Source organism: Semicossyphus pulcher, unplaced genomic scaffold (genome assembly GCF_022749685.1).
Source record: "Semicossyphus pulcher isolate SPU_LCO1_2020_fin unplaced genomic scaffold, fSemPul1.0.p SCAF_4, whole genome shotgun sequence".
Classification (NCBI taxonomy): domain Eukaryota; kingdom Metazoa; phylum Chordata; class Actinopteri; order Labriformes; family Labridae; genus Semicossyphus; species Semicossyphus pulcher.
Window position 1 is genome coordinate 16,437,207 of NW_027211715.1, and position 140,974 is coordinate 16,578,180.

The following is a 140,974-nucleotide window of genomic DNA, read 5'->3' on the forward strand; positions in this document are numbered from 1 at the left end:
TGACATAACTATATTAAATGGATACTACGAATTAGATTAAAAAACAAAAACATAATTATTCACTTAGCTTGTGGAGTTAGCTTAATTTGGTTTAGGCACAATAGCTATTTGGCACAGAGTCGTCAAACAAACTTTTTCTTTGCTCAGTTTAAACAATTTATTAATGACAAGTGATTTCTTATTATATAATATCCATATGCAAACACCACACATTTACCTACGTTTTCTCCACAATATAATGATGTAAAATTGAATTTAAACGCCCTCACCTTTAAACCAAGTTTATCCAATTGAGCCCAGTATTTCAGCTGCATCCTGCTAATCGGAAAATCGTTCTAATTAAAGGATTTCCATCGTTACAGATATGGATCAGAGGGCAGTGTGTGCCGGATGCCACCGGCTGATCACAGACAGATTCCTGCTCAGAGTCTCTGACGGCCTCTGGCACGAGGAGTGTGTGCGGTGCTCCGCGTGCGGAGACGCGCTCGCAAACTCCTGCTTCCTGCGGGACCGCAAACTTTACTGCAAGCGGGACTATGCTGAGTGAGTGCTGGAGGCAAACTCTTTGTTACTGTTTGGATTCTCCTGACGTTCATGCTGAAATCATAAACATACACACGTTAAGCTGTCATTTCGCTAGCTTCATCAGAGCGAATGTAAAGAGATTTTTACTAAGGAAGCACGCCTGATTTTACATTGTGCCTAACTGCACGAAGATGTTTTAATTCAATGAGTTAGTTAAAGAGAAAAAAAACTTTTTTTTTTTAATAAAAATTCATTGAATTGGTTTAATATTCTAAAAACGAACACACATTTAAGCTATTCTTCATTTTTTTTATTCTTCAGTTATTTTTTAAGTATATTCATTATTAAAATTATGAATCATTGTCAAATACATCTTGTGATCAACCATGATACGACCAACCAAAATACAACCTACGCTTTATTTTCGAAAGGAGAAATATCATATATTGTTTCATTAAGCACTTTTGTTTTGTTATACGCTATTTTAACTCATTTTATTCCACTTATGTGGCCCAGGATCCAAAAGTTATTTTGTGTTATTAAGCCAATTTTAACAACAGAACCCTTGTCCAGATTCTCTTCGTAGTACCTTAAATTTATCTTCTCTTAACGTAACTTTTGCTTTCCTTACTTATGAGTAGATTTGTTTGTCTATGGCACAAACATTGTGTTATGCGTATGTGTGCATATGTGTGGATATGTGTGCATGGCGTATATGGTGACTTCAAGGGAACTTGGCACCGTGCGCTAACAGAACAAGGTGACTGCAGGAGGAAGGGGAGGCGAGGGAGCTGGAATGTGAGAACACTATTGCATGGTGGACATCCATACACACACATGCACACACACATGCAAAACAACACAGTCACACCTTCACACACACCTTCAGCACACACACATACCACACACAACCAGGGGTAGAGCTCAACTGACACATTGTCAAAATGTGTTAAAATTTGGAGGCCCATTGGTGTGGCAACTGCAAGCTGGGGACAACATATGGTCTCGTCGCCGAGGCAGACCCCCTCCTCCCTCAGAACTCCCACCTTCATCACCCATCGCCGCCCACTGCCTCATCGTCTCATTCCTCCTCCTAAACATGATCTCACCTTAACGAGAGCCAAAACCAAACCACGCTCCCTAACAGCACCAATTTAGTGATGCTCGTTCTGCCAAGCGGGTCCAAAACCATGTTTCCGGTCAGAGACCTTATACTGCAGAGGTGTTGGAGGCCCAGCCTTACAACAGGACAACCATACAACGGCTGAAAGCAAAAAGAAAAGACAGACACATTCACAAAAAGACAGTTGCATGAAAGAAAGAAACAAGACTTCCCTCTATCTGAAGACAGAACTTAGCTGGAATGGGGGCTAAGCTTAACTTATATGTAGTCCATGAAGCTTAATGAGATATGAAAGGCTGAGTGAATTCCTATAAAAGCTCCTAATTCAAAGTGTTTAGTGTGATCACAGCACTTGGCCAAAGCTCAGATAGATCTGGCCTGAGAGGTAATTAGGAGAGTAGAGCCATATGTCTGAAGGTCTGCTGCATCCCTACAACAGAGACACTGAGGCTGGTGTGAACTTATTTCGGGGGACAGAGCGCTCCACGAGCCCTGGCGTTGTGTGCCGTGGCATCTGGAAAGCTCTGCTCACAGCAGCCCGCGTGTCGAGCGATGGGACGATGCCCAGCCGACCGTGAGTTATCTGACCTGACCAATTAGCAGGAGGCCGGGTGCCAGAGCTCTGCCTCCGAGGTCTCCTGTCTCCACCTCCCAGCTCCATCCCGCGTGCGCTTACGGCTCCTTATTGCACCACTTTGGTCCACCATGAGGGTTTTAAAACTGTGCCAGTGTTTCTCTCGCAGTGCAAACTGTGTCCTTTCATTTGATCCAGGACCAGTGTGAAGCCAGCTCGTAAGTGACGATTATTCCATACTGTGACAACATTTGTCTCTTACCACACGCTGGATCTTCTTCCTGAATCTCACCTTTGTTTTTCACCTGTGCTTGTGTGGTGATAGACCGTCGGGTTGGGCTGTTCATGGAAGTTTAAAGTGAATGCAGTCAGTATTTAAATTTGTTTGTTTTATGTCATTACTCCACATAAAGACATGGCAGGAAGGAAGCAAATTTAAACCAGTGCTGCCAACCTTCTTCCAGATATGTAACAACTGATGGATGAATGTTCTTTGCTTCATAGATAACACTGCATATAGAAGAAGACACACTTAACTACTGATTAAATATTTGTGCAGAGAAAAAACGTTTGACAAAATCTCCAATATATATGAATCAATATCCAAACCAGTGATTTTTCCATGTTTGCAGTGCAGCACCTGAATCTTAAAAAAATAGCAAAACACTATTTATAAGTTTAATTATTTACTGTCTAATTTTCCTGCCCAATTATTTCTTTTTACATCACAGTGTCCTGTGGCAGATTTGTTTTTGCTCTTTGCCATTATTAGATAGGACAGCTGAAGAGAGACAGGGAATGTGGGTAGTAGAGAGTGGGGGATGACATGCACCAAAGGATCACAGACCGGGAGTTGAACCTTCAATCAGTGCGTCGAGGACCGTAGCCTCTGTATGTGGGGCGCCTGCTCTACCAAGTGAACTAAACCAGCACCATGTGGATTTTTTAAAATGTCTTTATTTTATTAAATCTCTTAAAAGCTGTAAATATTATAGTGACATGAAGTATAGTTTAGCCACAACTTTATTTTTTTAGCAAAAAAACCCAATTACAATCCCTCAGATTAATATAAATTCCTTAATTCCTGTTTAAATTTAGTAACCAATTCGTAAGTTAATAAGTTGATGATGATCATTGGATGAATGTATTTTCTTTTCTCCGTCCTCTGTCTTCATATTTCTTGCAGGACTGCATTTGAAAAAAAGGCTTTTAGATTCAGTAATAAAACAATAATGATCATTATAAATCTGAAACATTACACGGTTTGTTGAAATATTTGTCATAGCTGATGTTGACAGGATTGCATCTTTCCTTTAATTTACAAATAGTCACGCAGAACCAGCAAACACACACTGCAGTGTACTGTGCTGTAATTTAATGAAGCAGAATGAATGTCCCGTCTGACCATGTGATGTTTAGGTGTCTTCAGACTGCCTGAACGGTTCAGCGGACAGGTGGACTGGACATCAGATTGGTCGTCAGATCGGCGGCCTGACGGGCGGCGCACTTGACCCGCAGATCTGTATCTGATACACACACTCTCTTTGTGTATGTGTGTGTGTTCAGGGAATGATCCCGGTTAACTTGATCCAGAAACAGGATCCGTGTCTCTGCATGTCCACTGGACCAGCAGTCTTTGCCTGACTGCTAAAGGTCAGCAGTGAGGTCACGGACAGAACAATGAGCGAGGAGGGCTTTTCTCTGGACTAAATGTGTGTGTGTTTAAGTGCATCTACCTTGAGAGTGCCTGAACCTGGCTGTGTCAGTGTGGACGAGCGCTGGATTTTGCTGACTTATTTCTCCGTAATGATCATGTCCCTAATTGCCATGTCTAAATCCAGCGTGACTGAGTGTTCCCGCTCTCCTCGCAGGGCCGCTGCACGCCAATCACATCGACGGAAACTCTGAAATATTAAACACCTTGAGCCGCTCCATAAGTATGGGAGCTACTCTAACCTTTGCATTAACGACGCTTTAGAATACTGGGTATAATAAGACGCATAATGGAAAAGCGATTCTCGAAACCCAACACATTAATGCCCGTAGTTTCGTCATCGCTGCCCGCTAGCATTAGCATCACTGAGACATTAAATCAGGTACTTTGCTGCATCAGAATCATCCCGGGTATTTTCCTCCGACACACTTCCTTTGAAAATGTTGCGTCGATGCATCTTGTGTTGCCACAGGAATGCACATACCACAGACGGTATGTTGGCCATATTAAAGCGCATACCATTGAGGCCGCGGAGCAGACGACTCGGACGGGTCAAGCAGCCCGTCTGACCCTCCTGAGCTGCCGGGAAGGGGCTTTAGCGTCGCCTTAGAGACCCCACGACAACAGTGAGAGGTGTGAGCAATGTTTGGCTTCGGGATGCTGCAGCTCCTTCTGACAGGGACGTCTCAACCTGAGTGTTCGCTCTGTGTTCGGTCTGGGCTTTTGTTTGTTTGAGTGTAGAGTTTCAATTTAGATGGATTTAAAAAGAAATTCAATCTGGATCAGACAAAATATATAATTTCATTATTGATTAAAATGAAAAACTGCTGTTTAGCAGACGCAACCGATAAAAGATAAATACTAAAAGGTACAAATGTAAACTGTATTTTTAAGGGAATTTTCCTTTTAGTACATAAATATTTAAATTTATCAGCACTGAAAATTTTTTTAAATCATTCAAGTTACATTTTTTATTTTTCTCTTTCTCTGATCCTGCATTTTCCTTGCAATACATAATCCTTAAACTGATTCGGTGATATATGTAGCCTCTCCTTATGGGCCACAAGAAGTGTTTTTATGCGAAACAAAAAGGCCTGTCACTTTCTCATGCCTCTGCTCTGACTGCTCTGGTGACCCAGTCAGGCCTGGAGACAAACACCAGCTCCAGAATGATGACGCATCATCCTGCGTGACAGACCCAGAATGCGGCGGTGTCAGCCAGCGGACAATGGTCCTGCTGCTCGGGGGCTGGCTCTGCCTTTGTCCCGCTCTGGTTAAGCAGACTTAGGGATAATTCTGCAGATAATTCATGGGACCGGCGGCTCAGCCTGTCCCACCGGGAGACCTGATTCCCCCCCTCTGCCTGGAGCCATGGCCTGCCGAGAGCCTTTCTCCCGCCTCCCCAGGAGCACAGCCTCGGACACGGCAGCCGGAGCCACAGCAACAGTCTCTGAGGCTTAAGCCCACCAGTCCTGGTTGCCAGGCGCTAAGATGCACACCCGCCACGCTGAGGGTATGTGTCTGCGTGGTCGGGGCAGCGGGAGGAGGAGGAGAGGGGAGAAGTCAGGTTGTTTTGAGTGACAGCTCGACTCAGCAACATTCCCTGAGTCAACCAAGCATTTTTTTCTCATGGGGTCCCTTCTTACTGAGTCTCAAGGGTCCTCAAGTGTCTCAGCCCTTACTCAAACTCTAAACATCCACACAAAGCATTACTCACTCTTACACTACTCTTTACACACAAATCTCTCCCTTGTTTCCTCCCTTGTTTCACACCCCCTCCCTCCTCTCTTTCTCTGCAGTCTGTTTGCGGTGCGCTGTGGGGGCTGCGCGGAGGCCATCTCTCCCGCGGAGCTGGTGATGCGTGCGGGGGCCGCTGTGTTCCACCTGCACTGCTTCACCTGCAGCGTTTGTTCCTGCCGCCTGCAGACCGGAGACCACTGCGTCCTCAGGGAGGGACGGCTACTGTGTGCCAGAGACGACTACCACCAGTGTGTGGCCAGCCCGGCCTCCTCCGACACAGGTACAGACTGTGGACAGTGGGTGTGTGTGTGTGTGTGAATGGCTGCAAACTGTACAGATCTTTTTAAACAGATATATCACTATTTTTACTGATTGTTACAAATTGCATTTGTGCATGTTATATGCACGCTGCTTTGTACATTTTACAATACTTTTGTAACAAAAGCAGAGATCAGAAAAGTTGAGGAAAAGTGGCTCAACTGAAAAACGCTTGATCAGAAATATAACTGCAAATCATGCATTTAATATCACAGACTGATCTTATGAGTTTCCCTTTTTCATCTCTCAATGTTGTTACTAACGTCTGCCTCCTAGGTAAGAGTGAATATGAAGAAGAAGAGGAAGAAGAGGAGGAGGAATCTGGGAGGATGACCGGCAGACGAGTTAGATCAGAAGATCTGGACAGCAAACGTCCCAAAAGGCCGCGCACAATTCTGACCACTCAACAAAGACGGACATTTAAAGCCTCATTTGAGGTCTCGTCCAAGCCTTGCCGAAAGGTACAGTTTATTCTTTGATCAACTGACGTGTAAGAGGAGTGAGTAGATACAAACAGACATTATCGTATGCGATCGTGTGAAGACGTAAAAGTCATAAATATTTCTTTCCTTTCCTCCTTGTTTGAGACAGATTAGTGAAGTGACACTATTTTTATAACCTTCAAGTGACCTCCTCTCTTTTTCTCTGTCCTTATTTCTTACCCTCCCTTTCTCACTCCCTCCCCTCCCCCCCTGAATCTTGATCCAAGGTAAGGGAGACCTTGGCAGCAGAGACTGGTCTGAGCGTCCGGGTTGTGCAGGTCTGGTTCCAGAACCAAAGAGCCAAAGTAATACAAAGTACACACACACACACTTACACACTCACCCCCACGCACACACACAGTCATATGCGCTACTAATAAAAGGACTCTTTCTGCACCGTGTTTGTATGCCAGCGTGGAAATCAGCCTGGTTATCTGTTCATACAGGAAACTGATGACATCTCACAGCGAGATCGCTGCAGATTAAAGCCCATATTTCCTCGCAAAGTGGGCTCATGTGTGGTTTCCCTCCTCCACTGAAAGACGTCCTTTACCTCACTGTTAATACTTTGCAATTGAGTGAACACACGCGTGCGCCTGGGTGGCAGAGGGACAGTGGAAGTTTATTACAGTCGGGGCTGTATGTGAGCTTTACGTGTGTGTTTTTCAGATGAAGAAACTGGCCAGGAGGCAGCAGCAGCAGCAGGAGCAGCAGCAGCAGACTCAGGAGCAGCGTGAGCACCCAGCACATCACACAGGTATTGTACTGTTGGACAATGTAAAAAATATATATCCAAAAATAGTTACCTTTATCTTCCATACAAGGTGCAAGATCTAGAGGCTAATATATTATAGCAAAAAGAGCACTAAAACCCATTACAGTAACAGTCACTAAAAACCTTCTCCTGTGTGTCTGCTGTGCCCCACAGCGCCCTCCCGTGGCGGTTTGACCTCTGAGTTGGAGCACCTGGGGTCCTCTTATACCCACATTCAGCAGCAGCAGCAGCAGATGGGACTCACCACACTGGAGCAGCAGGACTACGACATGGACCCCTTCAGACAGGGCCTGACCCCTCCTCAGATGCCGGGAGATCACATGCACCCCTACGGTAAAGAGCTCAGTGCTGTCGAAGCATGATGGAGAATTACATGTTTAAAGTATTACTGTTTGGTGCCTCCTCGGTTAGTAAAAATAACAAAACTGATTTTAAATGATAGGATTTTATTATCAGAACATGAGTCAGGATCCTAATGTTTACAAATGAACAACAGTTTTTGATCCCATTAGCTCCAGCGTAGCAGCAGTGTTTCCTGAGAGGTCAAAATAAACGGAGAAAAGAGCTAAATGACTCCCTAATGTAATATAATATAACAATGTCTTTAACCACAAACAATGAACTGAATCAATTTCTCTCTAGAGAAGCAACAAAAAATAACATTATATTAACAGAGGTAAGCGCTGTCGCCTCACAGCTAGAAGGTTACTAGTGCGAGTCCTGGCTTGGACGAGTTTGCATGCATGGGTTCTCTCCTGGTACTCCAGCTTCCTCCTATGGTCCGAAGACATGCCCGTTTAGTTCATTGCAGTCTGTCTCTGTGTGTCAGCACTGTGACTGACTGGCGATTGGGCTGTGTGTACCCGACCTCTCGCCCCGTAACGGCTGGGATGGGCTCCAGCCTCCACGTGATCCTGAAAAGGATAAGCGGTATAGATAATGGATGGATATTTATTATATTGTCAGCTGCTCCGACTATTTTGTCCGTCATTTGAAGAATGCAAAATAATTCCTTCAATAAGTCCTTGACAAATCCTCAAAATTGTATTTTTTGACAAGCAAAGACTGAGATACTCACAAGACACACAAAACACCGGATCCTACATTTCCCATAATGCAACACATTAGCATCTTTTATTGTTTTCTTTAACATTCAAAAAAGAAATCAAATTTAAAGGGCCAGTTCGCCGATTTTCAACCTCATTCCTATCATGCTATGATGGGGAGCTAATGCCATTATGGTAGAAAAGAAATGCAATTTGGCTCTGTGCCTTTGGAGGACTCTATCCACTGCTCTAATGGGCCCTGGAAAACCTCCTCCAGATGACACGTGTTACGTAGTCTGGCAGAGGCCAGGGAGCTTGCTAAACTATACTTCCTCAATCTAGGACGCCCGCCTCCGATGTCTCGTTCAAAATCGTCAGGTTTGAAATGTGGACTGCAGACCCAAAGATATTTTAGACGATCCACCGGTATATTCTCATCGTATTTTAGATTCTTTACCGCTCTGAGCCGTTGTATGCAGCGATCAATGTCCTTGATTGGGAAACGATAGTATTTCACTCCAGCCGTTCCTTTCAGAGGGAGGGGCGCAATGCACGCTGGCTGTTGTAGGAATGTAGAACGGGCAAAACCACGAGCTGTTTGTACAACTTTCTCCACAGCTATGGCGCCAATTTCAAATATTATTGCTTGTATCGATTACAGAGAACACCAGCTTTGACTGACAGTGGCTTTTTCCAGGGGCGAGTTGCTCCTTTAAGAAAACAAAAGAAAGAAATGTAAAACAATTAAAAAAAATGTTTTTAAGCTTAAGCTTCTCCCAAACAACATTTTACAGCTGCTCAGTCCGCACTTAAACTTTATGAGTAAAAAATGTGAAGTGCCCCTTTAACCCAACTCATGTTCAGCTTACAGCCTTACTCTAGTGTTTAATGATGATGTGTCTTCCTTAGGTTTCAAGGGTCTGTACGGCGACATGGACGGAGACCCTCTGTGTCATGTGGCTGACAGCGACTGCCTGTCCCTTGGTGACTCCTCTCTGCTCACCCCTATAGACCGCCTCTACTCCATGCAGGACTCCTACTTCACCTCCTGAGGGTGGAGATCAGACCCTCTGCATCGCCCTCTGGTCTCATCATTTATCTGCCTGTACCGTGCACAAGAACGCTGAAGAAGTGGTTGCAAAATCACCGCCAAGGGGACGTGGGTACACTGTGATACCATGCAATATACCAGGTGCACCTCCATATAAACATGAATACACTACTGCCTCTTATGCTTTACAATCCCACTGTAAACACAGACTGTGTATGCACGATACTTTCTGACCTCTCACTATGTTTGAATGTTAGTTATGAGATTATATCTGCATCTACTAATGTAAATAGCTATTTGGGTGTGTATTTGTATTTATTCTCACAATGTGTGTATGCAGTTCATCTTGAATGAATCAGTGATCAATAAATAATGGTTATGATACAGTGAGTATTTAGTGAGTATGAAGTAGAGGGTGATTTATTATAAAGATGGGGTATTCATGCTGAGGGTCAGAGCCGGGTCAGTCCATCCTCGGTGCTTATCGGTCCGATCTAGGTGACAGGTCAGCGAGGCATCTTCCCCCCCGGCTGTTGGGTGGAGCATCAGATTGTAAAACGCTGGGCTGTGACAGCTGTATGGGTCAGTGGCAGGTAAGCATCACATCCACGCCGCCATCATCAACGCTCACATTGTGCTCCTCACGGTCAAAGGCCCTCGCTGCATTTTTCTGCCTTTCCTTCCGAGGACAGGAGGGAGGGGGGACCACCCAGGCGCTGTGCCCAGCTGGAATGCACCAATCCTGGGGAGGGAGGTTGAGAAAACCCTTCAGACAACGGAGGGGCTGAAAGCTGTGTCAGGGGAGAATGCCCAGGGTGACACGGAGATATGAAGCCCCACTGTATGCAGTGCCTCCTTGCCCCAGCCGTGAACCCTCTCCTGGACCCGTCTCATCTTTCCCACTATGAAATCAGACCTTGCAGAGCAGAGAGCGCAAGTCAATGGTCAGGAACAATCTAACTGTCTGTCACCGAGGTATGCCACTGCCAACCAGAGCTAAAGAAGTGTGCAGCAGAGTATACAGAGTGTGTGTTTCTTTGAGTCTGTATCTGTGTCTGTATCTGCTCTAAGTGTCTGCTGGTGTGCACGCTCATGTGCTAGGAGGAACAACACTCTTTGTTGTTGGAACTAAAGTATCATAATGCGTTTCCTTGTATCTTTAGGAAGAAAAGCCAGACTTTAATATCAGGGAAGGAAGCCAAGGTGGTCACCTGCGGGGTCTTTTCCCTTCTTGTGCGCGAGTCTGTGCACAGTTGGCATGCATACATGGCTGGCAGCAGCAGTGGGTGGCATGAAAAAAATAATCAAACCGTGATCATACGGTCACAGCGGGTAGCAATAACCTCATTATTATTCTGACGGTAGCCAAACAGTTTCCTGTCAAAGGTTCGGTTATTTATTGCACCCTTCATGCCAACGGCAGGCCACAAACCCTCTGTCTTTTAACCGCTATAATTGGCTTCATGCTGTTGCAGCGCCAAGACAGATGCACACGCTTAGCTGAAGATACTCCTTTGGCCATTTGCAGCACATATTTACAGTCTGGGCGGGTAATATTGGCACAGATACACAGGAAAGATTCTGCACAGTAGATGCCATGCAATAAAATACTAGACATAATTCAGACACTGGATTTATTACTAAATAGGTTGGTAAAAAATAATCCCAAATATGAGTCATATTCTTAACTCTACGCAAGTTCTTCCTCTTAGCTTTAATACTCGTGTATTTACTGTGGGAGGCGGTGAATTGTCCCTCAACGTGGGATCAGTGCCCAGTCTGACACATTGAGCTGACACTGATAATAGATCACCTCCTCACCACGAGGTGATGGGGGGCTTTCTGGCCACTTAATGTGCTAAACTGACACTTTGTGGCACTTTGGCAATGTCAGAGGTTTTCTGCCACTTCCCAAATTGACCCCGCACTATGACGTCCTGTGGGAGAGGTCAAATGCGGGTTAACTAAGCTGCTGTACTGAACCCTAAATAACACTGGATAGACACACAAATAGAGAAAATGAAGTAACAGTAAAGGGGATGATACAAGAATAGTTGATAGTTTATTGACAATTAAGCAAAATACAAGCAAAGCAAAGCTGCACACAAACTTAATGCGTCCTGATTTGGGTTCTTTCATTACAGAAGGTTTTCATGGAATATGTGTGATTGTCTACATCATAAGGATTTTATGTGATGTTATAATCATACTATAATATCGTTGTTAGTTGAAAATGCAACAGGAAGCTAGCTTCATGTAATAAAAGCAAGTATTAGGTTGGTGTTTATGAAATGATTTGCTGCAGGAATCAACTCTGAAAAACAATCAAAATTCAAATGCAGGGTTCTCTCTGTCTCCCCATGTTGGCGCATCAGACACAATAGAATTTCCTGCAAAATTCAGAAATAAGAATGAAGGGAATATTGTGACTGCTTTAACATGCTGCATGTGTATGTGTGAACTGTATTACAGCAGGTCTCACCTCTTTTCTTAAAGCGCGTCACAATCAACAAAGCCAGCCCTGTCAGGAGGAGCGGCACGGCCACAGAGGCTGCTCCCACGCCAGTGTACATCAGCAAGGCAGTCCCCAGTGGCATACCTTCATCTGAAACACAAACAACAGATTTCTTAAGTGCTTCAACCTCACTGCAGGTTTCTTGATTACCAAATCATTCATCCATATTTTTTAATATCCATTCTACTATTTTAAAACTTGAAAACCTGAATGGATTGCTATGATATTTTGTACAGACATTCATGGGTCAAAGAGGATGTTTCCTTATATCTTTGGTCTCGGTACTGCCTCGATTGTGGTAAGGCCGACATTTTTCTGGTTTGTAGTGAAATGTCTGGACATCTGTTGCTTTGAAATTTGCACATACACATTCATACCCCCCTAAATATGAATGATAAATTACTGATGTGATTACTTTTTCTTCTGGCACCACCAATAGAGCAGAATTTCAATATGTCCAGTAGATTAGTTACATACTTGTTAAAATATTGACAGTGCCAGCATGTGAAGCTAGAATGCTTTAATCAGCTAAGATAACATAGTAAATAAATATTGTACGATTGTCATTGTAGCATTGTTAGCATTCAAAAATCAGTTCACCTGTGCAGCGAGGCAGGCTCTCATTCCAAGAGCCAGATGAGGAGCAAAACAGCGCGTCTGTGCCATTTAGGGAGTATCCGTCTTTACAGGTGAAAAGACACTTTGAGCCAAAGCTGAAGGGCCGCAGAGGATGTGAGCAGTTCATAGACATGGTTGAAGCCAAGGCACCGACAGAACCACACTGCACAGCTGAGATGCGGAAAGAAAATAAATTGTAAGTACTGGATCAGAAGATAAAAGCAGGATGTTTGAGCTCATGCTGATCACTCACGGTGGCAGGTTGGTACTTCCTGACTCCAGAGGCCCATGTTGCTGCATGTCAGAGTTTGTTTTCCTCTCGGCCTGAAGCCCTCATCACATTCAATGTCACAGAGGGAGCCAAAACTGAAAGGTGAGTGTGGATGACTACAATTCATCCTCCCGTGTTGTGGAGCCTTGGCCAGTAGGGGGCATGGGTGTGCTGTGGATAAAAACAAGCATAACATGAGCATCACCTTCACATCATACAATCCCTATGTGCTGAAACAAAGGCAAAAAGACTGAACCATGTTTTCAAGACATGAGAAGTTAATGCCATAGCTGGTGTGTTAATTGGGATATAAAAAAAGGAAGGACACATGTCCATCCGAGTTACAATTGCTGCTCTATCATATCACGATTTATTACCCAGACAGGAGGGTATTTTTCTGCTCCACATGCCCAGAGAGGTGCAGTCTGTGTCTGCCGTCCCATTCAGGAGAAAGCCCTCCTCACACGTTGATGTGCACCGAGAACCAAAACTGAACTCTCCATGAGGAGCAGAGCAGAATAAGGAGCCATGAGAGGGAGAGCTAAGGGTGGAACATCTTCTGGCTGGAGGGGAAGAGACAGAGGAAGAGACCAAGATGTTAAAGATATAATCTTGAAGATTTTCATGTAAATAAATGTCTGTTAGGTCACTATCTATCGCCAAATGAGGTAACACAATGGTGATTGAGCCTATGGCCCACTGATGAAAGCCTTCGCATTTGCAGTATATAGTATTATTATGGACTGGGTGTCTGGTGCAACTTTTGCAGAAAAAATCACAAGCAGCGCCCAGCGCGTTCTCCATCACCCAGCAGTGGTTGGTCTGCCAGAGAGGGTAGGCGGAGCTAAGCGGCTGCTTTTCCGGTCTCTGCAAGTGTTGCGAGTAAACAGTAATCTACCATGGCTGAACAAACAAAGAAAAGATCGATGACTACAGATACAACTTCAAAAATAAGTGAAAATCCAAAGAAAAATAAACAAATTCGATGCTCAGATGAAGGCAAACAGTCTGAAAAGGAAAGTGACCGTCAGTGAGGAAAATCAAGAGTTACAACCGTAAATGTGTGGTTATGTTGGAAGTGTGCTCCTGCAATTACCGGTTATGGCCACAAGGTGCCGCCAAATAGAACGTGACTTACAGATTATAATTTAAAGAACTATATGTGGTAAAGAATTTCAGTCAAGACATCTAAACTACTAAATTAAGTTCTCGTCAATGAATTCTACTTAACAGATTATGATACAAAAATGGATCATTTACCCAAGCAATGTGGGATATCTGTGCTCCACAGGCCGACAGAGGTGCAATCAGCATCAGCCGTCCCATTCAGCACAAAGCCCTCTGCGCATGTTGATGTGCAGCGAGAACCAAATCTGAACTCTCCATGAGGAGCAGAGCAGGACAAGGAGCCATGAGAGGGAGAGCTCAGAGTGGGACACTTCTTAGCTGCCAGGTAAACAGGTAAGAGAGACAAACAAAGTATTTTAGAGCTTTAAGAGTTGAAGCGAAATGGGAGCGCTGTTATTCAAGAAATTACAAGCTCTTATGTCAGTTAAGTATATTCACACAGTGGGGATTTTCCACTGAGGTAAGCTCAGGGTCATACTGCTGGTTATAATACACAAATCTATCTGTACAATTTAGTCATCACTGGTCATACCTTGGCAAACAGGAAGTGCATGACTCCAGTTTCCCTGGGAAGAACATTTCGTCATGTTTGCGCCAATCAAGTCAAACCCTTCTTCACATCGCACGCTGCATATTGAGCCATAGCTGTTCACTCCCACGGGGTCCTGGCATCGCACTGAGGCACTGCTTGGAGCCTTCATACTGTTGCATTTGACCACTGGAGAAGAAGACACACTATTAGGAAGCTTGTGTTAATTTGAGGAAGCATTGACATCATGTCTGTGACCCACCTGTGCATGTAGGCGTAGGTTTGCTCCATTGTCCCGAGGCCAGACAGGTGAGTGTGTTATCACCAGTCAGGTAGTAGCCTTCCTGGCAGGTGAAGTTACAGCGTGAGGCAAAGGAGAATGCCCCAAAAGTGTCCACACATGTCATGTTGCCCGTGACAGGAAACAAAATAGGGGCGCACTTTTTCACTGTGTTGGGACAAAGATATCAATCGCACATAGTCCGTTCAATAGATTCAATGCTCTTATGTCATACGTCTGCGTATTATGACTCCACTTTTATAAACATAGCGTGAGCATGAGGTGAGGGTATGAATAAGCATGCTGACATAATCTACAGGCAAGGGAAACAGCAAGTCACTTAAAATTACAATGTTGTTTCCCTATGCCATTATAAATGAGTGTAAAATGAAGTGATAACAGATGTGACCTGTATGTAATCTGCTGTTCCATCTAGACAGGACGTGACTACACACTGAGGTATGTAAATGTAACAGGGGGTCAAGTATTACAAAAGAAAGTAAAATTGATTTCTCAGTGTTTCTCAGAAAATAGATATTTTTCATTTTTACTCAGGTTAGGATAATTATTTTACATTCAAAGTTAATGACAACTACTTTACCTGTGCATGCTGGGACAGGAGCTGTCCACTGGCCGGTGTGGTCACATCGGATCTGGTCCTGTCCTTTGAGCTCATGGCCTTCATCACACGTTACCTCACAGGTGGAGTTGTAGCTGTAAACTGCGATCGGGTGGCTGCAGTTCATCCTACCTGCTCTGATGTCGGTGTCGTTCAGAACCGGACACTGTTCAACTAAGATAAACAGTTAGAAATACTTTCCTGATAAAATTGGCATTTGAAATAACAATTGTTTTTGACACATTGAGTTGTAATACCTTGACACGGAGGAACAGGGTGGGTCCACTGACCACTGGCTTGGCAAAGCAGTTGAGGAACGCCTACCGAGTGGAAGCCAAGGTCACAGTGGAAATGGCAGGAAGAGTTGAAACGATTAGACCCGAAGGTGTTTTTACAGGAGTGAGAACCATGATCCGAGTCCAGCAAGGGTTTGCATGCGATTGCTGAAAAAAAGATATTATTATACTCCTATCTAAAATAGGTCATAGCTAGTCATAATAAATCCTGCTCACCCTCTTCACAGCGTGGCCCCTGGAAACCAGGATGGCACTGGCAAGTGAAGTTCCCAATGGTCTCGACACAGTCTGCATGAGCACTGCAGGAATCCTGTTTGCAAGAGGCTACATGCACACAAAGACAAGCTATAGTAAGTCAACAGGAGGCAGAAATAATAAGTCAGTTGTTAATCGAACAAAGTGTGAGTGTTTTACCGGTGTAGCAGATGGTTCCCTTCTTTTTGCGACAGTTCTCGTTGTTCCACTTGCCTGTGTCTTCCTCCCTCTTAATGTACATCTCCACACAGTCCTGACCTGCCATGTTATCTGGCTCATTAATAGCCCAATTCTGAGTCTCTATGGGCACCTTCTCATTTGTTCGATCCCAGATCCATTCTCCATCCACTTTGCTAATGCCTATCCAGTAATACTTTGAGCTAAACGGCACCAGGTCGTTCAGGAAGTCATTCTCCTCCTTGCTCTCGATGGACACCATGTCTGTGAAGTATTGCTGGCACCACTGACGGGATTCAGCCCATCTGCGGTTTGGACTGCTGCTATAGTTGTAGGACCATGCCTGGGCTCCTCCTCTGCTGCTCAGGTCTAAGTTTAGGTGAATGGAATGTAAGACAAACATGTACAAGCAAAGCAATGAAAGGAGGGAATCTGAAAGAGCAGACTTACCTTGGGCAAAAACAATCAGCGCAGCTATCAGGACCCTGTGATGCAGGCTTTGTTTCATCTCAACGGATTCTTCAAACATCTGAAATACAATGTAAATTTTAGCTCAATTTTGCACAAGAGTACGATGTACATTGTGCAAACACTTGCTCTATATGTCGCAGGCTTACCATTTGATCCTCAGTCACTCGTTCCTGATGCTGTATGAAATTCTGCTCTGACGATTGGTGGGAAACTATTAATTGTCCTTCCGCGAAAGAGTCATGATCAATTTTGTAATATCGCTTTCGCTGTAACTTCCTCTCAGGAAGGGCACCACTCTGACACCCATATCACTCTTGGAACACACACTCACACAGACTTAGAAACGTGTGCACACACAAACAGACACTTTTTTAAGTATTTATTTATTAATATGTATGCATTGAACTAAATTATCTTTAATGAAAGATACCACAGAAATAAAACTTTAATGTTATTAAATTGTTATTTGAGTTTACATGTGCATAAATTAATAAAACCTCACACACATACAGTAAATAACCATGCAGGCTGTTTATAAATTAAGCTTTAAAATACTCTTGATTAGACAAAATGCTTTGCTATCTAACTATCCTGGCATACAGCCTGTGCAGCCACAGAGTTTAGGTTTAGTTATTAAAAACGTACAAAAAAATGATTTTATATATAACTGCATTTATGTTGATGTAGATATGTGTTAGTAAGAGATATTGAGGTTCTGGATTTCCTTTATGCCTGTACCTCACCGAATGGACTTGTTGCCTCTTCAGGCATCCTGTGAAGGACAATCAGACTGACATTAAAGGGACGTCACAGTCACAGTGAAATATCTTAGCATGTTAAAGGTCTAATCTCGAAGGTTTCAGTTGCGTTATCTTTGGCGGCACCTTTGGGGATAAATGGTAATTACAGGAAGACACGTCCCAATTTGACCACACGTCTACAGTTGGCTCACTTTGTTAAAGTTGTAACTCTTGATTTTCCTCGCTGACGGTCGTTTTCCCTTTTAGACTGTTTGCCTTCATCTGAGCGTCGAATTGGTTTCTTTTTCTTTGGATTTTCACTTATTTTTGAAGTTGTATCTGTAGTCATCGATCTTTTCTTTGTTTGTTCAGCCATAGTAGATTACTGTTTACTCGCAACACTTGCAGAGACCGAAAAAGCAGCCGCTTAGCTCCGCCTACCCTCTCTGGCAGACCAACCACTGCTGGGTGATGGAGAACGCTTCCCTAACTGGGCGCCGCTTGTGATTTTTTTCCACAAATGTAGCCACAGACATAAAGTCTGTAATAAACATATATACTGCAAATGCAAAGGCTTTCATCAGTGGGCCATAAGCTCAATCACCATTGTGTTACCTCAATTGGCGATAGTGACTTAACAGACATTTATTCAAAAGAAAATCTTCAACTTTAACATCTTAAAGATACAACCTTGTTCGGTGATAGATAGTGACTGATAGTGACATTTGTTTACATGAAAATCTTCGAGATTATTACTTTAAGTATCAGAAACAACACATTTCACAGCACCGTAACATTTTAAATATTTAATGTGCATAATTGGGTGGAGCTGCTTTGGTCAAGTACATTTCAACACTGACCTTTCTTGAGAAAGTTTCTTTCCTGTGAGAAATGAACAGAAAAACAGATTTAGAGGTCTGTTGTAACAGCATGTGTTTGCATCACTTTTACTACGACATTGTGAAACGCTGACCTTTTCTGCGTTTCATCCAGCAGAAACAGATGCAGCAGAAGGCTGAGAGGGCTCCACACCCAGCCACGGCGTACAGGGCCTGTTTGTAGCCTGAGAAAAAAAATTCTAATCATTTTTATCTTGACTCATACAATACTTGACACTTACAATCATACATCAAACTTTTACATAACTTTCAAACAATTACTTGCACAAGTAGGTCTTGGGCCGCTCCAGACCCCGTTGACCCCACAGGTAACAGCCGGCGAGCCAATCACGAGAGAGCCTGGCTGGCATTTAAACCGACAGGTTGAGTTGAATGTCAGGTTTCCTCCTGAGCAGCTGAGGTATCCATTATCAGGCTGAGACAGAGTGGGGCACTCCACAGCTAGGGCCACAAACAGGTTAAAGTTTAACCAGGCATGCAGTTATGTAACAATGTTTGCTAGCTTTCTATTGTGACAATAAGACATTTTTCAGGGCAAATGCATGCTGATGCATGTGTTATGATTAGTTTTTTAAATGTGAACCGCCGCCTGACCTCAGGAAACCGAGGAAGCAGATGCAATGCTTTTGTTGACGATGTGAAAATACAGACGAAAAATAATTGTCATGCTCTAAAGAAGTGCAGTGTGAGTCAATGAGATATGCAGAAGCTATTCTGTGGAAGGAAATAGTGAAAAGGTGTGACACCAGAGGAAAATAAAAGGCTTCTGGGGGGACCGATGACATTTAAGTTTGTTTTACAGAAAACATCAACGTCATGCTAACTTTAAACCTGCATTTACAGATTTAAGTTCACGTAAAGCCAGCTGAATCAAGCTTGTGAAAACAGGTCTAATATGATTATAACCAGTCAAGTGTGGTGACCTTGCTGCTTTATGACACAATATTAACTCACATTTTAGCTCTGCTTTTGGTCCTTAACGCTGCTCTTCAATTCTAACTTTTTCTCTGTTATATTCTGGGATCGTTTAAGCTGTACAGCCAACAGAGCAGTTAGAGGGAACAAAAACAGTGCAGACACAGTGCAAAATGAAAAAAGGAAAAAAAAGCCTTGTGAAGTTGTAGCAAACGAAACTAGCCATGGTTGCGCCGAATTGCGATTAGCGCTAGCACAATGCTGTGCATGGTTAGCATCAATTTGTACAAATTTTGACAGTGAAATACGCCACCTTTAACACTGTCAACTGCTAAGATAGACTCGAAAAAAACTGTAACCTATCCTTTAAACCTGTGGTTCTCAACTGGTGGGTCGGGACCCAAAAGTAGGCCGTGGAGCTGTTTTAATGGGTCGATGTGTGCATGAAAAAACTCTGGGTATCCAATGATGTGCGCGGGCAGTAGTAGTGTAGTTTATTCACACTCCATGTATCCACTAAGATGTGGACTTTAGACTTGGTGACTTGGATTCGAGTCGACTCGAGTGCAACTTGAAAAATAAATGACTTGAGACTCGACTTGGACTTGCAAGTTATTGACTTGAGACTTGAATTGAGGCATGATGACTCGGATGACTTGCGTGTGTTCATAAGTCTGAATGTTGCTGTTAAATATAAAATGATAAAATTCAATGTTTTCAAGTTTCTGTGTAACTATCAAGTATGTATGCAGCGCAAACTGGGAATCATGATTGGACGACTCAAAAAGCTCCCCGGTATGTGATTGTCATGATTGGATGACTGGCTGTCAGTCAAAGTCCTCGCTATAGCAACACGCAACATCAAAGTCCCCCGCTACCTGATGTTTTTCCCCAAAGAGAAGCCTCATCAGTCGTACTCTTTACTACTCAATATGGTCTCAGGCCAGACCATCATCATGGCTGCGTCTGTGCCAAGATAATACAGATACAATTCATTGCCATACTTTTTGAACAGGTTATATAAATTGGCCAATAATATCATTATTAGACAGGCTACTAATACCTTGTCTTTTCTCTTTATAAAGACCGGCTGTAGAGTGCTGTATCTTGGGTGGAAAAAAAGTGACTCGACTTGCCTTAACAGTTTTAAGGCAAGTCAAGCTGTTTTATTCACCTTTTTAAATATTTTGTTGTGTGACTGGTTGAAAAATTGCAGAAATTGTCATTAAGGAGGTGAAGGCGGGTCCTGAGGCGAGACTAGTTGAGAACCACTGCTTTAAACAAACTTTACCCACTGTAATGATTTGTGACTTAATGTAAGTGAGCTCCTCACCTGTGAGAAATGTCTCCTGTGAGACCTGTGAGTCTCCCTCAAAGCCAGGCTCAGGCTCATAGAGGCAGGTGATGTTTTCCATAGTCTCCTGGCATCTTCCTCTGTCGCATGATGTTGCATTACATTGGGCTGGTAAGAAAAAATGCAACACTTAAACAACCTCTAACATTTCTGAACCTATAACAACCTATCAAAAACAATCCGCTTCACCTACCTTTATAACAAACAGCGTATTTCTTATTAGCGCATTTCTCATCGTTCCACTTCCCTCTGTTCGGTCCGTTGTTCACGTAGATCTCCACGCAGAACTCGGTGATGTGGTTGTTGTTGGGCTCGTTTGGTGCCCACGACTCTTCACCGATCCACGTGCTGTTATTCCCAATCCAGGTCCAGGTTTCATTCTTCTGTTGCTTTGTTAGTCCAATCCAATAATATGGAGCCCGCGTTCTGTTTGGCAGCTTTGAGACCAGATAGTTGTTCTCATCCTGGTTCTGGATGACCACCATGTCTGTGAAGCTGCTCTGGCACCACTGCCGGGCCTGGGTCCAGTTCATGGGCCTCCTTGAGACATGATACGTCCAGCCTAAGGCGGTCTCAGCCAAGGAGATACCTAAAAAATAATTTCAAAATAAAAGCTAAGGGTTATAATTCACTATCCAATAAACCCTTATACAATTGTATGTCTCAAATCAGGGGACACCATCAATTACACATTTTTCAGGCCTTTTATTAACTAATACTCACCAAGGATTATGATGAATATCCACTTCATTTTCAACACCTGTAGTCTGTCCAAAGAAAAAAGTAATCAGAACACAAAGTATTGCAAATATCATCATTGAAAATATCTGACAAATTCTTACTTACCCAGAATTAGTTTGGGAAATAAGCTTGCTACTAAACTAAAATCCTCGTCTTTCTAATCACATCAACCTTAAAAACATTATTCCACCGTGGTGCAGTGACTACAGCAGCTAGTGAGAGTTAGTTTGCAAGAAGGACCGGTATGAAGCTTTTATATTTTCCTCTGGCTTTTCAGTCCTGCATTTTAATAGAATACCTGGATGTTTACTGTACAGGGTGGATGCAAGTGATGAATGATGAATGAAAGACCGACTTCGTGACTTGTTAAACTTGCACAGACCTTTTGGGAAATGCCACCTTTTGTGGGAAAGTTGGAAAAGGTGGCAGATTTTCGTTTTGCTGCCTTTTTTTTACGAGATGTATTATCTTTCATTCAAACTGGGCGACTTTACATAACACCACGGGATGAAGCCTTTCTCATTTCTTCATTTCTTTTTACACATGATGTATGAGTTTTGCCAACAACACAGAAGGTCAGAGTGCACTCGCTGTTTCCTTCAGTCAAATGTAAGACGTCAGATCTATTTCTCTTTCTGCTGAAGTGCTGACACAGAAGTCTCTGCATTTGGTGAAACAAACAAAGGTGAAACAGATCGCCTCAGCAGTATAGCCTCAGCCTTTCCTTCCTCACATTAATCTCAGTGTTATACAACTTCTCTTCTCTGTCACGACTGTTGTAACAAAGGTCACAGAAACAGACAAGAGGTCTGTGTTGTTATTTCTTTTTTCACTACTGAGAAAACACACGATGTCCTGAAGAGTCAGCAGAAATGTCCTGACTCAAAGTGTGGGAAAAGGCTGGTGTCAATGCCTTAGGCTTTGTACTAGCATATTAGTGTAATGACACCTGAAATCATCAATCAATCAATACAATTTTATTTGTATAGCGCCAAATCATAACCAAAGTTATCTCGAGACACTTTACAGAAAGAGCAGGTCTAGACCGACTCTTTGTTATGTTATTTAGAGAGAGACCCAACATGATGTTGACAAAATGTTTAATGTTTACAATAAGAATTGACCCCAAAGAAGTTACATCATGTACTTTTTATTTAACATTACAAACATGCAGCAGTCAACACAATATAAACAATTTTATAAATCAGATGGCTTATGAACTTTTTTTTCAGTTCAGATTTTCAGTCTGTGAATCTGGCTCATGGTTTTGATTAAACGAACTGGGTTTCACTTGCCCGAGATTTGGCCACGAGATCTCGTAGCGCAAAGAACAAAGCCACATGAGAGTTATAGGGAAAGGCATACTGTATAACAACTTGCCGAAAATACACTCGCGGCCAAAGCCGTCGCTAACAGAGTGTAACATAAACATCAGTGCAAAACTAACTTACATATTCATGGATGCACACACGATAAAAAGAGTCCGTCGACAATCACTGATGTCTCCGTAGTAGCTGCAGTAAACAAGTCCGGGCATGTCTCCCTCACTGCCGTGTTTCGAGGAGATGCGCTGAGTCGTGCTGCGTTCAGGAGCGCTCAGAAATGTGAATGATCAGACACGTTTTTACATATTTTTAAAGATCGATTTCGGGATTTATGAATCGATATTGGGTGATTCAAATGAGAATCGATTTGAATTGGAAAAATCGATTTTTTTAAACCCAGCCCTAAATAGTGGTACCCTAAAGATTAGCAAATAATAAATTAGCAAGTGAAGCATAGTGATGATGAAGGCCGTAGTAATAGTAATTGTAGGTCTACTATTAGCATTAGCAGCAACAATAATGATACTATGGGGAGGACTGATGTTAGTAGTTGTTGCAGTCTAGCAGGTCCACAGCATCAGGTGGTCTGCAGCAACGCAATCCCCGGGAACCAACAAGACAAGGGAGCACAAGAACTCCCAGGAAGATATATGATTAGTAACGTTAATGGAACAAGAAGATACAGAGTTAATGAGCTGCATTAATATAAGAGAGAGAGAGAGAGAGACAGAGAGAGAGAGAGAGAGAAAGGGAGGGAGACAGGCAGACAGAGAGAGAGAAAGAAGCTCGGTGCGTCAGATCCCCCGGCAGTCTTAACCTATAGCAGCATAACTTTGGGCTGGTCCAAGCCTGAGCCAGCCCTAAATATAAGATTAATCAAGGAGGAAGGTATTACGTCTACTCTTAAAAGAAGAGAGGGTATACTGACATTTGACATACAGTTATGTTAAAGATATAAACAATAGCTGTCTGTGAAGATGGGCTGCTAGATGGGGCTGTCGATGCTGTTTTTGTAGACCTGCAGGGGAGGCTCAATGTCTGAGTTGCTGTAAGAAAAGACGAGAGAAGAAGATGAGCAATGTGATTCAAACTAAATATATACTTATATATAAAAAGGAAATACATGATTTAAAAGAGATGAATTCATTACTGACCTGTTCAGCTCAAACTTGTTGGCTTTCTGCTTCAGGATCCACTTGGCCAGAGATCTTAGATGGTGGAGCTGTGGACCGATTAACAAATATAAATAACTTGTCCTCTTAATTCACATTTTAATGTTGAATTTTTCATTTCTTCTAACAGTTTCTTTGTTTTACCTTGGCAGGTGGGTTTCTCTCCTGTCCAGTTGCCATTACGATCACAGATCAGCAGGTCGTGTCCCTCTAAAGAGTGAGCTTGGTCGCATGTGAAGGAGCACTGTGAGTTGTACACTTGCTCACTGGTGGAGCAGTTGATTCGACCGTTTTCAGGAGCCTCGAGCAACGGGCATCTCACAGCTGTAAGAAACAACAGAGAATTAAGACGCTGAAATCAAACATCTTGGTAAGTTTGTAAGAGCACAAAATAAGAGTACAAATAATGACGTCTAATGCAGGAAAACACGTTTAAAATGATGTTAAGTGTGTTTTCTATGCAGACATAAAACAAGGAAGCTCCTCTTGTTGAGAAGGCTGTTTGATTCGACTTTAAGTGCGCTCACCTTCACAGCGAGGCATCCTCTCACTCCACTCAGCTGCTGCTCACCAGGTTGTTGATCATTGTGATCACCAGATTTAGTGCTTTGAATGTGTTCCAGTTAATATCATGTGCATTAAAACTCACTTTCACATGTAGGAGGCTGCTCGGACCACTGTCCTGAGGCCGTGCATGTCAGGGGTCCCGGCGTACTCAGCTCATATCCTTCCTCGCAGGAGTACTGGCACGAGGATTCATAAGAGAAGTTTCCATACTCATGAGTGCAGTTTACACTTCCTTTGTAAGGGACGGTCACCTCGTCTTTGTTACACGTGACAACTGCAAACAAAGAAAACCAGAGACAATAAGATATCAGGTCCTGGTTGTTAAAGCGACGTAGAATTAAAAAGGATGTGTGTATTGTCTTACCTTGTTCACATTTCTCTCCGTAAAAGCCGTCATAGCAAGCACACCTGTGGCTGTTGATGGTTTCTACACAGTCTCCGTAGAGGCAGGGGTCGTTCTTACAGGCAGCTGGGAAAAGAAAACACCCTAAAGTCAACATTTGAACAAAAAATAAGGCAGATAAAATGATCAGCTCTTGTGTGCTAATCCCTGATCATGCTCACCTGTGTAGCACAGAGCCGTCTTCAGCTTCCTGCACCTCTCATCATTCCACTTTCCCTCCTGCTCACTCCTTTTAATGTACATCTCCACACAGTCCTCTGACCCGCTTCTCTGTCCACTCTTGCCGTTGTTCGGTTCGCCTATTGCCCAGTTGGCCGCCTCTTCTGTCAGAGCCTTGTTGGTCCCCACCCAGGTCCACACGTTATTGATCTTCCGGATCCCGATCCAGTAGTAGGTGGGTTTCTGGGGCAGCGACGTCATGAGATGCTCGATCTCCTCCTGGTTCTGGATGGCCACCATGTCAGTGTAGTGCTGCTGGCACCAGGCTCGAGCTTGCAGCCAGTTCATGGTGGTGTTTGAGTAGAAGTAGGACCAGCAGTCGACGCTAGACCACATGCACAGCACTGAGGATGGAGAGCATTTGTTAGATGATGGATTTGATTAAGTCTTATTGTGTAAGAAAGGTGCTGTGTGCAGAGGATTGACATACTTGAGCAAAGAAAGGTGAAGCTGATCCATGAGGACGAGCGCTTAGATCCACGAGTAAAAACACAAGTTAAGACACATCTCAGAGAACAAGCAAGCATTAGATGTGCTCTAAAGAGAATTGTATTTAAATGAATACTTCTGCACTCACCATTTTAGCAGTATGTGTGATAGCGAACAGACGACTCCTGGTATTTCTTCAGTCTCAGCTCATGTAAGGATGAGATGACTCTGAGGTTCATGTGCCGAGGTTCCTCCTTTTTATACGGCCTGCTCCACTTTTCCTGGAAGCTCTCATCACAGCTGGTTATTTCTCTGGAAATACTCACTCCCCTCCTGTCACTACTGCCCCATCCCACCGGGGTCATTGGGAACTTTCTCTCTCCCTTTCTTTCTTGTCTTTGTTTTATCAGAACTTGTCTGAGGCTATTATTACTTTCATCATTAGTATAAATATTATTGTCAGAGGAACGTGAGTATATTTATGCAGGCACTGTAAGTATAATTTAAGGAAGTTGTTCTTTATTTGAGTATTTAGTGCTACTTCTTTACTCCGATAGCTTTCAGAGAGAGTTTTTCATTTTTATTTTGGACACTTTCTTCATTTGACTTCTGCATTTACTAGTTATGTTTATGATTTTGATTTTTATTCAAAAATGTGTAAAGAACTAATAAAACACGATTCACTCTTTCAGATGAAACTGTTTGAAGTAGGAAGAAGTCGCTCCAGCTCAACCAAGTTAAACATTAAGATGCTAAAGTGTGACTTTTAATGGTTCAGTAATATATATTAAATTATGTTACAGTGAAAAGGGCCATTTTACTGATACTTATATACACGCAAATATATCTGCACTCTGTCTTAAAATCATAAATCAAGGACATGTAATGGAGTGTTTGGCATACTTTTATCAGCACTTTTACTTAAGTAAATGACTCAACACTGAGTGTAACATAAACATCATAGTAGCTGCAGTAAACAAGTTCGGGCATGTCTCCCTCACTGCCGTGTTTCGAGGGGATGCGCTGAGTCGTGCTGCGTTCAGGAGCGCTCAGAAATGTGAGTGATCAGACACGTATTTATTGGAGGAAGGTATTACGTCTACTCTTAAAAGAAGAGAGGGTGTCTGCCTCCCGGACCTTGACTGGTAGATTGTTCCAGAGGAGGGGGGGCCTGGTAATTGAAGGCTCTACCCTCCACACTACTCTCAGAGACTTTAGGTACCGCAAGCAGGCCTGCATCCTGGGAGCGTAATGTTCTAGAGGGGTAATATGGCACTATGAGCTCTTTAAGATATGATGGTGCCTGACCACTGAAAGCTTTGTAAGTAAGAAGAAGAATCCATCATCCATCCATTCTCTATACTGCTTATCCTATTCAGCCAATCTCAGCTGTCATTGGGCGAGAGGCAGAGTACACCCTGGACTGATCACCAGTCAATCACAGGGCTGACACATAGAGACAGACAGCCTTTCACACCCACACTCACACCTACGGGCTTCAGTTAACCTACAGAGCATATCTTTGGACTGTGGGAGGAAGCTGGAGTACCCACGGGGAGAACATGCAAACTCCGCACAAAGGCCCACAACGTCTGAACCGGGATTTGACCTAGAAACCTTCTAGCTGTGAGGCGTCAGCGTGAACCGCTGCACCAGTGTGCAGCCCGCTACTGAAATCATGTCTTCACATACGTTTTGCATTCTACGTGTCGGCTATCTACAACTTCTGCAACACAATCTCCAGAAGATGTGATTCCCTGTTTGACCTTTGTGCACAAGCCAAGTACTGCATGTCTCGCCAACATGCCATTTTGACCCCATGATGTTTTTTGGTTTCGACTTTTTCCTTAACCTTATCAACTGTCTTAGAAGGACAGAGGGCCGTCTGCTGTACAGACTGCAAACAAATCCAAGTAAAAATTTGACTTGAATTGACTTTGAATATTTTAGTTTTTGATCTGACATTAAATATTGAGATTCATAAAAATGACTCAAAGCAAATCAACGTTTAAAGTTTTATTCTGAATATAATCAGCACCGCTTTAACCATACACAAACATGAATGAACAATTTAATTGTATTTTATTCAATAAATACAACATAAATACTGACATCAATAATGAGATTATTCACAGTTCTGGCATGACAATCCACCCACTAAGTTATGTAACATTCAGTAGCATGGAGAGAGACACCTTTCCAGCATGCTCATAAAGAACAATTTGTTCAATGTAAAACTCCCTTAGGGAGCAAATTAATGCATGAACAACACGACAGAACTAATCATCAGAACATTACTCAACAACAAGGTCTGAAAAACGTCCCCTCTTAGCATTAACTTCTTAAACAACAAGTTTTATACTAACGTAAATTACTCCTATTGTTCACACTATTAATACTGACATTTGACATACAGTTATGTTAAAGATATAAACAATAGCTGTCTGTGAAGATGGGCTGCTAGATGGGGCTGTCGATGCTGTTTTTGTAGACCTGCGGGGGAGGCTCGATGTCTGAGTTGCTGTAAAAAAAGACGAGAGAAGAAGATGAGCAATGTGATTCAAACTAAATATATACTTATATATAAAAAGGAAATACATGATTTAAAAGAGATGAATTCATAACTGACCTGTTCAGCTCAAACTTGTTGGCTTTCTGCTTCAGGCGTTTCAGGATCCACATGGCCAGAGACAGACCAGACAAGAGAGTTCCTCCTGTTGCCACACCAGAGGCAATGGCAGCGATCTTAGATGGTGGAGCTGTGGACCGATTAACAAATATAAATAACTTGTCCTCTTAATTCACATTTTAATGTTGAATTTTTCATTTCTTCTAACAGTTTCTTTGTTTTACCTTGGCAGGTGGGTTTCTCTCCTGTCCAGTTGCCATTACGATCACAGATCAGCAGGTCGTGTCCCTCTAAAGAGTGAGCTTGGTCGCATGTGAAGGAGCACTGTGAGTTGTACACTTGCTCACTGGTGGAGCAGTTGATTCGACCGTTTTCAGGAGCCTCGAGCAACGGGCATCTCACAGCTGTAAGAAACAACAGAGAATTAAGACGCTGAAATCAAACATCTTGGTAAGTTTGTAAGAGCACCAAATAAGAGTACAAATAATGACGTCTAATGCAGGAAAACACGTTTAAAATGATGTTAAGTGTGTTTTCTATGCAGACATAAAGAAGAAAGCTCCTCTTGTTGAGAAGGCTGTTAGATTCGACTTTAAGTGCGCTCACCTTCACAGCGAGGCATCCTCTCACTCCACTCAGCTGCTGACGTGCAGGTCACCTCGCCCGGTCCCACCAGGTTGTAGCCCGAGTCACAGCTAAAGCTGCAGGTGTTTCCGTAGCTAAACTTCTTATTTACATCGTCTCCACAGAGGACAACGCCGTTCTCTGGCTCCTGGAGAGCAGGGCACTGGACAGCTGCAAACGCATGGCAGGAACAGAGGAGGTGAGCTTTTATTTTGAACTAAAATTATACAGCTTTATAACTATATATGCTGGCTTAAGGCATACAAATGTGGGCGTACCAACACATGCCGGCTCTGAGTCATTCCAGTGTCCTGTCGCTTCACACTGCAGATTGCTGGACGAGGACCCGGAGAGAATGTAGCCTTCATCACAGGTGAACACGCAGGTGGACTGGTAGCTGGAGGCCGAGGAGCAAGTCATGGATCCTCTGGCTGGAGGGGACAGCTTCTTACACTGAACCACTGCGGACGACAGGACCATCAGAGACACATTACAACAGGCCCCATCATTGTGATCACCAGATTTAGTGCTTTGAATGTGTTTCAGTTAATATCATGTGCATTAAAACTCACTTTCACATGTAGGAGGCTGCTCGGACCACTGTCCTGAGGCCGTGCATGTCAGGGGTCCTGGCGTACTCAGCTCATATCCTTCCTCGCAGGAGTACTGGCACAAGGATTCATAAGAGAAGTTTCCATACTCATGAGTGCAGTTTACACTTCCTTTGTAAGGGACGGTCACCTCGTCTTTGTTACATGTGACAACTGCAAACAAAGAAAACCAGAGACAATAAGATATCAGGTCCTGGTTGTTAAAGCGACGTAGAATTAAAAAGGATGTGTGTATTGTCTTACCTTGTTCACACTTCTCTCCGTAAAAGCCGTCGTAGCAAGCACACCTGTGGCTGTTGATGGTTTCTACACAGTCTCCGTAGAGGCAGGAGTCGTTCTTACAGGCAGCTGGGAAAAGAAAACACCCTAAAGTCAACATTTGAACAAAAAATAAGGCAGATAAAATGATCAGCTCTTGTGTGCTAATCCCTGATCCTGCTCACCTGTGTAGCACAGAGCCGTCTTCAGCTTCCTGCACCTCTCATCATTCCACTTTCCCTCCTGCTGAGTCCTTTTAATGTACATCTCCACACAGTCCTCCGACCCGCTTCTCTGTCCACTCTTGCCGTTCGGTTCGCCTATTGCCCAGTTGGCCGCCTCTTCTGTCAGAGCCTTGTTGGTCCCCACCCAGGTCCACACGTTATTGATCTTGCGGATCCCGATCCAGTAGTAGGTGGGTTTCTGGGGCAGCGAATTCATGAGATGCTCGATCTCCTCCTGGTTCTGGATGGCCACCATGTCAGTGTAGTGCTGCTGGCACCAGGCTCGAGCTTGCTGCCAGTTCATGGTGGTGTTTGAGTAGAAGTAGGACCAGCAGTTGACGCTAGACCACATGCACAGCACTGAGGATGGAGAGCATTTGTTAGATGATGGATTTGATTAAGTCTTATTGTGTAAGAAAGGTGCTGTGTGCAGAGGATTGACATACTTGAGCAAAGAAAGGTGAAGCTGATCCATGAGGACGAGCGCTTAGATCCACGGGTCTGAAATAATCCAAAGAACTCCTGCAAAAAGTGAGTAAAAACACAAGTTAAGACACATCTCAGAGAACAAGCAAGCATTAGATGTGCTCTAAAGAGAATTGTATTTAAATGAATACTTCTGCACTCACCATTTTAGCAGTATGTGTGATAGCGAACAGACGACTCCTGGTATTTCTTCAGTCTCAGCTCATGTAAGGATGAGATGACTCTGAGGTTCATGTGCCGAGGTTCCTCCTTTTTATACGGCCTGCTCCACTTTTCCTGGAAGCTCTCATCACAGTCAAGTATTTCTCTGGAAATACTCACTCCCCTCCTGCCACTACTGCCCCATCCCACCGGGGTCATTGGGAACTTTCTTTCTCTCATTCTTTCTTGTCTTTGTTTTATCAGAACTTGTCTGAGGCTATTATTACTTTCATCATTAGTATAAATATTATTGTCAGAGGAACATGAGTATATTTATGCAGGCACTGTAAGTATAATTTAAGGAAGTTGTTCTTTATTTGAGTATTTAGTGCTACTTCTTTACTCCGATAGCTTTCAGAGAGAGTTTTTCATTTTTATTTTGGACACTTTCTTCATTTGACTTCTGCATTTACTAGTTATGTTTATGATTTTGATTTTTATTCAAAAATGTGTAAAGAACTAATAAAACACGATTCACTCTTTCAGATGAAACTGTTTGAAGTAGGAAGAAGTCGCTCCAGCTCAACCAAGTTAAACATTAAGATGCTAAAGTGTGACTTTTAATGGTTCAGTTATATATTTTAAATTATGTTACAGTGAAAAGGGCCATTTTACTGATACTTATATACATGCAAATATATCTGCACTCTGTCTTAAAATCCTAAATCAAGGACACGTAATGGAGTGTTTGGCATACTTTTATCAGCACTTTTACTTAAGTAAATGACTCAACACTGAGTGTAACATAAACATCATAGTAGCTGCAGTAAACAAATTCGGGCATGTCTCCCTCACTGCCGTGTTTCGAGGGGATGCGCTGAGTCGTGCTGCGTTCAGGAGCGCTCAGAAATGTGAGTGATCAGACACGTATTTATTGGAGGAAGGTATTACGTCTACTCTTAAAAGAAGAGAGGGTGTCTGCCTCCCGGACCTTGACTGGTAGATTGTTCCAGAGGAGGGGGGGCCTGGTAATTGAAGGCTCTACCCTCCACACTACTCTCAGAGACTTTAGGTACCGCAAGCAGGCCTGCATCCTGGGAGCGTAATGTTCTAGAGGGGTAATATGGCACTATGAGCTCTTTAAGATATGATGGTGCCTGACCACTGAAAGCTTTGTAAGTAAGAAGAAGAATCCATCATCCATCCATTCTCTATACTGCTTATCCTATTCAGCCAATCTCAGCTGTCATTGGGCGAGAGGCAGAGTACACCCTGGACTGATCACCAGTCAATCACAGGGCTGACACATAGAGATAGACAGCCTTTCACACCCACACTCACACCTACGGGCTTCAGTTAACCTACAGAGCATATCTTTGGACTGTGGGAGGAAGCTGGAGTACCCACGGGGAGAACATGCAAACTCCACACAAAGGCCCACAACGTCTGAACCGGGATTTGACCTAGAAACCTTCTAGCTGTGAGGCGTCAGCGTGAACCGCTGCACCAGTGTGCAGCCCGCTACTGAAATCATGTCTTCACATACGTTTTGCATTCTACATATCGGCTATCTACAACTTCTGCAACACAATCTCCAGAAGATGTGATTCCCTGTTTGACCTTTGTGCACAAGCCAAGTACTGCATGTCTCGCCAACATGCCATTTTGACCCCATGATGTTTTTTGGTTTCGACTTTTTCCTTAACCTTATCAACTGTCTTAGAAGGACAGAGGGCCGTCTGCTGTACAGACTGCAAACAAATCCAAGTAAAAATTTGACTTGAATTGACTTTGAATATTTTAGTTTTTGATCTGACATTAAATATTGAGATTCATAAAAATGTCTCAAAGCAAATCAACGTTTAAAGTTTTATTCTGAATATAATCAGCACCGCTTTAACCATACACAAACATGAATGAACAATTTAATTGTATTTTATTCAATAAATACAACATAAATACTGACATCAATAATGAGATTATTCACAGTTCTGGCATGACAATCCACCCACTAAGTTATGTAACATTCAGTAGCATGGAGAGAGACACCTTTCCAGCATGCTCATAAAGAACAATTTGTTCAATGTAAAACTCCCTTAGGGAGCAAATTAATGCATGAACAACACGACAGAACTAATCATCAGAACATTACTCAACAACAAGGTCTGAAAAACGTCCCCTCTTAGCATTAACTTCTTAAACAACAAGTTTTATACTAACGTAAATTACTCCTATTGTTCACACTATTAATACTGACATTTGACATACAGTTATGTTAAAGATATAAACAATAGCTGTCTGTGAAGATGGGCTGCTAGATGGGGCTGTCGATGCTGTTTTTGTAGACCTGCGGGGGAGGCTCGATGTCTGAGTTGCTGTAAGAAAAGACGAGAGAAGAAGATGAGCAATGTGATTCAAACTAAATATATACTTATATATAAAAAGGAAATACATGATTTAAAAGAGATGAATTCATAACTGACCTGTTCAGCTCAAACTTGTTGGCTTTCTGCTTCAGGCGTTTCAGGATCCACATGGCCAGAGACAGACCAGACAAGAGAGTTCCTCCTGTTGCCACACCAGAGGCAATGGCAGCGATCTTAGATGGTGGAGCTGTGGACCGATTAACAAATATAAATAACTTGTCCTCTTAATTCACATTTTAATGTTGAATTTTTCATTTCTTCTAACAGTTTCTTTGTTTTACCTTGGCAGGTGGGTTTCTCTCCTGTCCAGTTGCCATTACGATCACAGATCAGCAGGTCGTGTCCCTCTAAAGAGTGAGCTTGGTCGCATGTGAAGGAGCACTGTGAGTTGTACACTTGCTCACTGGTGGAGCAGTTGATTCGACCGTTTTCAGGAGCCTCGAGCAACGGGCATCTCACAGCTGTAAGAAACAACAGAGAATTAAGACGCTGAAATCAAACATCTTGGTAAGTTTGTCAGAGCACCAAATAAGAGTACAAATAATGACGTCTAATGCAGGAAAACACGTTTAAAATGATGTTAAGTGTGTTTTCTATGCAGACATAAAACAAGAAAGCTCCTCTTGTTGAGAAGGCTGTTTGATTCGACTTTAAGTGCGCTCACCTTCACAGCGAGGCATCCTCTCACTCCACTCAGCTGCTGCTCACCAGGTTGTTGATCATTGTGATCACCAGATTTAGTGCTTTGAATGTGTTTCAGTTAATATCATGTGCATTAAAACTCACTTTCACATGTAGGAGGCTGCTCGGACCACTGTCCTGAGGCCGTGCATGTCAGGGGTCCTGGCGTACTCAGCTCATATCCTTCCTCGCAGGAGTACTGGCACAAGGATTCATAAGAGAAGTTTCCATACTCATGAGTGCAGTTTACACTTCCTTTGTAAGGGACGGTCACCTCGTCTTTGTTACACGTGACAACTGCAAACAAAGAAAACCAGAGACAATAAGATATCAGGTCCTGGTTGTTAAAGCGACGTAGAGTTAAAAAGGATGTGTGTATTGTCATACCTTGTTCACACTTCTCTCCGTAAAAGCCGTCGTAGCAAGCACACCTGTGGCTGTTGATGGTTTCTACACATTCTCCGTAGAGGCAGGAGTCGTTCTTACAGGCAGCTAAGAAAAGAAAACACCCTAAAGTCAACATTTGAACAAAAAATAAGGCAGATAAAATGATCAGCTCTTGTGTGCTAATCCCTGATCCTGCTCACCTGTGTAGCACAGAGCCGTCTTCAGCTTCCTGCACCTCTCATCATTCCACTTTCCCTCCTGCTGAGTCCTTTTAATGTACATCTCCACACAGTCCTCCGACCCGCTTCTCTGTCCACTCTTGCCGTTCGGTTCGCCTATTGCCCAGTTGGCCGCCTCTTCTGTCAGAGCCTTGTTGGTCCCCACCCAGGTCCACACGTTATTGATCTTGCGGATCCCGATCCAGTAGTAGGTGGGTTTCTGGGGCAGCGAATTCATGAGATGCTCGATCTCCTCCTGGTTCTGGATGGCCACCATGTCAGTGTAGTGCTGCTGGCACCAGGCTCGAGCTTGCAGCCAGTTCATGGTGGTGTTTGAGTAGAAGTAGGACCAGCAGTTGACGCTAGACCACATGCACAGCACTGAGGATGGAGAGCATTTGTTAGATGATGGATTTGATTAAGTCTTATTGTGTAAGAAAGGTGCTGTGTGCAGAGGATTGACATACTTGAGCAAAGAAAGGTGAAGCTGATCCATGAGGACGAGCGCTTAGATCCACGGGTCTGAAATAATCCAAAGAACTCCTGCAAAAAGTGAGTAAAAACACAAGTTAAGACACATCTCAGAGAACAAGCAAGCATTAGATGTGCTCTAAAGAGAATTGTATTTAAATGAATACTTCTGCACTCACCATTTTAGCAGTATGTGTGATAGCGAACAGACGACTCCTGGTATTTCTTCAGTCTCAGCTCATGTAAGGATGAGATGACTCTGAGGTTCATGTGCCGAGGTTCCTCCTTTTTATACGGCCTGCTCCACTTTTCCTGGAAGCTCTCATCACAGCCGGTTATTTCTCTGGAAATTCCACCCCGCTCACTCCCCTCCTGCCACTACTGCCCCATCCCACCGGGGTCATTGGGAACTTTCTCTCTCTCTTTCTTTCTTGTCTTTGTTTTATCAGAACTTGTCTGAGGCTATTATTACTTTCATCATTAGTATAAATATTATTGTCAGAGGAACGTGAGTATATTTATGCAGGCACTGTAAGTATAATTTAAGGAAGTTGTTCTTTATTTGAGTATTTAGTGCTACTTCTTTACTCCGATAGCTTTCAGAGAGAGTTTTTCATTTTTATTTTGGACACTTTCTTCATTTGACTTCTGCATTTACTAGTTATGTTTATGATTTTGATTTTTATTCAAAAATATGTAAAGAACTAATAAAACACGATTCACTCTTTCAGATGAAACTGTTTGAAGTAGGAAGAAGTCGCTCCAGCTCAACCAAGTTAAACATTAAGATGCTAAAGTGTGACTTTTAATGGTTCAGTAATATATATTAAATTATGTTACAGTGAAAAGGGCCATTTTACTGATACTTATATACATGCAAATATATCTGCACTCTGTCTTAAAATCCTAAATCAAGGACACGTAATGGAGTGTTTGGCATACTTTTATCAGCACTTTTACTTAAGTAAATGACTCAACACTGAGTGTAACATAAACATCATAGTAGCTGCAGTAAACAAATTCGGGCATGTCTCCCTCACTGCCGTGTTTCGAGGGGATGCGCTGAGTCGTGCTGCGTTCAGGAGCGCTCAGAAATGTGAGTGATCAGACACGTATTTATTGGAGGAAGGTATTACGTCTACTCTTAAAAGAAGAGAGGGTGTCTGCCTCCCGGACCTTGACTGGTAGATTGTTCCAGAGGAGGGGGGGCCTGGTAATTGAAGGCTCTACCCTCCACACTACTCTCAGAGACTTTAGGTACCGCAAGCAGGCCTGCATCCTGGGAGCGTAATGTTCTAGAGGGGTAATATGGCACTATGAGCTCTTTAAGATATGATGGTGCCTGACCACTGAAAGCTTTGTAAGTAAGAAGAAGAATCCATCATCCATCCATTCTCTATACTGCTTATCCTATTCAGCCAATCTCAGCTGTCATTGGGCGAGAGGCAGAGTACACCCTGGACTGATCACCAGTCAATCACAGGGCTGACACATAGAGACAGACAACCTTTCACACCCACACTCACACCTACGGGCTTCAGTTAACCTACAGAGCATATCTTTGGACTGAGGAAGCTGGAGTACCCACGGGGAGAACATGCAAACTCCGCACAAAGGCCCACAACGTCTGAACCGGGATTTGACCTAGAAACCTTCTAGCTGTGAGGCGTCAGCGTGAACCGCTGCACCAGTGTGCAGCCCGCTACTGAAATCATGTCTTCACATACGTTTTGCATTCTACGTGTCGGCTATCTACAACTTCTGCAACACAATCTCCAGAAGATGTGATTCCCTGTTTGACCTTTGTGCACAAGCCAAGTACTGCATGTCTCGCCAACATGCCATTTTGACCCCATGATGTTTTTTGGTTTCGACTTTTTCCTTAACCTTATCAACTGTCTTAGAAGGACAGAGGGCCGTCTGCTGTACAGACTGCAAACAAATCCAAGTAAAAATTTGACTTGAATTGACTTTGAATATTTTAGTTTTTGATCTGACATTAAATATTGAGATTCATAAAAATGTCTCAAAGCAAATCAACGTTTAAAGTTTTATTCTGAATATAATCAGCACCGCTTTAACCATACACAAACATGAATGAACAATTTAATTGTATTTTATTCAATAAATACAACATAAATACTGACATCAATAATGAGATTATTCACAGTTCTGGCATGACAATCCACCCACTAAGTTATGTAACATTCAGTAGCATGGAGAGAGACACCTTTCCAGCATGCTCATAAAGAACAATTTGTTCAATGTAAAACTCCCTTAGGGAGCAAATTAATGCATGAACAACACGACAGAACTAATCATCAGAACATTACTCAACAACAAGGTCTGAAAAACGTCCCCTCTTAGCATTAACTTCTTAAACAACAAGTTTTATACTAACGTAAATTACTCCTATTGTTCACACTATTAATACTGACATTTGACATACAGTTATGTTAAAGATATAAACAATAGCTGTCTGTGAAGATGGGCTGCTAGATGGGGCTGTCGATGCTGTTTTTGTAGACCTGCGGGGGAGGCTCGATGTCTGAGTTGCTGTAAAAAAAGACGAGAGAAGAAGATGAGCAATGTGATTCAAACTAAATATATACTTATATATAAAAAGGAAATACATGATTTAAAAGAGATGAATTCATAACTGACCTGTTCAGCTCAAACTTGTTGGCTTTCTGCTTCAGGCGTTTCAGGATCCACATGGCCAGAGACAGACCAGACAAGAGAGTTCCTCCTGTTGCCACACCAGAGGCAATGGCAGCGATCTTAGATGGTGGAGCTGTGGACCGATTAACAAATATAAATAACTTGTCCTCTTAATTCACATTTTAATGTTGAATTTTTCATTTCTTCTAACAGTTTCTTTGTTTTACCTTGGCAGGTGGGTTTCTCTCCTGTCCAGTTGCCATTACGATCACAGATCAGCAGGTCGTGTCCCTCTAAAGAGTGAGCTTGGTCGCATGTGAAGGAGCACTGTGAGTTGTACACTTGCTCACTGGTGGAGCAGCTGATTCGACCGTTTTCAGGAGCCTCGAGCAACGGGCATCTCACAGCTGTAAGAAACAACAGAGAATTAAGACGCTGAAATCAAACATCTTGGTAAGTTTGTAAGAGCACCAAATAAGAGTACAAATAATGACGTCTAATGCAGGAAAACACGTTTAAAATGATGTTAAGTGTGTTTTCTATGCAGACATAAAACAAGAAAGCTCCTCTTGTTGAGAAGGCTGTTAGATTCGACTTTAAGTGCGCTCACCTTCACAGCGAGGCATCCTCTCACTCCACTCAGCTGCTGACGTGCAGGTCACCTCGCCCGGTCCCACCAGGTTGTAGCCCGAGTCACAGCTAAAGCTGCAGGTGTTTCCGTAGCTAAACTTCTTATTTACATCGTCTCCACAGAGGACAACGCCGTTCTCTGGCTCCTGGAGAGCAGGGCACTGGACAGCTGCAAACGCATGGCAGGAACAGAGGAGGTGAGCTTTTATTTTGAACTAAAATTATACAGCTTTATAACTATATATGCTGGCTTAAGGCATACAAATGTGGGCGTACCAACACATGCCGGCTCTGAGTCATTCCAGTGTCCTGTCGCTTCACACTGCAGATTGCTGGACGAGGACCCGGAGAGAATGTAGCCTTCATCACAGGTGAACACGCAGGTGGACTGGTAGCTGGAGGCCGAGGAGCAAGTCATGGATCCTCTGGCTGGAGGGGACAGCTTCTTACACTGAACCACTGCGGACGACAGGACCATCAGAGACACATTACAACAGGCCCCATCATTGTGATCACCAGATTTAGTGCTTTGAATGTGTTTCAGTTAATATCATGTGCATTAAAACTCACTTTCACATGTAGGAGGCTGCTCGGACCACTGTCCTGAGGCCGTGCATGTCAGGGGTCCTGGCGTACTCAGCTCATATCCTTCCTCGCAGGAGTACTGGCACAAGGATTCATAAGAGAAGTTTCCATACTCATGAGTGCAGTTTACACTTCCTTTGTAAGGGACGGTCACCTCGTCTTTGTTACACTTGACAACTGCAAACAAAGAAAACCAGAGACAATAAGATATCAGGTCCTGGTTGTTAAAGCGACGTAGAGTTAAAAAGGATGTGTGTATTGTCTTACCTTGTTCACACTTCTCTCCGTAAAAGCCGTCGTAGCAAGCACACCTGTGGCTGTTGATGGTTTCTACACAGTCTCCGTAGAGGCAGGAGTCGTTCTTACAGGCAGCTGGGAAAAGAAAACACCCTAAAGTCAACATTTGAACAAAAAATAAGGCAGATAAAATGATCAGCTCTTGTGTGCTAATCCCTGATCATGCTCACCTGTGTAGCACAGAGCCGTCTTCAGCTTCCTGCACCTCTCATCATTCCACTTTCCCTCCTGCTGAGTCCTTTTAATGTACATCTCCACACAGTCCTCTGACCCGCTTCTCTGTCCACTCTTGCCGTTGTTCGGTTCGCCTATTGCCCAGTTGGCCGCCTCTTCTGTCAGAGCCTTGTTGGTCCCCACCCAGGTCCACACGCTATTGATCTTGCGGATCCCGATCCAGTAGTAGGTGGGTTTCTGGGGCAGCGAATTCATGAGATGCTCGATCTCCTCCTGGTTCTGGATGGCCACCATGTCAGTGTAGTGCTGCTGGCACCAGGCTCGAGCTTGCAGCCAGTTCATGGTGGTGTTTGAGTAGAAGTAGGACCAGCAGTTGACGCTAGACCACATGCACAGCACTGAGGATGGAGAGCATTTGTTAGATGATGGATTTGATTAAGTCTTATTGTGTAAGAAAGGTGCTGTGTGCAGAGGATTGACATACTTGAGCAAAGAAAGGTGAAGCTGATCCATGAGGACGAGCGCTTAGATCCACGGGTCTGAAATAATCCAAAGAACTCCTGCAAAAAGTGAGTAAAAACACAAGTTAAGACACATCTCAGAGAACAAGCAAGCATTAGATGTGCTCTAAAGAGAATTGTATTTAAATGAATACTTCTGCACTCACCATTTTAGCAGTATGTGTGATAGTGAACAGACGACTCCTGGTATCTCTTCAGTCTCAGCTCATGTAAGGATGAGATGACTCTGAGGTTCATGTGCCGAGGTTCCTCCTTTTTATACGGCCTGCTCCACTTTTCCTGGAAGCTCTCATCACAGCCGGTTATTTCTCTGGAAATTCCCCCCCGCTCACTCCCCTCCTGCCACTACTGCCCCATCCCACCGGGGTCCTTGGGAACTTTCTCTCTCTCTTTCTTTCTTGTCTTTGTTTTATCAGAACTTGTCTGAGGCTATTATTACTTTCATCATTAGTATACATATTATTGTCAGAGGAACGTGAGTATATTTATGCAGGCACTGTAAGTATAATTTAAGGAAGTTGTTCTTTATTTGAGTATTTAGTGCTACTTCTTTACTCCGATAGCTTTCAGAGAGAGTTTTTCATTTTTATTTTGGACGCTTTCTTCATTTGACTTCTGCATTTACTACTTATGTTTATTAAAATATTAAAAAATATTATTAAAATGTGATGAACTAATGATTCACTCTTTCAGATGAAACTGTTTGAAGTAGGAAGACGCTAAAGTGTGACTTTTAATGGTTCAGTAATATATATTAAATTATGTTACAGTGAAAAGGGCCATTTTACTGATACTTATATACATGCAAATATATCTGCACTCTGTCTTAAAATCCTAAATCAAGGACACGTAATGGAGTGTTTGGCATACTTTTATCAGCACTTTCACTTAAGTAAATGACTCAACACTTGCCTAGCAATGTGCTCATGTACTGATACAGCACTACTGCGTCTGAAAACTTAACAAAATAAACATCATGAAATAAGAAAGTGATAAGTTTCCTAGAAAGGCTCATGGCGCTCTGATGCATGTAAGAAGTGAAAGACGACTAAGAGGGAAATTACAGCGTTGGAAGCTGTGATACCCTGCGAGCTGATAAGGCCGACTGTCTGACGGAGATTTAGAGCCAAAGATATTCTTATTATTTCCTCTTATTTGGATCTGAACTTTGAGATATTTTTGTGCTAAAAGAAAACAAAGAGTGTTATTGTTGGCAGCACCAATGAGACTACTGTTGTGTCAGTAAGCCCATTTGGAAACTGCGAGTCTAACTTTGTGTGTGCACGATGATTCATTGGGTTGATGCATTTTAACAGTCGCACAAAGTGTGCAGACAGACTTTCACAGTTCAGAAAAATGTCCGAGTCAGAGGATGTGCTCATCAAAAGAAGAAAGAAACAACAAACAATGCAATTACAACTGACAAAAACGTACTGGTATTTTTAATGAGTGTCCATGGACGGGAAACATGTGGTGTGGGAGCAGAGGCGCCTGCCGGCTGCCTGTGTTTCCAGAAGTGACAGTTCATATCCTTCCTCTCCAACCCGAGGCAGCGGATAGCAGCCACTTTTTAAGACACCTCTTAACCTCCACCCCTTCCCCAAGAAACATAATATAAACTCCCTAATTAACTCGAATATAGAGCAAGACCCAGGGGAGAAAAGAGATCCAGCTTTGATAAGAGAATCCTTAATAAGTGCTTCAATGGATTTGAGCTCCTGTCATCGTCAGCTGTTTGTGAAGCGAAAAGTGCTGTTTAAATAAAGGTTATTATTGTTTGTGGCCTCACTTCAAACACACTCACTCTAAGTGATTAAGAGTAACGTGGGAATATTAGGCTATTATAGCTGTAATAGACTACTATTTATAATAATGAAACCCCTTCTACTGCATATTAGTGACATTTTGTCTATAACTACAGACAATACTCCAAAAAGTAGGCGGAGTCACATTATATCCATCCATCCACTATCTATACTACTTATCCTTATCAGGGTCGCAGGTAGGCTTGAGCCAATCCCAGTTATTGGGCGAGAGGCGGGGTACACCCTGGACTGATCACCAGTCAGTCACAGGGCTGACACATAGAGACAGACAACCTTTCATGCTCAAATTCACACCTGCAAGTAATTTAGAGTCACCAATTAACCAGCACACAGAAAGGCCCCTACTTCCGAACCAGGGCCCGGTTGATAAGAATTATTTGGATTTTTAAATCCACTTTTTTTCTATCCAAGATGAGGTAATCTGGCTTACTTAAATCCCGGTTGTTCAAAGAAAACTGGATAGGATCAACCTTATCCAGATACTGACTTTTAAGGATGACCAAATCCGGATTACTAGTCCTGAGCTGTGGCTCAGTGGTAGAGTCGGTCGTCTTTCAATCTTAAGGTCAGAGGTCCGATCCCCAGCTCCCTCAGTCTACATGTCAAAGTGCCCTTGGGCAAGACATTTCCTATAAATAAAGGCAAAAGCTAAAACAAAAATGTAAAAAAAAAAAAAACAACAAAAAAAACGATCTTATCACTGCATAATTAGGCATGCTTAAAGTAGGATTCTCCCTCACACTTAAAGGTCTCATGAATTTCTGAGTTTTTAGGCCTTCATCCGCCTACCAGAGGTTCAATCACCTGTAGCAGAAACATCCATCCTGCTGTCTTCAGAAGTATTCCTGAACAAAAACTTCATTCCTACAAGTGCCCTCAGGCCTTCCTGATAGACACGAGCGGAAAAACTTCTCTGTCGACAGGAAGTAGCACATCAGCAACAAAGATTAAAGGAAAAGTCTCCTGAGTGAAAAAGGGACTTGCCAACGTTGGAAATATTGCTGATCTCTTTCATTTGCTGTAAACTGGTTTGGTAAAATTGGCAGGCTGCACTGGCACGAATAATGCACTTCCCTCTTTTTGTCACAAGGGGTCGACAGCATGCGAGCTCGCCAAGTGCATCTATATTATGTCCAGTAACGTCGACATGCTTTTGGTGTACTGTCTCTTTAAGACAGGAAATAGAAGCGTCCTGATCCAAATAAAGGCACTTGTGATCCCGCTCCATGTTGTCTAGGCTCGGCAGACCTCTGCACAGCCTGAGATTGTCTGCAGGTTTCTTTAGAAAAGCTACAGTCGCCATGGCAGACGCTCTGGCTAAAATCCCCGAGGTGGAGATTGATCCAGAAGGAACCTTTAAGTACATTCTGGTCAGAGTGAAAGTGAAAGATGGCGAGGTGCACAAAGACATAGTCCGAGGCACAAAAAGTGCAGAGTATCACAGTAAGTTGATCACTGTAGTTGAAGTTACTGCAAAGAGTGCGTCAGTGCAGCTCGAGGTCACGTGCAAACTCAGACACAGATGACCTGTATTAGTGCAACATAATGTGCTGGTTTTACCCTTGTACAAGGCTGCACCCTGATAACGTGCATAAAGAGTGCACAGACAAGGCAGATGCAATGCTTAAAAACCGGAATATATAGGTTATATTTATTGCAAATATTAAGGGGAACTGCTTCAGAAGAGTTGTGTGATATTAAGTCACTAACTTTGGGAATTCCTTAAGAATTGTTGCTTTTTTGACTGTAACTTACCGTGTTTTATATGTTAAGATTTATTATTGATTTGTATTCTATACAGATCACATATTTGAGAAGGTTAATCCAGCTATGGAGGCCTTGGGGATGGAGTGTAAATGCCTTGGAGGAGGAAAGATCGAGCACAACAGCCAGGAGAAGAAACTAAGGGTGTTTGGGGAGTCAACTGTGAGTTAATTTTATTGTAAAGACATGAAAACTTCAGTCAATTATTAAAAAAACAAGCAGTATTTTAATGTGATAATCTAAATGATTTGTATTCATTTTCAGGCGTTTGGCAAAGCAGACCATGCTGTGTCAGTAGAGAAGTTAAAGAGTGTCTTCAACGGCTACGACATCACCTGGTCCGACGACAAAAAATAGTTTAAACCTGCATTTTGTTTCGAATGTGTGCCTTTATTTATCAATTCCAAAAGGAAAAACGTACAATAATGATTTCAACCCTCTGTAAAACAATAATTTGATTCAATACACCATTCTGCATTTAATTGTCTGCTTTTTTCTTGGTCTCTTTCTGTTTCGATTACAGGTTTTATCATTTTAGAACACCTAAGATGTGAAGGAAGTGTTGTGGACTTCCTTTACAAGAATAGACTGATTAGATTCTCTGTTTCTTTTTCGTTTTACTTCATCAGAATTTAAAGGCGTGAAGTCCATACAGGAAGGGGTGAGCCAGTTGGAAAAACTAACATATCCTGTGACTCTGAGGGGAAAGTTTCTTGTTTAAAAGAAAGGATCCAGATAAGAGGGGCTTTCACTTGTCGTCATGGTTTCATGCTTTCACTTTGACGTCTTAATACATAAGGATAAACTACAAGATTGACGGAAAAATATTTAAATTTAAGACAAGAATAAAAAAACACAGTAAAAGAGAGATAAAATAGCCTGAGCTGACTCATATGCAGACGTCCTTTTCACTTTGTTTGTCCACCTCTGCATTTAGCCTCCACAGCTTCACCCCATTCTGACCTTATGAACTTTTTCTTCCTTTACATTACTCAAAGCTACCAAAGAAAAAGCTGTGATAAACAGATAAACAGATAAACAGATCTAATGTTTTCCATCTTGGGTCTTAAACATGTAAGGAAAAACCTAAAGAAAATGCCCCACATCTACACATATTGATTCCTAGCAGCTTTATATGTATATTGTGTATTTTTATCATGAACACAACGAACAAAAAAAGGACATGCCAGTCGCAGTTCAAAAAGATTAAATTACATTCTGTGCAATAGTGAAGCATCTTCAAAAACTGTACATTGTACATGTAATTTTAAATTTAAAGTGACAGTGACATAGATTTACAATCAGTGTAAAATGTTAACGTATACTTTTTTACTCAAGCTGTTTAAACAGTATACTATGATGAGTCATGAGCAGTATGTAGTGTGGATTTAAAACACAGCTAAGGAGTCCACAGCTAGCAGCTCTGTGAGACATGCGTTATGGTGCTTTGGGCTATGGACTAAATTATAATCAGAATCAGAATACTTTATTTATCTCCGGGGGGAAATTTGGGTTGCTCTGATACAGAGAGAAGCATGGTGAAATATATGGCATAAAGAACATAGGAACTATAAGTAAGAAATATGTCAAATATGTGCATTATATACAGTAAAATAAGATAAATTTACTCTATAGTGATTTAAATATGAACGCCAGGATTAAATATAATTGCCAAAATAAGAGTAAATACAAGTTCATTATAATGTGACATTGCGACAGGCTCACAGCAACTGTGGTGGTAATGCTGGAAAGCAACCGACTTGTCTTTGTGACAATTCATTATAACCTGCAGAGTAAGCAGCAGTAAAAAGTCCCTCTTTGTGTGTGTCTTTAAACATCTCGGTGGTGAGAAAAACAACTTGTTATCGGACGTGGGAGTAGAATGTGAAGGCCACAAAAGATAAACATTGTTATGTCTTCGTAGAAGAACAGCAACACAATCATAATCAGCATGCAAACATTTACTGATTAGCAGAAAAACAGAAAGTGCAGCTGAGGCTGATGTCATTTGTTTTGCAGGTGTTTGTTTGGTCACAAACACCTGCAAAACGAAAAAAATGGAAATTAAATATGACATTAAAAAATGGATTTGATAAAAAATTTGATCTGATGATGGGACAGAAAAAGTTAAGGGATCATCAAACTTATTGCTATCCATCCTGATGTGGACATGCATCTTACATGACATTTCATTCACATGCTGTTGAGATGTATATGAAAATCACCAAAGTAAACTTTATGGTGCATGAGGGGAAGTCAGGGGATCTCCAAAGTTATTTTTCATGTGGAAACTATACATTTTTGTATGAAAAAAAGTGTCAATCTAGAGTTGTTGAGATATTTTAAATGGTATAAGAAAACTGACTTGCTGTTCAGAGCAGCGGAAAGTCAGGTATCACCAAAGTCAGTAGGCCTCTTTCTATCAGGGCCTTTATGCACCTAATAGTTGTTGTAATTGTATCAATTGTTAGGAAGTCCAGCATTGTCTCACATTTATTGTTGTAAATCTATGTTAGAACTATTATCCACATATTTCCTTTATTCCCATGATTTCCCACTAGCTATATAACACTACTTCCCACTATCTATGTAACAGGAGTCTGCATCCTCTTCCTCTGGGTTTTCCCACATGAGCTCGTCTCAGACTGGTACATGTTGTGTTCCAGCAGTGAAGCACATTCTTTACATACATTCTTTTTTACGCCTATGACTCACCCTGTAGCTGGTAAGTTATAAAGAAAACATTAAGAGGAAGAGTGACGCTAACTCTGCAGACTCCATGACCAGAATTAGCTCCTGTTGACACACTGAAGAGAGCTCCATTCACCTTGACGGTCATCAGCCGACACACAGACACCAGCACTCTCTTCGTGCAGCCAGGTACCGTGTGACCTCAAAAAAAGAAAAGAAAGCGGCATCTTCCTTCCGGTTTCCATCCCGAATCCGGAGCCATTTTCCTGTAGACTGATAACCTTTCTATTATCTACAAACGGGGAGGTCAGCACGGGAGGGAGAAGACTCGACCCTCTTCTTGGAAAATGCTTAATGAGATTTCACATGAAACAGACTTGTCTATAAAAACCGTCACTGGTTAAAGGGCAGATTCTCTCATCCAGTGTAAGGCCTTTACTATAGTCTTTACAATTCCACAGAATGTTCACCACACAATAACATTTCCGTTTTCTTAAACCCTGTTTATATAGTGTGCTGTTTCTTGCTGTTGAAGTTGGCCTTATTGTAAAGTACATCATTTTTAGTGGCTGCGCTGTCAGATGGAAATATGTCTCATTTATTGATTAGCTTTAAAGCTGTACCCTGGACAAGTCTACCTAAAAATCTGAAGTTATTGCCTTAAAGTAATGTAATCATACTATATGAAAGTAGTATGGAGTAGTATGGAGGTTTTTTTAAACTCACTATTTCAGTTCCAAAATTATGCCTGGGGCTGCAGTGGTTAGCGCTGTTGCCTCGCAGCTAGAAGGTCACCGGTTCAAACCCCGGTTTGGGCAAGGTGGGCCTTTCTGTGTGGAGGATCCATGTTCTCCTCGTGCATGCGTGGGTTCCCTCCGGGGTCTCCGGCCTCCTCCCACAGTCCAAAGACATGCTTGTAAGGTCAATTGGTGACTCTAAAATTGCCCATAGGTGTGGGTGTGAGTGCGAAAGGTTGTCTGTCTCTGTGTGTCGGCCCTGTGATTGACTGGCGACCAGTCCAGGGTGTACCCCGCCCTTCGCCCAATGACAGCTGGGATAGGCTCCAGCCCCCCGCGACCCTGAACAGGATAAGCGGTATAGATAATGGATGGATGGATGGATGGATATTAAGCCTACAAGAGAAATTATCTGTGCAAACAGCTAGAGTAAAATAAACTTTTTTAAACAACTATTCAACTAAGCATTTCAAGTCACAAATTCTGACTAGATTTTGCAGTTTTATTCAGTGTTTTCATCATTCACATAAAGCAAATAATTTAGTTCAGAAAACTTGAAATCATGTTCACTTGTAAACACAAAAATGCTGTTCATTTACCACTTCATAAAGGCACTAAAACACACACTGTAAGCGATGCACAAACATTCAATTCGTAATTTCCATGTTCAAATTTTATTTCAAATTCAAATTCAAGTTGTATACATTTTGTCAGGGCACCCCGGATCTACACTTGAAAGTAGAGTTTCTAAATAGTGAATTTTGGATGTAGGTTTACCTCAGCATCACCAGTGAAATGCTGTTCTTCAAGTGGAGCTCATGCTTTGTCAAAATGTGCTCTTCAGTTCATCCATGACCACAATGCCTTTCCTTCAGGTTTGAGGCCACATCGTCATAAAGGAAAGACACTGCAACAGGAACATCAACATCAGAGAGTCTAAGAAACAAAAAAGAAAGAATATCATATTGTTAATTACCAATTGGAAAAAGTACTTTTAAGATTATTGTCTTTGGCCATAATTATCAATATACTAAATATTGCTAAAGGGAATCAAACTACAAATTGTTAGTTATATTTACCTAGTCTAATAAAGAATCAAATTCTGGGTTTCAGGTTTTCGGATGATTTTCAAAATGTTTTAAAAATGTATCTTACATCAAAAACTCTATAGCAGGATAAACATAGATGCATAGGTGTTTATAATAATGCAACAAACTGTGCTTTTGGAGAAGACAGTCACAGTCCATGTTGTCATCAAGTGTCTGTTTTGAAGTGCGCTTTATTACCTGTCATGGTGCTGAAACAGATGCTGCACTCTGACCTCCTTATGGACAGGGAAGTGAAGAAGCAAGTGGTAAGCAATACAAATCAGAAACATGCTTTCTATGCAATCTTTTTATTTCTAGTGTTTTTATGAAGAGACTAACGCCATGACCTACTTAATCAGGTTGTTCACACTGCCTTGGTGCCACGTGAGCAGTACTTTAATAAACTGTGTATGCAAACAGATAAGCATCAATGTGGACTCCTGTTTCCTAAACAAGGAGCTGGTCCCTTCCTGCAGTGACTGCTGCTAACACCAGCTGGGAAACAAAGGTGCAGCAAAAGCGTGATGGTGTACTTCAATGGCGATGATCTTATCAGTGAAACAATGAGACACTGATTTAATCAGGTCAGGGGCTGCAGAAATTCCAAACTCCGAAAGGATAAATATCATCCTTCCCTTAACTGATTTAAATACAATCTAAAAAATTCCCAGATCAACAATTTCCATTCCTGCAGAGCCCTGGAGGATGTTTGCTTAAGTTATTAATAAGATATAATAGAACGTACTTTATATGGCCAGAAAGGTCAAATCACAACACGTGTAACAAGGATTACCAATATTTCTTGAGGATTTGCTTCATTTTACCATCTTTATCCTCCAAGTTTTTATCTGAGAGGATACACTACTTATGAAAGAAACAAAACAAAAATCCCTTACACTTTGCATTTCCCAAATAACTGCCTTGGGTGATCATGGATGCTTCATGTGTCATTAGTTATTATATTATATAAGTCATCTGTTATTTTTTGGATTACAGTGTCCACATTATCAGTGTTGGGTCTATTATTATTGCTCCTGTCTACTCCTCTACTCCTCATGAAAGCCTTATCATTTAAGCCTAACATTTACTCATTTAGTTTTAAATTCTTGTTTGATTGAAAATACACAAACACTTTATATGTTTTTATAGGCCCATCTCATTCTTTTTTTTATTTCAATGTGTGGCATTTTTGAATTTCAAAATAATATCATTCATTTTTTTAAGGGCAATCAATTCACAGTGAATTAGTTTTAGCCATTTGAAGGTAATTCAACGGGACACAGGAGACAGTAAAATCACTTTTCAAAGTTGAATAAAAAATATCTTATCAAAAATTATAACATGAGTATTATTTACAGATTTATGGTATTATTAATACGCATTTAAAGTATTTTCTACGTGTATTTATCTATATTTCTCCTTTTATTTGATCCCAGTGGATTCATTGTAAGCGTTGTTATTTTCAGCGCTTTACAGTTTTATCGTTCTCCTATTGGTTGATATCTTTGGAGTTTAACATCTCAACCAATCACAGGGAGAGCAGATGAGCAGCTTTGCTCACAACGTCACATCCGACTCAAACAACGGCGCGCGGTATGATCAAGATATCGGCTCTGGTCTGTTTTTCTTTAATGAGTCGTACATTTAAGTGGTGAACAAACATATATGGTGACTTTAACAGAAACAAACTTGTAGGAACGTTTGTGAAGTATTATGCATCTGGACAGAAGCCACAGTACAGCATTTATGGTAAGACGCTAAGCGTATTATACTAACATTAAGTAATGTTACCATGCTAACGTTTAATGTTACCTTTAGCCAAACAAACCGTAGCAAGCTATCGTCATTGTCGGTGAAACTAGTAACAAACGCTTGTTGTTAAAAACACTGATAAAGCTCGTGGACTAAATTCAGTCCCTTAGAGTGCCTCACTCTGTGATATTGTTGTAAACCTTTCTCTCGTCTCGACAGTAATTGTCCTGACATCCGGTGACTGCTGTCATCATGTCTCAAACCAACACTTCTCTCCTGGACGAGGTGGTGCAGTGGAGTCAGGAAACCTGCCGCCAGGAGCTGAAGTCTGTCCTGCCAAAGCTCACCATATCCTCTCAAACATGACTCAGTTTCGTTTCTCTATAAAGTTTTTGGATAAGGACCATAGTTTCAATTACATATTATCTATTGTTTTTTACGAGGGGGAATCGGTGTGCATTTAATCATACTTTAACATTCATCAGACTGAAAATCAACATCTTCCCACTCTCTGAAGTTTATATAGTTAAGTTAATGTAAAATATTGTCTGGATGAAGCTTGGCACAAGATAGTGCTTTGCATATACTGATTATTCATCATTTTCCCCCCCATATTGTTAGAGTCCTGACATATTTGTCAGGTTTATACAACAGAAAATAACTTGCTACAGTGGTTTTCCTTGACTGTTTGCACTCTTTGCAACATAAGTCGGAGAGTTGGGATGATCATATACGTAAGTTTCTTTATTGCACAATTTGTGCTTACTTTGTGCTTTGAATACCATCTTTAATCTAACTGTGACATAACATCCCTGTAGGTGTTCTGAAGATAATTACAGACATGTTCCTCCCTCATATTGGTTTGTCAGAGGTGGAAGACGAGTGTTTCTCTAAGATCTTACCAAAGGTAAACAACATGATGTAAACATATTGTCTATAGGACCAATTATATATCTATATCTTTAATAGCATTTTTAAATCACACAGAGTGGCTAGAGGTCTCTGTTCTCATCTTTGACAAATCTCTGCAGGCAGTGACCATGTTTGACAGCATGATGAAAGAAATCTTGCACCAAGTTGGAGGGCTGTCCAGTCAAAATACTGAACTGTGTGCCTTACTAAGGAACATTCTGCAGGTATATTGTTAGATTGCTGGGCTGTTTATTTTCAGGGGTTTCAATTACTACATATCAGGTTTTTCGTATGTATGACATTTTCAAATAAAGTGCTATTATCTTGCTGTCTATTTCAGGCAATGATGCAGATAATTGATGCACTATCCTCTTGCGTGCGACACATTGGCACATTCGAGGAAGCGCCTGACCTAGATGCAATCCGCTCATTACCAACTTGCATCCTGAAAGTCCTGAGGGAAACCTTTCAGCACTGCAAGGTAAGTCTGTTTAGTTTACCAGTTATTTTAACTCTGTGCATCTAAATTATGCTGTGCATCAATGTTATTACTCAGAATATATATCTATGTTATCACTATGTATGTACAGGAGATGTGTTAGGTCACATGAATGGTGGAAAATGTGATTAATTTGACATTGATTTCAGATCTAACCTCTAAACCTTCCTCTATCAGCATTTATTTTGACATTTTTAAAAGTGGATGGACTTTAGAATTAAAAATAAAATCCAAATTTCAGGTGGCACCAGAACTTAAAAATACAGTTTGCAGTACAAATGTACCTAGAGGAATTCATTAGCTGTTTTGTGCTTCCTCTTCTTGTTCCTTTCTTTTTATTGCATTCTTTTCAGAAGTAAAATCTGAGATTTTCAACAGCTAATTAAATGGAAACTGCTGTGATAAGCATAACACAGCAGGAAACTGAGCCACTTAGTAATGCAAGAGAACATAAAACTAGTAGCCTTCCAAATAAAACCTAATTCTCGCATTCTGGCCCACTGTTCAATTTTAAGTTTTATCACTCGAGTATGCCAACAGGTCAAACTTTGATGGAAGGGTGGGTCTTATGAGGATCGAATTAATTTAAACACATGAAAATTTACAATTCTGGGCTTAAGCAATGCATACTCTCCATGTTTTTGTCAGGAAAGTGAGGTGGTGTACTGTGGCCGTCTGTCCCTGGTGGCTGATTTGCTGCAGGGACTCTTTAAGGAGGCATACTCCCTCCAGAAGGGTCTTTTGGAGCTGCTGGACAGAATCTCCCTGGACAGCAGCGCCTCAGAGGAGGAGGTCTCTGATATTGTAACAGGTCTGTCTAAAGCGGAAAACCAACAGCATCTGTTTTCCAGCACCACTCCCTTTATTTTTTAGCACTTTAATTGTTGTCTTGTCTCAGTGCAATCTTTAATTCACTGTTATTTTTCACCCTGCTCAGTGATTCACAGCCTGCTGGATATCTGCTCCATTATCTCTAACCTGGACATAGCCCTGCATGCAAACACATGGAAATTCCTCATCAAGTAAGGATGATAATAATATCATATTGTCTGCCATGCTAGATGAATCACTTTGTTACAATAGTTGGATGAATTTAAAGGTTAATTTTGTTACAAGTATCTTGTTTTAAATGCTCATTTCTCTGCTCAGACAGAGTCTGAAGTACCAGTCATTGGTGGAGGAACATCTTCATCACGGTGACATCAGCAGCAGCCTGTGTGACAACCTGTTAGCCTCCTTCCACAACTGTGTGGAGCTGGCTGAACAGATTAAACATGCTGGTCTGCAGGTAGGAACACTCTGATTGGCAGTAAAAAAAAAAATTATTTAGCAGCTCTTTACAGCTTTACAAATGCAGGATGATTGGATTAGTATTTATGCCATATCTTAAGATGTCTAGTCGTAATTTGTAAAATTTTACTTTTGAAAAGAGTATTCTTACTATTTTTGTTGTATAGTACTTTCTTTAACAGAGAAATAGTGTAAACTCCTATAATAAATGTCAATATAATAGCCCAAGTTCAGTACAATGTATCTTGTCCTCTCTATCCTGATACTGACTAGATCTGTTTATGTGCCAGTTAGTTTTGACTGTATTGTGTGTATGGGGTGAATAGTGGATTTTTCCTGTGTCATGTCCCTTTGTCCTCAGAAAAAGTGACGCTTGAGTTTATTAGTGCAAGGTCAAGAGTATACTTGATCTTTGTAACGTTTTTGTTTTAATGCTCTTTTGTCCTTTTAAAGGAGGCAACACAAAGTCCAGAGTACAAGCTGTTCCAGAAAACTGCAAAGATGTGTCGATTTTTTGCCAACACCTTGGTTCACTATATAAAGGTACCAAAAATCGTATGCGATTTGGCTCTATATAAACATTTTTCCATGTCTAATTGGATCCACTTTTGTTTCAGTACTTCCGTACGTAAAGCAGCTGAATGTAACTCCCATCATTTCTTATCATTTAAACAGGAATTCAAGTTTTTTCTGACAAAGTTTTGCAGCTGTTTTCACCAACTCTACCTCCAGATCATCAGGTAAGCATGGCTGTGGTTAATAAGAAAGCTGTTTGAGACTTTTGTAAAAAGAAAGCTATTGAGTTTTGCTGAAACATTAGATTTTGATGTGCCTTATATCTTTCAGTAAGTTCCCTCCCAGCTTGTGTGCTCCGACACTGCCCTCAGCTCTGTCAGGGGAGCTCAATGCAGCAGCTCTGGTTCCCATGGATGCCCTCCTGCTCCAGCTGCTACCTTTAAAGCCTTTTGCAGAAGTTGTCCTGCAGAGGGATATACGTGAGTTTAAAGATGTTTTCTAATGTGCTGTGGGGGCTAGATTGACGATAAGCAGTAATCAAATTCCATTCCCCATTTCTTACCTTAGAGTGTACAATATGAATATGTACTATACTATTTTTGCATTACTGCATTTTGCTTCTTATAAATGAAAACATCTCTGATTATTGGTATGTTTAGGAAAATGTGACTGTATGTTCTTACTCACAGCGTGTTGGCATCAGGTTTCCTGCTGCTAACTAGTAAAAATGTAAACTAATGCAGCAAAATATGCAACATACAATCCTTGAATGATCCTTGACTTGCTTGTCCACAGGGTTAAGTCTTGAACATGAGCTTCCTCAGTGTCTTTTGCTGGTGAGTGTCCTGGGTCAGCTCACCTCCCAACCAGAGGAGGTCATTCAGCTTTGGTACACTGGCAGCCAGTTCTCAGAAGAGACACCAAGGTAACACATATTTTAATCCACAGTTCTTTTTATGTTTTCCTGTTATGATATTTAAACAGATTTCGATCTTTTTTTTAGATTGCATTCTGATAAATGTTGTAATTATGGAACAAAGGGACCAGCTGTATGTACACTGCCGTTCAAAAGTTTGGGGTCACTTAGAAATGTCCTTGTTTTTGAAAGAAAAGCACATGTTTTGCCCATTAAAATAACATAAAATTGATCAGAAATATTGTGTGGACATTGTCCATGTTGTAAATGACTACTGTAGCTGTAAACAGCTGATTTTTAATGAAATATCTGCATAGGCATACAGAGGCCCATTCTCAGCAACCATTAGTCCTGTCTTCCAATGGCAAGTTGTGTTTGCTAATGCAAGTTGATCATTTCAACAGGCTAACCAATCATCAGAAAACCCTTGTACAATTATGCTAGCTCAGCTGAAAACTGTTGTGCTGATTAAAGAAGCAATAAATCTGGCCTTCTTTGGACTAGTTGAGTATTTGGAGCATCAGCAGTTGTGGGTTCCATTACAGGCTCAAAATGGCCAGAAACAAAGAACTTTCTTCTGAAACTCGTCAGTCTATTCTTGTTCTGCGAAATGAAGGCTAGTCCATGCAAGAAATTGCCAAGAAACTGAAGATTTCGTACAACGCTGTGTACTACTCCCTTCACAGAGCAGCGCAAACTGGCTCTAACCAGAATAGAAGGAGGAGTGGGAGGCCCCGGTGCACAACTAAGCAGGAGGACAAATACATTAGAGTGTCTAGTTTGAGAAACAGACGCCTCACAGGTCCTCAACTGGCAGCTTCATTAAATAGTCCCCGCAAAACACCAGTCTCAACGTCAACAGTGAAAAGGCGACTCTGGGATGCTGGTCTTCTAGGCAGAGTTGCAAAGAAAAAGCCATATCTCAGACTGGCCAATAAAAAGAAGAGGTTAAGATGGGCAAAATAACACAGACACTGGACAGAGGAAGACTGGAAAAAAGTGTTAAGGACCGACAAATCTAAATTTGAGGTGTTCGGATCACAAAGAAGAACATCCATGAGGCGCAGACCAAATGAAAAGATGCTGGAGGAGTGCTTGACGCCATCTGTCAAGCATGGTGGAGGCAATGTGATGGTCTGGGGCTGCTTTGGTGGTGGTAAAGTGGGAGATTTGTACAGGGTTAAAGGGATCTTGAAGAAGGAATGCTATCACTCCATTTTGCAACACCATGCCATACCCTGTGGACAGCGCTTGATTGGAGCCAATTTCCTCCTACAACAGGACAATGACCTAAAGCACAGCCCCAAACTATGTAAGAACTATTTAGGAAAGAAGCAGTCAGCCAGTATTCTGTCTATCATGGAGTGGCCAGCACAGTCATCGGATCTCAACCCTATTGAGCTGTTGTGGGAGCAGCTTGACCGTATGGTACGCAAGAAGTGCCCATCAAGCCAGTCCGACTTGTGGAAGGTGCTTCAGGAAGCATGGGGAGAAATCTCTTCAGATTACCTTGACAAATTAACAGCTAGAATGCCACAGGTCTGCAAGGCTGTAATTGCTGCAAATGGAGGATTCTTTGATGAAAGCAAAATTTGAAAGACAAAAGTATTATTTCAATTTTTCAATGTCATTTCTTCCTATTTAAACTCATTTCATGTATGTTTTCAGGGAAAACGACGACATTTCTAAGTGACCCCAAACTTTTGAACGGCAGTGTAGGTTAACTGAGAAGAAACAATGAATACAGCATTATTTTGTCCACTGCAAATAGGATAACTTTAATTTATCAAACTCATTCTAATTTATTCATCAAACTCTGCTTTAGAGGATTTTGAAACATAGCATTACGTTTTGAGGTTTGCATCCTGTGGAGCAGTAACAGAACCCAGGGAACCTGCAGTGTTGTAAAAGAAGCATGACGGGCACTAGCTAAGAAGGACTTAACTTAAGTATAAAAAAGAAATACATGAAGCTTATGTAAAAATGAATGAATCAGTCAGCAGGTCTGCAAAAACAATTACTGTTAAATGTAGATATGACTAAAATGTTGTATCCTCTCTGTGTCCAGGCTTCCTCTCTACCAGGCCTTGTTCACTAGTTTCCGGCGATGCTATATTGAACGTCAGGCTCCCGTGCTGTTGCCCGGAGTGATGATGAAGGGTCAGGCGCAGGTCCAGGTCACTCTGCACCAACACGTCTGTGTGCAACTGTGTGCCAGTGTGGCTGCGCTTCCTCCAGTGTACTTCTCTGTGCTGGTAAGGTCTACAAACGTCACCACAAACACTTTGAAGTAAGCTGCATCAGTAGAAGTGATTCGACAAAGTTTTACTAATAATGTTTATACGTTCCATCATCTATTGTAGATATTTTCTCTGTCCAATAAACAACAAATTAAGCTTATACCTTTTTTTAGATAGTTGATATTAAGGATGGGGTTTTAGTCTAATTAAACAGAATGAGAGTTGGGGAAACTTTATTTTGTTGCTTTGGTGGGGTCGTTTAGTTCAACAGTGCACATGTTTTTCACACAACCAGCTGGGATTTAATCAGCAAAAGGAAAGTTGGAAAGTTTCCCCTACAAATAGTCAAGAATGTTTGGTAGAAACAGGATTTGTCACAGCTGTGGGTGCGGCACTTGGGAATACTCGAGGCTGAGTGTTTTGTCAAATATGTCAAAATATATTGCAGTGCATGAACAATTTTATTCTGAAACATTGAAACAGATATCTGTATCAAAAAATTACTCTAAAGCTACTGTATTTGGACTTGGATATTCGATAGCTAATCAGGTTCCAGCCATTTTAGTGTTTTGGTGCAGGATTTCCCGTCATTCAGTGCAAGTAATTCTTTCAGTTTAGTTTCACTATATCTGTTAAACTTGTCTGTCTGAACCTTGTTTTTCTGCCTCCTGAGTGACTCCCTCTCCCTGTCTGTCTGACTTCCCCTCTGCTTTATCTTTCTTTTTCAGGAGCGTTGTTTGGTTGATGCTTTGCTGCAGTCTGATACTCAGACTGCTCTGCTGGCAACCGATGTGTGGTGCTTTACTGCACGGTGAGAGTGTGTTAACATGCATCAAAAAGTGTACACTGTGCAGCTGGATTTTATTCAGGGTGTACTTCCTGTATCATGCTACAGTGTATTACCAACTGAACCAGGCGCCTTTAAACTTATTACTAACCACTACTACTACTCACCAAGACTTTGCTGCTGATTTAGTCTCCTGTGTTTACAGGTATGGGACAGCAGAGCTCTGTCTCCATCATGTTTTCCTAATTGCACAGCTGGTGAGTAGAAACAATACGCACACTTAAGAGAAAACATTTGATGGGACGTTTTATTTTGATTTGAAAGAAAGAAAAGTCACAATAATTGTAGACTTTTATATCGATCTCGTGGTATGATTTGCAAACATAGTTTTCTGGATCTCACCCAATCTCTGAAAGTTTTGCTCTCACAGACTACAAGGTCATAGACGTTTCTCCATTTCTGTGACCTTTCCCTGAGCACTCCCTGAAATAGCCCTTAATCCCTTTAATCTCTCTCTGGAGGGTTATGGGGTGTTATGGGGTCCTGCCTGTTTCCTGTGGCACCCCAACAGAGGTGACAATTAGTGTTGTTGGACCTTTGGGACACCTTCTCATAACCTGCTACGTCATTATGGTTATCAGATTGAGCCTGAATCCTCTCTATACCATACACTCCCCCCACCATTAGCCTTGTGTCCTGGTGCTGTTACTCCTCCTGAGCCTTCACACTGACACTCACACCGTTCCTCACCTCCTCTCCGCTTCTCCCTCTCCTCCTCCAGGTGAAAGCTTGCACCACCGAGTGTTACCAGTCCTTCCACCTGGGCCTGCTGCTCAAACGCATGGTTTTCCTCATGACGCCGAACCACCAGGTTTGGAAAGCCTAGAAACTGAAATGGAAATTTGATTTACACACAAATTACTCTTGAGTTTCAACACACCGATCACATTTTATTATTGAAATTGCCCCAAAAAAATCGTATTGGGACGCCAGGGCAGAGCTATCATGAACTTTTTATTTTTCCTTTAATTTGTCTTACAATTAAACTGACTTAAAAAAACTACCAGTCAACAGTTAAAATACATTTAACTGTACAAGGTCAGAGTTTTTTCATTAAATGAAGGTGTTTTTTGTTTTCTTTCAGATGGAGCTGGTGTCACGTTTCCCACCATCTGAGTTGGAAAACATTCCAGTGTGGCGACACGTCCTCCTCAGAGCTGTGTCACATGACGCCCGTCACCGTGTAGAGACAGACATCGTTGGCCTGACTCAAAAAGCTCTGTCCGACTGGCAGAACGGAGGTTACAAACTAGGACAAGTGGAGAAAGTGGTGAGGAGAACTTCTGACAGTAGTCATAGCATGAGTTTAACCATCCATCTCACAGTCATAACCAGTCAGTGCATTACATTAACATCACTGTAGAGGGAAGTCTGTTTGTTTACCCCCAACAAGCAAGACTGAGTCTGCTTTGTACTTAAGTCAAGATTCAAGACGTCACTCCGGCAGAGGCAGAAATATATCATTCACGGGTAAAAAAGAAACGTACTTATCTATCGCGCTATACACTAAGTAGACTAACAATAACTCTAAAACCCTAAAAAAAGTAACATAATAAAAACTAAAAATAAATAAATAATAATTAAACTAACCCTAACAAGCAGAGCTCCGTGCAAGTCGCCCTCCTCCTACTGCGCCAAATAGTTGCTTTGATGTTGTGAGTGAGCAAGATAAACAAGCAACTTCCTGAATTAAGAAGTGAGAAAAAATATTGAAAATGTAGTGACTGTATCGCTGTAAGTAAATGGAGAGAAAGGGAGCCATGCAAACATCAAAGGCAAGGCATCTACGTAGTTTCTGTCCTTGTACAATAAAAAGAGAGAGTGGTTAGATGACAAATGACCACAACAAGTGATATCAAGAGAAAGATAAGCTCGTTCCCAGAGTTCAAAACAGAGGGCACTGATAAGAATGTGATTAGTGACCTTTCTCCTTTGTTGCTGTTGGAAATCTTATTGTTTACTGAAGTGAGGGCCAAAGATTGTCTCAAATAGTAACAAGGGTGAGGCCACTTTCTCCTGCTTTTGACCTCACATGGATTTTCAAGAGTTTTTTCGTTCTTGAATCATCACTTTGTTTTTTTACAATTCCCATCTTGGATTTTGGTTTATGTGTCACGTTGTTGGAGCTTTTTGATTATTTAGTCATGATATATTTATATCTATATACACACTACCAGTCAAAAGTTTGGACACATTTTCCCATTCACTTGTATGAGAAAATGTGTCCAAACTTTTGACTGGTAGTGTGTGTATATATATATATATATATATATGATCTGTCCTTTCATCCACCCTCAGTAATAAATGTAATCAACAATCTTTTGTGTCAGGGTATCAAAGTCCTCGTTTTGTGCGTCTGATATCTGTCAGATTTGTGCCAGAATGATTAAATCTAGCCAAGAAAACAATGCAAGGAAGCAGGATGAGGATATTTGGAATGGAAAATATACAAAAAAATGTGGGTTAACAAAGTCCCTCCTGTGTCCAGAATGTGGTGCTGTTGTCCCTCCTAGCGGTGGTTGGAGGGCAATCATCTCCTGAGGAGCACTGTGTGTTGTCTGCAGTGAGGATAATAACACAGCTGTGGTTACGAATGAGTCCAGAACAGGTGAGAACCAAATATGCACACGCACACGCACACATACACACACACATTATCAGTATGTTAACTGCTACACAAGAGAAAATAAAACGTTGGAGGTCATGTATGCTAATGTTAAGGAAGCATGCAGTGTCACTGCCCTGCCCCCCGGGCAGATCTGATCACAGCCTGGTCCATCTGCGACCGATCGACTGAGCGATGCATGACTATTATTGCTGATGCATGACTATTATTCATGTCACCTGTTGTACTGCAGGTGCAGATCCACCCTGTGCTCCAGTGTACTCTGCAGCTGCTCCTGTCAATATCAGCTGTTTTAGTGAAAAACATCGAACATCAAGTCATTCTTCAGGTGTGCTGTTACTTTTCACTTTTCACATTAATCATATAAAGAATGGAGAGTACATCTGTTTATATGTGTGTGTGTGTGTGTGTGTGTCGCAGGCTCTGTTGTGTGTGGAGACTGTGGTGTCTCAGAAGTGTTCAGATCAGCTGCTGCTGGCTGCTCTGGAGTTCCTCTCCTCCTTGGGGAAGATCTTCTTTCCTCCTGACAGCCAGGTAAACTGTGACAAATTTCCATCTGCTGTTGTCATTTAAAGCAGCTCCAAACACCTTTTACCCTGCAACACCCACCAGCCCAACATAATATGAATCCTTTCCTGTTAACACATTTGATCTTTTTATGTTTATAAAGTTATTACTTTTGTAAGTATGTTCTTTGAAACGTCACTTTAAATTCCCACTTCTTGTGATGCATTTGTCATGATTTGGTGCATTTTTAGACTTTAGAATATATTAAAGAATTAAGAAATACTAATAATCATTTTATAAAACTGTAGATAAGAAATACTTGATCATTGCTTCAATGTAAATCTATCATCACATTTTCTCTCTCTCACACCATCTTTTGTCCCAAAGAATCACATTCTGCCGAAGCTGAGCGGCCTGTTCGGGGTGCTGTTGTCTGATAGATCCTGGCTGCTACATCAGCACGCCCTGGAGGCCTTTTCTCACTTTGCAGAGGTATGGTAGGAACTCAACAGGTGCTTCTTACTTATGTAAGATAAGTCATGCCTTTTATATTAACGCAATATGCTCTATTGGCCTTACAGATTACAAACCACGAAGAGGTAATCTCCCAGAGTTTGTGTGAAGAAGAGATCAAGACGAAGGTTGTGAACTATCTTAGCAAGGTAAGAGCTGCCAGCATGTTGTAATGAAGACTCACCTTAGATAAACAGGGGGATGTTAACCAGTCTGTGCTTTACTGCAGACTGTAAATGCACAGGAAGATGTGGAGACACGGCTGCAGAGGCTCAAGCTGCAGACTGCAGTTATAGGGCAACACAACGAAAGGCTGGAGAACAACAAGGAAACTGTTTCTAACACCCCAGCAGCTGCAGCTGTTGCAGATCCAGAGGTGAGTCATTGAGTTACAGTTAAACATCATTCACAGACTTCCTGAATATGCACGCTCATTGCTTCACATCACATTGCCCAGTTCACTCCGTGTGGCAGCTGGACAGTACGACACTACCTCCCAGTGGACATGTAGCACTTATACACTTGGAGGTTTTATGAACCAGGCTATTAATGATTGTTTCATTTGCTAGTTGACAGTTGAAATACAGAGGTGGGTGATGTGCGAAGGCCAGAAATGAACTGGGACCTTTCAGTCTGACCCTCACATCTGGTGGTTAACATGTCCACGTGTTCATTTTTATAGTTGTATTAATGGGTCTGTTATTTTTCTGTTTGCAATCCTATTTTTTTTTAAATATACTTCTAGTTGCTCAATCTTAACCTCCCTTAGCAATAACACAAATTGTGAAATACTTCAGTAAAGCTATTACATAATGTCTGGCTCATGACTTCTTCCTCCCACCCAGTCATATTGAGTGTTAATTTAATTATCAAACAGATGTAATACTTTCCTTTCTATCCTCCTCCCTCTCAGCCTTGCCCAAAGAGAGCTCGACAGGAGACCAGTGCAGAGGAGGAGTACAGCCGCTACATCCAGACAGCCGAGAGTGCTTTGAAAGCCCTTCAGGCTCTTACTGAGGGCAAAGCCAACAATACTGCACCACCTCCACAGTGGCTGGAGCACAGACTACGGGAGCTGCAGACCCTCATAACCAACATCAGTACAGCCATACACACAACCTAGATGATCCAGTTTGTTTTGAGGCCCCGGGTGATTTACTTTGTGTATATTTAAAAGTTTCTCTTCAATTTTTAAACTTGTTCGTGGTCGGTCTTATTGATGTTATTGTTTATTAAACTAATTTGAATATAGAACACTGTTCGTGTCTTTATATTTAGCACCAAGTGAACCCAAAGTCTCTAACTTGATCAGATTTGTGCTGTACAACATTCCCATTGGATGGATGCTTTTCTTCTTTTTCTATCTGCTTGTTTTATAAAAGTCCAAGTAAGAACTGTCAAAAGTACTTTACATGTTTAATCTCCATCACTCTAACAAAAGACTTACAAAACAGAACAGGGTCATTTGATACAGTTAAATCTTTACTTTCACCAGCAACCAAAAAGCTACTAATAAATTATGTAAATTTCTATTTCACATTCATTCAAAGTGCAAGCTTTCTGTAAATCAACCCCGACACAGTTTGGACAATTATTATCTTGCCAAAATGTGTATCTTGATTTTCATGCCAGCAGTGAAATTGGCACAAAAAGAAATCTAGAGAAGCAGACGAAAACAGGATCAAGTTCCGTCCTCGACCGTCATTCATCTCAGGTGACTAGTATCCATTGGCAACAATTAAGAATGGCTTCTTTTGAGAAGCTTCCCATTCTACCAGTTAAAATGAAAGTTATCTTTATGAACAGACTGACAATAAATGCCTGGGAACCAACAGCATAGGATATAAAAAAAACTCTCAGCTTCATCATAATTTTTACTGCATCATGCTGTAAAGTCCAAACTGTCTCATTCTGCAATAATGCTTCCAGAGGTGGTGCATCTTTAAAGGATTTGAGTTCTCAAAGTGGTATTTAGCTTCTGAATCCGATGGATCAAATGTCATCACCAGGCATTCTCATCCTCCCAGTTCAGGTCGTCTCCGTCTCCCCAGCCTTCTGCTTCAGTCTTTAAAAGGGAAAGAAAAACAAATACTAAACAATCATCACTGAGAAGTTTGTCTGTTAATGGAGACAAATTCTCCCTTTCAAATGTGCAATCAGTACAAACGTGTATCTACCAATGCAAACATTAGCTTTTTGGCTAATTATCTACTGCATTTGTATTTTTTATGTATTTATATTTAGTTTGCTTTACATAAGAAAAAAGTGCTGATATATTCTACAGAACATTTTTATGCAAACCTAAATATTATTGAGGAAGACGAATTTGTCCTAATTGAAACACTCACCTCAGTCAGGTTGGCAGCTGCAAACTTGGCAGTGAGTGTTACAGTGTCGATGGATGAGTCAACCTGCAGAGATGTTATGTTTTCCGAAGATGCTGTGGAAAGTCCAGCACCGCTCGCGCTGCCTGGTGTCTCGTCTAGTGGCAGCAGAGCTGGAGAGGACAGTTTGATGTCCGGCACCATGTCTGCAAACAAATCCAGCTCTGGGTCTTGCTCTACTTTTTTCTTCACCTTGATAGTGAACTCCTCCCCCAGGCCTCCAGTCCCTCCGTTCTTTGGTGGCACTGTCGGTTTGGACTTGGGGTTTAATGTTTTGTGTGAGTCTGTCTCTTCTTGAGCCCAGCCGTCGTCCCATGAGGAAGTGGTCTTGCTCTGTGTGGATTGTCTCAGTGCTGAGGTCAGTTTAAGGGGTTTGGAGGAACCCAGTCTTAGTGCTTCAGGAGCTTGTTGCACAGGTGTAGCAGTGCTCTCTCTGGGTGGTGTAAGTATAACTGGGTCTGATAACGGAGCTGTGGGGGAGAGATCTGATGTAGGTTCAGTGTCCTCAAAGTCGTCCCACGGCTCCTCTTCCACGTTGGGGTGCGAGAGCGGCAGTCTGCTGCTGACTGGATCTTCTCTCTCTGAGGTCTGAATGTGGATCTGGACCGACTGTCTGTCTCTGTTCTCGCTCTCCTCTGGGTCGCTCCAGTCCGGCCAGTCTTCAGCTGGGCGTTCTGGCCTGTCGGCCTGCTCTGGGCTGTATGAAAGTGGTTCCATGTCACTGTCCTGATGAAAGCCGTTCAAAGGCAAAGACATCTGTCTGCTGACATCTGTGAAAAAAGATGGACTAAGATTCAGGCGCAAGAATGCCAAACTGTGATCTTCTATTAAAATAATGAGAATGCAGGGGGTCGTACCCGATTTTGGTGCTGGAAGGTAACTTTTTGGAGTCTCCTTGCAGCCTGCTAAGTTACCCACATGACCCAGGACCAAGGCTTCATTCCCCGACGGTTTGGGGAACAGATTTAAGAACTTTGCAGGCTGGGCCATCTGAGGGTGGGAGCCTCCGACTATATGCACAGGGGAAGCTAAAAAAATAAAAGTAAAGTAAGATTATTGTCAACCAAATGTTACTTTTTTTTGTGTTTTTTTTAAACCTTTGCCAAGCCATAAATGTTCGCTCGCTCTGATCTGCTTTTAAAGAGATTTTTGTACACTTGAAACCCCTTATTAGCTTCTGTACAATCAAGCTGCTCTGGAGGAGATGAAGTGACATTCAGAATCCAAATCCATATTATCTAGTTTGAACTAGTTCACTTACAAAACCGGTTTGTTGAACCTTGTTTCCAAAAAGAAACTATTTAACAGACACCAACACAGCGTTCCCACTGTCCTGTGTAACTTACACCTTCAGCTTATCAAACACACTGCTGCCTGTGTTCCTGCTGTCGTCCAACAATCATTATTTGGACCCTCCATGTTCTGGCTAACTGTCAATTGGATGTATGTATTAGTTTAACTATAATGCTGTATGTTCAAATTTAAAATATAAATGAACACTAAGCCCTGTTGTCCTACATTAAGACTCAGAAAAGGGGAGGAGCATTATCAGTCTTATAACACTTCACACAACATTTGTATGGTCTTGCTCTCTGTTAAAACTGATTTCTTTGTTGTTTGCATTATTTGTGCAATACACATCTCCAATACAGTTTAACGAACCAGATAGTGAAGTAATGCATGCCTTAAACATTATTAACAGAGCAGCGTTCATTGCTGATGTCATCATTAGGTCAGTGTCACTTACTTTCAGGGGTGACTTCTGTTGACCTGGTGAAGTTAGGTGTGGTGCGTTTAAAGACCTTGCTTCTCTCTCCACCGACCACCACTTGAGCCCCCAACAGGGGCACCAACACTGCAAGACTCTGCAGCGTCATGGCAACCAGAGAATCATTGGAGTCTCTCATTCCTAACAAAACCTGCAGCCAGAAATACAAAATATCATGTTAGTAAGAGAGAACTGCATCATGACATTTACGTCTACACTTACATGTAAGACAAAAAAAATCACTTTTCTTACTTCTTGTTTTAGATATTTTTTTTAAATCATAATCCACTTTTTTAATATTGACAGAATAGGTCAATATTTTGAAGTAAGCCAGGCAGGCTCATTTTTCATTATTCATGCTAAGCTAAGCTAAGCTAAGCTAGTGTCCTCCTGATGCTAGCTCCAAAATTAATGGCTAGACAATAGCTTGCTAGTGATTCTGTGATCGTATTTCAGTAAAAAAAAAAAAGAAAAGAGAAAGAATGTATTTCACAATATGCCCAGCTATTCCTTAAATGCAGCTCTTTGTTAACCACTGCTGTCAGAGTTATACATTCTGGCACTACTTCACTACTCCACCTGAGGTAGGATCTGGTTTTTGAGTTCATCATGGGAGAAGAACTCGGCGTAGATGTGGATGTGAGCCAGCAACACGATCCGTACATGTTCTTCATTGACCTTGAACAGCTTGAGAAGCTGAGAAATCACGTGTTTACGGTACAGAGACACAGACAGCAGGCATTCTTCACCGATACCACCACCGACACTGGAATCTGTCCACAGAGACAAATAAAGAAGACGTGCATGAGCAACAAGCACTTAAGAGTTCACACAACAGTTGCGTCTGACAGCTGGAGTGTGCTTCTTTTTATTTGACAGGGGATTAAAAGATCTGAGTCACTATTAGCTGCGAGAGATAGAGTTCACTTAAATGTCATCCTACCCTTCTTTGGCCTTAGAAGATGAGGCAGGAAGCTTTTGACAGCCATGGGTTCTGCAAAAACGAGAGAGTTGAGGAGTTTGGGGACAAGGCGTGACGCTAGCAGCTCTTCAGGGAGACTCTGGACCCGGTCTAGAAGAAACCTGCACAAAAGAACATAATTAGCATGCTAAGGGGATCTTTGGCAAAAACAAATTTAGTTTAAATTATTCAAAATTGAATTGAAGGAGTGTATAACCCACATTATTAAACTTAGTAAATGTGGTTTATATCTACCTACATTATAACACATACATACAAATATAATGCAATTCCAAGAGAGATATATTAAACTTGTAATTTTAAAAAGGTATGGCCCTATATATATATAATACTCACAATTAAAGATCACACTCAATTAAAACAAAAAATTAAACAACATTTCTCACTTAAAGAATTCATTCTTTTCTTCTTCAGTCTTCAAAGTCAGGCTCTTCAGAAAGTTCATCACTTCAAGAAAGTCATTCCTATGATAGAAAAATGTTTAGTTTGTTTAAAAATAAATCATTATTAAAAACTACTAAAAACAGCTAAAGCAAACATTACAACACTAACCTAAAAAAGTCATGAGTAAGCAAGGAGCTGAGTGGAGGTCGGGACAAGGGGTCAGAGTTCAGCAGGCCCGCCTGCAGGGTCTTCTTCAAGCTGTCAGACAGCTCCTGTGACACTGGAAACAACAGACGAAAGAGATACAACCTGAATTCACTGATAAAATTTGACAATAGGGTTAAGGGCACTAGTATAGACAATTGCTTTTATATATCACAAAGCCATCACTCCACTCACCATAGCCATTCAGGAGGGAGATGAGGCTCTCCACCATCACCCCAAAAGAGTAACAGTCTCGAGAGTGAGCATTTTTGTCCGGAAGCATTTTAAAGCCCTCAACCTGTTAAAAACATGTGTGAAAAGTTGTAAACAAAAGGGGGAGTTGTTCTATTATTTTTTCTTTTGTGGCCTTTAATCTGCTTACCTGCTCTTCTGGAGGAATGCAGCTGGCCTCTCTCACATTCTGGATGCTTGCTAGAAACTGAGGAGTTGTGGAAAATTGAAAATCAAAACATACAACTGATAAACTTAAATGTCTGATGCAGGTGCAGACTGCATCTTAGGAACATGTTCAATCTCTTACCTCAGGCGTTGCTTCAGAGAACTTGCAGACAGTGTCCATCCCTCCGAGTTTCCAATGACCATCTTCACTGACAAATACAGATGAAATGCAGACGTTGTTGTGGCTTGATTTGCCCTGGAGGTTAAAACAGACTGATTAGGAACTTGTCATGCCTGTTAATTACAGAATTAGGCAGACAAAAAATTGCCTAGGACTACACTGAAGCATGAAACAGCCTCCAGGCCAATAGTTTTTCTTTTACATGCATCAGTGTGCTGGGGTTACTTGCATTCAGAAAAACTCTGCTTACCCTCTCATGGAGAAAGACAAGTGCCTGCAGGAGGTCATAGATGCCTGCACAGATTTCCTCTGGGGAGAGGCTGTCCAGCAGCAGCTCCAGGGGCTGCACACGCTCTGTAACCAGGTGGATGCCGCCGTCCTGCACCGAGCAGGACAGGAAACGCAGAAGACATGGGTGCCTCAAGGTCTTGAGGTGCTGCAGGAAATTAAAGTATTTGTTTATTTCCTTTAATGTGGTTGCCATGAAGCTAACAGAAAGCACATAAGAAGGAGCTGACTATGCAACCTGAGAGCCAAAACCACTATTTAGCATCTAAAATCAAATACAGACTGTGGTCAATGGAAAGCATGACGGCATATGTCATTGCGGCTGTAGAAGTGTAGGGCTTAACCTGTAGAAGTAAATGTTAAATTATTAAATAATAACGTAAGGGACTTTGGTAGAGGGTCCCCTGAGCAAACAGAATACACCCACAGGCGATGCCCCAACGTGGGCTGGGCACTTGTGCGTGGAAAACACACAGCAGCAACTACTACTACTACTAATATTATGAGGCAGCTTGACCATGCTGTACCTGGACAAAGCATACGTATAACTACCTTCGCAGCTTTGTTGACTTTGTCTTCATTGCCCTGCTTGTGAACAAACACGGAAGCAGGCTTTCCATCCTGGAGCATCGCCGAGTACATGGTGAGTCCGGAGGGCAGGGTCAGGAGCGGCTCCTCCAGGGTGCAGCCCCGCATCGCGCTGCTCTCCGCACCCATGGCCGCGCTTGTTCCTGGACCTGGAGGGCAATGGAAGTCAGGCATGCAAGCCAACGTAATATGTGACAATACGAACGTGTCAGTCGTTGAACATATAGATATAAACGTTTGTTAAAGAGTGAAGTCGACATACCTGTTTCACTGTATTGGATTAACCTCTACTATGCGAGTTAGTTAGCTTGTGTTGTTAGTTGCCTAGCTGGCAAACCTCGGCGCTACGTTAGCCAGCTTGTCATTGCTACGGTTGTCGGCAGCACTTCTGCCTCAAAACAATCATGCTAATCTCGGTTAGCCGCTAAATTCAGCGAGTGATACAATATGTCCACCCGGTTGGTAAAAAATGCATAACATAAATCCCTTCTCACTTCTTGTCAAATCTACGGTGCTAACTTGTAGCGAAAGCGACAAAGCTGCGCTGTAAACATAGAGACTTCCGGTATAGGACGAAACCACAAAAGTAACGCAGTGGTCCTTCAGAAATCTTTGCAAAGGCGTCACTGAGGTTAATTTTTAAGATTTTCGGACTAGTATTTCATTATTTATTAGATTTATACCACTTAAGCACAAAATGCAACATTAATCGAGTTGATTGTAAGTTTAATGGTCATACAAATTCACAAATACCCCTATTCTGAAAACTCTTGGTTGCAACCAAAGTGGTGTGAGATAACGCAGGTAGTAGCAACGTGCGAGGAGAGGTGACTGCCATATGGCAGTGTATATTGAAATAGAAACAGTCAGATTCTAAATTATAATGTTTGTGCTGCCTTGGTTTTGCGAGAAGATCGTGGTCTTTTATGTGTTTTATGTTATTTTCACCCGAATCACCAGTAAGACAACGTGAAGAACCCTGTAATAAAAGCCATATCAGCTAAATGTCAGGTGACAATTCTATAAAGCAGTTATGAAGTTCATGTAGTGATTAAAGGGACCGTTCTTATAATTTAGCTTCAATATTAGGCTTGTTGCAGTGAAAGAGCAGTTGTTAAGAATCATATAGCCTACAGCCAAATGTGTAAACACCAGTATCCCGAATTCCCCCCCTGGGATCAATAAAGGATTATCTTATAATATAGTGAAGGAACAGCAATAGACATAATTCGATGAATATTTCTCCTTCATCTATGGAATTTTCTATTGTTGCTTATATGCATGGTTTATCTGCCAACATGGAAGATCATATAAGTGATTTACTCTATACAATTATATTAGAGTTGATGGTAACATGAAATGGTAAATGTCACCACATTGCTACCATAAAGTGTGTTGTTTTATTTGTGTTAATGTGTGTGCGGATTAAGTTAACATTATATTATTAATATAAATGTATCAATTGATAGTCTGGGTTAGTTGTGTGCAGAGGGGAAGAGCCACTGAGAGGGCACCATATTTATATTTAGTATCTACTTTTCTATCTTATCCTGTTTTTTTTTGTTTTTTTAATTTTTATTCTATATTAATTATTTCTGTTTACAACTTAATTATTTTTTCATTACATTTATTTGGCTTTTGTAAAACAGTTTAAAGTAGCACTGTATTTTATATGTACAAATAAAGAACTTGCAAAATCTGAGGTAGAGGTTATCTTTTCATTTATGCAAGTCACCTATTCTACTAAAGATCTGTTCTGGTGTTCTCCTCATAAGGACACAGTCATTTATCAAAGGTCTTCTGTAACAAATGAAAATAAACTTTTCAGAGGAAGTGACGGTTTTGACTACAAGAAAAACTGGGCTGGTTACCTTAGTAACTAACCAGCTGCAAAAAACAGACTCTCTGTGGCTGCTCTCAGTGAGAGGAGGTGGCAACATGGAAGAGCTCGGTAAGACAGCTGTCACACTTTACAGCTCTGATAATGTACTAATTGTTAGAAATGTAATGACTATGGTTATTCTAAAACTTTGGTTTACAATAACTGTACAAAATAGATTTGAAAAGTAGATTTGATCAGGAGACTGCTTTACAGTACTCTGTGACTCACATAGTGTGAACGTACACTTCTGCACTTTAAAATGTTTTTCAGTGTGTAATCCTTTGAATATTCTCTTTTACACTTAGTTTAAGTTAAGTTATTCTTTGTCACTTGCTTTTATTTAGTAAAGTATGCTGTCATTTTAGTGTATCTACTAATCATTGTAATCTGATAAAGTGTGCACAATTCAATTTAAAGAAAAGATTGAACAACAAAACATATAACCCTTTGTCTTGAAAAAGAAATGGTTTGATACAATTTCACTATGTTACAAATGAAAAGATGTGCATATTTTTTTTAACGTGATGACTTGAAGATTAACGATAGTGCCATAAGGCCCAACATCTATATTTCTTTCAGCAGCCATCTTGTCTTCTTCCCCACTAAGACAAATTGCTGAGAAATATCTTCACATTTTCTTAGATGTTACGTCTAAGAATACAGTGTAAAGGAGTGTTATATTTTGTCATAATATTTTGTCACCAGCTTCTTGCTACATTCTTAAAAGTTTCGCTTCTGCAGCACGCCAGTAACCACTTCCTGAGGAAGCCGACTTGCATGAAGCAACCTCAAACTGATCATCAGTACCTTGATCTGAACGTCGAGGTGCACTTTATCTCACTTAGCGGAACAAATGTTTTTAAGTACAAGCCATACGTGTCCTCTGGTTTAACAGTTAACAAGAAGTACAATAAACATGTTTTAGTGGTTGTGTACTGTACATACAGTCTATATGTATGTTATGTGTGTGTGTGTGGTTAAAGAATAATGGCCTGATTATGACAGATTTACTGTTGGAGGAGCTGGCCCTGAATTCAGAGCGTTCAGAGAGTGTCGATGAGAGCAGGAGCAATAATGCAGCAGGTGGAGAGGTGAAGCACAAAAACTACAAACACACACTGTGCCATTAATATCTTTCTGATCGCTGATCTTGAATGTATTCTCCTCCAAACTGCTGACAAGTTAACATCCAGCGTTTGAAACTTAAAAAAAACTGCTTTTAACCAAACCAGATGATCAAATTAACTTGTAATCTTGACACTTAAATCATATCAACTCCTGCTTATTGTTGTTGCTTGTGCACAGGTGTCAGATGCAGTTTATGCTGGACTCGCCAGGAAAGAAAAAGGCCCGGTCTGCTCAAATGTGTACAGGTGAAGCATAAGCCCGAGAGTCCTGTTGACCCCTGACCCCAATATGTTTTAATCATGAGATCTTCTGCTTTTAAAGCATCTTTATTTACAATACATTTATGTGTGTGTAGACTAGTATTAGTACACTTTGCTTCTTTCCTACAGTTCATTGTTCCACATGACATCAGTGTAAAACATCACCTAAGGCCTCAGATAATCTTCTGACACACAGTTATGCCTCATTATTAGACAGTCAGTGTTCAGTTCCTCAAGTTCATTAAAAAAAGCTATGACATTATGCTTCCCTGTTTGCTTCTGTCTGGGTTTTAGTGATCTGCCTGCTCCTGTGGCAGCTTCCCCGACCCCAAGCTCGCCCACTCTGGAGCTGGACTCCATCCTGCAGGATCTGATGAGTCTGGGAGAAGAGACACTGCTTGCAAGTCTTTTAATTTATGAAATGTGACAATAAATGTGACTTACATTTTTGGGCATATAAAAGATTAATCTGAAACAAGAAAATAATGCAGTTATTTGTGCTTATAGGATTAGAAATAATATGATAGGCTGGAGTGGATGTATAGTAAAGAAACCTTTCACAAAGGAATGTCGTTAACAAGATCTACCAAGAGAGGGCAGCATTGCACTAATGTCAACAACCTCAATGCTCCAACACTAATTGCCGTTTACATTGTTAAACAACTTCCTTTAAAACACATCCAATATTTGCCGAAAACAATTGACATGTGTGCTTATTTGCATCATCATTTTAGGAACCGGAGTCTTCTCCGACGCCTCCACCGCTTGCACAGAAACAGTCTGTGAAAAAGAAAACAGGAGAACATCAAGAGAACAAGGAGAGCAGCAGCAGCAGCAGCAGCACAGCCGGTTCACACGCAAAGGCCGTGAACACGAGCAAGAAAACTGATTCTATAGACGACCTGCTTGGAGGGCTGAGCTCTGACTTGGAGAAGATTGGCGTCCGCACAACGGCCAAGGGCCACTGTGCTTCCTGCAATAAATGCATTGTGGGAAAGGTAGAAAAAGTCACATAAGCATTGCAATGTATGTCATGCTTACACATCAATAGTACAAAAATAGTTTAGTTCCTTAAACTCATTTCTATTCCTGTAGATGATCACTGCGCTGGGTGAGGTGTGGCACCCTGAACACTTTGTGTGTGTGGCGTGTAAGATGGAGCTGAGCACCACGGGCTTCTTCGAGAGAGAGGGACGGCCGTACTGCAACAAAGACTACCATCAGCTCTTCTCTCCTCGCTGTGCTTACTGCAAGGGGCCCATCCTGCAGGTGACAAAGTCTTTCTATTCAGAATCCTACATAAGATGTAATACTTATCATGCTCATACACACATATTCATTCATTTGTTCTGTCATGTCATTAGGAAATACTCAATAATCATCTGGGGATTAGATGATGACATACAGTAGCATAAAGATCATGTATTCTAGACGTGTCCAACATGTCATCTTAATAAATTAAGCACTAAACCATAGTGGGATTCTGCAGTCTGCTGCTGTAAACCAAAGTCATTTATCAGACATTACCATGACTTCTCCTTTGATTTATTTCATGTGGTTCACTTCTTAATTTAGTGCTTCTTGACATCTGAACATGTGAGATGAGACAGACCTTTGTAATTGTTTAAAGAAGTAAAACCATGATGTGATATTTCTGTGTCTGGCTTGTTTAACAGAACATCCTGACAGCTCTGGACCAGACCTGGCACCCCGAGCACTTCTTCTGCACACACTGCGGAGACCTGTTTGGACCTGAAGGTGAGAGGCTCGTAACTTCAGCAAACAGTTGGAAATAATGACGTGATGATTTTATGTTTTATAAGTGGGAATGTGTCTTGTACCTGGCCCAGGTTTCCTCGAAAAGGACAGGAAGCCATATTGTTGCAAGGACTTTTACCACCTCTTTGCTCCAAAGTGCTCCGGCTGTGGGGAGTCAGTGAGGGAGAACTACCTGACTGCAGCCAATGGCACCTGGCATTCAGAGTGCTTCGTCTGTGCGGTGAGCCTCCTACCTCAGACCACACACGCGGCTCTGGCTCGTGCACAAGCCTGGGAATAAATGAGAAAGATACCCACACATTTGCTTTATTTGCAACATTTGGACCGCGAGGCTGATGAAAACCGTATGCCTGATGAATACGTTGCGGTTGAAATGATGCAAATAAATCAAGGAAAGCATATTCCTCAGCGTGGGTATCTTTTACATTCTCTTTCAAACTGCTTGTGTTTGCAGCATCTGGACAGAAACGGTTCAGTGTGCAGCTTTAATTTTGCTTTACTCAGCTTCGAGAAATAGTTAAAAATGCTCTGACTGGGTAGCAATTTTCGTGTTTCATGGTCGTCAGAGAAAATCATTGTAGACGGATCATTAACCTGAACGTGAAATACATAAAAAGCAACCCTCCTACCACACAATATTGCATAAATAACACTAAGCTTAACAACATCACATAAAACATGGGCTCCATCCCAACATGCCTACCTAACCCAGTCAGTACTGCACTTATAGCCTCACCAACACAAAAAGTAACTCACCACAAACACAGATTATAAACATTGTTTTATATGAAGCAGCCATTACCAGCCAGGGCAGGATGCTACTCGGCCTCCGCTAACCTAAAGCTAACTCCAGAGGGCAGAAGGTCGCACACTTCATTAAGGGGATGAAGTGGACACTCAAAACTGTTTTAATGAAGCACCTGCTAAAAAAGTACATATGCTCCTGTGATCTTTCTGGCCACTCCGTCTATAATTTGCTGCAGCCTGGTCAAAACCCCAAAAAGGCGAGGTTCCTTTGGGTGCATCCATTATCTATACCGCTTATATCCTGTTCAGGGTCATGGCTGTAGCCGATCCCAGCTGTCATTGGGTGAGAGGCGGGGAACACCCTGGACTGGCCACCAGTCAATTACAGGGCTGACACATAGAGACAGACAACCTTTCACACTCATACCTATGAGCAATTTAGAGTTGCCAATGAAGCTACCGAGCATGTGGACTGTGGGACAACCCACGCATTAGCAACCTTCTAGCTGTGAGGGAACAGCGCTAACCGCTGCACCACTGTACAGCCCTGAATTCATAGTCAGTGTTAATGCTTATACAGATTGCAGTGCCATTTTTCCAAATAAGTTTGCTCTTAAGACTTTTGATTGGGAACCATTTTAATTGTATTGTAGTCTGCATGAGAGTGTACTATAATCACCAATCATGCTTAGCTAGTTTTACGAAAACAGCAACACAACAGACTTTCTCACAGTGGACATTTCTACTTGTTAAACACAGGTGTTCCTCATGTCATTAGTGGACTGCTCCATTCAGGGCCCTGTGCCGGCTGGCGCACTGACACATATACGTAAATGGACCAGCGCCACTGCTAATATTAACATTTACACCTGTGCTTTTTACTTCTATGACACAAGAGTCTGCCAAGAGAAATGTCTGTTGTCAACCACAGGAACATGTGCAGCTTCTCCCCTGTACAGACTTGTGTAGTCCATGCTCTAAGTGAAGGACATTACCTGACCTTACAGCTGTGGTATTATTTGAAAGAGGTTCAGCAGTAGTGTTAGAGTACATACGGCTAAATCATAAAATATAGCTTGCATACATATGAAAAAAACATCCTTCGTGTTACCATCTCTTCCTCTCTTCCCTCATCCCTCTCCCGTCGTGTCTCCTCAGGACTGCCTGAAGCCCTTCACTGACGGCTGCTTCATGGAGCTGGACGGCAGACCCCTCTGCTCGCTGCACTTCCACTCTCGGCAGGGGACTCTGTGCGGGGGCTGCGGCGAGCCCATCACAGGCCGCTGCATCTCCGCTCTGGATCACAAGTTTCACCCCGAGCACTTTGTGTGCGCCTTCTGTCTGCGGAAGCTCAGCCAGGGCGTCTTCAAGGAGCAGAAAGGGAAGCCATACTGCTCGACCTGCTATGACAAACTCTTTGTGTGAGACATGTTGAGCATAAGGTACAAATACTGCAACAGAATCTAATCAAATGCTGCATCATGATCAATGTTTGGATTATAATTTCCCAATGGAATTAGCGATAAATTAAAATGAGGCAATGATACTATCCTTACAATACAAAACATTACATCACCTGTTTTTGCATTTGGTACAGGTGAGCAATAAATGTTCTATTTCAGCACGTCATGCCCAGATTGAGGTATCTGACATTTTAAGCTATTTGGAGACAATGAAGAGTGGAGTGTAACATAAAATGTGACTAAAATTATTATTAGATTATGTAAAAATAACAAGTAAAAAATGGTAACATTGTAATTAAATGAATGACATGGTTGTAAAACAGGAGGAAAACACCCACTTCCCATGCTACGAAACTTTTCATGTGTGAAATTTGGACGCTTCTAAAAGGTGTGCTTCTGACACTTAGGCTACATTTTATAGGATTTCATATTTCATGATGACATATATTTATAAATGGAGAAAGAAAAACACAAGAGGTACAGTTTTAATCCATGCTTTCCATTAAGCTCTCCCCAGTTTGCCATCAGGCTTGGCATCCTCTCTGCAGCATGCAGCAGCTGTCTATGTGGCTGATAGCTTGTATTGGCAGTGGCTGGCATCGAAGTTTCCTCTTACTCTGACTTACCATTCGGCCCCTGGCATGCGATGGATTCAAACAGCCTCTTCATTCTCCACACAGGCTCCTTTATAGACGCCGATGGAAGATTAATGAAGGTGTTGAGGTGAATAAAGGTGATTTAAGAAGCAGCTCCTTCACATTACTGCGTCTCTTCAGCAGCTCTCTGTGACTGCTGAGGGACGGATCAGACACCAGGTGTTTAAGAGCAGAGTTATGTTTGATGGTGTTGATTGTATGTGTGGGCCTTTTTTATTTGTTGCCATTATTTCCTTTTTTTGGCTCAATCCTACCAATAAAATCGTGTGGACAATGTTAGAGAGTCTGAATTTCCTCAGCTGTCGGAGGTTATAGAGGCGCTAGCTCGCCTTCTTAACCTGACTGTCAGTGTGTAACGACGTGACCCAAAGTACTTAAAGCTGCACCCTCTCTACCTGCATCCCATCTATCCTCAGTGGACTGTAATCTCTCTGTTGTCTCCTCCTAAAGTCCCTGATCAGCTTCATGGTTTTGCTGGCGTTCAGGAGCAGGTTGTTGGCCTGGCACCACTGAGACAGGCTTTCAACCTCCCCTGCATCCTCTGAATCTGCAGGTCTTTAAACACACCCTCAAGGACAATAAGACAACTATCATTCCATTCACTGTATCAAGATGTTTTCTTTACACAACTGATTTTAACACAATACTAAAATAGACACAAATTAAAGGTAGGATCATCAAAGGTAAAGTTTAGGGACTTCATGGTGGCGCAGGGGTTAGCGCTGTGGCCTCCTGGTTTGAGAGTCCAAAGACATGCTCTTTAGGTTAACTGGTGACTCTAAAATCGCCCTGACATGTGAAGGTGAGTGTCGTCGGTCTCTGTGTGTCAGCCCTGTGATTGACAGGCGATCAGTCGGGGGTGCACCCAGCCTCTCACCCAATCTCGACAGTCCCTCTCGACAGCTGGGATAGGCTCCAGCCCCCCTGCTAACCTGAACAGGATAAGCGGTATAGATAATTGATGGTGTTTACATCAGAAATTTAACCACTATATTTTATAAATACTTTATAGTATAGCAGTTTTGTAAAACATAGATATAACCTTATAAATAGTAAACAAACTTGCGTTACCTTTCTCAGAATGCACCTCAGCAGAGTTCAGCCTTCTTGCCAAAGTCAGACAGTAAGCGTGTCTTATCTTCACATGAACACTGGCTTCTTCATGTCGGCCCTGTAGGCAGCTTTCTTCAGTTTTTCTTCAGGCCACTTAGACGTGCTGTGAGAAGTTAGTGTGTGAGCGGGAAACGGAGGTGGGCATTAATCATGCTGTCATCACTGTCAGAGCAAGCCTCTCACAGCCTCCACTGAATATGGACCTTACATCATGGAGCGAGTGTGAGCGGATCGTGTTCGGTCAGAATCCAGGATCGCAAGTGTTTAATGATCGGACCGAGCTGTGCCCAGATTCCGACTGAACGCAGAACTGGGATGTTAAGTGTTTAGTGTGTTGAAACACCTCAAAGATTTTTGTGAAAGGTACAATTCCTAGTGCACTTGTCGGCATGAAACATACATGGAATTACATCAACATGGATTGGATCTGACACCTTGTCATGTCACACAATTTCACACGTCATATGACCCGACTCGAGGCGTTATTTCTCTTTTCTGTCAGTTCACAACTGCATGCAATTGTCTTATAAATGGCAAGACTTCCTCGCGAATCTATAATGAGCTGTAAGAGCTTAGCTTAAATTTAGCTTAGCAAAAAAACCCTGATGTACAGTACGTGTGAACCCCCCTGGTTGTTGTGTGTAAAACTTAAACACAACAAAAATATGCTGCAGAGAGAGACATTCTGGCATTCACAGAAGAAATATGAGTGTTATCGTATGACTGAGTGAACGGGGAGGAAAAGCGATCTCTGACACGCAGTAAAAATGAGAAAACATGAAATGCGAGCGGGGGTCTTTTTAAAAGGCGAGCGAATAAAGGGACGTCTGTGGAGAGCGGAGCGAGAGTAACTCAGGTGACATTTACTGCAGTGAAACAGAGTAGGAATGGGCGGGGAGCGCAGCGGGCCATGATGGCAGCTAGAGCTCACTGGAGGATGGAAAGGGAGAGCGGCATATACTGGGGACATAATGGATACTGGTGATGAGGGAGGAAGGGGGTGAGGAGGGCATTGGGGGTTACCCCTGCGTGACACTGAAACCCAACACTTACCTCCTCTCCTGTAAAATGGCCGTGTCCGCTCGGCCACCCCACCTTGTGTCACGCCCAGCTGGTGCTGCCCTGCCCTGTAAACCCCGCAGGTCGTTTCAGCTCTGAACCCATAACTGTCAGACAGGTCTCAGGTAGGAGCCACAGAATATTTGCATGTAGACACATGAGCATACAAACGCCACGAGGAGACAACTTAAAAATAGTTAATGAGAATCTGAAATCAGGGCTCAGGTCAGGGCGGTAAAACACTGAGGGATCAATTTGAGTCCATGTATGTTCTGAAATGCATGTACATCAGTCTGCTAAGACGGCTAAATAAAACTGCAAAATTACAAATACGATAAAATTCTTATCAGCTTAATTAAAAGTTCTTAAAAGACTATAAGAGTTCTAAAAGTCTCTTATAGTCCTTTTGGTGGGAAGTGGGAAACATGGTACAGTAGCTGTCAGCAATTCCTACAGCCTCCATTTTTAATTACAACTAACTGACATAAACAGGTTTACAGACTCGGATGCCCGTAACCCTGAACCAAACGATAAAACATGATCCACCATTAGCATCATTTCTCTTAGCCATCTTTGTTTTTGTTGTGATTCTTTGAGGATAAGGGCCTGCAAGTGCTCAGCGTCCTCAGTGCAAAAACGTCCTCAGCGTCAGCTGTTTTTGTCGCTGCGCTTACAGCGCTCTCAGTTGAAAAAAGTTCAACTTTTGGAACATCGCCACACCCGTCAATGTCACTTCTACCTCACAGACCAATCACAAATCAAGAAGGGGCTTCCAATATCAACTTTGTCAACAACAATGGCGGAGGAGAAGCTAATCCTTTCGTGTTTTTCGAGGGTGTAGAGCTGCTGCTAATGCAAGGACACGATTCCTTTCCACCGTTTTTATGTTTTGTTTTTATGTTTTCTATGTTATATTTACTTTTACTTACTTTACCTAAATCAAATATTAAGGATACAGAGCAAAAATGGTCACCACCAAAGGAAGCGGAAGTTCCGCCAGACAACTTTCGTAACCATAGCAACAGTAAGTGCCGGTGAGAAGCGCTCTGAAAATGAGGTTGTGGGCGCTGCCAGCGCAAAAAAACGCTGTTAGTGGGCACAGGCCCTAAAGCACATGCCTTTACACAACTGAGGGTTCATTGTGATGACCTTATTGAACAGCTGTCAGTGTTGCAAAGTGGACTGGAATGATATAGACTAAAACATTAATTTGAACTTTCTGAGACTTTAAAGACTTTATTTCATGTTTTTAGAAGCTGTAATTCTCTCTGTTTATGAAGCTAACGAGCAGTGAGCTGACAGAGGCTGAACCACAAGGTCACTCAGACTTCAATGACCAGAAAGTCAAAACATTACTGAAGAATTTAAGTCGTCTTAACTTCAAAGACCTGGCAGAGTATGTTTATCGTTATTGACCAAACAAGTACATGCAAATTTCAATGCTCCGTGAAAGTGAGCTGGAAGCCAACAGAGAGTTTGTAAAGGGCAAAGTTTTCAGTGAAATAGAGTGTTTCTGTGTGAGAGTTCGAGTAAGTGGGTTTTTACCAGCAAAGGAAAAGTGACAACTTCAACACCTCGGTAATGACTTCCACACAGAGCGAAGGCGAGCTGGAGAGCTGCTCCACTTCTGCTGGTGTTTGCTTTGGCCTGGAAGCTGAAGCTGGTCGCAGGTATCACACCTGATTCATGACTGGCTCCTCTGTCCAAAAGGAACTTCTTGTTGTCCTTGGCCGAACACTGAGTGCTCCATGCTATCTCACACTCTCTCACACACACCAGCAGTCACACACACACGCACACAGAAACCCAAACTACTTGTAAATACTATTTGTAGCTTTTCTTTTCTTGCTAGTTTTCTCGTTCACAATGTCATGCACAGACACGCACAAACGCAAGAACAAGGTTATAAGAACAGCTTCAGCTCATGCAGACATGTCACACATGCACACAAATCAATGAAAACACACTAAAGCTACCTTTATCTTTGGTCAAAGCACACACGCAGATGCAAAACACAGGCACAACTATTCGCCTCTTGGGTTTGGTAGACACAAAGCATATCTGTGCGAGCATCACTGCCTCCTCTGTGTGCCGGCTGATCCTTAACCAAGTGAACTTGAGGTCTCCAGTTTTATGGGTTAAAGGGAGTCGGCTCTCGAGGGGGACGACATGGGAGGTTCTCTAGACAACTTCAAAACACTTTATCTGTCCCTGCGCTGCATGTCTTCGTCTCCTCTCCCTTACATCTCCTGCCAAGTCTCCCAGCTGGACCTCCGTGCTCAAAGCGGGAAAAACAAGGAAGACAGGGAGGGAGAGCGCAGGGTGCATTATCCGACAGTAATAACGACAAAGACCAAACTGGCCGGTGCTATGAGTAAGATTTATACGGCAGTAAGCTCCTTCTGTATGCGAGCCTTTAGTGTCAAGAAGATCGATGGTTTCATTATGCTGCTTCATTGTGTCCGTGTGTGAACTGTACAGTGTGCCAGAGCAATGCAGAGCGGGATGGGTTCAGGGAAAGTCTTCCTGCGATTGATGGAGCTCTTTGAGTGAGTTCAAGTAATTGTTGGAACGTGTTTTCTCTTGGTGGGCAAGCCCGCAATCTGAAGCTGAACCCGTCGGCTATGGTCTAATGACAATGTAGCCTCCAGAAGCCAATTTTCTAAAGGCTTCCAGTATAGCCAGTGGTGATTCCATGCCAAGCCTTCCCTTTCCATGTGCTGGGCATAGTTTACAGTCCAAATAGCAACTGCAGACGTGAGAAGAGAGTTGGAGTTGGGATTGACCGTTTTGTTAGCTGCACTTATATACAGATATCCAGGGGTGGACAGTAACAAAGTAAATTTACTTGAGTATCTGTACTTTACTTGAGTATTATTTTGGGGGGAAACTTTTATTCCACTACATTTGAAAGACTTTAGACTCCACTACATTTCTATCAATGTTCTCCTTACTCGCTTCTTTTGCTCTAAAGTCAGCCGATAAATTTCCTTGGTTGAAAGTAGAGCAAACGCAGAGCAAACCTCACTCAGATCAGGCAGTTCATTCAGTGGTGGTGATGATGGCTACGGCAGAGAACGATGACGATTCACCCAAATACAACGTTTTTTTAAAAAGTACTTTGAATACTGAAGTATTTTTAAAGGCAAGTACTACAGTACTTTAACTCGAGTAATAATTTGACTGAGCAACTTCCACTTGTATTGGAGTAATATTTGACCAGGAGTATCTATGCTTTGACTCAGGTAATGAAGTTGTGCACTTTGTCCACCACTGCAGATACTTTATCTGTTCATTGTCATTGGATGTTAGGCGATGAGTTCCGCTAATGCATTACGGCTGATGTGTTCAGCCTGGACTGTTTTTGTGTATACAAACAAAGCCTGCTGGGTGATATTACTTGGACTACAAACAGAAACCAGAAAACATTCATATGTTTTAGATATTATCAAGTCTGTAATGATTTGGCCGAGTTCCTTGAGATCACAGAGCACCAGTTGAGGTTCAGACCAGGTCTTCACATGGGTTAAAGGTTATGGAGGGTGGAATTGAGGTTTAGGTTGTTCAAAGTTGGATCTCCATTGCTGCCCTGTATTGTTTGTACGATAGATGGTTGACAGCTAGGACGGCACTTCTTGGCTCAGTCCAGGCAGCAAAGCTAAGGCTCGAGCCAGGGGGCAGTCAGGAGGCAGCGGGGCCTCAGGACACCAATTGGTTATATGGCTCCAATCTAAATCCCAAATCCAGCATGGATCATTATAAGAATTGTCGAACGCTATACGGCCCTGAGGTTTGTGGAGGGCCTGGAAGCCGTGCGTGGAGCAGATCTGGACTGGCTGTTTGATAAATGACAGCCGCTGCAGGGGGAAGCCCACAAGGCCGACCTCTACTTAAACCTTCAACAGGACTCCTGTGGAAACTCTGGGAAACTCTGTAACCCACGGACTGTAACATACATGCATACACTTATTATTGCAACTCCAATCCGGTTCTGCAGTAATTTCATTAGCAGGTGTCCCCTTTCCAGCTCCTCAGCTCTAACTTGTGTGTGACAGAACATTTATTTAAATGGGACTGAGAAGATTCAGGTTTGCCCCGCTTAAGGTCACATTAGCAGCTTGCACCACTTGGAGTTGGAGGAGAATTTTTGTGATTTTTCTAATCACTAATCCCCCCAGTACTTTCAGTGACACCCTGTTCCCACCAAAACCATTAAGATGCAATGAGAAGCCCTTGTCTGAGCCCAGTTTGAGCCACGTTTTTAAAGTGATGATGGAGCTGCAGTTACTTCTTTGCATAAAAATGATTAAGTGTGCAGTAATTCAAAACCACCGTGTCGCTTTCATCATGAGATTACTTCTTCATTTTATAATCCTGCAGCTTCAGTCATTCCTGCTCCATTCGTGTGTGAAGGCGGCACGGTCTGTTACAGAGAGTCCTCTCTGAGGAAATGCTGCAATCCAAAAAACATCAAGTTCTTACACCGTAATATTTAATCATGAAATCTGGGTGAGCTGCCAGTGAACCCAACCAGATCTGTTTGATCCCAATTTGGCTGCATCAGTTTTGCAAATGTCCTTCAGTAAAACATGGATACCCGCTTTAAAATATACATATTTTCTATTGAATATGTTTGAACAAAAGAACACTGTTTGGATTTGATTTGAATTATTTTTCAAATATTCATATTCAGATATAAATATTTACTTTCTTTTTCTTTTCTTTGTATTGGATTGAAGTTCAATCGCTTTTGATGCCATGAGAAGATGCACCAACTTTATGACTTTATGACAACTTCATCATGACAGCGTCCCGTTTGTCCTTCCTCCATGGTGACCGTACAACACCAGGAACTAACTCTCACCATCTTCCTCTCCATCTCACACACATTGTCAAATAGCAACCAACAAAGCCAAAACAAACAGGATCTCTAGGATTGTTCAGTCTTTTTTATCAACGTCTTCTTCTCCTTCCTCCTCTGAGTGATGTCTGGCTGCGGAAATGTTTCCACAAAAAGTCTCCGTCCGGGCTTACGGCGGGATTACAAGCTCAAATTACCGACTCTGTGGCTCATTTACTTTCTGAATCCACAGTCTTCAAAAGCGTGTCCAGTGATACGATAACAGCATGAAATGAGAAACACATTTTAAGAGAGAGAAACTTCATTTTCTTCATCACGTCGTTAGCCAATTTGTTTGGGCTGAACTTAGAATAGAGTAATCAAACAAATGTCAAATGGACATTTTGGACGTAAATTAATTGATTCTGAGGCCCAAATATGTTTGTCCTATGGGTAACTTTTTATTGTTAATCCAACTTTTGTCGTGAGTTCTCATTGTTTAATTTTGTATTTAATATATTGTGTTCTTGTCTTGATTTAGTCTTGTCTAGTTATGTAATTCATTTGTGTTTCATTGTCTAGAGATTATCTTCTTGAGTTCGGCCATCACAGTCCTGAGTTTGGTTTTTAGTGTTTCCTGTTTTATTTTGTAGTTCTTGCCCTATGTTTGTTTTGTCTTGTTTTACTTCCTGCCTTTGTGTGTTTTCCCGCATGTTTGATTATGTGCCCCGCCCTGATTGTTTTCACCTGCCCCTTGATTGTCTCACCTGTGTCTGATTAGCCTCACCTCCTGAGTTTATTTAGTGTTTGTGCTCCCCTGTCTCGTTGCCTGTTCATTGTCGTCCATCTCTGGAGTTTTGTCGTCGGTCCATGTCCATGCATCTTGTTATTGTCAGTACTCTCAGTGTTCCCTGGATTTTTCACCTTCTGTTTTATTTGGATTACTTATTGCCTGTTTTGTTTGGACCTTTTTACCATTGTATTTTGTTTGCCTGTCCCCCTTGGATTCCTCACATCACTAAGCCTTTTGTTTCGCCTTCTGCCTTTTTGTTTAAATAAATACTTATTTCAGTCTGCATCTGGGTCCTCAACCTTTTGTTTAAATTTGAAATCGTGACAACTTTAACTTTTCCTGGTGTAAAAAAGTCTCTCAACAATCGTCTCCGGAATCAGTTCAGTGATTATTTCTAGTCTTTTAAAAATCAAAAACAAAGCTTTGGAACTGACGAGAATAAAACTGCCATGAAAGGTTTAGTGTAAGTTACACTACCTGTTCAACACAGGCCTGAGGTTTAAACCACTGACAGGGTTCACTTTGGTTACTGATCATTGTGTTTGCATTGTGAGCAGTTTTCCAATTCTTTCATCACCAAACTTTTATTAGTTAGTTGGCTTATTTTGCAGGTGGACTCCAATTAAGACCTGCCCACACCAAATCCGAACACAATATTTAAAGATACAGTATATGTATGGAGTAAGGCTGCAAGGTGGTGCAGTGGTAAGCGCTGTCGCTTCACAGTTAAAAGTATCCTAGTACGAATCCCGGTTCGGACGTAGTGGGCCTTTCTGTATTGAGTTTGCATGTTCTCTCCGTGCATGTGTGGGTTCCCTCCGGGTCCTCCGGCTTCCTCCCGCAGTCCAAAGTTAGTAAGGTTAATTGGTGATTCTAAAATTGCCCATAGGTGTGAATGTGAGCGTTAATGGTTGTCTGTCTCTATGGCCCTTGGTGTCCTGGGTGATTCGATCACAAGTGGTCAGCTCTAAGCACTTGCGTTCACACTTTGCATTTCAAGGCGTCTCCGGTGACCCCTTGTGATCGGATCTCACTTTCCCGCTCTGTCTGCAAATGAACACAGAGCCTCATTCACCTTAATAAGACTTTAAAAACATATAACACAAAAAACTGACGCAGACTGGCAGCACAGAGAGGGGGAGAGCTGCTGTGCAGGAGCACAGAGTCTGTCTTTAGCTTATGTGGGGCGTCAGTGTTTGATTGGTGTTCAGGCACTTCTGTGTTATTAAGTGCTCGCTCAGAGATATCACAGCTTTCAGAAAACACACTGAGTACTCATAATTACTCATAGTTAACACAGATATAATGTAAACACAGCATTAGGTGCATTAGGTGCTGTGGTGCTTTGAGCTACATATTAATGTTAGCATGTTCACAAAGGCTAACATGATAAAGTTTAGTAGTTTTATATATTGTTTATTGTTGAGGTGTTTAAGTTAGAACAATATTTTAGCAGGAAACAACTGAGGCTGATTAAAATGATATTAGTTTTACATGAGATGGAGAAATTTTAAACTACTGGACAAGTTAAAAGTTTTACCCGGTCATGGCTCTAGATTAAAGTTAAAGGAGAAGTTCGGTATTTTTAAACCTCGGCCCTATTTTTCAAATTTGTGTGTCGAAATGCCTCATAGGAACAATCGGTCCAGTAGGCAGGCTCCGCTGTAGCTGTGATACGGCCGCAATGGCTGCAACATAATCCAGGTGCAACTGTGCCCGATCAATGTACGTCCACTTGAAGTGCTTGTTTTTGCCACTGACAGGCTCTAATTGTTACCCAAGGTGTCCGACAACATTACGGAAACGATCCCTAACAATATCGTCCTTTTTTTAGAGACTAAGATCCTTTTTGTGTAACCAGAAACAGAAGTCTCACTCAAGGAAAAGTCTCACTCTGAAATCACGTGGCTAATGAGATGTTGATTTCGACGATGAAGATGAGGCATTTGAATTGGAAGGCCAGGGATGTCCAGTGATAATACCTCGGTCACTACACAGAGCTGTGTAGCCAAAGATTCCCCCCCTCTGATAAACAGGCTGTGCTGTAGACTTTCTTTCTTGTGCCCCAAAATAAACTGGAGGAGGCGGCCAAGACCACCGGGACCAAACGGGCAACTATCTATCGAGTAAGTAGACCTAACATATTCACATGCATCTCATTTCTTTACCTAGATATGTCACTGTTTCTGGTTACACAAAAAGGATCTTACTCTTAAAAAAAGGACGACCTTTGTAGGGATCATTTCCGTAATGTTGTCAAGCCGAGCTTCTCCTTTAAGGGATAAGGGAAGTGATGAAATTAGGTGGACATTGATGTCTGAAGGCCAAATCATGGCACTGAAATAACAAAGAATCAGACGGAACAACATTAGGGATACCATCTTTAAAAATGCCCACACGTTAGTGAGCTTCCTGTTTATAATACAAACCTTTACTTGATTTTTGTGCGAGGTTTAAAAGGCCAGATGTAATCACAGCTTAATGTAGGAATGTGAGCAGATAGAATTTCTAGCGCCACTTAACGAGAACAGTAAAGTCCGTATCCTGCAGGCTCATATTACTTTGTAAATGGTACTCTGTCAACTTCATTTCAAACCCTACCATATCAAAACACTGCACAGTTATCTCTGGGCGTGTGCACGCCGCTGAGTGAGCAGCCGCTACATTGGCTCGGATGTGACTCTCAATCACGGTGCCGTGCCTCGACCCGGTGGACTGCGCTAGGTTCGGCTCCGGCTCATAAATCAACCGAGTGTCTCACTGAGCCGGCTGCAGAGTTCTGAACTCCCCCAGGTATAAAGTGTGCTTTGACTCTCTGCAGTCAGAGCAGGCTGGCTTAATCAGGCCTCTGAATAGTCACAGTGGTCAGCAGGGTCACAGCTGGGGTCACACAATGTAATGACATGCTTTCTAAGTCATACACTACGGAATCAATATGATAGCAACTCTTTAGTCCGCTGTACAAAAAAAAAGTGTCTGTGTCCACTCACGGCGTTCACGACCTCAATTTCAGAGCGCTTCTCACCAGCGCTTGCTGTTGCTAGGTTATGAAAGTTGTATGATGGCACTTCTGCTTCCCTGGCCTTAGTGTCCTGGCATTAGCAGCAGTCCTAAATTGTACCCTCAAAAAAAACACTTCTCTTCTGTCATTATTGTTAAAAAAGTTGATATCTCGAGAGTTTTTGTACTTAGAACTGAGCGCTGAAAACGCTGAACTGCATTGGTTTGGTTTAAATATTAGGCACCGTTAGCGCCCGACTCTGTATAGAAGGGCTGAGGAGAAAGCTTGAAGATGTAAGGGAGAGGCATGGCCCAGACAGCAAAACGCCCAGACGCTAAATTGAAGCTAGACTGAACTTACATTTATCAGCATTCACAGCTGTACGTTAAATATTGTGCTTATAAGCTAATGTTAGCATGCTAATAGCGAAACGAGTATGAGCACACTGACTGTTTAGATTGAAACATCTGTGTCTAAGCCTCACAGAGCGTTTCTGTAGAGTCACTAAATTTAACATGTTCCTCTTGATATTTCTGATTATTAAATAAGGAATATGTGGCAGTTTGCTATTAAACTATTCCAATCCAATACCCTCATATACCACTCTATCAGAACAGATGATTGAAATACTGTAGCACAGTAATCTGAATCATTTCCAAGTTTTCTGTCAACAAACATTTACACAAAGAGAAGTGCTAATGCTGTCAGCTAACAGTATGTATGTGTCTACTGGTACAGTTTGTATGCATCTGTATTACTCCCCCTGTATTATAGGTCTCCCTGGTGGAGCGTTACGGCTCCCAGCATGCCCTCCACCTGGCCCTGAGCATCAGAGCTCCGTCACATTCAGGCTGTAATTCATCTTGTACGAGGCCAGGTGGAGACTGCAGGCTGTCATCGTCGTGTTATGGATGGGCTGCACGGGGGCCAAGAGGAACTGAGCCCCACTCTGTGAGACGATGATGTTTAAGAGGCCGATCTAAGACAATGTTCCACGGTTATCTGATGCAGTGAAGTGGTTAATAGCAGGCAGAGCTTCAGGCGAGCCAATAAATGTGAGGAGGGGCGCGGCTGGTGTATTTTCTTTTCTCAGACTCTTACAGTAGATTACAGTATAAACCTCGACACATGTTCAGGATCAGCTGAAGAAGCAGAAAATTACCTCTGTAGACGTTCGCTGGGCCGCCTGCTTGTGTATTTGTCTGTGCGTGTGTGTGAGTGTGTGTTTGTGTATTCAGTCATAAGGGTCATGCTGTTTTATGTGTTTCTGCGCTCCGTGTGTGTGTTACAGTGCAGTCAGTTCAGTCATACACACCACGCTGTTTAATGTGTCTCTTGACCTGCTATGCATGTGTATATTTTATCAAAGAAGCCTTTCTGTTTGACGTGTTTCAACTGCGTGTGGATGTATGGATCTGTGTTTATATCAGTGTGTGTGGGTGTAGCGTGGTAGCGCGGCCTGCTTCTCGACAGGGTCCGGGCCTGATGACAGCTCCTCTGCTCCCTGTCAGAGAGGGAGCAGCTCTACGTGTGAGTGAAGAGTAGCAGCAGGAGAGAGGAGAAAGGAGTGTGTGTACGTAATGTTTGTACTTGTGTCGTTGTCCTGCGTGTGTGTGTGTGTGTGTGTGTGTGTGTGTGTGTCAGACTCCACAGCCAGTCGTTTTTATGGGGATGGGTCTTGAAAGCTCCGACCTCCTCCTCCTGTGACCTCTTTCTACAAGCCATTAATTCTGCACGCTTGAGATACGCTCTTTAAAGTAATAAATTATGTCTGTGTTGAGTCATCAATCAGAGCTAATCATCTCTCTGGCGCTCCTGCTCCACTTCACATCAATTGCTTTCCGTCGCCACACTCTCCTCGTCTTCCTGTGTCTCTTTCCTCTGCTCTCCATCTTCTCCCTTCATCCCTCATATTTAGACGAACGCACATCCACGCTGACACATGAACCTCAGGTTGGAGAGAGCGGAGCAGCCAAATGTTACAGTGCCGCGCCTTGATCTTGAAAATAAACAGAGCCCCAAAACCGAAGGAGATGTGGAGGAAAAGAGCAGATGATGGAGGGGAAGCATGAAATGTCATATTGTGTTACCAAAACAACATTACATGCATATTAAGGGGGAAGAAAGGCCTGCACATGATTCAGCCCCCCGCTCCCACGGCCTTGTGCTTGCTGTGACCTCACTGCTGAAGTCCAGCGTTATTAATCACAGAGATCGAAGCGCTTTTAATGACTTTATATGGCTCTATGACGGAGGAGTCAAGATGTTTGCCCTCCTGTGGCTATGTCTGCGAGCTTGAACCGCAGGCCTTTGCTGGATAGACCCAAAGGAGGCCAAAATACAGGTCAGGGGGCATTTGAAGTGCTTTTATCCAAACACACATTCAAGCCACATGTAGCTAAAAAAAGCTCCTTTTTTTGTCAGGTACACACTGTGTGGTGTTTTGGACACCTGGCTGCACACATGTGGGTAAACAGAGTTCAAGCCTATGACTAAGACGACCCCCTCCGACACAGGCCGAGGCACCAGCCCGGATATAAAGCCGCCTCAGACAGAAGATGAGCCAGACAGACTCCAAACAAACCTGGGATTAATGCAGGATAAACAGTTTGAGTCTGACGGCCACCAAACCCAACTTTCTACCTTCAAGCAGACAGAGGCCGCGCTGACTCACACACAGCGCTTTCTCTTGTCTGTCCTTTAAACTCACATTACACAAGCAAGGAAGAGCAGCGTGAAAACAAACAGTGGTTGAAGCAATGCTTCCCCATCTCTGTGGATCTTCAAGCAACATATCTGCTTTGATGCCATGAATTTACTATACATGCTGCATTAAAGCAGCGTGCACAATGAGATAATCTTCAAAGAACCTCATTAGAGCAGACTTGAAAAGAAGGTCATGTCCAAAGCCAGGTTTTTGGAGCGCTCATCTGATCCTCAGGCTGGGATTCATGTGGGGTTCCTGCACAGCAGAGCCGAGCAGAGGCTTGGGTTTGATGGTATCACAGCACACGCTGGTTTTACTGTCAGCGCTGAGGCCTTATGTGGCTCTGGCAGCCTCTGTTGAACCCCTGCAAGGATAAACCACAAACAAGACATTCACAGTGAACACCACATACTAACATTTGATATATATATATATCTTATTTCCATAATATGATGATATGAATACATCCATTGTCCAGCGCTGAGATTACAGCAGACTCACTGTGGTTGCTGAAATGACAGGAGGGGAGGCATCATTACTCCTCCATCTCTTATTCTTTTACCATTCAAACAGCCAAAAGTAGATCTGCTTAACAACAGGGGGGGTCTTTTCACTCCTCTCACTCCCCTGCTTTGGCTCTCAGGGGTAAATGGGGCAGAATGAGAGGGAAGATAGCAGGGGGGTTCCCGATATGGATAATACAATTACTCACACTGCCAGTGATCAGTGGGAGAGAACACAATGCATCATGGGGAGACTTTGCCAGCCGGGCCTTTGATGTGAGAGCATTATAAGCTCTAGAAAGCAAATACAAGATGGGGCTCTGTGCGGAGAGAGTCGGTAAGTATGTGTGTGTTTGTGCAAACATAAACATGATGGTGGAAACTGTTGCTTGGCTAAAATGTGAGGACAGGAGCCATGCCGGCCAAAATAGTCTGTTTGTGACTGACAAGAAAGGCCCTCTTACATATCAAAGGGAATCACAGCAAACATGTGAAGAGTAAAGTGGTTTTGTTTATGAAAGTGTGTTTTCTGGCCACCACGAGCGTCCACAACAACGTAAATGCTCCTTTTGTTAGAGTTTTTGTGAAGATTTACATGTTAAATCTGCTGATTCAGATCATCTCCAGATTATCAGATCACCCAGTGATCCCCTAACGGAAACATTTAAATGAGCTATGTTTCTCCAATTATTTTTTAAAGCTAATTTTGGGGGACTTTCATGCCTTTATTTACAGAGAGGACAGTGGACAGTGTTAGAAACAGGGGCAGAGAGAATGAGGGATGGGAGTCAAATGCGGTGCCACTGCCTCGAGGACTCTGTACATGGGCCACCAATTTAACCGCTGAGCTAAAGTGACACCGTTTCTCCAATTATTAATTCATGTTTTTCTTTGAAGCAACATTTTGTGTTGTGCACTTGCTGTTTCATGTCTAGAGAAGACAGACATCACTCTCATTTCTGTCAATTAAATACGGAGCTACAGCCTGCAGCCAGGTAGTTTCGCTTTGCAAAAAGAGAGGAAGCAGGAGGCAAGCAAGCCTTTGTGCAAAATTAGATTTAAAAAAAAAAAAACTACATCTACAAGACCCTCTAAAACACTAAATCTTAAGTCTATACAAAACCCAAAATGATCCTCCTTTTCTAATGCTAATAATCTAAGCTAGCCTGTTAGCTGTGGCCTAACGGACAGATGTGAGCGTGGTGTCTTCTAACTCTCTGCCAGGAAGCAAATAGTTTTCAAACTGTTTGATTCATTTGTCACATGTCTGTGTAACCACATCTTTAGTTGTAGGAATCTAGTTAAATAATCGTTTTTACACTTACACTATGCTGCTTGCATACATAGGCTACAAACATTTATCTGTCAGTTAGCAGATAGCTGCTTGAGTGAGAAGAAGCCGTGCTCGCTGGCTTAAAGTTTCAAACTTCACCATCTGAAATGATAGAGTGCACTATAACTGTAAAAACAGCCTCTTATTTAACTAAACTAAATTACTTTCATTACTCATTGTAAATAACAATCCATGTAACTCAGATTCATGCTCCTCTTTCCTTATATTCAGTCCAAAACAGACTAAAATGAGTTTTTAAAGGAGCGATTTGAAACATTGCTTCCAGGAGAACAGCCCTGACCATGACCCCTGTCTGTTAATCTCTTCCTCCTGTCTCTCCCCTCCTGCGTTCGCTCATCGTGGATGATGAAGATACGCAGATAGCCGTCCACTGCATGTGTTGACAGGCCGCAGACACTGCAGAAAGACGGAAAACCTGTCGTCGCTATCCAACTCAGTGTGTACTTCTTCCCCAAACACAGAGTGACCGTCTCACAGATAAACCAAACATTAGCTAATATCTCCACCTGTGTCTCATGTGACGGGGCTGTTACACATTCATTTTCCATCCCCTTAACATGACCCAGCTCCTCCTCTATCCCGTCCTTTTACCTCCTTTTCCCTAGGAAGTCCGGAAAGAGAAACCACAATAACATTTAACCGGAGACTCAGTCAATATTATTCCATGACATCTTCAAAGCAGGAGGATATTGGAGCCCGAGCAAGAGGCGGTTGGAGATAGTGAGTGTGTGAGAAGGCAACAGACAGGAGAGGAAGAGTGTGGTGCTGCCTAAAGCTATGACTCACCCCTTCATATCCATCACTCTCACGTTTTCTTTGAAGCATCTTTCTGCCCTCAGGTCGACCGTCTTTACTTCCGTCCACACTCTAGCAGAATCTTAATTCCTCCTCCCACCACTAGGGGTCCCTGTGTGCATGATAAACAAACGCACGTTAAGCCTCAGTCCTCTGTAATAGTTCATCTTTCCTTTTCATGTGGTGCAGCAGCAGTGGTTGTAGTTGTAATAGAAATAGTACCTCTGTTATTAGGCGAGTAATGGTGCCGAGGCAGAGGCAGCGGGTTAACGTTGGGGGTTTTGTGGCAGGACTTCTGCACAGTATCAAACAGACATGCAGCAGAGCCAGAAGGACAAGTAGACACAGGATCTTCGCAGCTTCAGGGCCGCAAACATTAAGATCTCTCCATTCTCTTTTCCTTTGTCCATAAAAGGGTGAAAATAAGGGACACAATAATGAAAAATATGCAAGCAAAGTGGCGGAAAGTGTCGTTTTTGGTTAGGCTTGGTTGCAGAAATACTTTAAAAATACCTTATTCGACTGGTCTCTCTCCCCCCTCTCTCTCTTGCGCCTCCCCAGATGTGCGGGGGAACGTTTCTGCGGTCTGCTAACAGAACATTAACTTTAAAGTCTTCTTTCGTCCCCGGCTATATGTGCACCATGCTGTAAGCGCTGGCCCCCGTCCAGGAATCTCCTGCAGCCAGCCGCTCATAAGCCGTCTCCTAACCTGGCCAAGAATGTGGAAAAGCACCTTCAAAGAGAAAACCCCTCTTGCAAGGTGTGGTTAAAGCAAAGTACCTGAGTCCACAGGTGGACGTATTAGAGCAGATGAAACCACTAACTGAAGTCCCACACCTGTCTCAGAGAGGGAGACACAAAGGGGAGAAAGAGAGCAGCGAGGATAAAAAGATTAAATCAGATCAGTTATTCCTTTATACGCTGACTTCACGCATCTGAAGACATCTGAGGCTGCGTTCAATAGATGTATAAAACAAAAGCAATATTGACTTTCCAGCCTTTCACATTCTAAAAAGCTTGATGAGTGGTGCCCAATAAAAGAAGTCAAAAGGTCAAAGGGCACAAGTGTCGCAGTTTTACAACGTGAAGCTGTGTTAAAAGACAAGCTGATCAAAGACACTCTGCAGAAACGGCCCAATCTGCCTCATCTGAGCAGAACATACAATGAGCGCTCGGGGACTGTGGCTCGCTCACAAAGCCGCCCAGTACCAGAAGTGAGCTCCGAGTGGTGAGAAGAGGAGTGGAGAGGAGGGGAGAACATGGCCGAGGACAAAGAGCTGCTTGTCCCAGGTCTGCCTGCAGGGAGGCGAGGGGGGGGGGCTGCTGCCACTTGTTTGAGGGGTCTCCATGATAAATTTCCCACTACTTGACTCTGTCACACTGTCTGCCACTTTGACAATAACTGAGGTCACAGCAGAGTAGTGGAGCGTTGACATCGTGGCCTGCGCAGAGAGGGGCCACTTTCTCTCTGCACGACCGGCCCGCTCCACGTCATGACGAGCAAACCTTAAGAAATAAATAAAACACTTCTCACAGTTTTCTTTACTCGGACCTGTTTATTTGTCACCATTAATCACACTTACGAGCCTCAACGCGTGCCTCACACACGCTGCAGGCCTGTCAAACAGAGAAGGACAGAGATAAATAGAATCCTCCTGAAGAGGAAACACATGACAGCACATGAAATATTGTTCATTTACATCTTTAAAATGACTCTGTTGAAACCTGAAGGAAACAAAAGTTGGCTGCCAGAGTTTCTATACCACCTGACAGGCTGACTCTGCGCTTTGGGTGGCTGTTGTCTTTGGAGTGTAGCTACAGAAAACCAATTTTACTGTGGGATTTATGCATGAAAATACAACAAGCATCCAGAGAATGAGAGAGGAAGACTGAGATAAGACTAAAAGAGAGAGAAAAAGGTAGTAGGTGAATGTTGATGATTCTTAAATCTAACTTTAACATCATTTTAAAGACTTGGAAGCTGCTAGAATTTATGTTAGAATGGAAAACATTCAAAAAGTTCAATAAAAATGAATAAAAAACTACTGACTACTATTGACTATTAACATCTGGCATGCAATATGAAATGCTGCCTTACACTGATGTCATATAGGGAAACGACCATGCTAGGGGCAACAGAACGTTATTCGGACATTATAAGAACATTAATTCAGTCTTGTCTTTGAGTCTCGTGCTTCTTTCCTCACGCAAACCTGTCATCCCTCTCTGAACCTGCGCTACCTCCTCCATAAAGAAGCTGGATGTGTGTGCGTGCCTGTGTTGAGTGTGTTGGTTATTGGGGTTGAGAAGGGTGGTGGTGGGGGGGGAACTCAATTCGTCCCACCTCCCTCTCTCCCAGTCAAGACGCTCCAAACTTTGGGAGCGCAGCGCGGAAACTCTCCAAAGAGTTTTGAGCTCGCGCTGCAGGACTGCAGCGAGTTACAGCAGACAGAGAGAAAGTTTCAGAGCGAAAGAAGGAAACTGAGCCGCGGAGGGAGACGGGAAAGGCAAAGAGGCGGAATGGTCCTCCAGCCGAGCGGCACATGTGAGCCCAGAGGCCACCGGTAACTTTTTTTTTTTAACTTTAAGGAAGAAAGGGCAGAGAGAGAGAAAGAGGAGATAAAGCTGAGATACACTCTGACTGACAGAAGTGTCCTGTCAGCTCGACACGATGGTTTGTTCACCCGGATTCAGCTGGTTCTTCCTGAGCGCTCTCCTGCACCAAGTGGCACCCTGGGGCGCAGACAGACCGGACAGACCGAGGCAGTGCGACGCACCGAAGTCGGTGAGTCGAGTTTGGGCACTTTATTAAGTCAAAGACACACAGTTAGACGAGTGATGGAACACTTCATGACAAGTTTGCTATTCAGCCCACAGCTGAGTGACACTTGTTCTATTAGTGCACTTTCGTGACAGACTTTTATTTTGTAAAATTACATTATTATTATTACGATTTTTATTTTATGTGGGACTTTTACGGCAGAAGGGCACAATCACAACTCCTATACTTTGTCATTATTGTAGTCTGTTTTGAGGTCAAAGGTTACGACCTTTAAAACGTTTAAATAACTTTTTCTCATAAAATTAGCCAAAAAAACAAAAACAAAGAACAAAAACAAAAGTGCAATCAGATTAAACAAAAAGCTGGAATGAAATTGTGAATGAACAAGTTATTATAACAAATTGAATGTGGACAGCCTGATAATTCTCTCTAAAATGTATAATAATAATAAAAATAATAATAATAATAATAATAATACTTTTTTTAAATAGCCTATTATTTAAAATAAAAACGTGTCTTTTACAGTCAGAAAGGGAAGTTCCGGTCTTGCTGAGCTGTCCTATAATGAAATCACTTCTAAGAAGAGATCCGCGCGCTAAATGAAAGCAGTTGCCAAAAGAAGTCGTTACCACGCGCCAACTTTATGGCTGTTTATGTGACAAACTCAAATGGGGGAACACCCACGGGTGACTTGACTTTATTTGGAAGAGTTTCACCGACCTTTCCACACACGGCCTATTATATCATTTCAGGCATATTGGTAAAATTATGAACTCTTAAGAAAGAGCATGAGCAGCCGGTTCAATTAAGCCTGCCTGCCTCCCACCCACCGTGAACGCATCCTCACCATGAAGGGAAAACAGTAAATCAAAATCACGACTGCAGACTTCACATCCAACACAAACGAGCTCAGCAGCAGCGGGCGGCACGTTTTTAAATGTGACACTCGTCATTAGGGAGCCGTTAGGAGATCACAGGCTTTTGTTTCTTTATGTCCTGCGTGCGGATAATGGATCTGTTGTCAGAGATCACTGAAGAACTCCGAGCTCCTCCGCTTCATGTGATTTGTAATGCGTCAGTACAGTGGTCTCTGTTTTCTGTTAGGAGTAATTACCCCCATAAAAAAGCAGCCCTGCGCGTCAAGACTCTCCAGAAAAGTCCACGCAACTTTACGCAGAGGGGATCTCGAGCTCTCCGCAGGACACGACCACACTTTCCATGTCGAAAAAGTCTTCATTTACGGGTAGGCCTAAGCGCACGGTTAGCTAGTTAGCTAATGACAAAAAGCTGCAGATGCCACAAAGTGCTCCTTTTTTCCGTTTCCGTGTGAGAAATATGATGGAGAATGCACTCATGCCTCTCCAAAGCTTTCCCGTCAGACTTCAAATCAAGTTAAAAAGCAACTGTTCAGAAAAAAAACAGCTCTGAAATTAAATATAGCACTTTCAATTTATTTTGTGCAGAGCCAGAAATGTGCCAGAAATTACTGTACTCATTGTAGTTAATTGTGATGTTAAAAGAACATCCCACAAGACGACTTCGCTGGCTTTTGGCAGCTGTTCGAACGCTTTAAAAGGCAGCTTTGGCAGAGCATCATAACTGGAACACAGCTGAGGGAAATCTTGATCAAATTTTAGAAGTAAACATTTTCTAAGAATAACTTTATTCTACAGTAATGGGTTTCATCCCTCAAATGCCTGATTACACTGTGTCTCAGAGGCCAGGAGTTTGATATTGTTTATATGAGTTAATTCTTTTTCATATTTGAATAAGGCCAGAATAAAAACCATCGCACATGCACAGCACATTTGCAGAGCACTTAACAAGGAACATATTTTAAATGCAGTATAGCTTTATGCTCATTGAGAAGAGCTGTGATTATTTAACTTCCATCGGGACATTGTTTTGTGTAAGGATCACCGCACTAGACAAACACTTCCTGTAAATCATAGAGGACAAATACAGTGCTGCACTCCAGGCTGTCAGCAGCAGATCCCCCGGCCTGGTGTAAAAAACATCACAAACAAAAGTATCTCAGTGGGGTCAGGGCGGAGAGCAGGTTTCTTTCAGCTTTTGGGTTTTATGAGCTCCAGTGCAGTATATTTGCACTGCAGCCGGGGAAATGATTCCCAGGCCGAAAGAGGCTTTGGCAACCGAGGTATGCACCTCAACAATACACGGGGGTCTGTTCACAGCCCAGAAGGCCCCTCTATAAACCCACTGCTGCACCACAGCAGCCCTCGCAGCACAGCCCCGAGCCGACTAGACTTCGTATTCCCTCTGCTGTCATCTCAGAATGGTATTTCAATCTTTAACTTGTTGACCCCGGCCTACGAGCCAGTAAACCACAACAGAGGGAGAAAGTGTCAGCTTTAGTTTGTAGACAAGTTGAATTGCTCTGACATGATGGTTTTGGTATTTTCTTTCCTTCCTCCCTCTTCCTCCTCTCCAGCAAAGTGACATGAACTCCTTCCTGTGGAGAGTAAACCGTGCTCCTCCTCATCCACCTTCCTACCTATTTGGCACCATCCACGTGCCCTACACCCGAGTCTGGGACTTCATCCCCGACCGGTCCAAGCAGGCCTTCCACAACAGCCGCAACGTTTTCTTCGAGCTGGACCTGACCGACCCTCTAACCATCTCCAAGCTGACCAGTTGCCAGCTGCTTCCTCACGGGGAGAACCTGCAGACGCTGCTGCCTCGAGACTTGTACCGCCGCCTCAAACGCCACCTGGACTACGTCAAACACATGATGCCGTACTGGATGACCCCCGACCAGCGAGGCCGCGGCCTCTACGCTGACTACCTGTTCAACGCCATCGCAGGAAACTGGGAGAGGAAGAGGCCCGTGTGGGTGATGCTGATGGTGAACTCGTTGACGGAGTGGGACGTTCGGTCCAGAGGGACGCCTGTGTTGGATCTGTTCTTGGCTCAAGAGGCTGAGAGGATGGGGAAGATTACGGGGGCAGTGGAGCGGGTGGAGGAGCAGTGTCACCCCCTGAATGGGCTCAACTTCTCCCAGGTAAGAGGACGACTGAACACTTGTTTATTGTCTTCTTTTTGCATTTGATTCCCTGCGTGTGTACACAGCTGGAGATGTTTGCCCTGTATCCTTCTGCTCGTAGTAAAGTAACCACGATGAGCAGCAGGTTGAGCTCCGTAATCCTTGGGAAAAGTGTGCACCGCACTCTCTGAGAAAAACAGTCGTAGAATGTGGGAGAAGACAATATGAGGAGAAAAAAAGTGATTAAAACCTTTCTGCTGGAGACAGCTTTACGGTTATGGATGTCCATCCACCTCACTAAACAAACACGCTCAACAGCTGAATCTGCACAGAGGGTGTCAGGCCGAGCAGCGCACATGCAGAACAGATTAGAGAAGGTGAGAAGAGCGGAGAGATCTCTCTTTCATTAATGCAGACTGTCTGGCTCGCTTGCCCTGTAATCTTAGACTTAGACTTAATTACATTAAGAGCAAATCACGGAGACAATATCCATCTTTTGTTTTCTGTCTGATGATAAAGAAATGAAGGGAACACTCATCTATTAAAGGAGTCAAAGGTCATAGGATTGAGACCATTTTTCAAACTGTGGGAGGTCCTCCAAAATCAGCCCCGACAGCACGAGGAAGATGCTCTCATGTAATTGATGTTCTGATACAACCTTTGATCTACATTAAGAAGGAAAAACATCTCAGTATGTGTATTCATGCAGCAATCACAACCAAGCACATGTGCTCCGCACGCACGCCACGCCACACACGAAGGCGCACTGTAAGAACGCAAAGCTCCATACATGCACATCGGCGGTGCAGTGCAACAGAATCTTTAGAGGGCCTAAGCCTGCATGTGACAGGTCGGGAGGTGCTCGGGGGCTAATTTGAGAGGCAGTGGGCTCCCAGCCTCTCCTCTTTCATCAGCACCTCCTAACTACGCTGTCAAAGTCGCTCTGCATGCCCCGCACATGCCTCAGAGCTTTACTGCCCCTAGAAATAAGCTCAGCCGGGCACACCGTGCCTCTCAGTAGTGAAGAAATGAAGTGCTAACGCCATTAGCAGGGCTTTGCAATTTGTTTAGTGTGTCATGTCCTGTAGAAATGTTGTTTACTTGTTTTCTTCTTCATGCCTCCTGTCCTCTTCTTCCATAAAGCAGTCTCAGTTTAACCGTGTGTAACGCTGAGCTGTATTTAGTGTGGCAGGCTCGGCAGTTGCCTCTAAAGCAACACTGTTTTAAGTTACATCCAAAAAGGGTCGAGTAGCAGAAGAGTGTCCAACTTTAGACAGGAGTGTTTATATCTCCGCAGAACTTCTATCGGACTTTAATAAGCATAAGCTTTTGTCTTTAATAGGAAGGAACAGGCAGGTCGCACTGAATTTACAAGGTACAGTAACAGCTTTACAAGACAGGTGTTCAAATTCTGATAAGAGTTTTATTGCCGTGAAAATTCAGTCAAAAATGGACCATGGCTAACTGGAATTTCACCCCAACCAGAGCTGGACTCGCGGGCCTCCAGCCCCCGCGTTTCCAGATCTGTACGAGAACAATTCAGAGCTGAACTGAAACTGACATGGAAACCATTATTCTCAATTATTATAATTTGTGATTTAATCTGAACACAATGGTTGATTGGTTCCCTCTACGCTCGGCTGTAACCAGGATGAGGTCAGTCGGATGGATCGAGAAAGACTCGCAGAGAAAACGTGTGGGTGGGAGACAGAAGAAAGAGAAGTGAGACGCTGAAAGAGAAAGGCAGAGATAGAGACTGATTGAGGGGGGGGAGTAGAAGAAGTGTAAAGGCAACATTGGGGTTGAAAATGCAGGGAGACGGATGTGCATCGTCTCACCGCTAACGCTAATCTGAAACATGAACAAAGCTCGAAGAGAGATCTGAGTTGGGAAAGGCTCCAAACCCTGACAGCCCACATATTATTTGTTCCCAATAAAAGCATTTGCTTACAATATCCTGTAACTTTGACCTCACAGGAACGCTGGTGATTTATCATCTGTCGCGCTGTAGATTTCCCAAAGCCACCTGGTCCCAGTGGCACCAGTGCAAAAGGGCAGGTATCAGCGGTAGACGCAGCCTCCAGAGGCCTCGCTCCAGCTCTACAGGTTAACAGGAAGTAGTTTTTGGATGGAAGGAAGCACAGATGATCGTCCTCTCTGGAGTTACAGGAGGTAGAGTGGGAGTTTTAATCCAGCTCCAGAGAGGTGTGAATGTCTCTGTGTCTCAGTTTAGAGGTTGTGGAAACAAAAGGCAGCTCGTGGTGCATGGTTCTTCTCCAGTCCTTTGGAGGCCGATGGAGGTTGACAGCTGGGTGGGCAAGCCAAGTCTTTGTGAGGAACGGCTGGAGGAAGCTAGGTCTGCTCACATCCTGCAAGCTGCGATCACAGCTCCAGGAGGTGACTGCTGTAAGTTACTACTACTCCCTCTCTTCCCTTAAGGGCAGGTCAATGACTTCCCAACACAAGCAAACATATCAATGGCGAAACCGCAGTCTCAGCATCACCACATCTCAATGTACTGATGCTGCACAGTGCAGCTACAGACTCGTTGCTGGAGTAAGCATGTGGAACAAAACCTGCTCCAGTGCAAAGCTGCCTTTGGGAGACTTGACTGCGGCTCCAGTCTGCGGGCCTCTCTCACTCCCACCAAATAAACGCCCATATTTATTTTCCCTGGGTCGCATTGCAGCCGAAGCCGCTGGCCCGTGTCGGAGAGAAATTGCATCACAACCGGTGGCGCCTGTCTCCTGGGCAGGGGTCAGGGGTCGCGGCGGGAGGTGGTGGTGGAGCCGCCGAGCAGCAGAGCGGTAAGGAGACTGGCAGTCTGCTGGGGTCAGTCTGGGCACCGCTGAGCAGGCAGGCAGCGCCCAATCTGATAGAGGAGCGCGCCTAACCTCTGGCCATGTTTAGTTTCCATTAGCTCGGCTGTTTTGTGCTGCGACTCGTTCAACTGCTGTGTGTGTTTTAAAAAAAGCGGAAGATGACTGGGTTGTATCATCTCAGGTGGAGCTGGTAAATGTTTCAAGGGATGGGAGGGTGGTAGGTGGCAGAGTCCGGTTTCTCAGCAGGAGGGAGCCCTGTTTACTGCCTCAGTGACAACCTGACGTGTCTATTTCCATCAGTGAACCCCCCCCCCCCCCCCCCGTGCCGTCGTCAGGTGGAGGCTTTCTGTTGTGCTGACTCTGCAGGCTCACACATATTGTGGCCACTGCGGGGAACTTTCAGGCCTGGAGATGTGGAACAAAAATATCACCACGTTGCATCTATTCGTGGTAAAATAATATGATATGTAATGACATTTAGTCTTTTCAATATGCTGCATGTCTGAAAATATATAGAGAAAAGTGCCGGGACAGCAACCACACGATTTACACACAGTGGTCATGAAGTGAAACTCTTGTCTGTCTGGGCCAGAGACGTTCTCTTTAACCTTGTTAAGACCCACACAGTCTGCGCTTCCCATAAGCCCCTTTTACTCTTCATGATATTCAATTTGTATTTTTGTTTAGTTTCCAATTCAGATTGGACCTTATAAAGAAAATGGCCTGAGGACACAAAGCAGTGATTGAAAAATGATTTAAAAACTAAAAGACAGTAAAAGTAAAATAGTGCACATGTCCAGGAGGAATGTCTCCCTCCGTGCAGATCCAGAGGTTTTTGGCTGTGCATGGCGGTGATCTGATGAGCATTTATGGTGAGCGGTGAATCAAATACCGTGAGCCCGGGGTTGTGAATGTCTCCGTAAGGCTGGGCAAGGGTTGCTAAGAGCACAGAAATCAAAATAAGATTCTCATGCGTCGTATCGAGTCATGCAGAATACTCTGCTCTGTGTTCTTTGGACGGCGTTCACCTAAACAGGACATCTTTAAAGCGAGGAATTAAGTAACATCCAACCTTGCCCGTATCCAAATATTTACATTCCCTGACGGGTGTGTAAGTTTGGGTTTGAAGCGATGTGTTGGCCGCAGTTGGACTGATGGAAAAAGCGACTCTTTGTCTGCACTCTGCTCTTCTTTCCTCCTCGCTCCTTTTGGATCTTTCCCCCCTCCTTCTCGCTCCCTATCTTTCTCTCTGACATGTCCCGAGGCTCTAACTGTCCCACAGCTAACCCGATGCTCAGGTTGTACATCAACACACTCCCAGAGTGGAAAAAGAGGAGGAGAAGGGGAGGAGGCGATCACCTTTAAAGTGTACTGGCGACGTGTATCCCCTCTTTAAGCGTGACATCTGAGGGTGTTTCACATCTAAGCTATAATTACCTGTGCAAATATGTGGAAAACTGCGAGGCAACACGTATCAGGGCCGATCATCTGGTGCTGTCGGCAGGCAGACGGCAGTCCCACTGTTGCACTAATGACTTAATAGGCCTCCTTAATGACCAAATAGCCCGCTGCCATCCAGAAGCACTTAGACAATTATGAGCTGGCCAGACCTCTGCAGGCTGACGGAGCGGTGCACAGGCTGGATATGGATGCTGAGAAAACAGGGGCACTGTGCACTTGACACCTGAATAGATTGCAGTTTCATAATTTCTTTTACCGGACTTGTGTTTGTGGGGAAAAAATTAGAGGTATCAGAAGAGAAATTAAAGCTATGAATGAGTTTGAAAGCTGATAAGAGCTGACAGGAACTTGGTACCGTGTTGCAACAAGAAATGTTCCACTTAAACAAAGTGCAACAATTTAAAGTGTTCTTAACTGGAAAACCTGAGTCAACACTGCTTTCATGATAACTCTCTAGAGTAATTTATTCAACTAGGCAAGTTCTGCAGCTGACATAGATGTATACATCTATTATTTTTTAATTTATAAAGGCATGACACTTTAAAGCTCCTGTGAGGAACTTTTGGTTTGTGTTGATTTTGACGACCCCTGTGGACAAAGCCGTACCTCTCATCTCTTTGCTGATTTTGTCCTGTACATGCTTAAAGAGCAGCTCCAGTCACGTTTCAAGACATATAAAACGCCCTGCTTGAAATAATAAATTGTGTCTGATATGTTTTTTCTGCAAAATATGTTGTAAAAAATATATGTAAATTTCCAACAGCCCCCTCCGTCGCGAAAAACAAAACACGTCTCTGCCATCGTTTAGCGGCAACTTGTTGAAACTAAGCTAGCTTGAAATGTAGTAGTAATATTAACGTCAGTAGTCAGTAGTGAGTTACAAACATTACGATGATGGTTACAGCTGGCTCGCGCATCGCCGAAGTGGTTGCCATAGGTTGCACATAATGATATGCATAGCGTCACCCCGTCCGTGAACGGGATTGGCTCCTTAGGTTTGTGACATCACAAACCCTGCCATTCTGAAAACGTGTTGTCCAAGCCTGTCCTTGGTACATTGCAATTTAAAAGCAGACAGGCCCAGCCATGGAGAGGACTGCTTATGTTGTCCCTGATACGTCTTGTAGCACATGAAGAACACCACATGAAGATGTTTACAAGGTTAAACACTTGATTTTGACTCGAGGGGGTCTTTAAGTGGTGTTTTTTTTAACAAAAAATCTAATCCTGCTTTCATATGTATCACCCACTTTAAATTTCTGCCCTGAAAAATGTAAGCAAAGGCAGCGTGCAGTTGATAGCTATTTAGAAATAATCAATCTTGTTGCTGATGGTCTGGTTTGCATTTGTAGGTCATATAGAGTAATCGGAATTAATCTCAGTCTGTACTGAACCCGTATTGATCTATCATGAGCAGGACATTGGCAACAGCAGCAAGAAAACGCTATCTTACAACAGGTGCAAACCTTGAGCAGAACCAGACTCATTGGTGCGCAGCCATCTGCTGCAGCTGGACGGGCAGATGGCTTCAAAACACCAAAAAGTAGTCCAGGGTTCATTTTGGTCTTTATTTTGTCGAAGCTTTACTGACTATACTTAACTTCCCTGCTATCTCTCTGCTCCTCTCTGTAAACCTGCTGCTGTCTCCGGGTCACAACCCTCCTCACTCCAACGTCAGTACCTGAGAGACCTTAGCTAATGACTCCACCACATTGTCGCTGACCTGAGCCCCGCTGAGGTAGCGAGTAAAGCACGGCAGGTCGGAGTGCTCTTCCATACTTTAGCGCACAAAGTGCCAAATCCATCTCGCCCACGTTCTCCCTGTGGTGGGGAAAATGAGCGTTCCTTTCTGCTTCAATTGTTACGGCCTCAAATCACACCGCGGATCCATCGTCGCTCTGCAGTCATCTTCCCTTCAAATGAGGACCAAAGCTGCTCTGCACACGCCTACACACGCACACACACACACACACACACACACTTAAACCGTGCTCTGTTTCTGTATAATTATTTTGTCATCCTAACAGTGGAAATTGCAGTAAAGTGAATGATGGTTGAGCGTGTTTTCCTGCAGGCAGCACACACACACACACACACACACACACACACACACACACACACACATTATATTTCTATGTTACATATCTGTTCATCACAACAAGGGAAACTGCAGTAAATTGTGCAGAGCTAGAGGTTGTTTTGTAGGGGAAGGGTAGGTAGTTTCCAGGCAGGCTGAGGTTAATCTCAGGTTGTCTGGGCCAGAGGCTGATTGATCACAGACAGGAATGTGACTGATTTCCTCAGAGACCCACTCGGCCCCTCTGGAATGTTGTTGTCTTTTGGGACGTCGTTGTTTTGTAACCTTTGTTTAACCAGGTTAGCCCCTCTATAACTGAGGATCATCTTATGTATCCGCCATGTGATGTGAGGGCCACTAAAAGTCGTGCTTCTCTCTTGATGCTATCACTTAAATCACATTCCTACCTGGTGTGTTTTAATGTAATTATGACTTTGGGATGGGGCTTAAACATGGCAGACCAGTTTTTAATGTGTTTATACACAGAAAGGACTTTTTCTTAGGATATTGTTTCTGTAGTCTTCGTAGCAGGTGTTCAGATGTTATTTCATGCAGGTGGTAATGTTGGATGTCCAGACTAAACGTGGGTGAAGTTTCAGATCTGTGGGTAAAAGTAGAGTAGAGTAATCCTCAGGCTTCTCAGCTCAGTCTGCAGGCTGCTGTGAACGTCAGGTTTCACAGTTATTTCTACAGGCTGCACTTTGTGACGTCACAAAGTGCAGCCTCAGAAGGCTTCGGAGAGCTGGCCATCAGAAGAAAGTTGGCTTGTAGGGGCGGGGTTTCTTAAAGGGACAGAGCTGACTGAGTGGTTTTAGGCAGAGGCTGTATGAGGGCCTGAGCACCAGTGTGAGAGAAATGAGGAGTTTTTTTAACTGTAATTTATGCTAAGCTACTCCACAGGTGTCCCCCCCTTTAATCTATGTATTATGTATCTGTTATAAATTAATTCCAAAAAGTTAAATTAAAAAATACTTATTATGCTATTATATGTTACTTACATTTCTTAAAAAATATGAATAAACAGATCAAGGCTGGATCCAAATGCAGGCCAAGGAGAAACACTGGGAGTGTACATATTATTTGCATGTCAACTAAACATGAAGTACATTTCCATCACTTTGATTTAATCAAATTCTACCAGATAATCAGGAGAAATTTCAAACTGTATTTTGTACAAGTGACAACAGTAGTAATCTCTATTTACATGCAGGACCGCACGTTGGTATAAGAAGTGTTTTGGTTTCTGTTTGTAGAACCTTTGTAGTCCAAGTAGTACTGACCAATCACGTATCAGCAGGCTTCAGTGTATGCAGCAATAGTCCGTATGCAGAGCAAAAACAGTATGTCTATCTCTTGATAGACATATCTTTCGGGGTGAATTTAACTTTGCTTTTGATCTGAACACACGGTCGCTTCTCAAGTTGCTTATAACTGTAAAAAAAGCAGCGCACGGAAAAGTAAGTCTTAGCTGGAAGTCGTTTATCGCTAACCGCTGGCTTCACCGGAAAGTTGGCCGCCGTTCCCGGAGGCATATATCGTCCTCGGACGATAGCCAATGGGTTCCGAGATTGCAGTAGTAGTTACATTTCAGTTGCTGTATAGGAAGTGCGCAACTCACTGAATTTTCCACGTAACTGTTTTCACAAGAAAATAAAGGGATTCTCTCCACAGGGCTTTTATTTTGAAACAGACACTGGGAGTTTTGAGTTTGTACCTACAGCAGCTAACAGGGCAAACAGAAGCAGGTCAAACGAGGCCTTGTACTTAAAGGTGACCAATTATCAAAAAGAGCACATGTGAAATGAAGGCCTGGTTCTAATACAAGCCTGAATCACCATTACACCATTTCATTAAGTTACAATTATAAACCCATTTTATGAGAACACTATGGTTAAAGTTGGATAAGGTTAGGAAACAACTGTGGCCATGGTTAAGCATACAGACATACAGAATTTGCTGAAATTAATGGTGTTATTTCTTAGCCTGCTTCCAAACATGCTCTGCTTGTTCCTCTTCCAGGAGTGCAGAAGCTACAATTCTAACCATAAACATGCACAGACAATTGGGCCTCAAGTACGCCTGCACACCATCTCGCTTTGAAACCAGTCAGGAACTAAAGCCAAACACACCACAGCCATAAGAAAACTGTATATTAGAGCTGACTAACATAAAGAGTGACAGAGCGGTGTATCAATATCTCCCAGTATGAGCGAACATGGAAAAAAGATTGCCAGTACACCATGGCATGTGATTTTCCATGTCGGCCGCTCTGTGGTCCGAGATGAACTCAGCGTCTGCCTGCCTGTGACATCAGCCACACATACTACCACACCTCTCACACACCAGCGGCCAACACTCATAAATAGGTGCCAGAGGAGAACAACTGTGTGTATGTGTGTGTGTGTGTGTGTTGTGCGAGCCAGGCTTGTCGAGGATTAGGTAGCATTAACGGAGCACTCTCACTGAACCCGCTTTTAATGTGACCCATGCGTCTTGTGTGCCCCCTCGGCCCCGTCCCCGTTATACACAACCCAGAGGAGCAGTTCAGCTCCGCTTACACCCTGCCCCTGCACCTCTCACCTTCCTGTCCCCCCCCCTCTGCAATGACCCACGTGGTCATGCTCATTTTCACTTGTAAAGCTTTTACCGGCAAGAGCCTGCACGTTAGATTATATTTAAATATTATTTTTCTGTTTATTTATCCAGTCAGACTTGAGAGGAACGTACGTCATTTGGCAACACTGTGTGTGACACATTTAGGCATATTCACACCTAAATCTGTCCTGTGTACAACCCTTTGTTCCTCCTTTGAGTCTCATAGAGAAAGGAGTCATTTGTGACTAAACTGTCTGCAACTGACAAGAAATACTTGTTGTGAGTCGAGCTAGTTCCAACTTCAATCTGCAATCTTCAATCACATCCAAATGTGTGAGCAGAGAAGAACAAATATAAGCATTTACTGGTTTTTAAAGCCACATCCTGCATTACTTTACTTCCATCATCAGTTTTCCCAGCATCATAAAGGCTTCAAATATTCACATAATACGCCCAAAGTAAAATATCAGATTCAAGGCTCGAGTATGGAGCAGGTGGGTTGGAGTAAGATTACACTCTGTCTTTGACAGGAAGCTGTTAATACTGCTGCTTGGCCTTGTAAAGAAATGATTTCATGCTCAAAGCTTAAACTAGAAAACTGTTTTTTTGTGCAACTAAGTCAGTATGGGTCCTGAAGCTGGTCCCAAACTCCCTGAACAATGTGAAAACTGCATGTTGGAGCTTTTGAAACAAGGCTCCACTTGTAAACTTTATTAGGCAGCGCATAAATCCTGTCAGTCGTCCTATCCCCCACCCTCCTGTGCAATTTGGAGGATTGACGCCCCTTTAACACCTCTCCATCTAATTCCCCTCTCCCATCTAAATTAAGCATGTTGACGCAGGTTTTTTAGACCCAGGAAACCCCGCTTATAGATGTCGGTTGTCTCTGTTCCAATTGCCAGTGGAGTGCACTGCTATCGGTCTCATTTCTGCTGCATCACCGTCTTACGTCACAAATGTGCCGGAGACAGGGTTAATAAACAGTGAAGATTTTACGGTGGTTTACTCAGCGCAACAAATTTGGAACGATGTTCGAGCGCTGCTCGGATGGAGACGGGCGCAATTTTTAGGTGAGATGACAAGGAGTCGCAGAATTTACAGACAAAGCATAGCATCGCGCCAGAAAGGGGGCGGAGATTAGCGTGTCAACACGGGTTTTGTGTTCCCATCAATGCCATTCGGAGCTGAAGCGATAATTACCCGGGTCTACTGTAGAGTCATTTGACCCGGGTTTGAATGCCGATTGTAGCCTTTCCCATTAAGCAAAAAAGCCGGGTGTTTTTAATAGAGATAGACCGATATGGTTTTTTCAGGGCAGATACCGATACCGATTATTAGTAGTCAAGGAGGCCGATAACCGATATTTGGAGCCGATATTCATTTGCAGTAAAATATTGGCGTCAAAATTTTGAATAATACAAACTCCAACACTTAACTTTGTTTAAATGCCTTTAAGCATATGTTTATTAAACAAACAAACAAAAAGCGCAGGGAGTTCCCAGGGTCAGCAGCATCTCTTATAAAGTTAACAGAAAATGTAAAAGTTAAAAAAAAAAAAGGCCGATAATCGGTCTATCCCTAGTTTTTAACCAGTGGGCAAACGGCTTAAGACTACCTCTCAGTTGAACCAGCAGAGACAGACAGGTGAGAAGTGAAGCAGGATGACAGAGAGTGACAGGTATATAGTAGCGCTTAGGATCGTTGGGTAAGCAGACTATCAGAAATGTCACAGACAGTGAGGGAGGCAAGAAACAGCAGGCAGAGAGACAGGGAGGCAGGAGGCAGGCTCCAGTGCTTTAACAAGAGTTTAGATGGGGATAGATTACTGCAGAGATACACAGAACTTCACAGGTCAGACTGTACCGAGCCACTGTCACTGTGTTTACTGTCATCCTCCAATTGCAGACCTGATCAGTCACTATCCTCTAGACTCTGCAGTCACATGTTTCTGCAGGTTACGCCCACATTTCAAAAGTGATCCCAAACCAGCAGCTGCCTAATGTGACTGCAGCCGTCTTCGAAATCCTTCGGCCCCCGCTTGATAAATTGGTTTTACCCCCAGTGTGCCCACAGTCGCTCAGGGGATTTCAGCCATTTGTGCACTCGCGTCCCTGTTTCACCTTTCAAATTAAGAGTTCCCAGAGCTTTCCCCGAGCCAGATTGACTGAGGGAGCCGGTTGCCCTCGTCCTTGCCCCCTGGATGACCCCTTCCCTCTTGGCTGAAGCCCCAGTAACCCCCTCCCTAACCTCCGTCTGCACTGCGGTTGAACATGACTTTCTCAGTTCCTTGGCCCGAGTCAATTAGCCTTTGCAAATTTGGGTTTAACTAAATAAGAGGTTTAGCAAATACTTGGATGGATGGAGATTATTATTAGTTTTTTTGCACTAGAAGACAAGTTCACTGTGTTAAGACAGTGATGGAAAGTACACTCTTTGGCACTCCTTCTGGAGTTATAGGTGAAAATTCCTATCATCTGGCACGTAAAAGGGATGAAAAAAAAACCCTGATAAAGTTGGCTGCCCTCCCGTTGACGTGTGACCTGGTCAATCCTTTCCACGAGAGAGAGGACGAAAAAAGAAGAAAAGAAAGGATTATGACAAAGAGAATTGGAGTAAGAGGGAGAAGCAGGGAGAAGAATAAACCCCACGCCACTCAGGCGAAAGAGGAAAGAGAGGGAGATAAAATTGTCCATTTCTGGTACTGGAAGATTGAAAAGGCAACAATAACACAGGAAACCTCTAACGTTCTCCCCTCAACAGGTTTCCTCCGCGCCAAAATAAAAAAGACAACAATAAAAAAAACGGAGGATGCTGCTGTGAAGTTTCTCTCTCTGCTGTTCTTTCGGTTTGGACTTATTCCCCCTCCTGCTCTCTCTCATCACGGCCAATTTCACCTGTCACTCACCAGCGCAGTTTTTCCTACACGGCTCCTCTACCTTTCCCAAGGCATACACTCTGTTGGCGTCCACTGGAACAGTTTAAATATAATATCAAACATATGGCAGAGTTTATGGAATGTAAATGAGATGAGAAATCAAATTTACTCAGGGAGTCGTAGCAGGACTGTGGTCTCTGAGGGGTGCCGTTGTTTAGGGAGAGTCTAAATGATGGGCAGCTGTAATTACAGCCACAAACTGAGCGGGGGAGCCGGAGAGAGAGGGAGGGGGTGGGATAAGGGAGAGTGCCAGGAGGAGAGGGAGAAAGGGGCAGAGGGTCCAGGGGGGGAGAAAAAAGGGGTGAGACAGGGAGAAGTTAAGAAAGAGGGTCTCTCAGTGGGTGGCTCGCTTCTCATTTTTCTTTCCCGTTCTCTCTCGCGGGTGTGCATCATGTGACGGTGTGTAATTGGCCTGTGGTCACACCAGAGTTGTGCAAACAGATTAGCGGGGAAACATGTCAGCCTGAGGGCCCGCCGAGGTGAATGTGTGTGTTGTGTGACTCACAGATGTGGGATTGTGTGGGAAATGGTTTTGATGGAGTAAAACGTGTATTAATGGTGAACAGGTGGGGCAGCTGACTTTGTCGCTGACTAATTTGTTGTCGCGGGCGTGCAGGGGGAAGTCTGGAAGACAAGTCTTAATGTGGAGTTACAGGTCTGAATACAGACACATGCAGGCTTTCAATGCTTCATTTACATTCTATATATTAAATTATGTTCACTACACTCATATATCACAGAGGTGCAGTGTGGTCTGAGGACAGTTAAGGACACAACTCTGGATTTCCACCGTAAAGCCCGGTTCTGCACCACTGCACACAATGAACAGAAGTTTAAAGGGGGGTTATTATGCTAATTTCAAGCTTCATATTTCACTCTGTGATACCTGTGGATTTATAGTTACAAAAAAAAAAAAGCTCTGACCCTTTAAGGAACCCCGCCCCTACAAGCCCGCTTTTATCTAATTGGCCAGCTCTCCAAAGCCTGCTGAGGCCGCACTTTGTGACATCACAAAGTGCAGTGTGTAGAAAAAGCTGTGTGAAACCTGGCGTTCACAGCAGCCTGCAGACTGAGCTGAGAAGCCTAGCTGGGGATTACTCCAACATACTTTTACCTACAGATCTGAAACTTCACCCACGTTTAGTCTGGACCTCCTACATATTAACATTATACACACTACACACCAAGTTCTACCTTTAAATGATGTCATAAGTGGTATAAATAGTGTTCTATAACAATAGTTTCATTGTTTGGGGGAAAAATCCCTCTTAACTTCCAGGCTAAAGTCTGCAGCACATAGTCATAGCTTAGCATTAAGGCAATAATTTGAGGAAAAAGTTAGCCTGGCCGTGACCGAAGGTTAAACAATCCACTTACCAAAACCTCTACACATTTATCATCAATGCACACGTCATATCTAATTGCCTGGAAGAAGTGACTTCTGATGTAACGTGTCCACAACTGAGCCTCAGAGATGCTGGCTGACTGTTTGCTCCTCTTCCCAGGCTTTATGCTATGCTAAGCTAACCAGCTGCTGGATGTAGCCTTATATTAAACACATTAAAGTATCAACTTACCATCTAACTCTTCTTTCCAGGACCCTGTAAGTCCTATGAGGATTTTTCTTGGTATTCAGAGAAAACTTCATTGTGAAAATGTCAATATTAGTCTTTAGAGAGTGAAAAGAAAGAAAGTGTCCCGTTAAGCTAAAGCACATCAGTCTCCGCAGCTAAAGCTGACTCTGGGAACAGACAGATACGTGAGTTTAACTTGGCTGGAGAAAGTCGGTGTGTAAGCAGACAAAGTTATTGGTTTCTGATGCCCCTGTCAGCTCTGTGCCAGACCACCTTCAATAACACCATCCCATAATATACCACCCAATGTGGAGTCGTCCATTTTGCCCTGAAATACTTTGTGCTGCTTTCAAGTATTTCTGTTATTGCTCTCTTCCCACTTTCTAACATGGCAACCTTTATAAAGGGTTAATAGGGTGTAACTAACGGCCGTATTCATCAGTGACGAATGATTTACCTGTTCATGAATTAGTTTTATAACATTAGGAAGAACAATCACTGAGCCGCCAGGTAATGACAAATCTCCCTGGTTGGGTCTCAACACGTTCTTTGTCTTTTGGTAATCAGGAAGATTTCCCAGTGAAGCACATGTAGGTAAAGAACACAGCTGTATTTAATTTTTGCCTTTTTACGCCTTCATTGAGAGAGACAGGACAGTGGCTAGTGTCAGAAACACCTTGGGGATGTGAGAGTAGGATGACACGTGGCAAAGGGCCGCGGGTGGGGGTCGAACCCGCAGACTGTAGCCTCTGTATATGGGACGCGCTGAGCTAAACCGGGTATAGTACATATTAGACTACATTTTTTATTAGGAAGGGCCTACATTGTGATACTGTAAAAAATCCTGACCAAAGAAAATGTTTCCAGTTTTAATCAGATGTGTGGTCATAAATTGAGGTTGCAAAGAATCTTAAGGGCATTTTTCCTCTAACTTCATCGGGCTGCATCCTCATACTTAACAGTGGAATTTGGTTTTGCCATGCATGGCATCTGTCCCTGTTGTTCCAGACTTCATTGTGTGTCCGCCAGTGCTGAAAAGCTTCCCTGACATGTTTCCTCGCCACTCCTCTCTAACGGATGTGGCCTTCAGCGTCTTAATTCAGGCTGAAACTTCACAGAATCTGATAATATGAAAAATATGGGCCGGGCTGAGCGCGAGCCAAGCCGTGTCCTGGATCGACATGAACAAATCCCGTGTTTTTGATAGACTTCTCGGCTGTTGATTCTCTCAGGTAATAGTGTCAACGCCTCGGGGGCCGACAGAAGCCTCACGGACAGACGGGCGGTGCAGGCATGCGTGCCATTGTTGACAGCCAAAAGCTCGATCTTTGTGAAAAGCTCACGGAGAGCGAGCGAGTGTTGGAATGGAAACACGAGTTTATTTTATCAGCTTGCCAAAATGCAAAAGCGAGAATGCATGAGAGACACAGAGAAAGAGAGACGGAGACGGAGGCCAGGCCACCTCAAAGCCTCTGTAGTCAGCTCTGGTGACGGCCAAGCCAAGCACTCGAGAGCAGTGTGAATGGCTTTTTAATGCCTGCTAACAGCCGGGGTATTTAGTGGGATGGGTGGATGGATGAAGGGATCCGCTGAAGGATGAGAATGATGACAATGTTTGGACATGAGGTCCCAGCTGACCACTACTGCTACACTACAAGCCTAAAATACAGGATCTGCAACTGCTGGACTCCTGTGCAGTCTGTGTTTCACACTATTAGTGATCAGTGTCTGTAAAGCTGCGGTCTTCTCTCTGTCTCCGGCCTCATTTATCTTGGTTGCCTCTCACTATTTTTCTTGTTATTTTTGCCGGAGACAAATGAAGTCTCAATTATGAGGAAATCACAGGAGTAATTGCTTTTATTGCTCTGCTATCTTGGATGAACGTCCAATTGGCTACTGATTATACACCCACTTATTATATTAGATTTATATGCTGCTGAGAAATGCTGTCCAATACAAGTATCATAAAAAGACCAATATACCATCAATAACAATCCTGACAAGTTTGCACCCCACTGTTGCAGTGGTAAAACGGAGGCATTGGTTTGTCTTTGAAGCCACTTGGACTTGCCTGTGTTCGGTCTTGGCCTTAACAAAGTTGATCATTACTGCAGTTGTGATTTAGATTTTCCTACAGCTGCCTGAAAACAAAGGCCGGCCAGCACAATAGCTCTGCCTGAAACCTGATGAGCCCATACATGTGTGTGTATAGTGAAGGAAGGTGTAGGAGTGAAATGATCGCAAAATTACTGTCATTATTTTATCATTTGACCAATCTGGAGAAATCATCACATGTGATACAACTCTTTATATTGTTAACATACTGTGTCCGAATATAAGACAACCCTGATTACAAGACAATCCCTGTTTTCATGACTCATTTTTTTTGAAAAATACTTATTGAAGATCAAATTTGTTTTAATGTTTAGGATTAAATTGTCACATTTAAATGTAATAAAACGCCTTTTAAAATGTCAATAAATCTTTAACCATCAAAGTGAGGTCTATTTATAGAGCAGTCTTGAAACAGCTGAATGACAGCTCTGGTAACGGGCACACCTTCGTTCTGTTTTTCAGTAACACACTCACTCTGCTGTCAATCTCTTGGAAGCGACAACTTTAAGGACCGTGGTACAATTTTTTCTGTTAGTATCTGTTAGGTAAGAATGTTTGCATTTTTAAGACGCGGTGGTTCAGTGGCCCAATGCAGTGTTCTTCTTGGCCAGAGAGGGCAGGCCCGGTCCTGGGGGACTCCCAGGAGCAAGCCGCAAGGCTACGCAGCGCTACGGCCAGTCCCTGATCTGCTTGGCCTCGCCATTTTCGGACATTACACTCTGTGACAACAAATATCTTAAAATTGACATCTTACACAGCCTCAGTTGTTAACTTGGCCAAATTTTAAGCCATTTGTTTCAGACGAGCACTGTGTCTCTCCGTCTTTCATCCCCCTGGCACTGTAGCTGTGAGTGACGGCTGGCCTCAGTCATGAGGGGTACTCTCGCTTTACAGATAAGTGGCGCTGTCTACTGTTGTGAGCGTAATTTGGCATTTAGAAGTCTAGACCCCGAATATAAGACGACCCAACTTTTTCAGATGTATGTCAAGGGGACATACAAGGTGTGTGTGTGTGTGTGTGTACATTCTGACATTTGTGCTTCTAGGTATACGAATGTTAAAGTTCCCTTGACCTTTGACCTTGAGTAAAAGGTTTTCCTAATTAAAAACTGGCCTGCTCGCTCTGCGAATAGTACAGTACGTAATCTGTGAGTGCTTTCACTCGCAGCATGCAACAGATTAGTTTTGTGCTGCTTTGCCAAGGAGGCCAGTTAAGCCAAATGAGCGCTGCTGCTGAAGAAAGCAAACTGGCGTAACCAAAATGTTTCAATGAGGACTCATTACTTAACTACAAAGGGTTTTAAAAATCTGTGGGCCTCGATTATTCAAAAGTCAGCACTTTTAATGAGTAAAGTATCAGTCCAAATGTAAAAATCTAAACCATAAAGAGCAAGAGTCCATTTCGATCCTGTTAGTCAGAGGAGGTACACTGATGTAAGAGACTGGTCAGCTCATAGAAACCACATAAGCTGCACTATCTTACCTCAACCCGGCTGCTGTTTACACTGAACGGCCCCCGACTCAAACAAAAGCTGGACGGCTCCCTGGAAACTCTGGGAAGAGAAGATGAGAGTGATGAGGAGAGGCGGGAGAGAAAGAAAGAAGTTACAGGAGGTGGTGAGAGAGAGAAGGAAAACAAACAGAGACGTTATAAAGTGCTCTTTCAACACAGTGTCCTGTCGCTTCTTTTTCACTTTGTACAATCTGTCGAGCTGGACGTACGAGGTATTAACTTTTCTTTGTGTGTTACTCTCGAACTATTTACTAAAGCGGTCACTCTGGGTGTTTATATGAAGCATCAGCAAAGCTTGGAAGGAAAAGATCACTAATTTATCATGTAATGTTTGCTTGGATTACATCATATCAAGTCGTTTATTTTACATGGACAGGTGGCTTCAATCTAAAACTGAACTTTAAAGCATCTCTGGGTTTAATCCCGCCCTTCCAACCTTTAGTTGTCTGCCTTAACGAAGCCCTGAATCTCTGAACCCCCAAGACCCCCAAAACCCTGTGCCACCAGATCTGCCATTTAAGCTGCTCTTCCTCACACCTCACCTACTTCCATAATCCCCACAGGACAGGCCGATTATTTGTCCAAACTATCAGCAGGCTCCATGATAAAAAGGGGTTTAGAGTCTGGTTTAAGTCTCGAGATGTTCCAGGAATTCCATCCGTCTTCACTGTGGCTAAACTGGGATGTTGCGGACGATGGAACAGGGAGTTTTTCACCTGGGTTGGAGCCAAGATTGGAGAAATTTTCGGGAATTTCTGTCGAAACGGCAGCCATTCCCCCCCTACCCAGAGCAATTTTCTTTCTTTTCTTTGAACAAAAACTGCTTATCTTGGATCGGTTGCAGTTGTCATTGCAGCAGTGATTGTGGAAGAAATCAGTTTGAAGGATGTCTGGTTTGGGGCTCAGCTTTCTCTGGGGCAGCGCTGCCCACCCAGGAGGACCTGCTGATCTGGCTCTTGTAAAAAGCAACTCTATTCCACATTCTCTCCCGGAGAAACACAAATAAATGTCTTTTAATCAGCGATGGGTTCTTCGGGGGCTCATTTGGAAAGAATGTAATTGAAACTCAACATAAAATAAGGTAAATGTGCTTTGGTAAGCTTGATTTCTCTCCCCCACAGCTGGCGTTCGATTTACCCGAGGGTGCAGAAGTTTAGCTGAAGACACAATTATTTTAGGAGACGTTCTTTGAGACTGTTTCAGAAACACTCTGTCAAATGTGGAAATCACGCCGCACCGGAGATATTTCAACAAATGATTTAATACAAACTCCAATATCATAAAAGGTCGTTGGCTCTGACTTCCTGTCTGTCTTCTCTCCTTCTTGTTCGCTGCTCTCTGGAATGCAGAGGAGGGAAAAGGTCCTGAGTTCAGCTCCTCTGAAAGGGGATCCAAACCGCGTGCTAACGAGAATGCCAAGCCTAACAGGGACTGACAGCTCATCGCACTGAGACTGCTGTGTGTATGTGCGAGTCAGGGTTAGGGGGGGTGGGTGTCATAGCGTGCCAAATATCTGTGCGCATTTATTATGAGAAGGCAAAACATCGGTGGAGCTTAATAACTCTCTTATTTTTCACATGCGTGCATGCAGGAATGCACACACGTAAACACAAATAAAGATGAGACGCAGACGCAGTACTTAGGTGCGTTAATCAGTCAGCAGTAATAATCTAAAGGATGTTTCTCCTCCGTCTCCACCTTGCTCCACCGTGGCCGCTTTCTGGGCTCAGATGGAAAGCAGATGGGTCAGAGGGTAGTAAAAGAAAGAAAGACATAAAGAGGAATAAAAGGGGTTGAGAGATGGGACGAGAGAGAGAGGGAGGTCAGATTGGATACAGAGAGAGCTAAAGTGAAAGTGAGGGAGAGGGAGGGAGATAAAGGCAGCCGAGGGGTCAGGCAGGGAGCGAGGGAACCGTCAGCCTCCTCAGATGAAAGGAATCCAACCAATCCCCTCAATGATAAACATGTGTCTGCGTCTGCTCTATTTATGTGTGTGCGTCTTAGCGTGTCTGCGTTGTTCACTGTTACAGACACTCTGACTCCTGACACTGACAGGGCCGATGATGATATACGCTCTCACACACACACAGACACACACACACACAAACGCCGACACCTCGTCCACCATTGTAGCAGCAGCAGGGGAAACGTACTGCGCGAGTGTTAACTGACACAAGCCATCACACCCTCAACACAACACCAGAGCCAGATCCAAAAGCATTGCATCACCTCTTCCTCTCTTCAGTCTTGTCCTCACCTGCCTTCCAACTTGCTGCTCACTTACACCCTGAGGGAGCGGACGAAATAACAGGAACAGCACATGAAATAGAAGACAGAAGTAACTACGGCGAAATCGCCAACAGTTGGACAAAGACGTTTTTATATATGCTGCAAGAAATATGAAGTTTTAAAAGCTTGCAGTGCTTATAAGATATTTTCTTGCTATGTTGGACTTGGTGCCGACAAGATGACTTGCAGTTGGTCAATGGAGCTAATTTTCAAGGTGTCATGGTGCCCTTTGGGGTCGATGCACATACCATGCAACTGCAACATCCCTTGCTCAAATGTGTCTCTGTTGTATTGCTTCTCCTTTTCTGTTCCCACATTTCCTGTTTTTTTTAATAACTTTGCCTTTGCCTATATTCAAGAGGAGGAAAGAGGCGAGTTTGAAAACAACAGAGAGAGTTTGGATGACCTGCAGCAAAAGGCCGAGGGTCAGGGCGAAACCAGGGGCCGCTGCATCGGCTGCTGAGCCTCTGCACACGGGGTGTGCGCTTCAACCGCCGAGCTAAACCGGCTCCTCCCCCTGCTTATTCTTTTACTGTATTGCTTTAGAAATGTAAAAAAAAGATCTCAAAATATATTTTGAAAAAGTACCATAAACTCCGGAATATAAGTCGCACCTGGATGTAAGTCTCAGTCTGTTTTTCTGTATCCCAGAGGGAAAAAGTTTTTCTGTAGCTATTTATGAATAAAAACGTTATTTCAATTCATTGTCATTTAAAACACATTCAAAACACACACTACCATCTGTTCTCGTCGTGTCGAGTTTGCAGTCCTGCTAGTTAGCGGTGCTGTAGCTAGCGGTAGCTGGCAGCCTACAGTAACGTTGATTGTTGTGAGGGCACCGGCTGCACTGGCGATCATGGCGGTGCATGTCCGTTACAAAGCGTTGGCAACAATCACGTTAGTTTTCCTCACTTAAAACAGCGAGGAAAACACAAAACAGCACTGCAGCATTTTGTAAATAGGAGACATTGTAGCGGCTCGGACCTGGAAACAATTTAATGCAGAGATGTGGAGTCACCACTTAACCGGATAGCGCCGTCGCTGGGTAAAACACAGTACCTGTCTCTGCATTTCATACTGGTACATCGGTCGCACCGGTATATAGGAGGTAGCCTACTTTTTGTGTGTCTTATATACCGAATTTTATGGTACTCATCTCTGTAATAAAGAAGACCCCTACCCAAGAGCAGTGTGCAAACGTACTCCTCCCCTATGAGAAGATCCTCTGATCAGTGATTCCATTAAACTGATCTCTTATCTCAGTCCAGAATTTTAACATCATAACTCAATTACATGTTTTGAGACTGTTTCTATTGACTTATTAAATAAATTTGCATGTGTTTTCTTTTTTTCTGGCAAAGCATGATTTGGCCTGATTGGAGCTCTCTGAGTTGGCTCACATAACCCTAACAGTTGGGATTTCCAGACTTTTATAGCGCAACTACTACTGGCATCCAACCTAATATGACTCACATTTGTCAGAGTGTTTGCTGTTGAGATCAAGACACTTCAAAGTTAAATTGTTTATATTATTTTGAGTACCTTCCAGGCTTTCCCCTCACATTACCCCCTTGCCTACTTCCCTCTCATTTCGTCACTCGGGGATCTCTGAGGTCCCCTGAGAGACAGAGGTCGAGAGAGGGGCCTCTGTTGACTTACCCACCTTCTTGGAGCGTAGCCATGGCCACTGCCCGGCTGGCCTGAAATGAACCAGGTGGGGGGGTGCGGATGGAGAGAGCAAGGAGAGGAAATGAGGTGGAGAGAACGAGTTGGTGACCTGGGAACAAGAGAAGAGAAATGAGGAGTGTTGTTTTGAAAGGGTAAACATTCCTAAGCTTGTTCCTGTTGTTCAAAAGATTACGTCCCTCGACGGCAAACATTACTTTCTGTTGGCTTTTTAAAAAACCTTTTAGCCCCACCATGTGTTTGTATGTGTATGCATGTTTATACCATGGTGTGTTTGATTGAGTTACTTCCTTTATGGTATTTTCACAACAATGGCTGCGGTGGACGGGGTATTTATTTGTTCGAACCGCAGAGTACAACCATTCTTTTCCATTCTTCTGCTATAACCCGGACTGTGTAAGGCATCTGTCAATAAACCCCTTTATGCGTATGTGTGTGTATGTGTCGAGCCATTGAAACCGCCGCTACTCACCCGTAACCACACGCTGACGATGGGGTCACTGGCACACACTCATGCGTGCAGGAGAACACATAAACACTGACTGAAACGCACACACACAGACTGTGGCCCTGCTTGAAGTGGTTCCGTTTCTACTCAATCGACTCTGACAGACATTGTTTTCAGTGGCCCACAACCCCGATAACATCATGTCCCTGTGTGTCTGTGTGTGTTTTTATGACACATTCTCATTTTAAGGAACACACGAGGGCCTCGGCTTCGACTTCAGCACTTAATTACTGTCAAAGGTGATGTGGAGCTGCGACTAAACCAACAGTGATCTAGTAAAATCCCAGTGTTAATTAAGATAGGCTTTGGCCCAGCAGGGAGTGCGGCGAGGTGGAAGCCGAGAGCTTGGTGTGAAAAAAAAAAAAAAAAAGCTCTTGCATGTTCAGACAATACCACCAGAAATACACGTGTAAATAACAGGGCAGAGTGAAGCAATTGTTGTTTTCAGGTTAACGCACAAAGATGAGGTTCAGACCAAAGAGGGTCTATGTTATAGCTCGGAGGGATATCATCTCGTACAATAAAACTAGAATAGAAACTTTAAGCAGCTTTGATTGGAAACAGTTTTGTCAGTGGTGAGGCTTGGATCATTAAGGTGTGTGTGTGTATTTGTGTTTGCTTGTGTATCTTTAGCCCCAGAGCCACTTAAAGGGGGGTATTATGTTAATTTCAAGCTTCATATTTCACTTTGTGATACCTGTGGAGTAGCTTAGCATAATTTACAGTTACAATAAAACTCATGTTTCTCACACTGCTGCTCTGTGCAGGCCCTCATACAGCCTCTGCCTGACATAACTTAGTTGCTCTGTCCCTTTAAGAAACCCCTTCACTACAAGCTCACTTTCTTCTGATTCTCTCTCTCTCCGAAGCCTCCTGAGGCTGCACTTTGTGACGTCACAAAGTGCAGCTTGTAGAAAACACTGTGAAACCTGGCGTTCACAGCAGCCTGCAGACTGAGCTGAGAAGCCTGGGGATTACTCCAACATACTTTTACCTACAGATTTGAAACTTCACCCACGTTTAGTCTGGACATCCAACACTGTAACATTACATATATGTCTTAAAATGTGAAACAGCATAATACCCCTTCTTTAAGGAAGGCTGCACTCTCAGGCATTGATCGCATGGGTGCTGTCGTCCCATATATTGTGTTGTCGCTAAATCAGCAGCTCTGTTTCTGAGAACCATCAAAATTAACCTGCCTCTTTTTTTTGGGTTAATTTTCTTAAACGATGCAATCTTCAGTTCTCCGACAGAATTCCGCGGCCCACAACAAAATTGCAGTTTTGGGCACAAGCTGAACAATACAGGGCTGCCTCAAGGTTTTAGCCTAACTAAGCCTAAATGATCACAGCAGCATTAAAGATAAATTCCCTTAATTTCAATATAATTTCTGCAAGTCACAGATTTGCTTACCAGGCAAAATATATCCATGCAAATAATTTGAATAGGTCCATTTCTGTGAACCTTCACCTTAGAAAATGCACTGTTGACCATGCCATCCTTTTTGACACGGCTTACTTAGATTGGGAGAGTCCAGAATCAAAGATATCAAAGCTTATTTACTGTGTTGCACCCTCCACTTATATTTATCCGCCTTAGTTAGAGTAAACGGTTTTTCCTGAGACCTTTTTGTTTGAATCATTTTTTAACGATGAAAATACTGTGGAAGTGTGAGCAAAGTTCAGAGGGGAGAAGAGGGGAAAAATAATCTCCAAATGGACTTTAGCTAGCCCGGCTAACGAGAGTATTAGGAGTCAGCTTGATACAGCAGGCCACCAATTATATTTTAAGTGATACTAAATCTATCTGAAACCATATTTGACAATTATTTACAATTTCTGAATTTACTTAGTGTAAAAAGTGTGTTGAAGAAACCTCCTTTTAAGTCACTTTAAATGTTTCTTTTATGCATCCTGTATTATATTACATGTAATAGTTAAAGAAGTCTTTGCATTGATTTCCCTCTGGAAACGATCCAATTATTCTGTAAAATAAAGGCAAACTTATAAAGTCACTCACTTAAACACTCAACAACAAAACAAACCCTGTCCTCAGTCGTCTCTCTCAGCAGTCAGCTGATTCACTTAACACTTAACAATGCACCGATCTCAGCTGTTTCTTCTTAAGGTTTTATCCTTTTTCTTCAGTGAAGACAAACTGCAGCGCTTGTAATCATGTTTATCCAGCACTCCTCCCGTCTGCTTCAGCATTCCTCTCCAGCCGTGTGGCCTGTTTGATGATTTGTGGTGCATTTAAAGCCACAATCCTGTGATCCGCTGGTCAGGGTGACCGCAACCCCTCAGCATGGCTGACCAAGTCTGCTCCTGAGCCAGTGTGGGCTGCACAAACACACACACACACACACACACACAGCTTCACGTACATAGAAAAAAAAAACACACTTAGAAAGATGTATGTGCCCACATACTGTACGTACAGCTCACACCTACAGCACACACACACACATGCTCTGAAACATTGAATTATGGCTCTTTCCCACAGGCTGATCCCGTCTGTCAGAAGCCTTCCTTGAGCTGTGGTCCAAACCCAATGTTTTTCTTAATAGAGGGTATGGGTGCTAAAACTATTAGAGGCAGCAATCATAGTCTTAATCATATTGGATTTCTTCATACCAAGCACTTTCCCTGGGAGGCTACAAGGCTGAGAGCTCAGCGTGGTTGGAGGTTGGATTAATGTGGAAGTGCATGAGAACGTCTTTGCCTCGAAGAAAGAGAGAGAGACAGAAAGGTGCTGATAAAAGTGTAATAATGTTTGCATTTATATATATAGGTGTACTTTAGTGTTGTACATGTGTGTTTGCAAGCTTTTAAGTATAGGAAAGATGATCAAAGCTGACAGCTGCAGAGTCCTGATAATAAAGACAATAGAGATGGAAAAAGGAGCAGCCAAGAATGTGACAAAGCGAAGTAAAACTGGTATTAGAAAAATGTGTCACTGATTCATGAAGGAATAATTCATGTGTGCACCAGACAGAGGCAGATTTAAATCCTTGTTAATGCTTTGTAGTGCCACGTTAGCACACACACACACACACACACACACGGAGGCCTGCAGCAGCCAAGCAATCAACAAGCAAACATAGAATTATACCCAAATCTCTCCATTCCAACTACCATTTTCCGACTTCTCCCCACCCTCCTACACACACATGCACACACACACAAAAAGAATCAAGGTTGTAAATAAATTAAGTAGATTGTAAAAACATTCTCTAAGCTTTGGCGTGTGCTCAAATCAACAGAGCTGTGCGCCTAAAGTGCAGATTTATGAAATAATGAGAGTCTTATGAGAGCAGTTAAATGCCCCGTCTCTGATGTGACGGCCAGCGCGGCTCTCCCAGTCAAGGCCAGCCAGAGGAAAGAGGAAGAGCTACTAATCCATGGCCGGTGTTCCTGTAACTCCTCCACCACATGCCGTCAAGACTCGGCCTTCCACCTCCGAAAACCGCCCGGCAGCTTAGAGGAGTTATTTCCCATGTCCTATCACCGGGCTCTCTCCCCCTCCTCGCCTCCCACTCTGTGCTCCTGTGAGTTTGTTTGTCTGTTATTCTCGGTCTCTATGTTGGCTTCGCTGCTTCGTCCTCTGCCATCCCTCTTCCTCACACACAGGCGCACAAACTCTGCTTTTCTCTGTAAGACACACAAGCAAACACATTTTTCTTCTCCAACATTGATTAGTTGCTCGGATGATGCAGACAGACGCGTTCATGTGTTGCTCGTAAATATGAATAACTCCTCCATCAGGCCTGTTGTCTGCTTCAGCTCTCATCACAACCATGTTTGGTTAATTTATCGCACTATGGTGTGACTAAAACTTCTAAGCACAGTAATTAGGAGTAGCAATTGGAGGCCTCCTGGGTGACATCCCAAAGTTACTACATTGATTTCCCCCAAAGTTTATGTTTCCTCACTGAGTAGGTAGAGAACATTAGGCCTGTGAAGCACAGTCAAAGGTCAGAAGTCTCCTGATAGAAGCTTTAGGGCGCTTTCACACCTAAAGTGTTTGTAACAATTTGGTCTTTGATTCGGATCAATGTTGCATTTTGCCTCCAGTTTGGTTTGTGTTCACATGCAAGCTTTTACAAGCGGACCAAAAGTTTTGATGCGCGAGGAAACTGCTCTCTGATTGGTCCAAATTTCCACGTGGGAAAACTCCCTGAAGTACTCAAACAGAGAGAGCGCACTCCTCGATCCCACTCAGCACCATCGTAGACTTTGATGTCTTATTGTTGGAGCTATTTTACTTTTAACCGATATTTTTCCACAGTTCGATCAGTTCCTCTCCTTTAGTTTTTCACTGAACAGTTTGAACACCTCCGTATTTTTGTGCGCTTCAACAAACATTTGTGAAATTGTTTGGTCAACCCATATTTCTGTTAGAGCCCTCACCTTGTCGCTCCTTCACATTTGTCCTCTCCTCATCTTGTTGCCTGGCTGCGTGGCTGTCTCTGCAAGTGTCAACATCCGTTAACAACCCACAAAGCACAGTTTCTTGGTTTGCTTCCTACTTTAAGTCTGATTATGTTCTTACCTGAATGGAACCGGACTGTGGTTCATTTGGAAAAGGACCGAGTTCCCTTCTTTTCTGGCGGACAATTGTCCGGTAGTTTGGTCTGCACTAGAGTTCGAATGCCTGCTCTCACCTGTCCAAACGAACCAGACTTTCGGAGTAATGTCTGAAAGTCTGAACCAAAGCTGTCAGGTGTGAAAGCATGCTTAAACACAACAAGATGGCATCTTTCAGTATCTTTCTTACATTTATTTTCTCTTTTGTATTCCAAAGGTGACGCTTTGTCCTAACTGAATGCGACCTGAGCAAGCATCAGCTACAAAACAAGTTAGATCACTTACGCAGTGTGCCGTATCAAGTCCCCCTGGAATTGGCAGTTCATTTAGTTGAAATTAGTTATCTAGCTGAAAAAGGTGGCAGCTGGCTGGACGGGGCGGCTGTGGCTCAGTGGTAGAGTCGGTCATCTCTCAATCGGAAGGTTGGAGGTTTGATCCCTGACTGCTACAGCCATATGTCGAAGTGTCTTTGGGCAAGACACTGAACCCCAATTTCAATTGTCTGTAGATTCTGACTGGAGATTGGCACTTAGGCCTTTGCCATCAGTGTGTGACTGTGAGTGTGGTCGGAAGGCTGGAAAAGCACTATATACAATAGGTACAGTCAATTTACTGAGCTTGCCAAGGTGCTCAAAGCTCACAGTAAGTGTTTGTTTTCCAAGGACCATGCTCTCAAAGCAACCTGACTTAATACTACAATCCAATCGTATACCTGTTAATGAAAGAAGCAACCAAAGCACAGTTGTCCTTCTCAGGGTGTATGAGTTTATTTTTCTCTGGGTTGGCTTTTGATGCTAATGGCTTTCAACAACTGACTTTCAGACGTACCTCTGGTGCTATAAAGGAGACACTGGTAATACCTTTCTCTGCTCTCATATTGAATTTCTTCCTTTTTTTCCTTCTCTGGTTTCATCTCTATCGCTAAGCTAAGCTCCTACTCCTCTGTGATGGTTGTTGGCTGCCATTTTACAGGCCTTTGTGAGGAGTGTGTGTGTGCTTAAGTCTGTGAGAATGTGATATCTCTCAGTATGATCAGATACTGTGAAAGTGGATTAAGAAGTGTTCAAGTGTACCGAGATGTCAGTCCAGCACATGAAACCTGTCAGAACAGACTGTTATTCTGCTCTTCATCTGCTTTTCATTCACACACACGCAGAGGGAAACAGAAGAGAGAGAGAGAGAGAGAGAAGGAGAGAAGGCAGGAGTTAGCATGATGTCTTTGATCAAAGACAGAAAGGTTTTCTCATTTGGGCCGTATGTTTGTAAATGTTTGTGTGTGTAACTGACATTAGTTTGATAGGTAACAATTTACTATTTAAGTTAGGAAAGACTTTTGTTCCATTACTTGTTACCTTGTTGATACAGCCCAGCTCTGATGAGGTGTATTTTTACAAATCCACAGACATCTACACTTTACATTTTCTGTATTAAAGACAGTTCGAAAGCATTTACAGACCACCACCGACAGTTAGCTTAGCCGTACGGACCGCACGCACAATTCTGCAGAGTTCACAGGCCCTCCAACTCGGAGAAACTGATTCCTGAACGTTGGCCTCACCAGTTGTTTGCTTGCCAAATAATAAGGCAGCATGTAAAAAAAACCCACACAACTTTAAAGTTACTGGAAGGTGCTTTTGCTCTTTTGGCACTGGCTAAATAAAGTGTCCTGAACTGGCCTGAATGCACAGGGACAGAAGTGCACACACATACGTGCACAGTCGTAAAGCCTGGCCGGGAGGTTATAAACATTTGTGTGTGCTTGTGTTCATCTAAGGTAGTTTTATTGTGACTGGGACATGATCTTTAATATGAAATTATATAATAGTGTGACTTTACACTCACTTACACATTTATGTGGCTTTTTCACAGTCTTTGTCTCATGTGTATGTGCTCCATAGCGTTCTGTTTTTCTGCAGGCAAAATGCTCGCGTGAAATTGAACATTGCTCGTACTGATTTGCCGTGAAATGGTGTGCTTGTGTGGGATTACAGCGCGTAAGCTTCAGCATCAAGTTAAATAGAGCCTTGACTGCAGGGAGGAGAGAGGAGGAGAGGATAGAAGAGGAGAGGAAGTTTGGTCCACCTACTCCTCCCTCTGCTGCTCCGCTCTATTAAACAGTCATAGCACTGTGCAGTTTGGACAAACTCTGCGGTGAGGACAGACACATATGGAAACACAAACACAGCATCCGCGTGCGTGCGTGCGTGCGAGCATTGAGTTACAAGCGCACCCTCGTACAGAGAGGGCGAGTGTGTACCGAGCGCAGCACAGGAAGGAGGAAGGAACATGAAAGCTAAACAAACAGAGATCAGTGACAGTGGTGGAAGGAGAGCCGCCATCAAATTAAAGGAAAGAGAGAAGGAGAAGCGGGAGGGATGAAGGGCTGATGCTGAACGGTATAATCTAGAGATTTGTCATTGAGGGAGCGTAAAAGTGGGTGGGGAGACGGGAGGAAGGATGGTGGATTGAGGGGGGTTGAGAAGCGATGGAAGATGAAGTTGTTTTTGGAGGGACGGGGACAGGACTGAGGGGCTTTGGGAGGATGAACAAGGGAGATGTTGGAGGAGAAACCAGCCCAGCTGTGCTCCAGACCTGTTAGACAGAAGAAGAGGAGGAGGAGGAGGAGGGGGACGTGATGGGCAACAGGTCCGCTCCCTCCTCTCCTCTCTACACCTCTCCTTGGTTAACTGTAAACATCTGTACATGTCTCTCTTTCTTACTCATTCCTTACATTACACCCCCCGCTGCGTGTCTCTTCTTCTTTTCTCCACATGTTGTCTCAGTTTCTCCTCTCTTCTCCTACATTTACCTTCTACCTCTTTACGGACTCACGCTGAAACACATCTGCCCGGCATGCAGATGTTAAACTCGACAGAAAACACTCTAAATCTTTTCCCTTTGATATGAAAGTATGCTGTTTTATAGCTACGGTCTGCTCTATTACACTGTATGCTACTAAAGTGTCCAGTTCTCTGCAGGGGGAATACGATCCACCTGTCAGATGGTGCAAAGGAGAACGATTCAGAGGTCTCAGATGCTGAAACACTTAGAAAAATCACACATAAATCTGAGCTGAGATCAGCTTGACTTGGCTTTACATTTTTTAAATATCATCAGAATGATGTGATCTGCACGCACACAGAGAAACCTGCACGCACTCCTCTCTTAAAAAGGAAGACATACAGACTTCACTGCTCTTCCTCAATCTGGTTTCGCTTTTTTCCTCCATTACACAATTTATGTTCATACAGGAGATTACGTGATGCGCTCATGTTTCTGCCGGACCTCAGATGTGGACTTCACAAAGGACAAATCATTCTTTGGGTATTATTCCGTCTAAAGCCATTAGTCCGACCGAAGCAGACCAGAGGAGATAAGAGAGAGCGGTCGGGCCCTATAGTTTGGGGCCGAGGAGGTTTTAAACACACACGGCTGTTTCTGCCTGCTCCTTTCTCATGCTGCGGAGAAGAGCCGCCTCATCTGGTTTGGATAGCATCACACATCATAATAGGAGCAGGATGAGTCCAATGGAATTAAATGAGTGTTTTTCCCTTGGAAATAAAGCAGATAGTGAAATGTGTTAGGATCATTGCAGGCCAAGATGATAAAAGTGGACTGTGAGCTTTAAGGGAGTTAAGGCTGATAAATGGCCTGATCTCGTGTTCGTCTTTGAAGTGCTCAAATCTTATTAAAGCTGAAGAAATCTGATGTTGCAATCATTTCATTTAATTGCAGTCTATTTACTTTAGTGAGCCTGCAGAAAACATACAACTGTTGCTTGAAATAAAGCAGAAAACTGCATTAAAAATGAACAATCTTGGTGATTCAGAGGGGATCATTTTATAGGCCCTAACAGCTAAACTTTCCACATTATAAAAAGTTGAAAGTATTATTGCATGTTTTCAAATACCAATGGTCTTATTTGAAACAAATTATTGATTTGGAAATTATTTTATTACTTTAAAATATATCATATTTTTGTTTTCCCTTTAAAAATAGTTACACTCACAGAGAGAGCTGCGTCCATAGCAACGGTTAATGCTGTAGCCTTCTTAAAATGAGCTAAGCTAGCTGTTATTACTCACATTAAAATGAGCTAACCTAGCTGTTATTACTCACATTAAAATGAGCTAAGCTAGCTGTTATTACTCACATTAAAATGAGCTAACCTAGCTGTTATTACTCACATTAAAATGAGCCAACCTAGCTGTTATAACTCACAATAAAAGGAGCTAAGCTAGCTGTTATTGCTCACACTAAAATGAGCTAAGCTAGCTGTTATTACTCACATTAAAATGAGCTAAGCTAGCTGTTATAACTCACAATAAAAGGAGCTAAGCTAGCTGTTATTGCTCACACTAAAATGAGCTAAGCTAGCTGTTATTACTCACATTAAAATGAGCTAAGCTAGCTGTTATAACTCACAATAAAAGGAGCTAAGCTAGCTGTTATTGCTCACATTAAAATGAGCTAACCGAGCTGTTATTACGCACATTAAAATGAGCTAAGATGGCTGTTATTACTCACATTATAATGAGCTAAGCTAGCTGTTATTACTCGGACTGCAGGAATCTGCGCAGCACCTGATTGAGGTTTTCTGTCTTGTCACTTTCAGTCTGTTGACATTTTCTTTTCCATTCACTGTCTTTAAACACCGCCATATCCCACTACGTTCTGTATAATTACTTTTTGTGCCGTCTTCATTTTTGTAGATCTTTCTGTCATAACCTTCAGTTTTTGCATCCTTTAACCTTTATTTCTTTCTCTTCGCTGTTTTGTCTCTTTTTTTCCTGTCTGTAAACAGACTGACGTCAAAGTTACCGGACTTCTTTCAGCAGATTGATACGATTACAGTTTGTCCTCCAGACTGTGTGGTTAGAACCGCATCACTAGCAACATCTGTTCTTCATCGGCCTGGTGTCAAGAAATAGCAGACTTTGGAATGCCGTAATTAACCAATCAGAATCAAGTATTTCACACAGCCGTGTAATAAACTATAAAACATTGACAAATTATCAGCTTGTTAAACAATTATCAATTGCTTATATCTTGAAAAATGACATAAGCATTTAAAGAAGTGTTTCTGGCCAACTGATTAATGCAAGTACATAGTCGCTCCCCTTTTTGCTCTGTTTTGGTCTCCTCCAGCTCCTAAGGGAAACATGATTATCATTAGCAGGTGAATGCTTCACTATATTCACCATCTAGTCTCTAACCCTGTCTTTCTGCTGGTTAGTACCAGGCTGTTTTGTGTGTGGACTATAAGACCATAACTAAAAGAAGAGCTGAAAGTTTCTAAAACACTCGCTTTAGCAAAAAAAAGTTTAGTCGAAATTTTGTGACGAGGGATACCATTGACCTTTCAGATTTTTCCCTTCTCCACTTTAATAAAATGTAAATTTAAATTTACCAACTTTCCTCCTGTAATGTTCAGCTGTGTTGTGCTAATATATTTACACACAGACATTTTCCTGTTCAACAGCTCTGAGCCGCTTGATGTTGAAAGAAAACAAAAATTAGCACAATTTCCGCCTATAATTTTCCAGCACTCTCTCACAGCCCACACCCTCCGCTTGTGGGTATTCACAGCGAGGGACCAGCTGTGCGCTTTTTAACTCCGGATCAAGAGATACTTTATTATTTTCTCTGTTTTCTGGGGAGGCAGGAAAGCTGGGATGACTGGCGCAGCGGCAGCACTGCCAAGTCAAACAGCAGGGTTTATTTGTGGACAAGTGTAGAGGCGACACCCACCCCCCCATTCGCTGGAGAGTCTTATTAAGAGGATAGACTGGAGGGGTGTAAATGTTTGTGTGTGTGTGTTTGTGCCTTTAGGTCAGGTTTTATTGGAGGAAAGAAGATAAACAAGAAGAAAAAGCAGAGAGAGGAGGATAGTGGTGGAGATGCAGAGGACGGACTTAGAGAGAGGGATATCTCCCATCATTAGACCCTCACCCCCTGCCTCAGAAAGGAAATAAGACGGGACGGAAGGAAGACGGAGGGGGGAGAAAAGGAGGTTTTCTTTGGAAGCTGGGAGCAGCAGGCCTCTGCCACTGGGATTGTCCCTCTGGTAATCCCTGGATTTCCTAAACTGAGACAGGAGGTAGACCAGGCCGGGTGAGAGACTTAGTGGGACAGAGAAAGCGAGAAAAAAGGAGAAGAAAGAAAGGAAATGGGAAGACAAAGAGAGGCGGAGAGAAAGGACAAACAATATTTACTATATAGGCGCCGTCTTTCGTGGAAAAAAAATCTGAAATGTCTTTTTTTATCTCCTCTCTGAAATATGTGGTTTGTTTACGTGTATTTCTCCAAGAGGAATGTGCTGTTTGTAATTATTAGCATGTGCTCGTATGTGTTTGTGAGCGCGCGTGCATGTGCGAGCGTATTGTGGGTATTAACATGGATAAAGATTTGGAAGAAAGCAACGCTCTGGCTTGCCGTAGCTCATGCCAGATGGGATGAGTTGAAAGTGCTGCTCACCTTGAACAATATATATAGAAAGGTGCCAGAGGGCTGTAAAACTTTTAGGGTGCGTTTGAGGCATTCTTACGCTTGAATGTTGCCTCTAAAGCCCTCCACAGGTCACATGACTCCCTTGAGGGAGAGAGAAAGAAGGAAAAAGTCTTGCAGCCCTTGTTGATAAAACTGTGGGAGACAACAGTGAAGCTATCATGTGAGAGTGTCCAGACATCTTTGATGTAGTCTTGAGTGTCACCATCTGTCCACCCTAATGTACTCTAGGTGTTTTTTCAGAGCTATCTTGGACTAAAAGGTCAGACAACAGCAGGCTTTTAAAATACTCCGCCAATGCTAAATGTACAGTCAAGCATGAAGTCACACAGAGATAGTACAGGTTGAAAGAAAATGGACATGATGGTGTTTTAATGGATTCCGTTACAGTTCTCTCCTGTGGCACACTCACACAAATTGGTATCCGCCCTTTTTTGGGGGGCTGCTCTGTGGGGAAAAGAGACGAGCTATCACACCGCTCCTATTCTTGGGTTGCCCTGGATGTTATTTCAACTCCCTACCTCCTTCCCTTCAGTCGCCCCAGGGTGCTGCGAACCCAATCCCCTCTTGTCGTCTGTAGCCGGAGCCCATGGGGGAAGCTGGCTCGGCCCAGAGGAACCCAGCAGTGCATGTCCGGGGTCAGGGGTCCAGCTCTTCTCTTTCCCCGGCGATGAAACACAAGTGGCTCTCAGGGAGACGAGAGCGGTGGAGGGGAAACATCACCCTGAGACTGTTAGTGCTGTTTTCTTTATCGGGGGCTGATTAAATGACCAGAGATAACAACAAAGGAAGAGCTGGATTCCCACTCGCTTTGAATAGTGTGTATTCAAAGATACAGAGTTTTTAACGATCAACTGATTGCTGTCAGTCTGTCTGTTTGGCTCTACCCATCTGTCTCTTTCTGCTTAGAGCAAGCACTTTACCCAAGTGCTTTCTCATTGGTGGATTAATGTTGGGCGTCTGTGAATAGTATTACAAAGAGCTCAGTCTGGACCTGCTCTTTATGTACAGTGTCCTGAGATAACTCTTGTCGTGATTCAGCACTATATAAATAATAATTGAATGCTGAGATGATTTAATTAATATCCATCCATCCATTATATATTACACTGCTTTTACTGTGAAGGGTCGCAGGGGGACTGGTGAAGATCTCAGCTGTCATTGGGCGAAAGGCGGGGTACACCTTGGACAGGTCGCCATTCAATCACAGGGCTGACACATAAGCCTCTTTTACACAGCAAGTTCAAGGTGGGATTATTACACCACTGTTACGTTTGGTCTTCTATGTAAAACGTACTGAAGCAGAATGGTGGGGCGATGTCGTTCCGCCTCTGAGTTGGCATTGGAAGTAGTAACAGAGGTGAAATGGCATCAGTGTAAATGGCGGAGCCGGCAGGACAGAACAGCGCCATGTGTTTGTATTTGAAGTGCGCACTGTTTGTTTAGACCTCACGCACGTTTTGCTTCTGCAACGATATGTAAGAAGACACACTGGGGCGGCTTTACGCCGACGTTGCTTGGTCCAATGTAAAATGGCAAAGGCAGAATGACGGCGGAGCTTTGTTACGACACTGTAGAGGAATCGCAGTGTAAAAAGGGGCTATTGAGACAAACATTCACACTTATGAGCAGTTTTACAGTCAACAATTAACCTAAGGAACGTGTCTTTGGACTGTGGGAGGAAGCCGGAGTACCTTGAGAGAAGGCACAAAAGAAAAAGGCCCCAGCCGGCCGGAAGATTGGTAAACTTCTTGCTCTGAGACAACAGTGCTAACCATCGAACCACCGTGATGTCTACTGGTAATGTCTGAAAATGCTTTCTGTGATCATGACCGTACTTTCCGTCAAGCGAAAGAAAGGAAATGTATTTCTGTCACACTCACAATGTTAGCATTTAGCTGACATTTAGCTCAACGCACAGCAGTGCCTTAGTGCAAAGCTAGCACGGGAGCTAGCATAGGCTCTTCTTATTTTTGGACTTTTACTTACTCTCTGTAAAGTTTTGCATTTGACAGTTTTTAAAACTATTCAAATGAAGTTTAGAGGGGATATGTGCTTACAACTCTACATACAACAATTGGCACTCGTAATCACTGCAGCTTAACAAGTAATAGTACAAAATGCGACAATAAGAGTGGGGAAGGACAACATTTAAGGGAGTAAAACACGGATTGGAAAACACATAGAAGTAGTGAGAGAATTAAAGCCAGGGAAAAGATGGAGATGTGTGAAGGAACAAACTCCCTCAGAACTCCTGCCATGCTTTGAAGCACCTGATTGCCTGGTTATACCCACACCAGGTCTGTGCCAACACACTGTGTATACCACCTAACCACCAAACTCTCCACTGCACAAATACAGAAGAATCACCTCCATCTGTACAACACATGCTCCTCTCTTTGTTTATCTACTTCCATTCTTTCACACTTCCAACTCTTTTGTTCTGCGCTCCGTCTTCCTCATGCTAGTAATCCTGCTTCCCTTTGTTCTCGCTTGCTTTCTTCTTTCTCTGTTGGTTTGCAGGATTGTGGAAAAGTCTGGTTGGTTTAAGGGATAGTGAAATTAAAAAGGTCCAAAGGAATGTTGACATTGATTGAAGCACAAAAGAATTGATACGTGACAGTTTTCTCATTGAGGATTAACAAAGCATGCACCGGCTCTTAGAGGTGTTAGCAAAAGTAATCCTGGGTATATTTTCAGTGTTTGGGCTCCACAGTTTGACACTTCCTTCTGTTAAATCGCAGCCCAAAGCCCTTTAGCTCCATCCATCACTCACATTCCCCGCTTCAGATTTAAAGGAGGTAAAACAGAGGAGTGATGTAGTCGACAAAGTGAGCTCTCTCGGTTCCAGCACCTTGTCATCAGCACCTACTCATGCTTCAGACCAGTAAAACCTTCAAACAAGCTAACACTATTGCTAGCAAACAGCCAGGATTTAATGCACTTCAAGTTCAATTGCTGAAGTAAGCTCACATGTTGATAAATGACATTTTGTGAAACATAAAAGATCTCTTAGGTTTTGGGTTTTTTTCTGCTCCCACTCCGGCCCTTCCCTGTTTTTTTCCCTCCAACACTCGCTAATGACTTTTTGGAGTGCTGCGCTCGGATCGCAGGTTCCAAGTCAATCCATGTGCTCTGCTCCTTCCAGCTTTGTTCTAATAAAGCTTTTTCTTTAATTACAATGAGAGTTTCGCACGCATCCATTACATGAAACGAGGGGAAAAGGAGGGAAACTGCAGTAGTGAACTATTTGGTGAACAGTGTCAACGGTAGTTTACTCTGAAAGGGCCTGGCTGTAAAAGAGCCAGTCTGTCAGAGTGAGTGGACCACTTCAGCATGAGAACACCCACTCTGTCAGTCAACACATGCGTGCACGCACGCACACATATTCACATGTATGCAAGCACACAGACACGGGGAATGTTTGCATTTTTCCTCTCCCCCCCCTCCGCCGCTCCTGCAGTGATTGACGTGCTCTTTCAGTCAGCCCAGCACAAACTCAGGCGCCATGGTTACAGCTGCAGAGATGTGCTCTTCCCAGGAGACGGACAATATTGAAATAACAACTCCCTTAACAACACAACTTACCACATCCCTCCTCCCTTCTTACCATGCATCCTCTGCTGCGCTCGCCCTCCTGTCTGTCATGTCTGGCGCACTTTGCCGTCTCAAGGGAAACTACTGGAGCTGGCAGTGTTACAAACAGGCTGGCAGGTGTGTGTGCTCTGCCAGCTCCGTCCCCCGACTCTGCCCAGGGTCTGCTCCGGTGTTTCTCTTGGAAAAACTCTCCAGACGTGGCGGAAAGCCTTGTGGGTCAAGGACCAGCTTACTGGCAGAGAATCAGCACCTGAAGAAGCAGAATTAGCTACTGTAGCTAGTTAGCTAGGCAGGTATTAGCCTCTCTGGGGCTGGCGTCACACCTAAACTTGACCTCAAGTTTACAGCAATAAAAGAATCTCATGAGACATGGGAATGGAAACTGAAATGAGGTATGGTGTCATTACTTAAACAGCAGGGGGGCTTCTGAGTTTGGGAAGTCTGATGTTGAGATATGAGCTGAGAAAAGCACCAAAGTCAGATTTTTTTCATGGCTGAACGGTCACAGGTTTGGTCTAGACCCATTCCCGGATTATGCATCCCTGGCTCGGAGACAGCGTGGCGCTGAGCATGGCAGAAAATATGCTCGATGAAACATGTCAAAAAGAATAAAAAAGATCTGACTCTTGGTTGCACAGTGGGAGGAAGGGTTGGGATTTGGTGCTGGAAGAGATGTGAGGAGAATATGGAGTCTCTCTGGGGTGAAATTGGAGAAAAAACAAGAGAGCAAAAAAAAAAATGCAGGATGATCGGGGTCATATCTGCTGTTGGCTCATCCATTGTCTCTTTGCATTATGACAAAAAGCCAAAATGAGCCCACAAGACTGGTTAGCAAACACAATGACCTCAGTGAGAGAGAGGGGGGGAGAGAGGGAGTCACAAGGTTGAGCTTAGAGCTCCGTTGGGATTATCCCAGCGGAAAGGTTACCTGGAGTTGAAACATTCAATATGCACGATATGGGCATTTATGATTGTGAAAACATAACTTAATTGCGTGAGTTACGACCCAGACTTCTGACACGGGGCTCAATCAGTTGTGCAGCTGTATCGGCCTTAAGCTGCTCCACAAATCATCCGGGCCTGGATACTGACGTTCTCCCTGCAGGATTTTCCGAAGCTCTAGTCAGGTTTCTCGATAATTAAGATCATAGACATGGATCACTTTGGCGTCGTTTGGAGATATGATGAGCTGAGTCACTTGTTGTAATCAAGTCGACTGAAACTTACATGGTGCAATGAAGAACTGTGTGAATTCTGCTGTATGCTGAGAAAAAGAAACACCTCTGGTTCCTGTAAGAGAGCTTAACAGTGATTGACAGCTCAGTCCCAGTTGCCAGGCCAGTCAGAGGTGGCCTGGGATTGTAGAGGGCGGGAGCTGGGAGGTTAACCCCTGGTGTCTTGGACAGCTGTGGAGACCTTGGGCTGGCTGGCGGCTGCACGCTATAAATTCTCTCTTAAGAGGGTTTACTTTTGATTTTAATGGGTGCAGTAAATTTAAGGCACCCAGGCCTGGTGAAAGAAAAAGACGGGTTCTTTTTAAAGTGTCTCTCTCTCTCTTTCTCCCTCTCAGCTCTCACTTTCTTCCACAGTTTTTTTTATTCCTTCTGAAGAAAGCCAGTGGAGATTTGCCATGAATTTTGTGGTCTGCTTTTACCTGAAGTCAGCCTGTATGGAAAGTGTATGAAAATATCCGGAAAGAAATGAAAACGCTGCAAAAGAACTTATATTTCAGCGTCACTGAATAACTGCTTCATTGTATATTCAGGTCACATTATACGCCTATTTTTGAAGATCAACATCGGCCATGTTGGCCCAATTTCTCTCCACGCATGGCAAATTCCTCTTGAGCAGGGAAAACTGAGTTAGCGGATGCAGAAAGTAACAGCGCGCTTCCTGTCTTTCTCTCTCCGCAGGTGCTGTTTGCTTTGAACCAGACGCTGCTGCAGCACGAGGGCGTCCGAGCGGGCAGCCTGCAGGGCTCCTACACCACTGAGGACCTCATTACACACTACAACTGTGGTGACCTCAGCTCCATCATCTTCAACCACGACACTTCACAGGTTGGTCTCCCCATTTAGATTTTGAGATGACATTACTTGCAGAAATGTTTCCTTGAAGGGTGTTTTAGCTAAAGCAATATTACATTTCGGCCGCTTCATGTCGGCCTTCTCACAAACAAATAAAGTCGATGAAAACAACCCATTTCAAAAAGAGCAAAATTGAGGCTTTAAACTAAGTATGAACTGCTTGCTCATCATTATAAGATTTTGATATGATGTTAGGATGTATGCAATACGATACATTACGATATAGTATGATACAATACAGTACGATACGATACAGTACAATACTATATGATACGATGCAATACGATACAATACGATACCGTACAATACGATAAGTAAGATACAGTACGATCCGATGCAGTACGATATGATGCAATACGATACCGTACGATACGATAAGTAAGATACAGTACGATCCAATACAGTACGATACGATGCAATACGATACAATACGATACCGTACAATACGATAAGTAAGATACAGTACGATCCGATGCAGTACGATATGATGCAATACGATACCGTACGATACAATACAATACGATACAATACGATAGAGTACGATATGATACAATACGATACAGTACGATCCAATACAGTACGATATACGATACAATACGATACCGTACGATACGATACAATACGATACAATACGATACAATACGATACGATACAATACGATACAATACAATACAATACGATACAGTACGATACGTTACAATACAGTACGATACGATTCAATACGATACAGTACGTTGTTGAATCAATGAATTAAAAGTCTAGCACCTACCAGTGACATTAGGCCAAAATAAAATGTATAAAAAATATATTTTTCTCTCTTTATTTTCCTACTTGCAGTCTTGCTGTCTTTTTGTCAATGTAGAGAAACAACATGTGCATGTATTTCTATGTTCTTTTGTATCAAGAACAGAAATTATTGCTTGTTAGAGCCTGCATATAATGTCATAGTTACAGACAACAATGCGGTATCTACCTTCAAGGACCACAGAACCCTCCACCACTCACAACTCTTCCCAAGCCAAAGCGAAAGAAGCATGTGCAAGAGAAGAACTAAACTGTAAACATATGAGAAGATTTTTTTTTCTTGGTCTAAAGGATTGTCAAATTTCCTCACAAAATACCGGCTACTTGTAGCCATATTTCAAAACCATCTGTAACTGTATTCAAGGACCCAAATCTGTCAGACCCTCGATTTGAGTTGGCAAACATCTCATACCCACTTCTCTACCATTACGCCATCATCACCTCAAACTTTAAGGCTTTCACATCAATTCCACAAAACTGCCATCTAAATCCCTCTCCACTTCAGGTTACTTGATAGTCTGACACTTTAATAGCTTCAGACTCCGCCGTAAATACACCATCTGACCTCCTCTAACTCTGTGTTTCCTAACATAGCCTCTGCTCCTTCAGTGATGGCCTCCTCATCAGTCATCACGCAGCTCTGCTAGCTGTCTAAAGGTTATTCTGTGGATAGCACACACACATACATACGCGCAACACGCAGTAGCTCTCACTCCATCTCCATCCTCAAATGCAGATTTACTGGAAAGCTCTCCTCATAAGTCAATTATGCTGTGTCAACCTCCCTCGCTGGTCCTCAAGTCTCATTAAAGCTAACACGCCATGTAACCTCAACTCAGCACTTAACTGCAGAGATTTCACATAATTTACACCAGGGACACACAAAGTGACAGACAGTATGTACGACTTCAGACGCAACTCACTTCTCTGTCATAAAATGTCATGGCAAAATATTAAATTCTCTTTGTCTGTATCTTTTTCTCTGGTGGCCATGAAGGGCTTGTTAGCCACAGTTTCAAATCATACCAGTTCGCCCCTGCTCCTCATGTCATAATCGCATGTATTAACATTGCAGCACATGCTAGAGTAATCAGACGCCTGAACGCGCTGCCTGCTGGTCCTGCCTGCTGATCTATCGCAGGTCTGTGCGTGAACTTCCAGGACCATAAAAGAGCAGGTGTTTTTTGATAGATAGGAGCGAATCCAGAGGCCTCCAACACCCATGATGCTCTCGTAGTTCAATCATCGTATTAGAAAGAGGTCGATGACGGGATCATGGAGAAGAGCACAGCAGAATGACACGGGAGAGGTTAAACTTCAGAGTAGGCTCTATTGCTTTCTATTTTTATTCAATCAATTATTTGTTCCACACCAAAATGTCATGTCCTAAAATTCAGTTCTTTTTTATGGTTTGATGAAAAAAACAAAGAAAAGGAAAGGGGAAAAAATGCAGAAGAAAGTCCAAGAAAAGAGGAACAGAGACTTCAAAGAAGGAGTGCAGAGCAACACCAGTAGTGAGGAAGGGAGGAAATATCTCCCTGTCAATCCACATTTCCTGTGCAGGTTGGGATACGCAGCCGCTAATGGCCGTCTCTGTGATAACTTATCTACATTTACAGCTACACTCCCACCTTGACCCCTCTCTGACAGAACACTTTTCTCTCTCGTCATAAAACACTCACGCTCCTCACTCATCACAGCGATGATGAAGCACTCTTTTCTCCACCTCTTTCTCTCTTTTTAACTTTTTCCCTCCATTTCCATCCAACTGTGATTCATTTAACTTCTGAATCATGAAGCCCTGTCAGTCCAGATGAGCCTGGGTCGCTCACCCTGAATGACCCGGGCGTAAACACGAACTGTGGCAGGTAGCATCATTGTGTTAGCCAGGCTCCTTTGACTCCCCAGTTACATGAAGCACATTAAGTTTGAATTGTAGTTTATAGATACCATTGATATGATATAGTTTTACTGCATTTGGTTGAAGTTAGACTTTGATGATCGTTGTAAAAGTAATGTGGTTTAGTCTTTGTAAGTTGTAGAAGCTCATCCTAAAAATAGACATTTTCAAGAACCATATTTTCAACAAAAATACAGCTGAACTGTTTCTGTGACAGCACACCAAAGCAGATAACAAGGTCATCCTTTAGCTCAATGTGGAGTGACATATCACACATCCGTATTCCATGACAAAATATGACCTTTGTTCACTTACACACACTTGTAATGTGATTGTGTTTGAAAGAGTACTCAACTGTTATGTAGCATTATTTGGAAATTATTTTATTAATTTAAACATGATGATATTTCTGTTTTTTGTTTATAGTCTGTTACACTCACAGTGAGAGCTGCGTCCATAGCAACGGTTAATACTGTAGCCTTGTTAAAATGAAATAAGCTAGCTGTTTTTACTCACATTAAATGGAAACATTTCCACTGATGGTGAAGTAAGACACGGTGAGCAGGAGCGCAGGAATCAGCGCAGCACCTGATTGAGGATTTCTGTCTCGTCACTTTCAGGGACTGTTGACATTTTCTTTTCCACCCACCTTCTTTAAACACCACCGTATCCTGTACTGTGTTCTGTTTAATATTTACTTAAGGTGCTGTCTTCAGTTTTTTTAGCTCTCTCTGTTGTAGCCTTTTAACCTTTATTGCTTTTTCTCAGCTGTTGCGTCTCTTTTCTGTAAACAACTATATATGATTACAGTTAGTTCGGATTGTGTGATTAGAGCCGCATCCCTAGCAACGGTCTGTTCTTCATAACAACAGTCTGCTTTCGAGAAAAAAAGTCCTCGGAATGTCGTAATTAACCAATCAGAATCAAGTATTTAACGCAGCCGTGTCAATAATGTCTTGTAATGTCTGCACATTCTTCTTTTATGTCAAAACAGGCTGCATACATTACACACAATGCTACTAGACTGACAACAGTGTGGTCAGAGATCAAGGTGTGGTATGAGATTGGTTTTTGTTTTTTTGTTTCAAACTAGTCTTCTGCCTCAAGTGACATCACTTGAGGCAATTTCTCATTTTTCACACAGGTCCGTTTGGAGCCGCAAGCTTTACACAACCTTCTTTCATGTATGTTATAGTATGTAGTGATGTGTTGAACCAGTGGACAGAAAATGTATAAATATATGACGTGATCTACGACCATTTAACCATTTCATACAAACAGACTGGAGGTAAAGCAGTGAAGGGAGTGAGAGAACATGTGTGGATTTTAGATGGATGCTGGGATCAGCACCTTGTTCACATAAATCCCCTCATGTATTCAGTATTCAGACACCACACATGGGTACAACCCACCGATACACACACAGCTTTTCAAACTGATTTATGCACCACTTGCAGCTGCTCTATTGTAGTGTCAAATGTAGATCAGTTTTAGACAGCAACTGTATGTATGCATGTGGGTGTTCTTGATACACTCAAAAACAAGTGCAGACTTAACACATCTGTATATCTGCACTGAAACACAAGCAGAGACACAGAAACAGATTGTAACATAAAAACATCCATGTTTGTTTTTCTAATCCCTCCATGATTTGATTCTTTTCGACACGAGTAGCCTCACGTTTCTGTTTGTCTTGACTTTAGTCACTTTCCATTCTGCTCCTCTCTTCTACAAAGACAGTGGCAATGCTATCCTCACAATAACGGACCAAAGTTCTTCAAATGTCCAAAATAGGAATTACAACACATGGAAAACAGTTTTGGCATCATGATAGTACAAACAGTGCTGAGTTAAGAGTAGACATATTTATTACTGGCAGCAAACAGCTTGCCAGGAAGAGGAAGCCGACCAAATCAGCAGACTCTGGTGTAATGGGATTTCACCAATCTCCGATATTTCATTCTTTCTTGCAAATAAATCCACAGAAAGAGCCAGAAAAAAATCAGAAACAGGTACAGACGTACCCGAACAGGAAGTGCAAGCACTAAAGACACATGCAAGTGTTTATAGGCATGTCCCTGCGTATGGACAGTTTAAAACCCTCATGCCAAATTCAAGTTACCCCACCGCTGACCCCCCGCTCATCCTCACAGATTAACAGCCTGTTGAATCCAAAGGAGGAGCCAAGAGAAGAGCAGAGCCAGCGTGGTCTGTCTCCACCTGTCTGAGTCTTAATAAATCACACAGGAATTAAACACACGTTCACACGCTCACACTGGTGGACACACCCAACCTGCACCTACTTGAGCGCACATACAAACACACACTCATGGCACGTGACGCTCATCCATGCCTGTTCGTCATTCATTGATGAAGTCTCATTTAACATGTGTATAGGAGAGAATTGCTTTGGTCACTTTGTGTCAAGCTGTCACGTTACAAACACTTCAGGTTGCCAGGTCTCACACCCACACGGGCACAAACACAGTTGCCAGTTTGTCACCAAACCCCAATTCAATCCTTGTCTTTCATCCATTTTTTTCCTCTTCAGTTTCTTTAACACCACTTCTTTCCTTTCTTGTTTGATGTATGCTTTAAATGATTCAAGGTTTTAAGCTTTAATTTTCTCTCCCTCTCTCAGCTGCCTCACTTCATCAACAGCTCCCTGCCAGCTCATGACCGCACGACAGCCCTTCAGATTGACAGCTACTTCCGCCAGGAGCTCATATACAAACGCAACGAGCGCATGGCTCGCCGTGTGTCCGCCTTGCTGCAGAGAAATCCCAACCAGACGTACTTCTTTGCTTTTGGTGCAGGTAAGTTCATCTCAGGTATAGCTTGGGGGATGTTAA

The 140,974-nt window shown here is 42.9% G+C and overlaps 10 protein-coding genes across 11 annotated transcripts in view; 5 read left to right on the forward strand and 5 right to left on the reverse strand.

Moving 5' to 3' along the window:
• Positions 1-364: 364 nt before the first annotated feature.
• lmx1a (LIM homeobox transcription factor 1, alpha) lies at positions 365-9,349 on the forward strand. The gene is made up of 7 exons (XM_069680471.1): positions 365-543; positions 5,736-5,956; positions 6,271-6,455; positions 6,704-6,781; positions 7,146-7,233; positions 7,405-7,584; positions 9,207-9,349. Exons 1-7 carry the CDS (start codon positions 365-367, stop codon positions 9,347-9,349), a joined length of 1,074 nt encoding a protein of 357 aa, XP_069536572.1.
• Positions 7,795-16,736, reverse strand: selp (selectin P). Of its 2 annotated transcripts, none has more exons than XM_069680469.1 (14): positions 16,654-16,736; positions 16,487-16,565; positions 16,019-16,405; positions 15,821-15,928; positions 15,566-15,751; positions 15,291-15,482; positions 14,672-14,857; positions 14,413-14,598; positions 14,013-14,198; positions 13,130-13,315; positions 12,735-12,923; positions 12,464-12,652; positions 11,831-11,953; positions 7,795-8,165 (listed from the first exon to the last, which is right to left on the reverse strand). In XM_069680469.1, exons 1-14 carry the CDS (start codon positions 16,654-16,656, stop codon positions 8,077-8,079), a joined length of 2,289 nt encoding a protein of 762 aa, XP_069536570.1. In that variant the 5' UTR covers positions 16,657-16,736; the 3' UTR covers positions 7,795-8,076. The 2 variants fall into 2 exon arrangements, with proteins under 2 accessions (XP_069536570.1, XP_069536571.1); XM_069680470.1 differs by lacking the exon at positions 7,795-8,165 and adding an exon at positions 11,416-11,738.
• Positions 16,737-16,931: 195 nt separating this feature from the next.
• LOC138607819 (L-selectin-like) lies at positions 16,932-21,352 on the reverse strand. The gene is made up of 8 exons (XM_069680472.1): positions 21,262-21,352; positions 21,139-21,182; positions 20,609-21,004; positions 20,395-20,523; positions 18,408-18,587; positions 18,221-18,310; positions 18,108-18,129; positions 16,932-17,279 (listed from the first exon to the last, which is right to left on the reverse strand). The coding sequence occupies exons 2-8, from the start codon at positions 21,164-21,166 to the stop codon at positions 17,234-17,236; spliced, it is 891 nt and encodes a 296-aa protein (XP_069536573.1). The 5' UTR covers positions 21,167-21,182; positions 21,262-21,352; the 3' UTR covers positions 16,932-17,233.
• Positions 21,353-24,291: 2,939 nt separating this feature from the next.
• On the reverse strand, positions 24,292-25,636 carry LOC138607974 (L-selectin-like). The gene is made up of 5 exons (XM_069680638.1): positions 25,452-25,636; positions 25,273-25,349; positions 24,785-25,186; positions 24,585-24,689; positions 24,292-24,494 (listed from the first exon to the last, which is right to left on the reverse strand). Exons 1-5 carry the CDS (start codon positions 25,634-25,636, stop codon positions 24,292-24,294), a joined length of 972 nt encoding a protein of 323 aa, XP_069536739.1.
• Positions 25,637-27,284: 1,648 nt separating this feature from the next.
• On the reverse strand, positions 27,285-39,516 carry LOC138607975 (P-selectin-like). The gene is made up of 30 exons (XM_069680639.1): positions 39,442-39,516; positions 39,259-39,334; positions 38,771-39,172; positions 38,571-38,675; positions 38,289-38,480; positions 37,995-38,177; positions 37,699-37,887; positions 37,316-37,495; positions 37,092-37,221; positions 36,924-36,983; positions 35,898-35,912; positions 34,607-34,643; positions 34,424-34,499; positions 33,939-34,337; positions 33,739-33,843; positions 33,457-33,648; positions 32,952-33,131; positions 32,728-32,857; positions 32,560-32,619; positions 31,530-31,544; positions 30,247-30,283; positions 30,064-30,139; positions 29,579-29,977; positions 29,379-29,483; positions 29,097-29,288; positions 28,803-28,985; positions 28,507-28,695; positions 28,125-28,304; positions 27,901-28,030; positions 27,285-27,792 (listed from the first exon to the last, which is right to left on the reverse strand). The coding sequence occupies exons 1-30, from the start codon at positions 39,442-39,444 to the stop codon at positions 27,732-27,734; spliced, it is 4,281 nt and encodes a 1,426-aa protein (XP_069536740.1). The 5' UTR covers positions 39,445-39,516; the 3' UTR covers positions 27,285-27,731.
• A 2,791-nt stretch (positions 39,517-42,307) lies between these two features.
• Positions 42,308-43,348, forward strand: LOC138607706 (14 kDa phosphohistidine phosphatase). The gene is made up of 3 exons (XM_069680347.1): positions 42,308-42,564; positions 42,923-43,047; positions 43,150-43,348. The coding sequence occupies exons 1-3, from the start codon at positions 42,348-42,350 to the stop codon at positions 43,240-43,242; spliced, it is 435 nt and encodes a 144-aa protein (XP_069536448.1). The 5' UTR covers positions 42,308-42,347; the 3' UTR covers positions 43,243-43,348.
• A 6,499-nt stretch (positions 43,349-49,847) lies between these two features.
• Positions 49,848-61,220, forward strand: firrm (fignl1 interacting regulator of recombination and mitosis). Its single transcript, XM_069680266.1, has 23 exons — positions 49,848-49,887; positions 49,972-50,060; positions 50,185-50,289; positions 50,406-50,546; positions 51,213-51,375; positions 51,502-51,586; positions 51,714-51,852; positions 52,308-52,397; positions 52,530-52,594; positions 52,701-52,849; positions 53,166-53,295; positions 55,355-55,541; positions 56,255-56,337; positions 56,519-56,570; positions 57,095-57,184; positions 57,458-57,643; positions 58,862-58,981; positions 59,232-59,327; positions 59,420-59,533; positions 59,894-59,998; positions 60,088-60,168; positions 60,249-60,395; positions 60,933-61,220. Exons 2-23 carry the CDS (start codon positions 49,995-49,997, stop codon positions 61,140-61,142), a joined length of 2,604 nt encoding a protein of 867 aa, XP_069536367.1. The 5' UTR covers positions 49,848-49,887; positions 49,972-49,994; the 3' UTR covers positions 61,143-61,220.
• Positions 61,221-61,422: 202 nt separating this feature from the next.
• scyl3 (SCY1-like, kinase-like 3) lies at positions 61,423-67,724 on the reverse strand. Its single transcript, XM_069679949.1, has 14 exons — positions 67,460-67,724; positions 67,162-67,346; positions 66,572-66,757; positions 66,283-66,396; positions 66,124-66,180; positions 65,937-66,039; positions 65,706-65,817; positions 65,540-65,617; positions 65,115-65,254; positions 64,751-64,944; positions 64,151-64,322; positions 63,261-63,431; positions 62,368-63,173; positions 61,423-62,084 (listed from the first exon to the last, which is right to left on the reverse strand). Exons 2-14 carry the CDS (start codon positions 67,324-67,326, stop codon positions 62,022-62,024), a joined length of 2,361 nt encoding a protein of 786 aa, XP_069536050.1. The 5' UTR covers positions 67,327-67,346; positions 67,460-67,724; the 3' UTR covers positions 61,423-62,021.
• A 1,389-nt stretch (positions 67,725-69,113) lies between these two features.
• On the forward strand, positions 69,114-75,391 carry lpxn (leupaxin). Its single transcript, XM_069680688.1, has 9 exons — positions 69,114-69,148; positions 70,085-70,170; positions 70,385-70,452; positions 70,762-70,867; positions 71,202-71,465; positions 71,563-71,736; positions 72,144-72,225; positions 72,318-72,466; positions 74,152-75,391. The coding sequence occupies exons 1-9, from the start codon at positions 69,136-69,138 to the stop codon at positions 74,416-74,418; spliced, it is 1,209 nt and encodes a 402-aa protein (XP_069536789.1). The 5' UTR covers positions 69,114-69,135; the 3' UTR covers positions 74,419-75,391.
• An 18,347-nt stretch (positions 75,392-93,738) lies between these two features.
• trabd2b (TraB domain containing 2B) overlaps positions 93,739-140,974 on the forward strand; it is a 69,626-nt gene continuing 22,390 nt past the window's right edge. Inside the window, exons 1-4 of the mRNA XM_069680233.1 lie at positions 93,739-94,062; positions 96,512-97,081; positions 135,245-135,391; positions 140,764-140,938. Of these exons, the coding sequence (XP_069536334.1) occupies positions 93,949-94,062; positions 96,512-97,081; positions 135,245-135,391; positions 140,764-140,938 (1,006 nt within the window). The 5' untranslated portion in view covers positions 93,739-93,948. The remainder of the gene's footprint in view (positions 94,063-96,511; positions 97,082-135,244; positions 135,392-140,763; positions 140,939-140,974) is intronic.

Excerpts from the sequence above, each read along its gene's own strand:
- lmx1a (XM_069680471.1), top strand. The coding sequence starts at position 365 with ATGGATCAGAGGGCAGTGTGTGCCGGATGCCACCGGCTGATCACAGAC. Across the intron at positions 544-5,735 it reads TGCAAGCGGGACTATGCTGA|TCTGTTTGCGGTGCGCTGTG; the intron begins GTGAGTGCTGGA and ends CTTTCTCTGCAG. Across the intron at positions 6,782-7,145 it reads TCCAGAACCAAAGAGCCAAA|ATGAAGAAACTGGCCAGGAG; the intron begins GTAATACAAAGT and ends TGTGTTTTTCAG.
- selp (XM_069680469.1), bottom strand. Across the intron at positions 13,316-14,012 it reads AGATATCCCACATTGCTTGG|CCAGAAGATGTTCCACCCTT; the intron begins GTAAATGATCCA and ends CTTCCCCTCCAG. Across the intron at positions 12,653-12,734 it reads GGAAGTACCAACCTGCCACC|CTGTGCAGTGTGGTTCTGTC; the intron begins GTGAGTGATCAG and ends TCCGCATCTCAG.
- LOC138607819 (XM_069680472.1), bottom strand. The coding sequence starts at position 21,166 with ATGAAGTGGATATTCATCATAATCCTTG. Across the intron at positions 21,005-21,138 it reads GATATTCATCATAATCCTTG|GTATCTCCTTGGCTGAGACC; the intron begins GTGAGTATTAGT and ends ATTATTTTTTAG. Across the intron at positions 17,280-18,107 it reads AAGAAACTTTCTCAAGAAAG|GATGCCTGAAGAGGCAACAA; the intron begins GTCAGTGTTGAA and ends TGTCCTTCACAG.
- LOC138607974 (XM_069680638.1), bottom strand. The coding sequence starts at position 25,636 with ATGACCCCGGTGGGATGGGGCAGTAGTGACAGGAGGGGAGTGAGTATT. Across the intron at positions 25,187-25,272 it reads CTTCACCTTTCTTTGCTCAA|TGCTGTGCATGTGGTCTAGC; the intron begins GTATGTCAATCC and ends CTCCATCCTCAG. Across the intron at positions 24,690-24,784 it reads GACGGCTCTGTGCTACACAG|CTGCCTGTAAGAACGACCCC; the intron begins GTGAGCATGATC and ends TTCTTTTCCCAG.
- LOC138607975 (XM_069680639.1), bottom strand. Across the intron at positions 32,858-32,951 it reads AGAGAAACCCACCTGCCAAG|CTCCACCATCTAAGATCGCT; the intron begins GTAAAACAAAGA and ends ATCGGTCCACAG. Across the intron at positions 32,620-32,727 it reads AACAAGTTTGAGCTGAACAG|CAACTCAGACATCGAGCCTC; the intron begins GTCAGTTATGAA and ends CTTTTCTTACAG.
- LOC138607706 (XM_069680347.1), top strand. The coding sequence starts at position 42,348 with ATGTTGTCTAGGCTCGGCAGACCTCTGCACAGCCTGAGATTGTCTGCA. Across the intron at positions 42,565-42,922 it reads AAAAAGTGCAGAGTATCACA|ATCACATATTTGAGAAGGTT; the intron begins GTAAGTTGATCA and ends TATTCTATACAG. Across the intron at positions 43,048-43,149 it reads GGGTGTTTGGGGAGTCAACT|GCGTTTGGCAAAGCAGACCA; the intron begins GTGAGTTAATTT and ends ATTCATTTTCAG.
- firrm (XM_069680266.1), top strand. The coding sequence starts at position 49,995 with ATGTTCCTCCCTCATATTGGTTTGTCAGAGGTGGAAGACGAGTGTTTC. Across the intron at positions 50,547-51,212 it reads AAACCTTTCAGCACTGCAAG|GAAAGTGAGGTGGTGTACTG; the intron begins GTAAGTCTGTTT and ends TGTTTTTGTCAG. Across the intron at positions 59,328-59,419 it reads AACATCAAGTCATTCTTCAG|GCTCTGTTGTGTGTGGAGAC; the intron begins GTGTGCTGTTAC and ends TGTGTGTCGCAG.
- scyl3 (XM_069679949.1), bottom strand. The coding sequence starts at position 67,326 with ATGGGTGCGGAGAGCAGCGCGATGCGGGGCTGCACCCTGGAGGAGCCG. Across the intron at positions 66,181-66,282 it reads TCTCTGAAGCAACGCCTGAG|TTTCTAGCAAGCATCCAGAA; the intron begins GTAAGAGATTGA and ends ACAACTCCTCAG. Across the intron at positions 64,323-64,750 it reads AAAACCAGATCCTACCTCAG|GTTTTGTTAGGAATGAGAGA; the intron begins GTGGAGTAGTGA and ends TTCTGGCTGCAG.
- lpxn (XM_069680688.1), top strand. Across the intron at positions 70,171-70,384 it reads ATAATGCAGCAGGTGGAGAG|GTGTCAGATGCAGTTTATGC; the intron begins GTGAAGCACAAA and ends GCTTGTGCACAG. Across the intron at positions 70,453-70,761 it reads GTCTGCTCAAATGTGTACAG|TGATCTGCCTGCTCCTGTGG; the intron begins GTGAAGCATAAG and ends TCTGGGTTTTAG.